At 39.0% G+C, this 144,179-nt stretch overlaps 7 protein-coding genes and 1 long non-coding RNA gene across 10 annotated transcripts; 5 read left to right on the forward strand and 3 right to left on the reverse strand.

Annotated features, from left to right (window-relative positions):
* Nucleotides 1-17,061: 17,061 nt before the first annotated feature.
* On the forward strand, nucleotides 17,062-20,849 carry LOC112179851 (fructose-1,6-bisphosphatase, cytosolic). Of its 2 annotated transcripts, none has more exons than XM_024318340.2 (12): nucleotides 17,062-17,300; nucleotides 18,139-18,186; nucleotides 18,356-18,430; nucleotides 18,557-18,618; nucleotides 18,720-18,786; nucleotides 18,896-19,009; nucleotides 19,205-19,291; nucleotides 19,579-19,649; nucleotides 19,741-19,794; nucleotides 19,888-19,974; nucleotides 20,246-20,321; nucleotides 20,431-20,849. In XM_024318340.2, the coding sequence occupies exons 1-12, from the start codon at nucleotides 17,142-17,144 to the stop codon at nucleotides 20,590-20,592; spliced, it is 1,062 nt and encodes a 353-aa protein (XP_024174108.1). In that variant the 5' UTR covers nucleotides 17,062-17,141; the 3' UTR covers nucleotides 20,593-20,849. The 2 variants fall into 2 exon arrangements, with proteins under 2 accessions (XP_024174108.1, XP_040367568.1); XM_040511634.1 differs by having other exon boundaries at nucleotides 18,578-18,618.
* Nucleotides 20,850-22,930: 2,081 nt separating this feature from the next.
* On the reverse strand, nucleotides 22,931-24,966 carry LOC112175571. Its single transcript, XR_005802848.1, has 3 exons — nucleotides 24,566-24,966; nucleotides 23,698-23,790; nucleotides 22,931-23,161 (listed from the first exon to the last, which is right to left on the reverse strand). It is a non-coding gene; the product is annotated as an uncharacterized LOC112175571 (long non-coding RNA).
* Nucleotides 24,967-47,497: 22,531 nt separating this feature from the next.
* On the reverse strand, nucleotides 47,498-48,730 carry LOC112178048. The gene is made up of 2 exons (XM_024316264.1): nucleotides 48,246-48,730; nucleotides 47,498-48,125 (listed from the first exon to the last, which is right to left on the reverse strand). The coding sequence occupies exons 1-2, from the start codon at nucleotides 48,728-48,730 to the stop codon at nucleotides 47,498-47,500; spliced, it is 1,113 nt and encodes a 370-aa protein (XP_024172032.1).
* Nucleotides 48,731-73,609: 24,879 nt separating this feature from the next.
* LOC112180505 (cytochrome b-c1 complex subunit 6-1, mitochondrial-like) lies at nucleotides 73,610-77,395 on the forward strand. The gene is made up of 6 exons (XM_024319065.2): nucleotides 73,610-73,658; nucleotides 73,690-73,707; nucleotides 74,168-74,234; nucleotides 75,536-75,620; nucleotides 76,999-77,088; nucleotides 77,167-77,395. Coding segments are annotated over exons 3-6 (210 nt in total). The 5' UTR covers nucleotides 73,610-73,658; nucleotides 73,690-73,707; nucleotides 74,168-74,232; the 3' UTR covers nucleotides 77,200-77,395.
* Nucleotides 77,396-78,302: 907 nt separating this feature from the next.
* Nucleotides 78,303-80,951, forward strand: LOC112180504 (SEC1 family transport protein SLY1). The gene is made up of 2 exons (XM_024319064.2): nucleotides 78,303-78,459; nucleotides 78,809-80,951. Exons 1-2 carry the CDS (start codon nucleotides 78,429-78,431, stop codon nucleotides 80,635-80,637), a joined length of 1,860 nt encoding a protein of 619 aa, XP_024174832.1. The 5' UTR covers nucleotides 78,303-78,428; the 3' UTR covers nucleotides 80,638-80,951.
* A 396-nt stretch (nucleotides 80,952-81,347) lies between these two features.
* On the reverse strand, nucleotides 81,348-93,136 carry LOC112180503 (phosphatidylserine decarboxylase proenzyme 2). Of its 2 annotated transcripts, XM_024319063.2 has the most exons (21): nucleotides 92,642-93,136; nucleotides 92,476-92,555; nucleotides 92,072-92,096; nucleotides 91,412-91,471; nucleotides 90,694-90,762; nucleotides 89,987-90,091; nucleotides 89,854-89,904; nucleotides 89,605-89,688; nucleotides 88,862-88,953; nucleotides 88,111-88,266; nucleotides 87,920-88,004; nucleotides 86,886-86,997; nucleotides 86,671-86,771; nucleotides 85,046-85,093; nucleotides 83,589-83,735; nucleotides 82,555-82,650; nucleotides 82,381-82,455; nucleotides 82,202-82,294; nucleotides 81,948-82,034; nucleotides 81,809-81,859; nucleotides 81,348-81,649 (listed from the first exon to the last, which is right to left on the reverse strand). In XM_024319063.2, the coding sequence occupies exons 1-21, from the start codon at nucleotides 92,858-92,860 to the stop codon at nucleotides 81,503-81,505; spliced, it is 1,983 nt and encodes a 660-aa protein (XP_024174831.1). In that variant the 5' UTR covers nucleotides 92,861-93,136; the 3' UTR covers nucleotides 81,348-81,502. The 2 variants fall into 2 exon arrangements, with proteins under 2 accessions (XP_024174831.1, XP_040367999.1); XM_040512065.1 differs by lacking the exons at nucleotides 92,072-92,096; nucleotides 92,476-92,555; nucleotides 92,642-93,136 and adding an exon at nucleotides 91,584-92,000.
* Nucleotides 93,137-101,763: 8,627 nt separating this feature from the next.
* LOC112178049 (proteasome subunit alpha type-7-A-like) lies at nucleotides 101,764-105,615 on the forward strand. The gene is made up of 4 exons (XM_024316265.1): nucleotides 101,764-101,936; nucleotides 102,111-102,150; nucleotides 104,683-104,784; nucleotides 105,526-105,615. Exons 1-4 carry the CDS (start codon nucleotides 101,764-101,766, stop codon nucleotides 105,613-105,615), a joined length of 405 nt encoding a protein of 134 aa, XP_024172033.1.
* A 10,628-nt stretch (nucleotides 105,616-116,243) lies between these two features.
* On the forward strand, nucleotides 116,244-118,298 carry LOC112179405 (non-functional NADPH-dependent codeinone reductase 2). The gene is made up of 4 exons (XM_024317804.2): nucleotides 116,244-116,824; nucleotides 116,927-117,170; nucleotides 117,517-117,696; nucleotides 117,841-118,298. Exons 1-4 carry the CDS (start codon nucleotides 116,460-116,462, stop codon nucleotides 118,063-118,065), a joined length of 1,014 nt encoding a protein of 337 aa, XP_024173572.1. The 5' UTR covers nucleotides 116,244-116,459; the 3' UTR covers nucleotides 118,066-118,298.
* The last annotated feature ends 25,881 nt before the right edge of the window (nucleotides 118,299-144,179 follow it).

Here is a 144,179-nt window from a genome sequence, read left to right on the forward strand (position 1 = left end):
GTTGATTTTTTATACGTTGAGATTCTCAGAAAACTTCCTTCACAAAAGTTGTAGAGCGCGTCGCTACGAGTTCGTGGACATATGGAACACGTCAATCGGAGCTTGTATGAGAAAGTTATGGATATCGGAAGAAGTTTTCGTTTTAGTATAAATAGAGAAAATAAGAAAATGAAATTCATTTTCCCACTTTCCATTTTCGGAAGCCCATTTCTCTCTCTCTTCTCTCTCTCGGCTGCACCTTCACTATCGAGAATTTCTAACCGACCCGACCCGGATTTTCCGGCGATTTCCGACGTCCTCCGGCTGTGAAAACTTCCAGATCAGCTCTCCTCGATCATCTGGTCCTCCCTCTGGTGTCCTCTAGTAGCGATTCTCCTTCATGACGGCGCTGTAAGTCGGCAAAGTTTGAGGTTTTCTGACCCGATTAGAAAACATAGTTCCGGTGACAACACGGCTTCAAGCTTCCTTCTTTGGGTTCGTGGAAGCCTCCTGGATCGATCTATGGTAGTTGTTTGGGTCGATTCATGTGAAACTTGGTTCAACTCAGATTGAACAGTAATCCACGGCTTGTGAGGTAGTTTTCGATCTTTTATGCTTGTTTTATGACTTTGAGCTGGTTATGAAAATGTCAAGCATGCTTAGGTGAACAACTTTGATGTTGGGAGTTTTGGGAAATAATGAGTTTTGGCCGGCGGCGGTGCACCACCGCCTGTGGCGGCGTTCCGGCTACTTTCTGGCTATCTAGGGAACTGTTTCTGGTATTATGTATGTTCTACTCGTTGATACGAGCGTTTCAATATATAATATTCAAATTTTGAGGTTCGTATAGATTTGTTATGATTTTTGCCTTTTCATACTGGTGGATTTATTCAATCCGTGAGGATTTGAGCATCCGATCGACTCGTGGTTTGGACACATCGATCGTGGAAGTATTCTGGAGACTTTGGGAGGTCTCGGATGTGGTTTCGCCTCGATTGGCGTTACTTTGATATTTTAGTTCGATTTGGGGATTCGAACTTTATTTAATTGTGATTCGTTGACTGAATCAGAGCTGTACTTCCTTAGGTACTTAACGAAGTATTTTTGGACGGCTATTTTGTGGTTTGGCTGCTTTGTTCTGTATTGAAGACGCAGCGGGAGTTTCGAGGTGAGTAATCTCACAAGGTTCTTTATGAACGGAATTACCTTTATTGTTTTGAGAGTTATTAATTTAACTGTAAACTATAGTTGGTATTAGTAGGCATTCCTGAGCGGATGACTACGTGTGTGTATATATATATATATATATATATATATATATATATATATATATATTTACGTGAAATATATATGTTTTGGTGGATTTGTGGATCTATGGAAACAATATGCATGAATGATGCTTTTTATTGTTTGGGTTGTGGCTTTTCAGAAAACAAATGTTGTGAAATGACGATTTCTATTGTTTTGAAAAGTGTTGTGTATTGTGGAACATTTTAGTTCGTAGGTGGTTTATTTAAGTGTGGGTCTTGTACCGGGAGTAATTGATAGGGATCAATTACGGGGAATCTTTTATTCTAGATTCGTGTAACATTTTGGGTCTAGTACGACTCCTTTAATGTTTTGGTATTTATACCATGGATCCAAAGACTTACGAGTCAAGGATCGAAATGTGATCGTGGGTGGGAAAATGGGGAATTCACGCCTTTGGCCGGGTTAGTGGATACGATCAATTAGAGCTCTAGTCTGTCCGCCGTGCTTTGTTTCTTGATTGAAACGTGATTCGTGTGAGTTGTTTCCTTGATTGAAACGTATGGATTTATCCCGTGGTTTGCGTGGGTTGTTTCTTTGATTGAAACGTGCGGGTTTTATCCCTTGAATTTGTGTGAGTTGTTTTGAGTTACTCATACGGGCTTGCAAAAGCTTACGGGTTTGTTGTGTGGCAACCCGGTGCACTATTCAATGGTGTAGGGGTTAATCCTATAGGTCAGGGTAACTGTGGCTGAAGCTGAGGTAGCTTGTTGGCAGCAAAACGGGTAGGAAGCAAATTTTGTTGGCTTTACCATTGTTTTAACTTCCATTGTGTAGTAAGCTCTGAGGAGCATTTACTTTTTTTTTTTTTTTGTTGACAATTTAATTCGTAAGCTTATGTAATATATGACTCTGTGTGACAGAACCCACCCCGAATTCCACCCTGGAATCCGAAGGGGCCCTGCGGGACCCACCTTTAAAGGAGATTTACCAAAAATTTCGGCATAACCTCCCTTAAAAATGGATAACCCAAAATCCTGCGGAAAACCAAAATTCACTTCTAATAAATCCAACCATAACACCTGGAGCCACCCTGCTCCCAAATTCAACCAATCCCATCTCAAAGCTAACAACATCATACATAATCTCTGAAAGGTATAAGTTACTACAATCACCAAAGTTAGGTCATAGACCTCAAATATAATTCATACAAGTTTGGGTCACATATCCCTTAGTAATCAGAGCATTCTAGGAATATAAGTTTAACATAGAGTGCAGTAGGCTAAATAAATAACCTACAAAATATGATGACGGAAGCGGATGCGGTCACTATGGCTCACTTCAGAACGCCGAGCAGCAACACTGAAAACTGGGCATTTAAAACCGAAGGGCCCAGGGAAAAGTATATAAAAACGTTAGCGTGAGTGGACAAAAATAAAAGATTTTTAAACCAAATGGATTTTATACTTTCCCATATTTATTTCTTTAAAATTCCCGATGCATGCAATGATTAACAAAAAATAAAATAAGAGGAGTTCCGCTCTTGAAAACCGACTAGCCCCGCTAGTCACAAACGAATAAAAGAAAAGGTTGAAACTCCGATACTCAAAGAAATAGCACCAGCCCCGCTGGCTAAAATAAATCGGACTAGCCCTGCTAGTCGAAAATAGTATAAAGAGTAGGGGAAGACGATAGCCATACGAGTGAGCCACCCAGGCTCGGGTGATAACCTCCCAGGCCAAAATACTCCCATTACTCCCGTAATATACCCTTCCGCCACTAAGTGTAGCGATAGGATACTGGGCTTCAGAATTACTGTCACAAAGACAGTAATCAGCGCCACAAAGGCGGAGGGCTTCGGTGATCCCATCACCTCGCCACAAAGGCGGAAGATCAATGCTAGCAATGATAAGTCACCCAAAGTATGGCAAAAGAAAATCTGAAAACCTCATAAATCCATAAAACTTCCCCAACTCTCGTAAATGAATTTCCAACGACATGTCCCACACGCCAAGATAATCTAAAGTTCAAAATAAATAGGAGATAAATAAGTATAAAGATTTACTCCATCGAAATCTCATTAAAAATCACAAATCACCGAATATAAATAAAATATAAATAGTATAAATCCGGAAATCCCATCGGAGATAAATAAATAGAGGAAAATAAGCATAATCCAATGACGTGACCCCGCACGCCATAAAATCTTCAAATATTCAAATAACCAAACCCTTCCTGAAATTAACCATATACTTAGGAAATTAATACTATAAACAAATTATAAGCTCGGAACCAATTAAATAAATGCATGCATCATTCTTTGAAAAATAAAAGTCCACTCACAATATATGCTCAATCCTGACGTCGCTCGGTATTTTCCTCGTATGGAGACTCCTCTCGTCCTGTACGAATAACATTCATAAATATATATAATTCACAGGACGGAATTTTAACTTTACGATACTTATAATTGGAAATTCAAAACATCCCCCTTCCTAAAATCCGACTCCTCAACACTCTACAACATCCATCCTTAATACTCCAACATTAATCTTTCATCGATGTAATATTTAAAGTGAACTCGAAAGGAATTCGGCGATCGAATTCGCGAAAATCAATAATTACTCAATTAAACTCAATTCGTAAATCCTCCGATTTCCACCAAACTTCATGCATTACATTCTACAATCATTATAGGGTATATGGGATTAAAACTACAATTAAATCGTAGCTCTACGCGCCACCACGCGCCACCTACAGTGGCGGCGCGTGGGGTCCACGCGCCGGCGACCACTACCTCCGATGACCACCAAATTCCGGCACTAGCATCTACACAACAGGCCCAACAATTTTCCCAACTACAACATAATCCAATTTTACCTCGGAGTGGCCGAATCAAACCGGTGAAGAAATGCCCCGAAACCTCAAGAACCCTAGAAATGAGAAATCGTTAATTCGACCTCTACAATGCAAATTGGAAAGAACTACCTTAGGGGAAATGATCTCCATCAAAAACCGAACCTTCGATGCTAACCTGGTGGTCGGAGGTGGCCGGAATGGCCGGAAATCTGCGAAATCCCAAAACTGCAACCGGAGCAATCCTTGCTTCGATCCGGACATTCACGGCCAAAACTCCAAAATCCTAGGTCACTAGTGTCAAGAGCGGGTTGAGGCGCTCTTGTGGTGACCGGTTGCACGCCGGTTGGTGGCCGGAAAGTGAAGAATCGAAGGGAAGAGGAGAACCCGAAGGAAAAGGGAGAAGAGTCGGGGGAGAGGAGAGAGAAAGAGGGGTGGGTTTCCGGTTTTGGAAACCTACCCGGGTAACTTTCTATATTTATCCAAATTTTACCATGAATAGTAACTTCCGTATTTCACTCATAACTTTTGCATACGAACTCCGATTTTTACGTACCACATATGCACGCGCTCGGTTTTACGTCCTCTACAACTTTCATGAAGGAAATTTTCTCAAATTATTAACTCATAAAAAGTCAATTTTTAACCACCCCCTAAACGTTAAAATTATAACCGCGAACGGTAACCATAAAGAATTTCATGTAACTCAGTAAAAAGGGTATATCAGATGTGGGGTGTAACACTGTGGGCGGGTCAATATTGACGTAGTGGGTTCAGGACATCAATATGTATGTTGTATAAAGGGAAAAAGTTTTTCAGGTATTTGGTATTGATGGCTGAACGATCACGTATATATAATAATGGGATTGTATATCGATTTTTAATTGTGTGAAAAATCAGGAGCGTGACAGCCATGATCAGTTGTACGCCGATCATGGATTCACCAGCGATCGATTGAGTGGGTCATGGCTGATGATTGCTAGTGGAAGTAGTTGTGCGGCCATGGAATTTTAGTAATGAACGGCTGTGGCAAGACTATGATGACCTGGATTTTCGTTATTTAATTATTTCAATTAATAATGGACCAGTTGTACGAATTATGAGTGTTATGTTTTATTCATATGTTGTTTATGAAGTGGAATTATTTTCGGACAAATAATTATTTGAAATGCATAGTTTTAGGGGGTGCAAAAGGTTGACTTTTTATACGTCGAGTTTCTCTGAAAACTTCCTTCATAAAAATCATAAAGCACGTCGATACGAGATCGTGGACATGTGGTACGCATAAATCGGAGTTCTTATGAGAGAGTTATGGTTTGCGGAAGTTTCTGACATTTTTGGAAATTACTATAAATAGGAGTTTCCGGTTTTAGAAATTTAGAATTGACAATTTTGGAAATTTCCAAACCCGGAAAGCTAGCCTCACTCTGTTCTCTCTCCTCTTTGCGTTAGACTCGACCCAAACCCTGCAACCCGACCAGGTAGTCGTTTCATTTTCCAGTGACCTCTAATGGCGAGACCAACCCAGATCGCTTTGTCTCCTTGTTCCGATCTTCCCTATGGTGGTCTCTAGCGGTGATTCTCATCCCCGGCAACGCAGCAAGGCGGCGGAGATTGGAGCAGTCAGACCGGATCAGTTCTCTCAACTCTGGCCAAGGCGAGGCTTAAAACCAAACTTGTTGAGCTCATAGACGACTCCTCACTCCTCCATTGATCCTTGGTGGTGGCTTTGATCAATATTCACCGGAGAAGGATCAAGTCAAGGTGAACAGTAAATTCTAGCTTTGGGGGGCGATCGGCGGTGATCTAGGCCGAGTTGGCTTGAACCTCTAGTATTAAAGTTGCTCCACTTGATGTAAAGTCCATTTCGGACGGTTGGATTGTTGTGGTATTGAGTTTGGCCGGCGGCGGTGTGTCACTTCCTGTGGTAGTGCTTGACGGCGTTTACGGCCATGTCTTGGGTAGTTTCTGGTTTTATATATCATCTACTCGTCGATACGAGTATTTTGATATATAATACGTAATTTTTGAAGATTGTATGAATTTGTTAGTTTTTTTACCGTTTTTGATTATCTTGGGTATCAATCCGTGAGGATTCGACCATCCGATCGACTTGTGGTTTTGTCATATCGATCGTAGGAGTATTCTGGAGACTTTGGGTGGTCTCGAATGAGGTTTCGCCTCGATTGGAGTTACTTTCGAATTGTAGTTCGATTTGGGGGATTCGAACTTTAATCATTGTGATTCGTGTACTGAATCGAGGCTGTACTTTCCTTAGGTGCTTGACAGAGTGTGTTCTGTAAGTAATCTAGTGGTGTGAAGACGCAACGGGAATTTCGAGGTGAGTAATCTCACAATGTTCATTTACGAACGGGTTTTCTTTATTGTTTTGGGAGTTATTTATTTAACTGCAAACTATAGTTGGTATTAGTGGCATTCCTGAGTGAAAACCTATGTGTATGTGTGTGTGTGTGTATATATATATATTTACGTGAAATATATATTTGTTGGTGGATTTGTGGTGATGAAACAATATTTTGTGGGTGTGATCGTTATATTGTTTTGGGGTGTGGCTTTTCGGGGGACAATTTATCGTGGAAAATGTTGATTTCTATTGTTTCGAAAAGTGTTGAAATTTAGGTAACATTTTAGGTCTTGGGAGACTTATTTAAATGTTAGGTCTTTGTACCGGGAGTAATTGATGGGGATCAATTACGAGAAATCTTCTACTTTAGATTCAGATAACATTTTGGGTCCATTGCTACTTTATACCAGGGATCCAAAGACTCGAGGGTTGAGGATCAGGGATCACAAATGTGATCAGGCATGTTATCGGGAACCACGTCTTGGCCCGGTTAGTGGTTACAATTAGTTAGAGCTCTAGTCTGTCTGCCGGGGTTTTATTGTATCTTATGGGGGCAATAGTTAAGTTTACTTGGGACTCATAAGTATGGGTTTTGAAAGAGAGTTTTGAGAATATTCTTTCTGTTATCGTCCATGGGTGGCTTTGGGTTTCATATTGATTTTGTTGAGTGATCAAATAATATGATTTTTGTCACGGAGTGACATATGCATCTCCTTCGATGAAAGGAATAAATGCATGGATTGTTTTCATTGATTGAAAGGGTAGTTTTCTTAGGTGGTGTTTGATTGTTGTATTTGAGTTACTCATACAAACTTTTATAAGCTTACCGGGTTTGTTGTGTAGCAACCCGGTGCACTATTCAATGGTGTAGGGGTTAATCCTGGAGGACAGGATAATTGTGGCTGAAGCTGAGATCGTGTGTTTGCAGCTTTACAGTAGGAAACAAATTTTGTGAATTTACCGTTGATAAGACTTCCGTTATGTAGTAAGCTCCGAGAAGCATTTACGTTTATTTTGTTGTGACAATTTAATTCGTAACTTAGGTAACATATGACTCTATGGAGTAGGTCTGTATTGACATAGTGGGTTCAGGGCATCAGTATGTACTTGGTTTAAAAGGAAAAAGTTTTTTAGGTATTTTGTATTGATGGCTGAACCATCACGCATGTATAATTCTGGGATTATGTTGAATTTTAATTATGTTTTAAAACTCGGGGCGTGACAAAGACCATAGAAGATCTGGAACGAGGACTGCTCGACGAGTAATTGCAGATGACCGGCGGACACAGACTATTGGGCAGTGTATGATCGATGGGCATCAACTAGATAAAGGATGGAAGGATGTTTGTGAGAGTAGACTTCGGTGTTGGTTAGACAAGCTTTTGTTCATAGTGAGAGTGGCTTTTTGATATTTGTGAGAGTATCTATTAGTGTTAGCGATAGTAGCTTATGTTCTTGGTGAGGGTAATTTTTTTATGTTGGTGAGAGTAGTTTTTGTGACCTCGCAAGAGACCTTGTTGAGGTCGCTGGAGAGAAGAAAAGAGAGAGAATAATTGTGACTTTTTACTCTGGTAGTAGTTTTGTAAATATGTTGATTTTTTTGGTATCCAAAAGTTAAGACAATTTTTAATCTGGTGACTTTATGAGGGAAGTTCACAAATGGCCTTATATGTAAATGACAATTTTTTTCAGGCCCAGAATCCCAGAATTCAAGACGAACTGAGAGTTTAAAAGAGATGAACTGTCAAATTATCAAATATATGAATCCCAAAATTTGGGATCAAATGACCCGTACTTATATTAGGGTAACGAATTATCTGTTGTTAGGTTACACTAGACTAGTTCAAATAACGTATAAATGAATGGCATGGCACCTATAAAGTTTATTGAATTCGGTCATGTTCAAGATTTTCTGCTGTTTTTTTTTTTTTTTGCACTTCCAGTGACGGGAACCGAACTTGTTCATAAAACAATAGGTTAGGGTTTAAATTAAAAAAAAACTCTAATTTTTTTTTTAAAATGACCAAACCGAATTTCATCTTAGAGGAAACTATACCAAAAAATTTAACATAGCTTCCCCTAAAGCAGACTACCTAAAATTCAAACTTGTAAGCAATATTTTTAACCCAAAGATTTGAGCAACATAATCCAAATTTCAAATGCTTAACTTTACAACATAATTCAATAGTCTGGTGATCAAAGCAGTCTAAGGATTAAATCGATATATTACATGAGTTGGTTAAACAGTAACCTACAACAAAGATAGAAGCGGTGGAAACTATGTCTCAACACTTATGCACGCTCAACCTCGACTAATCTGCAGCACTAAAAAAATTGAAAAGACCAACGAAATGCATTTAGAAAACTGTTAGACTGAGTGGATGAAAAATAAATAATTGTAATTATGGTAAAATTTTCCCCAATTTTATTTTCAGATAAAACAAAATCATGTAGTAGGTTTTCGTGAAAATACTTTTAATCAACCTTTGGTACTGATATCTCAAAATCTACAATATATCAAATTATTTAAAATACGAGCATCTCAAAATCATTTTAGAAATCTCAAAATCTCAGCATCTCAGTATCTCATTTAAAATACTCACATCGTAACATAAGCGATGACTAGAGGGTATTGTCGACTAGTCATTTCATGCTACCTGGAGGGTACTATCGACCTGAATACAAAAGGTGATGGCTAGAGAGTACTACCAACTAACCATCTCATGCCATTTGGAAGGTCTTGCAGAACAGATGACGCATCAGAAGGTATATTGTCGACCGAAATATATATTTTGGAGGGTATTGCCAACTAGAATATTGTCTGGAGGGTACTGTCGACCAGAACTTTACCTCCTCTAATTCGTAAATCCAATCTCATCAACTCTCACAATACTTAAATCTCCACTTTTTGAATAGAAATTCTCAGTAGTTCGAAATTCATTTAACTCGATGTAATAATATCAACTTTTGGAAAGGAAAACATTTTTAATAATTCAAGTATCGGCGAAATTCTATGAATGCTCATAGCTCAAAATAACTCAAGGCCGATAATAATATCCGGAAAGGAACTCAATATTAACTTCGCAGATCATCAAAACAAAATTTATGAAATCTCTATAATTCAACCATACTCGAATATCGTACTCACAAGATTCAAGTCATCACCATTTCCGAACAAAAATCTCAATAACTCAATATTCAAGTAACTTGATAAATAAATAAAAACTTTCGGAAAGGAAAATCAATATCAACTTGGTTTTTTTTTTTTGAGGAAGGGCTAGAAACGGCTACCCGTAGGCCATGATCATTAATGAAACCATAGAATACAGGGGAGGGGGACATAGTGCCTAAACCCCAAATAACGATAAGCATCAAGAGAATCACCCGAGATAATACCAGGCGTCTCAAGTAAGAATATGTATTCTAAACTGCCCCAATTAGCGAAGAGTGCACTTCTGACTACTCTATTCACTTTACAAGAATGGTGACATACCGGAAAGTAAAAGCTTACTTGAAGCCATATTTTACTAATAAAATCAGCTTTCTCACTATGTTGCCACCGGAAAATAAATCCGGGGACACATAGTTTCATTCTGCCACTAGGAGGTTGCGACCACTTAACAAAGCGAAGAACTCGCTGCCTACCTAGGGCAGACAAGGCACGCAAGATGCGCAGATCTGGACAAAGCCCACCTCTTCCTACCATGTGGTAGTGACTTATTAACGACCTAAAAGAGTAAATAAATAAAACAAAATAAAATAAAACTCTAAACCATCCCACAAAAGGGGGCTAGGCCCAACACCAAGGAAACATGACCAGGAGCCCATACCAGCCTAAAGCCCAAGCCCAATCCCAATCCATACCCTGCAAGAGCGCCTCCGTCGTGACATCAACCCAGCAGCGCCTCCATCATCCCTCCATTGCTGCTGTCGCATCAACCCCGGCGTGCAAGAGCCAAAGCAACGACACCTTGTTGCCCCTAATAACCACCAGCACACCGCCCAAACAAGCTGGAAAAGCTCTGGGTTAAACCCAAGTCCAGCACCTGCAACCCAAAACCAGACCACCCACCACCATCAATCCCACCTCGAGCGCATGATCTGGTCCTTGCGACCCTCTTCCACCTTCTATCCCCAGTGGAAAATGACGACGATGATGACGATACCAGATTGTTCCGACGACTGAGCCTCTCGACGTCCAACCAATCCTCTTTAACCCACTCGATCCCCATAGCCATCTCTCCCAGATTTGGGCACACAAAACAACTAGAACACCAAGCCGAAGAGCGGCAGAGAAGAGCAGCTCGTCCGACGACGGCGTCACAGGGACGCGCCGCCAGACGGAACAGGGTTTTTTTGAAGGTGACCTAGGGCGTGCGGCTCACTATTTTTCAATCAACTTGGTAAATCACCAATAAATTGTCAAAAATGTAATTCATGAAATCCCAATAAATTATCCATACTCATTTATTATCACAAAGATCGATATGATAAATTAATACTTGAAAAATAATATAATTTAAAAGCAAATGTCCACTCACTTACGGCTGTGAAAAATAACATTATCCTATACTAATGTGGCCAACAAATGTACCCAATCCCACATTGACACGTAGAGTGATGTGGGCCAAAGGTAATGACCTTATCTACTAGTTACTATTAGTGATCTACTTGGAGACTGATATTGATCTTAAAAAAGAGGTAAACACAGAGTTAGGTCTACTTGTGAGCTTAATGGTAAATTGGAAAATAAGTAAATGTACTTCAATGAGGCAGAGGTGGAGTTATCCTATTGTAATAAGGAAATCAATATACATAATACGACATGATGTAAGGGATCATGTAATAGCTAACAATTCCTGTAATTGATTTATAATTCAACACGCTAGTTATAAGGATGGTCATTACATAAAACGTATCATATCTAATAACGGATCATCAAGCACAAGCCACCCCTTACTTGTAGATAGTTTGCCTCTAGGGTCACTAATGAAAATTCATTATGTTGATCAATTATATGGTCCATTATAGGATAAGATTTAGGGTTTAGGATCAAGGGACAAGTTGATTTCCTACTCGTAAACGGTTTGCCTCTAGGTGTCACTAATGAAGATTCATTATGTTGATCAATTATATGCTCCATTATAGTTCAGGATCATCAAGCACAAGTGACCTGCTACTTGTAATGGGTTTGCCTTTAGGTGTCATGAATAAAGATTCATTATGCTGATCAATTTCTTGGTATATATATATATATACCTCCTAAGCACAAATACCGGAAGCACAAGGCTCATCTAGCCACAAAGAGCAACAAAGATACTCCCTAATGGGGGTCGCAATACCGTCTAGGGCGGTATCGGGAACCCAAAGGTCCCATATTGGAGACAAGAGAGCCACATCTCCTCCAATCCTCTACAAATAGGCTATCTCCAACACCCTATAAGAGGTCACTGTTTACTATCGCTCTCCACTTTTTATATCTTATAACGATACAGACTTAGGCATCAGAGTGTTGAAGGTCAGCACACCCGGTCTTCCCTCTGACCTTTACTTGTCTTACAAGTAGACAAGAGCTCGGAGACCATAGTAAAACAACATCTCGTGATTTTGCTAGACTGGACTATACCCGTCTATTCAACAAAAATATTTGGTGCTAGAAGGAGTCCCCTCCTATCCTTATTGGCACGACGCCACACGCTCTAATCAATGACTACCGACATCCCCGATACAGGTGACGACGACCAATCACATGATGACACGGCTCGTGAGGTACAACGTACTCTTGACTTCCTCAACCCCAGCGGGGAGACTTCCTCTGTCACGACGACAACCACCGACCCCGTCACGGTACTCAACATCACCAAACGCGATATCTTGCAGTCACGAGCACAGGCAGGGGTGTCATTGTTAGTATATGGTAAATAGGGATCGTTCTAACCGGGGATTGAAGGTACACCTGTAATTGTAAAACAAACAAAGAATTAATACAAGTATAAGGTATAATATTTACAAAATATGTACAAAATAAATAAAGAATCAAAAAAGGGATTTGAAGTTTAGAAAATCGGAAATTAAAAAGAATTAAAACAAAGATATACATATACAAGATAAGGTGACGTTAGGTACAAAGGATAAAACCAAACTCATATGATTGAATTCAATTACAACTCCTATAGTTGGTCATCTAAATCATGAGAGAGAAATTGACCTTGTGAAACGTTAAAAGCAAATGATTTCCCATATTTTACTTTCCTTGATTAATTAATCTAAGTGAAAGCACTTAAATTAATCCTATCAAACATGCAATCATAGTCTAAAAAGTTAGCTAATCAAAACATGTTCAACGCATGAAGAACAAAGAAAGGATGTCAACTTGAGTGCACAACCTAGTATGAAAAAGTTCATCTATTTGCAATCCTCCTCAATTGATTTCGACTGTTGTCCAAAGCCTTTAGTACTTATGATTTAGGCTTACAAACTACTAGTGAATTGTTTACCTAAATCTAGCTCCAATTACATGCAAATCCTATAAGTGTCGACCCATATAAGATAAACATATAAAAGATTTCTATCATACAAAACCAATTGAGCAAACTCACAAATGCAACTTAGAAATCACAACTATAGAAATCAAAATTTATTCAAATCATAAAGATGGGCTTTAAACTTTTCCCTTAACATATATGTTAATTAGAATTCAAGTTCATACGAAATCAAATAAAGAAAACCAAAATAGGTTACAAGGAATAAGATGGAATTACACCGTGAAGGGAATGAATGATGGAGAGCTTGAGACGTTGATCTTGAATCTTGAAAGCAAGGCTTCACTACCACGACACAAGGTGGATGATGGCGGCTAGGAGGCTTCACGGCTTCTTCTTCTCTTCTTCTCTTTGCTTGAAGACGCAGAGACTTGGAAACTAGAGAGTGGAGACAATTTTGTTGTAGAGAAATTATGGGGGAGAGAGATGTGTGTAAAACGTCCAAGGAGTGAGGCTATATATAGGGAACGGCAAAGTAATCCCCAAGGCTTCATGAATCTTCTATTAATTTCCTAGGAATTTTCTGCTCATGCCACACAGGTTCAACCAATCAATTAATGCCACGTCAGCTCAGCTATGTCATCCAACCAATCAAAAACCTCCAAAATTAAGTGAATAAAGTCCATAATTCTCTAAAAAGATATATTTGCTGAATTATCTAAGGATTTATCTGATTTTTCTCTCCAATTTTCGGCCGAGTTATCTTGAGTGAAAGTAGGAATGAATTTGGACTTGTTTTGGGCATTTTCTTGTTGCACACACTTTGCACTTCCTTAAAACTCTCCAAGAAAAGTCAAAAACGTCACTTCTTGAAGCTTCCTTCATATTTTCCACTGCAAAATATATTTATCTTCCAAAAATATCTCTTTTCACGTCCTAAGAACCCTGAATCAATTAGGTATCTTCCTTTTGCCGAAATTCACAATTGTTCGAGAAGGATCTTGAGCTTTCTTGAGTCTCCTTCAAGCCACATGGTCTCCTAGTGCCTTCAAGTATCCAATCCCTATCAGGACTCCAATCCCCATCAGGACTCCTCATGTCTTCAGGACTCTTAGTCAAGCAAGGATTCTTCCTATGAAACGTTCTTGATCTTTCCGGAATCTTCTCTTGCTCTCTTAGTTCAACTGGGACTCCTTGTGTCATTAGGATTCCTTTTCCTGGAAGGAGTAGGTTTCCTAGTCCAACTAGGACTCTGCATTTTTGCCATTTTTCTTCATTTCTTCGAATATGTCTCCTAGTTGACTCAGGATTCCTACTTTGGCTGGGTTTCCTAGTTGGACCAGGATTTCCTGGTTGGATCAGAATTTCCTAGCTGGACCAGGAAAACTTCATTTTTGCACTTTAGCTGATTTTTGCAGCCCTCATGCCTTGCTTTAGTCATTTCCAATGTCTTCTTGCTTTTCTTTCTCCTTTAAGCTCATTTCTGCTCCATTTGCTCCCTGGTACCTAAAAATAGAAACTTTTATTAAAATTACTAAAAATAGAAACTTTCTAAAAAAAAGGATTTATTTAAAGAAATAACTAAGTAAATATGAAGAAATAACATTTAAAATGTCATATTAAAATGCTCCTATCAAGGGGCCGAGCGCCTAGCCGCTGAGGAAGCTCACAGGGCAGTCGAAAACATGGCTAACTAGAATCGCATCCTCCGAGAGCACTCCCATGGAGGATAGCACACAATGAGACTCTAGACAGAGTCCACCAGCAAACTCCAATGCCAACTACCAGCGGTGTCAACACACCAGGAACTTTCCTCATAATGGACCCAAGCACAGGCCCTGTGGGTACTTTCAACATTGCACCCAACCCGATAGAGACAACAACTGGGACTCTCGTAGGCCCTACAATTGAGAAGGCGACCACTGGCCCACATGTCGTCTACAACAGTTCGTCCCTATTCGCCAACTCACTCAGTGCAGCACGACAGCACCCACCACCTCTTTCATGAATTCCCATATGCTAAAGTATTCATGAGCCACTACTGCAAGGGATATAATGCAACAACAGCCACCTTTAGATTTGGAGGATTAGGCTTTGTGATCAGTGACTACATTGTTTTTATTGTGCTTTTTTTTATTTTTATTTTATGATTCCTGCCTTTCTAAAAGAGAATATATACCTTTATTAAAATATATATATATATATATATATATAGAGCTTCTATTCATACCTCCAAAGTTGGCATTTGGACCTCCCAACTTAATAGACCTCTAACTTACTTTTATAGATAACTAATTTGCTATCTAAACCTCCCTAATTTTCCCACAACGCCCATCGTCCAATAAAATCAATAAAAACTTCTTCTTTTACGTTCTATTCATACCTCCAAAATCAGTAGTCGAACCTTATTCAATTTTTGAAGATTTCACAATCCTATTTTACTCTTCATACAATTAAGCTGCACAAAAAAAAAAAAAAATCTCCAGTTGATAGTCAATTATTTTTCATTAAATCAATTGAATAAAGAAGCACGTTGGTATACTGCTATCTGAGATGTTTAGATATTAATTAAATTGAGTTTTTGGATACAAAGTTTTCATCACTTAATTATAATTTACGTACAGTCGGTACAGATGCCCATACTAAAAGTGGTCATGGTGTTCCAAAGCCGGTCCAACATAATGCTCCTTAGCTTGGAGAGAGACACATATTTACTAATTACTTCGAGTTGGAAAAAAAGCGCAAGCAGCAATATAATAGGCAATGCACAACTTAGAATTTTGCGAATTGCCTCATCGAAACATACTATTTGTCAAGGTAAGAAGAGACTTTTTTTTTTTTTTTTTGTCTGTGAGTTGTGACTTATTGGTTATCTAGGATAACCAATATCGTGGATGTCATAGTTTCAGACCTCACTGACATCATGGGAGGGGAGGGGTGGGGTGGGGTTAAAAAAACATTATAAAAAAAAGTTTTATTTTTTTTTTCCCTCTTTTGTGTCCTTATTGGTAATTTGGTATGAGTTGACAAAGTCAACTATAATTTGGAAAAAGAGAGAGGTACAAATACCAATTTTGGAGGTATGAATAGAATCTCCCATATATATATACCTTTGATAAAAAAAAAAAAGAAAAAAAAAAAGGAGAATATATACCAAGTCTAATTAGGAAAAACAGAAACTAATAAAATTAGAACCGTGCAGATATTTCAGAAAAGCTCTCCAATTGCCCAGGATTTCAGGAAGGCCATTCTAGAATTGGAGAATGGAGAATTAAGCAACTTAATATTTTTGGTTGACACCAAGTCCTGAGTGTCCATACAATAAAACTTCCAATGTTCTAGAAAGCTTAAGCATCAAGAGTTTTAAGGGCCTGTTTTATGTAATATCAGGTGCTAATTCCACCATTTGCCTTCTATTATCATTCACTATCTTGCTAAAGAAGTTTCAACAACATCATGGGAAGCATACCAAGGCAATGCAGGGGATGAAAATGTTTGGAACAGAACAGTTAGAATTGTAAAACTCTTACATAATAGAAAGCTTAATGTTCCAAGCAGAGATCCAAGTTTTGCTGATGTGCCAGAATTCACTTCTTCAGTTCTTCCCAATGGGATCACTTCCACCACTCAAGGAGCACCATTTTCAGGCACCACATGAATAAATGGCACTCTTCTGCATGATTAGAATTATCAATATCTGTAGATGTGTGTGTGTGTGGTGAATGAACACTACAGAAGGCAATTTATTTATGTGTCAGGCTCTTCCTAAACTTATTGATGAGATTGAATAAAAGGGAATTCTGTGTAGTTAGTATACTGTAAGAAATTTTCTCAGCTTAATATGCTTGTGACAATGGTCTAAGCCAATTAAAGAAGTATGATGACCTAATGATGAAGGATTGCCTTCTTCCCTTATTTCCAATTCTGGCCTTCTCATCATAGTTTTGTTTACTCCCCCCCCCCAAAAAAAAAAAAAAAAACCAATTCTGGCACCAACATTTTAATTGGCCCAAGTAGCCATCCTAGATATGTGGAATATATGAATCTATACCACAGCATGCGTTGTGAATTGGATACCCCATCCATAGAATTAGTTCCTATATACGATTTGCTTTTACTCGATCCTTTTGATTTCCAAAGCTTCATAGCTTCGCTTAGACACCTTATTCATTTGCTGATATCATTCTGTAATCAATCGAGTGTGATCGAAGATGGATCACGCTGCTGAAGCTCATAGAACTGACCTGATGACCATCACTAGTTTTGTTCTGAATGAGCAGTCCAAGTATCCTGAGGCATGCGGTGATTTCACCATCTTACTCAACCACATTGTTCTTGGCTGCAAATTTGTCTGCTCCACTGTTAGCAAGGTCATTCTTCTTCATTCTTTCAATATGGCCTGTCTGTATGCATGCCTTGATTACATACAATTCCACGGTTTAACTTTTGAGATTTCATCCAACACCTTGTGCTCTTCCCCTGAAACCAAAGTCAAAATTCATAGGGGGCGTGTGGTGATGCCCCAACTCTCTAAGTGACAGGTATGATCGGAGCTATGCCATTGTGGCTCTATGCTGTTAAGGGCAAGTGGTGATGCCCCAGCTCTTAAGGCCAAGGACGATGGGAGCTTCCCATCTTTTGATAATCGTATTATCTTTCCAAGCCAATCATTCAGCTAAGATTTTTTGTTTTGTCTTTTTTGTCTTCTTTTTTTTGTCTTGTGGTCAACATTTCGTCAACTGAGAGTTGACTGTCAATTTAGAAATGGGAACAACCAAGGTGGTGATTGCTACAACATCATATGCCCTAGGAACATAATAACTAGAAAAAACAACTTGCCTGCTTTGCGTAGTATCTCGCCTAATGAATAAGGTCCCCATTTTGAGCCAAACACTCTTAACTTTGAAGCTTGGCATCAGATTCCAAAATAACAGAACTAAGATATGCCTCAATCACAAATTATACAAAGAAAAACCTGATTCTCTATGTTTTAGTTCTAAAAAAATAATATTGTTTTATATATTGTGAGAGGTGAAGATGCATTATTTTCTGTTTGAGCAATATCAGTCTACTGCACAATGTAAGTGAATTAGTTTCCTTTATATTTGTATGTATATAGTCTACTCTTGACCAGCATTGAAAATGAAATTATATTTTGTTATACAGAACCAGCTGTATGTTTCTCCCATAATTATTTTGTCATTTCAGGCCGGCCTTGCAAAAGTATTTGGACTTGCTGGAGAGATGAATGTTCAGGTAAATTATTTGGGTGTCTCATGAGTTTCAGAAAGTCAATTTAAATCTTATCAATAGTTAAGTTAACTTCATTGTATTGTATGTCTTCTTATGTTTTTTGTACCCCTATCTGTATATAATGAAATCAAACTTATAAACTGCATATGAACTTTGGCTATATCATTGTTAGGGTGAAAAACAAAAGAAATTGGATGTGCTTTCAAATGAAGTTTTCATCAAGGCATTAATTAGCAGTGGTCGCACTGTAAGTCTGCTGAAGCACTTCAGTTGTCTCATTTACTCAAGTTCAATCACAATTAGTGTTCGAACCAAAAACAGAACCATGAGTATTTGTTTCTTTTCTTCTTCCTAAATTTTACCCTTTTATCAGTGTATTCTTGTTTCTGAAAAGGATGAAGAGGCTACATTTGTGGAGCCATCAAAGCGCGGAAGGTTTTGCTTATATTTTTTAAGATATTTGTGTTCCCATAAATATGCTTTGTAGGTAGTGTTAAAAATATACATATCCAATAAACACATGTTGATGTTTGCAGGTACATTGTTGTTTTTGATCCATTGGATGGATCCTCTAACATCGACAGTGGTGTTTCCGTTGGAACTGTATAACCCTTTATCCTTATAATTACATAAGCTTCCAGATGCTTAAAGTTGCTTTCAATTTGACCTCAGAGTGATACATAAATTAACTTGCATATTCTCTTGCTTCTAGATATTTGGGATTTACATGGTGAAAGATAAGGAAAATCCGACTCTTGATGATGTACTGCGCCCTGGGAGTAATATGGTAGCTGCTGGTTATTGCATGTATGGAAGCTCTTGCACGGTAAAAATGATCAATTTTATCTGCAATATACAGACCTCTGTTTCCTTTCTGTTTTTAAATGTTATTTGAATTTCATGGTGACATTCTTTTTATCGTACCTACAAATGTGTACTAGTGTACAGAAAATATCTAATAACTGTTGTAAATTTCAATATTAGTAGTAATAATTGTAATTATAGAGCTTTTCAATTGCAGCTGGTGCTTAGTACTGGAAATGGAGTCAATGGCTTCACACTTGATCCATCCCTTGGGGAATTTATATTAACCCACCCTAATATTAGGGTATGTATACCTCATCCGACATGATCTTTCAGTTCCCATGTGGTTAATTTGCATGTATAGACATCGAAACAAAATTCAAAGGTAAAAGTAATACTTTATTATATATGCACATTAAATATCTAGATATATATTACTTGCCTTGAGCTCTTACCGTCACCTCTTGTTGATAAGTTTGTGGTTATAGTAGTCACCTATGCACACTTTTGTCAGGAGTTGAAAATTGCATAGATACCAAAGATCACAATGTATAAAGCTATATTTTTATGCTAGTTATTCAAAATTTACAGATTCCAAACAGGGGAAAGATCTACTCAGTAAATGAAGGAAATGCAGAAAACTGGGATATCCAAACTAACATGTATGTTCAAGTTATGCTCTTATAAAGAATTTTAAGTTGGAAGTAATTTATCAAAGAAAAAGAATTTGTTATTTCCTAATTTTTTTTCCAGGTATGTGGGATTATGCAAGTTTAACATGGGGAAGTCTTTCAGATACATTGGAAGGTATCAGTTCAATATCGATCCATAAATGTACTCTTCATTCACGTTTTCAATCAGATATATATAACTAATGCTACTGTTTATTACTTAATGCAGCTTGGTTGCTGATGTCCACAGAACATTATTATATGGTGGCATCTTTTTGTACCCTGCCGAGAAGAAAAGCCCAAATGGGAAACTACGGTACTATACCAAAATCAACAAATTTCCTTTTGAATATGACTATTCGCTGCTGATCTACTCCTGCATTGTCAGACCAAAAAAAAAAAAAAATATTTCTGCATTTTAATTGTGGTCTTGGTGACAAATTTCTGCCATATGTATATGAAGCATTTGGAAATTATAAATTGCATTTTGATCAAAAAAGATGCATACGACTAATTCGGAGACTGATTTTTCCTTTTGTAACCACATATTATTTAGCAATTGACTAGAATACAATTCATTGAAACAGAGTCCTTTATGAAGTTTTCCCAATGTCCTACCTAGTTGAGCAAGCAGGAGGGCAATCTTTTACTGGCAAGAAGCGGGTATCAGTTTATCGCTAATTGTTTTGTTTTTGCTTACATTATAATACGATTTACGAAACTATGTCTTTCTGAAGCATTTAGGTAACAACTTAAATGATTAATATTGCAGGCACTTGATGTGGTTCCAGAGAAGATACATGAGAGGTCCCCAGTATTCCTTGGAAGCTATGACGATGTCGAGGAAATTAAACGACTTTTTAAGGCTACTTATGACAGGGCCACCTCGGATTCTTCCTCTTCAATTCCGAGGTGGTTTGGTGGCTCGGTTTGAGCCGTAGAAGATGCAGCAAAGAAGAGAAGAAGTCAAAGCCGTCGTTTTGGGTTTCCGGTAGGAACTCGAGTTTCCGGCTACCTTCGGTGGCAATCCTTGTTATGCTTAGCACCACCGCTACCATTTATCATTCGTAGGTTACTTGTTAACCTACCTAGTGTAATTTTTCTATTTTCCTTGGACTGCTCCGATAACCATGGAATGTTATCTATGTATGTTGTATAATATGGGTTTGGATCAATTTAGAATTTCCTAGAGATTATGTTGTAGACTTGAATTGTTGGAAGTAGTTTTTTAAAATTATTAGTTGGACATGTTTGGATATATGATAATCTTGTGGTGTAGTTGATGATTGTGGGGAGCAGGTTGGCTCGAGGAGATGAGGGTGAAAATGTTTAGAAGTGTGATTTCGATTTTCCTTCACAAGTTTGGGTTGCCCACTTTTAGTGAAAATTCTGCGAATTTTCGGTAGAATTTTCTCAAAAAAGGGGCCCCACATGCTACTTTAGATTTCATGGTGAAATTCGGGATGGGTCCTGTCAACTTAAGAAACTTTAACATAGAGTTTCTGTCTGTTTTAATTGAAATGTATTGTTTTGTTTGGATGAGACAATCTGGAGATAAGAAGGTCTAGATTTGGATTAACTGTGCAATTGCGGATGATGTATGTTCTTAGTTTAATGCGAGTATGCAAAAATTTCAAATTTCCATATAGAAATAGGAAATGATCAAGAATTTATTTTAACATCTTTTTAACATCCAAGGCTATCCTTGAAGTAGTTGACGAGCATGAACTTTTTGGCTGGTACAAAACAACAATTTTTGCTTACATAAAAGAGAGGTTGACGAAGAAGCTCACTCCCTGGAAATCAAAGATTCTGAGTTATGCAAGTAAAGAGATTTCGATAAAAGCAGTAGCATAAACCATGCCTTTATATGCACTGAACTTCTATTCAATTCCCATGAGCCTTTGTGATGACTTGCATCTATTGTGTGCTCAATTTTTTTGGGGTGACACAGAAGAGAAAAAGAGTTTACACTGGAAATCATGAGAGAATAAGATGTGTTTAACCAAGAACAAGGGACTTGTGGGTTTTAAAATTTATATGCTTACAACTTAGTTATGCTAGGTAAACTCGGTGAAGATTGTTGTCGAATCTCCACTCTTTCATTGCTCGACTTTACAAAGTAAAGTATTACCCAAGCTGTTCTTTTTGGAAAGTAGAAACTGGTGAATCTCCCTCTATCTCTTGGAGGAGTATCATCAGATGAACGCCAATTCTTGTAGCTGGCGTGTAATGGAAGATTGGTATGGTCTACGGGTCAACATATTACATATAGGAGGACAACTAGATACCAGACTGATCCTATTACACAATACTACCACCTGAGAATTGTAAATTAGGTAAAGTGGTAGATTTGATTAATAGCCCCGCTCCTACTTGGATTCCTCATGTATTACACAACATCTTTCAACCGGAGGTAGTAGAGCAAAATCTTGTGCATTTCTCTGAGTCGTCGTGCTATGGGCGATCAAAACTTTTGGAAATTTGAAAAACAAAAGGCTTCTATTCGGTTAAGAGTGCCTATTGGGTGGCAAGAAACATAGTTCTAGATATAGCATATTGTTCCTTCTCCTTCCTCTGCTGATCCGAACAATATCCTTCGGAAAGCTTTTTAGAATGCCAGGGTTCCAAGACACTACTAGCAAAACAACAATTACCCAAGGATTTTAATCTGTGGGTAATAAGACTTTTACACACGGATATCAGTGTGTGATAGCCTTTACACACAGTGCACGCACAGATTGGTGTTACCGTGTGGTTTGGAGGGGGGGTAATGCTCATCTCACACGGATTATGTTGTCCGTGTGAAATACTAACGTGGGCCCCATTATCTTTCCATAAATATAAATTACCGGAATGAAATGCAATCCGTGTGAACAACTCTATTTCACACGGATTTCTGTGTTTAATATGTACCTATCTCACACGGATTTCTGTGTCAAATATGTACTTATCTCACACGGATTATTGTGTCTGTGTGAAATACTAACGTGGGCCCCACTATAATTCCATAAATATAAATTACCGGAATGGAACGTAATCCGTGTGAACAACTCTATTTCACACGGATTTCTGTGTTAAATGTGTAAACTATATTTCACACGGATTTCTGTGCGGGATATAACTCACACTGATTTCTGTGTCAAAACTTATAACTATTGACACGGATTTCCGTGTGAAATTCCTATACTCTTAACTCACACTGATTTCAGTGTGTAATAGTGACAGCATGTTAAAAAAAAATTTCTGCTGATTAATTTGCAACCTGAACATAATAATACTTTTATTTCTGTACAATAAACATACTTCAAATATTTACAATGAAGTGCTTTACATTAAAGAAGCATTCACAACTTTTGGCATAAAAAAATCAAGGCCTTCCAAACATAATCACTACTGCATACAGTTCTTCCATTGCTCAAAATGCAGAGGATCAGAAGTGCTTTCCATAGAATCAAGGCTCTTCTATCAGCAGCTCTATCCCTATATTGATAGCTTTCAAGCTGGAAATTTGAAAGAAGACAAGTTATGAGGGAAGTGTGAAGATTGTGATAGAATTGCATCCTCAACATCTTACAATGATTAAAACTAAAAATGACTGCAATCAAACTGTAACCAATGCACTGTGTACCATACATGTGAATCTGGAAGTCTTAAAAAGTAAAAATTAACAAGGATGTGGTTAATTAGCTGTACTGTAAAATTAATAGTGCAATTCGGACCAAATTAATAGTTTGGTGTATCCAGGTACTGTTCTAGATTTAATATATAAGTATATAACCGAACTCTGAGAGAATGAGGTATATTGGTAAGAGGGAATCTTTTTGACTAGTTACTTGTTGACATTATGGGTCTGCTTATGTAGCATTGCTTACTTGGACTGTGCAAGTGTGTAAAATTTGTGGTATTTGACAATTGATATACCTTTATAACTAGGATCACACCAATCATCAACAATTATCTTCTCAATCACAATTGAATTTAAAAGCAGAAATCTAATGAGTGCTAGTTCAGGTGTCATGCCGGAAATGTCACTTACTTTGACAACTCGCAGTTGGTTGAATGCACAATTGTTGCTATCATCTAACCAACAGCTTGCTTCTCTTCAAATGGGTCCATCTTGTCATTGATTCTACACAAAGGTGAAAGTTTCTACAGCATTAGCATCTGAAATTTCTGAAGAAATAAAAGGTTAACAAATATAAAGTAGGTTGTAAATTTCATTTTAAATTGCATTTCAACTGCAACAGAACAAAACGAAAAATGAGGGAAAAATGACTGTTCAATTTGCAAGAACCTTAAGAAGAAGGTCAGAAACATGATTAATAAAAAAGCTGTAAACCAAAAATATGAACAAAAACAAAGGTACTTTTTTTATGCATAAGCTGATTCATATATTAAAAAGACAAACAAAAAAAGGCACATAATGGTTCAACAATAAACCCGGATTAAATAAAAGAATGAGTTAATAGCCACCAATAGCAAAATAGAGATATACCCCAAGGAAAAGTTAAAAACAACAATACAGAGAGCAAAAATCACTTCAAGCTTACACATAAATCTAATGATCTAAATGTTGCTGTTATTCACACGAAATCAATAGACAAAAGCAACTACAAACTAATGCAAAATGCAATTCCAATTTTATACTAAATTAACCACATCCTTGCTAATTTTACAGTACAGCTAATTGTACTAATCCAATAAGGAAAAGTGTTATGACTCCTACTTTCCGGTTTCCATTGATAGAGGTTGGCTAATGGTAGGATTCATAAAAGGAGTAGGTTATATGTTGAAATCAAATATAAATTAACACATTGCCAAAAACTCCTCAGCTCTATTATCTCCTTCAGCCTACTGTGCATAATTAAACAACAAATCTCACAAAAAGACATAAAAGATGAAACCTGGAGATTAACAATTAAAACAGAAACACTCTTGCTTGTTTCTTGTCGTACACATCCATGTTCTTGTTGTATTCAACCTTCCTCTTCTCTGCCTTCGCCTAGTAGGGTTCTTTCTCCGATATAATTTTTACCTAAAAGCAACAATCAGAAAACTATTGGAGAATATTCCAGCAATAAACAAATTATTTACAAAAAGAAAGCCTGAAAACTCACAACATCAGACAACGATCGTCATTTCTCACCACCAGTTTTGCCAACCTGGTCAATAACGTCAAAGAAATTATAATAGACTAATTAAAATCATTCAAAATTTCATATTTAGGAGAATTTAGCATGTAGATCTGGGAAATGAGATTGACTTACAGCAGCATCCAATTTTTTGTTGGAATGTTCCTACCTGTACCTCTCTAAACACCTGCCTATTCAAAACCAAAACAAAAAGTCAGCGAAACAGATTCACACCTTAAAAAAAAAGGGGGGGAAATTTTCACAGATCTAAAAAATTCATGAACATGCTCAAAGAGTCACTCCTTTCTCTAAATAAAATGAACCCCACAACCCTAGAGAGATCATCACTCGATATATATTATATACTAACCATAGCCACAGTTTTGAACTTATAAAAACATGTCAATTCATCCAATTAAGTAACCAAATCTATTACACTCAATTCACATCAAAAATCGATAATAAAGCAAGAAGAATGGCATTATACACAGAAATTTCACTTTCATACCACATATCCATAAGTAGGCAATGATGGTAACTTAACAGTCTAGCTGATTACGATATGCATAGAAATTGAACACCTTTAAATAACATTAAAAAATATATCAAAATTTCAGCAGCAAAACAGACTAACCTTGCCACAGAACTTGCCGACCTTATTCACCTCACAGTATGCAATTCCTCTAGATCCTAAAGTGAACGCAGGAAAAAAAAAAAGACACCTTGATGAGTTTTTGTTAAATTAGTTTATCTTCTATTTGCAGAAACAATAATGCAGACATTCAAGATTATGACATGAAAGTCGGATGGTAATATACTGTGTTAATTAGGGTCATGTTATCAGTCACAGAGAATTGAACTTTGCTTCCTCTCTTTTTCTCTTTGTCCGCAGAACCCAAATGGTTTTGCCCTCTGAACCAAAAGCCACTATTACGCAAACTATAATAGGAAATCAATGATACACAATCGCTCACCCGATCAAATATGCCTAAACTTCTCATGCTATACCCAATTGAATAAAATTAGCAGAAATCTGGGTCGACTATGCCGATGGAGTGGACGGAGGCGATGCTTGACAGTGGAAGTGAGCAGAGTCGGTGCGTGGGTTGTTGCAGGGACTCAAGGAGGCTGCGTTAAACTCGTCGGAGGTCGGTGATGGTGGAGGTGAGTCACGTTGGTGACCGGAAGTGGGTGTCGAAGGAGAGAGAAAACAGATCTAGTTCCTCTGTCCTCCATTAAACCAAAAAAATTTGGAGATGAGAGAGAGGGAGGCAGAGAAGAGGAGCTGGGATATGAGAGAGAGAGAGGGAGAGCGCTCTCCATTGCTAGCAGTGGGTGGAGGAGCAGAGAGAGGGTGGGGAGGGGGCAGTGGGTGGAGGAGATGAGAGAGAGAGGGAGACATGAGAGAATTCGGAGGAGGGTTTAGATTTTGGTCAAGTATTTTCTGGTTTTAAGCAGCATTATACACGGAAATCTGTTTGTTTATAGTATTTCACACGGAAATCCGTGTGAAATACATTTGCATTTACTACAGATATCCGTGTGAAATATATTTGCTACGGATATCCGTGTGTATGTACCTCAGAAATCCACGGAAATCCGTATGTAATACTACTAGGGGAGGGAAATTGATTTTGTTCCAAAAAAGTGAGCGGGAAAAAATTTACCACGAAAATCCGTGTGCGATACATATATATTTACCACTGATTTTCGTGTGTATTTATCTCGGTAATATATAACTGTTATATTAATTATTGTTTACACGGAATTCTGTCTCTATTCTATTTTTTTCACACGGAATTTAGTAGCTAATTTTTCTTTTCACACAGATATCCGTGTCTACATTTCACACAGATATTCGTGCGTTGCTCATTTCACAGATAATTCTGTATTAAACACTTATTGTAACGGAATTATGTAGCTAATAGAGTTTTTCACACGAAATTCTGTAGCTAATGGTTCTTTTCACACGGATTTCCATGTTAACATTTCACACAGATATCCGTGTGTGTTACTCATTTCACACAGATGTCTGTACCAAAAACCGGTCAACCCTTTAAACGCTTCTACTTCCCTAAGGGGAGCCGACCCTTGAGGAGATAAAATTTCAGAAATTTTTACATTAGTTGATATAGCTTCTACCCATGAGAGCATGAGAGTTTACAGATCAAAAAAATAAGTTACGAGTGAGCGGTTATGAGCATATTAGTTTTATGTAGTATTTAAAGTTTAGGGTTGACCTACTAGATAGAAACCTAAACGATGACGAAAATAGCTGAAATTTTGAACACAACCATTTATTCTTATCATGATAACATCCTACGGTCGATTTTGATAAAGTCTATTTCCTACGCATTGTTGCTTATGGAAGGTATACTTTTCATTATAACTAATAAACTAGTTATACCACATTAGTAGACATATAAGAATTTTGTGCCATACATGTGATAAAAATTGAAAATTGATAAATTTGAGATTACCCATCTATTTATAGCGTATTAATAGGTATGGTGTAAAAAAATTAACTCAATCCGCCGTTCTTTCAATATCAAATAAAGTGGTTAACCTTATATACACCTATACTTCTCTAAGGGGAGTAAAACCACGAGGAGATAAACTTTTCAAAATTTTTACATTATTTGGTATACCTCATATTCATGAGAGTATGAGAGCTGACAGATCGAAAAAATAAGTTGCGAATGAGCGGTTATGAACATAGTAGTTTTATGTGGTATTTAGGGTTCAGAGTTGATATAGTAGATCGATACCTAAACGATAACAAAAATAGCTGAAATTTTGACCATAACTATTTATTCTAATCATGACAACATCCAACGGTCGATTTTGATAAAGTCTATTTCCTCCACATTGTTGCTCATGGGAGGTATACTTTTATTTACAACTAATAAACTAGTTATAACACATTAATAGACATATAAGAATTTTGTGCAATCCAAAAAATAAAAATAAAAAATTGATAAATTTGACATTACTCATCCATTTATAGCGTATTAATAGGTACGGTGTAAAAAAATTAACTCAATCCGCCGTTCTTTCAATATCAAATAAGTAATTAACCTTATATACACATATACTTTTTCACACAGAATTTTGTAGCTAATTGTTCTTTTCACACGGATATCCGTGTGAAAAGGTTTTAGTTTTTACACAGACATCCGTTACTGTTGTTTATTCACACGGATTTCTGTGTGTAGTCTCCTTTTCACACGGAATTCTGTAGGTCATTTTTCTTTTCACACGGATATCTGTGTCAACATTTTCACACTGAAATCCGTGTGTATTACTCTTTTCACACAGATATCTGTATCAAATATTTATTGTAATGGAAATCCGTCCCTCCATAATTCACATAACATAAAAAATTAATTATTTCGAAATAAACTAATTTATAATACGTACAGAAATCAGTGTGAATTGATTTTCACACAGATATCCGTGTGAAAATGTTTTAGTTTTTACACAGATATCTGTGACTGTTGTTTATGCACACGGATTTCCGTTGATATTGTTATTGTATAAATTATTGCGGGCCCGATTATGCTCATTTCACACGGATTTCTGTTAGTATTTCTATTACACACGGATTTCTGTGGCTTTTAACTACAGTAAATCCGTGTGTATTGTTATTTTGCTAGTAGTGAAGTAAGGTTCAAATATGCTTATGGTACTATCATAACCTGCTTCCTACGCATGTTGGACCAAAATTTGAAGGGTTATAAAAGAGATGTTGGTTGTCTCCTAGCTAGGGTGTAGAATATTCTGCAAATATTTACTTTCCTTGTACATATAAATTTCGTCTCTCTCTGTATAATTGTAGGAGATCGTTTCCTATTAGGATTACTCTTGTATCACTTTATAAACCCGATTCTTAGGGGTGAATTATTATTGAAGCATTCTAAACTATTGAATTCTTATTTTCAACTTGGTATCAGAGCAGGTTCAATCCCTTGACCTGCACTGTATTCCGCTAAAACCCAGAACCTGAATCCCATACCTTGAATTCGAAACTCCAAACAATTTCTTTTGTAGCATCATTAATCTGACCATCATCACATCAACATTACCCCACAGTGACATCATCGCATCAAAAGTAGCCCACATCATCACCATATCATAACTGCCGTACCTTTCTTGGTTGAATTAGTCAAGCCTTGAATTATCATCAATCAAACCTGTCCATCAGCCACATCAAAATTACCATACCCTTTGATTATTTTAGTATAGCCAACAAACCTTGCAAACTAGCCGACGAAGCTCTGTTTTACTGCACACCTCTTTCTGGTCACGTACCCGTTTTTATTTTTTATTTCTTGGTCAATGGAAGACGACGCTGCCACCTTTGCACTCGACAACATGCCTCCACCACGCCACCTTTCGGGTAAAAAAAATCCATATGCAAATATAAAGTGTCTAGTCTGTGGAAATTTGGGTCACAGCAAGCAACGGTGCTATGAAGTAATTGGCTACCCTGATTGGTGGGATTTCACCAAGAAACCGCGAAAAAACCTTGAAAAAGCTGTCGTGGCTACTACAGAGGAAGAGCAATCATCTAATGCCTCCGCTAAAGTAGCACAGATTCGTATGAAGGGTAAGGTCTCTATGAATAGTTCTTGGATAATTGATACAGGTGCATCTGACCATATGACTAATGATCCTAGTCTCTTAGAAAAGCTGAAACCCTCCTCTCAAGACATTGTCTCTACGGCTGACGGTGCTCCAACTCCGGTTACTGGAGAAGGTCCTGTTGTTCTATCTAATACATTAACCCTTGAGTCTGTGTTAGTTGTTCCTTCATTGGCATATAATCTCTTATCTGTTAGCCAAATTATTTTAGCACTAGCATGTATTGTGACCTTTTATCCCTCACTCTGTGTATTTCAGGACATTCTAACTCGGCGGATTCTTGGTTATGTTGTTAGAAGGGGGAAGCTCTATTACTTGGACCTGACAAAGAGTGGAGAGCAACAATTGTTAGGACAAGTAAATCAGGTCAATGGAGTAGAGAATGCTAAGGAAACAGTGTGGCTGTGGCATCGTCGTTTAGGTCATCTATCTTTTGGTTATCTTAAGAAACTACAACCTCAGTTGTTTTTGGGTGTCAGTGATTCAGATTTAGGTTGTGATGTATGTGAATTGACTAAGAGTCATCGAATTTCGTATTCACCTAGCCTTAATAAAAGTCTCATTCCATTTATGAAGATTCATTCTGATTTTGCAGATTGATCCCACAATGCCGGTAGAATATATTTAGAGTGAGGCCTCGCCGTGAAATTAAAGTGTGAGGTTGGAGTTTAGGGTCACTTTTCGGTCTCATATCCACATCTCGACCATTCAGTTTTTAGGTCCTGCCAAGATCCCGTCTTTCTCTGGAGCTCGATATTATGTGACTTTTATTGATGATTGTACTCGTATGACTTGGGTGTCTTTATTGAAGAACAAAAGTGATGTGTGTTCCATGTTCAAAGAGTTTCACAAGATGGTGTCTACATAATACCAACAGAATATTCTAGTTTAATTTCCAATCCGACAATGGCGGAGAATATATTAATGGGTCCTATGCAGAAGTTTATGCAATCTCATGGAATTCAACATTAGACTTCTAATTCATATACTCCTCAATAGAATGGATTGGCCAAAAGGAAGAATCGACAGTTACTTGAAGTTGTCCGTGCCTCTTTATTTGGCATGCATGTACCTCGTGAATATTGGGGAGAAGCTGTGAAGTCTGCCGCTTACCTCATTAATCGTACTCCTTCTCGGGTAATTGAATTTCAAAATCCTCAGCAGAAACTTCAGTAACTTATGTCACTTCCTTCGCTACCAAATCTTGAACCTCGCGTGTTTGGATGCGTAGCCTATGTTCATATTCCCAAGCCTCAATGCAGCAAGCTTGATCCCCGTGCCCGTAAGTGTATATTTGTTGGTTATGCGGAATTCAAAAAAGGTTATCGATGCTATGATCCTCTTACTGGTACTATGTATGTTTCTCTTGATGTTGCGTTTCGCGAATCTGAGCCTTATTATTCAGGGGGAATTTCGGAGTCTTCCCTTCAGGGGGAGAGAGGTTGTGAAGGAAATCCTCAAGATGTATTTACATTTGAAGAATTTGAATAATTAGAAGCTTTAGAATCAAGATTTGGAGTTGGGAATTCTTCTCCAACTGAAAGCGAAACAGGAAACGAAGGCGAACAAAATTCTGCAGCCGTGGGGCCCTCCACCTGCGGAAAACAAAGTGAAGAAGAGCAAGAAAGGGCTACCGTGAGAAAAGAAAGTGGAAAGGAAAAAGGTACTGCTACCGTGGGGTCCGCAAGAGACGATGGTGGCCTGATGGGAGGTAGACAAACTGATGGAAAGGATGGGCTTGATGACTTGAACTCGGATGGGCATGAAGTCTTGAACTCAGATTGGCATGAAAACTTGAGTGTGGGGCCCTCGGATGGGCATGGTGACTTGAACGTGGAAGAGAGACAAGGTGGTAGAACTGTGGGGTCCACGGGTGAGCAGTTTTTTGACTCCACAAGCACAAGCCAACGGCTTGATTCCAGTGGTCCCTTTGGCTCCAGCCGACCACTTGACAAGCTACACAAGACTGACACGCAACTTGAGAGTGACAACAATGCACTAATGCATCTGGGAACATCACAAGCTAACAGTGAACAGAATATTCAGGGCCCTCATCTATTAGAGTACTATCCCTTCTCTACATCACCAACTGAAGAATCCGCTGTTAGTGTTCCTCCTCAGGTACCTTTAATTTCAAATAAATCATCTGGGATAGGTAATATTGAGTCTAGGAAATCACAGAGGGCTACCAAGGGTATTCCTAAGAAACAATATGAACCAGACATCAAAACCAAAGCTAAGTATCCTATAGCTAATTACATGTCTAACCATAGGTTGTTTGGGTCACATGGACTTGTTGTTGATCAATTATCCACTGTATATGTTCCTAGTAGTGTACAGGATGCTTTGGCAGATCCTAAGTGGACTCAAGCGATGAATGAAGAACTAGAGGCTTTGCAGAAAAATTTGACTTGGGATATTGTGACTATGCCGGTTGGAAAGAAGACTATTGGATGCCGATGGGTGTTTACAGTAAAAATTAAAGCTGATGGAAGCATTGACAGGTACAAAGCCAGATTAGTTGCCAAAGGTTACACTCAGCGCTATGGAATTGATTATGAAGAGACGTTTGCCCCTGTAGCAAAGATCAATACTGTTCGAATCTTGATTTCACTTGCAGCAAATAAAAATTGGCCTCTACATCAGTTTGATGTGAAGAATGCGTTCCTCAATGGTAACTTGGAGGAAGAAGTGTATATGGACATGCCACTAGGGGTGAAAAATTTGCCTTATGATACTGGTAAGGTTTGTAAGTTGAAGAAGTCTCTTTACGGTTTGAAGCAGTCTCCGAGAGCTTGGTTTGGAAGATTTTCTAAGTCCATGAGGGCGTTTGGTTATAAACAAAGCAACTCCGATCACACTTTGTTCATCAAGCATCATCGGGGGAAGATTACCGCTCTGATTGTATATGTTGATGATATGGTTGTCACGGGGAATGACTTAAAGGAGATGGAGGCTCTACAAAAGTATCTTTCTAAGGAATTTGAGATGAAAGACCTTGGGCAATTGAAGTACTTCCTTGGAATTGAAGTTACAAGGTCGAAGAAGGGGATTTCTTTGTCCCAATGTAAGTATGTACTTGACTTGTTAGCTGAGACCGGAATGCTTAACTGCAACCCTATTGAGACACCGATCGAGATGAATCATAACCTCGCCATCTATCCGGATCAGGTTCCAACAGATAAAGGAAGGTATCAACGTCTAGTAGGGAGACTTATTTACCTTTCTCATACTAGGCCTGATATTGCTTACGCTGTGAGTGTGGTGAGTCAATTTATGCATTGTCCAAGTGAAGAGCATATGGACGCAGTGTATCGTATTTTGAGATATCAAATGGCACCTGGAAGAGGTTTGTTGTTTGGAAGAAAGGATGAGTTGGAGGTTGTGGGGTACACAGATGCAGACTGGGCTGGTGATAAGACAGACAGGCGGTCCACATCTGGGTATTTTACATTTGTTGGAGGAAACCTTGTGACTTAGCGCAGCAAGAAACAGAAGGTTGTTGCTAGGTCAAGTGTTGAAGCTGAATTTCGAGGTATGGCACATGGAGTTTGTGAGATGTTGTGGATTCGTAATGTGCTGAAAGATTTGGGTTTTAAGCTCAAGAAGCCTATGTTTTTGCATTGTGATAGTAAGTCTGCTATTAAAATCGCTCATAATCCTGTTCAGCATGACCGGACTAAGCATGTGGAAGTAGATCGGCATTTCATTAAGGAAAACCTGGACAGGAAGATCATCCGTTTCCTTTTGTGTATACAGAAGATCAATTAGCAGATGTTCTCATGAAAGGAGTGTCAAGGAAAGTGTTTGACAACTCAATTGACAAGTTGGGCATGATTGACATCTATGCACCAACTTGAGGGGGAGTGTAGAATATTCTGCAAATATTTAGTTACCTTGTACATATAGATTTCGTCTCTCTTTGTATAATTGTAGGAGATCGTTTCCTATTAGGATTACTCTTGTATCACTTTATAAACCCGATTCTTAGGGGTGAATTATTATTGAAGCATTCCAAACTATTGAATTCTTATTTTCAACTAAGAGTTTCATAAAGCTAGGAAATTTTCCCCAAAGCAGAAGCAACAGCGTGCTCAGCAATATTGAAAACCACCATTGTCTAGCCAATTGAAACTAAACATTAGGGGTGTACAAAACACGGTACAAACCGGTCAAAACCGACCCGTAAATATGGTTTGGTTAAGGTTTTTTAACTTTAAAAATTGAAAGCTGGTTCAATACCGAACCAAACCATTTATGAATTGGGTTGGTTTGATTTCTCTTTTGCTTAAACCGCGGAACCCGAACCGACCGGTATGTTTGAAATATAATAACGAAAAGTGTTAAATATATATATATATATATATATATTCATTTGTCCGGTCGTTCTAAGTAAGTTCTAAATATTCAATTATAACTTTATTCTCAAATGATATACGACCATATCGAATCCAATGCCCAAAGACCTAGAAGTCTAATATATAATCGCTACGATTTATTTGATCCTCTCATATCACATATCTCAATCTCTCATTCTCTAACCTTTAATACTACCATATTAAGCTAGTATTTATAGCTAAGCCGTCAAATAATTCAATCATTTTGAATCTATTCTAGATTTTGGTTTTTGAATATTAGTTTTGGATTTGATTATTGTATTTTAAATTTAGATTATGCTTATTTAATATAATTTTTATTCTTTAGATTGAATTTTACTAGAAATTTTTTTTTTCATAAATAGTATGTTAATATAATATAGGTTAAAACCGCCTAACCGACCGAACCAAACCATCTTTAATTGGATTGGATTGGATCGGGTTAAACTTATTTTTTTTAATGACCGGTTGTCCAAAATGCTTAAACCGCTCACTTTAGTATAGAGACGGTTTAGAGTCAAAACCGATCCAACCCAATCCGTGTGCAGCCCTACTAAACATTGATGAAGTAGCTTTCCTAATTCTATGACTAATGGTGGAGTTGGTACTTGGTGGTGTTCTTCGAGACCATGAAGGTATATTCATTGCTGTCCTGGCGCACAGATTTTCTTATTTTACTTCGGCTAAACAAGTTGAGTTGTTAGCTATCAGATTAGGTATGGATCTTCTCCAAGCACTACATACTGAGGATGTGGTCATTAAATTAAAAGTGATTACTTGTGTGCTGTGCAAGTATATAAAATCATGTTGGTATAGTGTTGGCATTCCTTCTTCACAAAACTCTACTCATTAAGTAGCCCAAGGTTGCAGCCCAAGCCCATACTTGTTTAAATATATTTGTTGTGGTTGACTTGGTTGTTTTGCTATCAAAGACCCTCGTGAAGTCTGGAAGATCAGTTTGCTAGCAGCTTTCCCATCTCAGCATAATTGTTTAATTGCAATTGTCTCTCTTGTGTGGCTATCTTGCTGTCGAAAGCCAACACTAAGTTTTGAAGATTAGTTCAATTGCAACTTGCAACCTCATCTCAGTTTGCTGCCCCTTTGTCGTGGTTCCCAAACCCATCTCATCTTGCTATCTTGTCCAAGATCAAGCTTCAAACTTGAAGATCAAAAGAAGACCCGTCTTCATCATGGCTCAAGTAAGCTCATACATGGCATTTCTTTCAAAAAGTCAATGGTTTTTCATGGGTTCCCTTCCTATGTCAGTTTTGATTATGGAGCTTGAGTGTTTTGGGTTCTTGAATTGGTTTCCCAATTGAAATTAGGAGCATGGGTTTACATGGGCAATCTGAAATTATATATATGAGTTTACCTACTCCAATTGAGATTAAGGGTTCTTTGAGTGAACTGTCCCTTATCTCTTTCCTCTATATATATGGGCTCTCTGTTCCATTTCGATTATTGAAAATACTTTTGTGTTTCAGTCCCTTTGTTTATCAAGAGTTTATCTCTTTGGTTTTCTGTTTTTCAAAATGTCTTGTTCCATGTTGAAAACAATTTGAAAAACACAAAACCATTCATGCATATTCATCTCTTGCATCCCATGAGTTCAGTTGGGAATTGTAAGCTTCAAAGGTGAAATCTCCAAGTCGAACTTGCTGCGTTCATAGTTTGTGTCATAGTTGAGATTTCTGAGTTGTTCACTTGTGTAAACAATTAGCAAGGAGTGATTACAACAGTCTAGTGAGTTAGTCTAGAAGGATTGCCGCGTCAGTGCAATCCAAGTGTTGTAAACTTGTAATCTGTTTCATTAGTGATTTGGATTTGGTCTTTCAAGAGTAAAGGCCAAGCAGATGTTTTCCCTTGATAGGGTTTTACTGCGTCAACAAAACATGTGTTCTTTATTGCTTTAGTTGGTTTGTTGAATTTACAATACAATCTGTTCATTATCAGTTCTCAGGATTGATCATGCTGTTGCAATCCCTGAGAAAGGTTTTTGAACGAAAAAATTGGTTGTGAGCCTATTCACCCCCCCTCTAGGCTCCTTCTAGGATCTTCAAATCATTTGCATTTGATTTCTCCAATTTAGGGAATGTGATTGATGATATTCAAGTGGGAATGGTAAGAGTTCCACAGGCTTCAGATATTCATGCTCCTCGATCCTCAAATGTTGTAGCTCATAGGCTCACTAGTGTTTCCTTTGAAACTAATGTAAATGTTGAGTGGTATACTCAAGCTCTATGGATGGAAGGGGACCCAAAGGGCCCAAAAAGCAATAAAACACACTCAGCTTATGGTTGCAAGTTTCCTATATCTAAAGACTTCACACAAGTCATCTAACGCAAGATTAGTAACATGTGGAGGAGGTTACTCAAAGTAGATAGCACCAATCTTAGCAGATAGATTGCATCTTGAAGGGTTATCCAAAACCATATTAACTTCTCGAAACACGTGGCTTATCATACATTCAGAGAAGCTACTTTGGAGATATAGAGAAAAGTTGATAAACGTCTTCAAAGGATGCATATCATCAACTCCATTATTCATCAAACTGACAAACACTTCATAATCACATTCCACAACCACTCTGTTCATCCTAAGATTAGCCGCTATTTGTAATTCCAGTAACATACCCCATGTCTCGGCTTCCAAAACCTGACCTTGCCCAATATGAGCAGCAAATCCATGTATCCAGTTACGATATTGATCTATAAGAACCCTCCACCTCCTATTTTCCCATTTAGATTAGCTCTAGCACCATCAACATTCAATTTGACCTATCCATTACCAGGTTTAAGCCACTTCAAAGCCATAGTAGTCTGGTCTGTCCTTGTATTCTTCAATTCCTTAGAAAGATACCATTCAGCAACAATTTCAATAATAACCTTAACTGGGTTAATAGGGAATTGAAATCATTCTTCAAAAACATTTTTATTCCTCCATTTTCAAATATACCAACAAGTGAAGGTAAATAGGACATGCCAATTCATTCTACGATAACACTTCATTGTGCAACAACCATTAGCAGCTAGCCATCATGCCCAATCAATTTGGATAGCTCTTCTAATACTGTCAAAACAGTTGATCTCCTGCCAAATTTTGTTTACTCTAGGGCAATCTCTTAGCAAGTGCAATAAGGATTCCAAATGATATGACATATAGGACAAGAATTATCACTTGTAAGCCTTCTGTTCATCCTTTCAGCATTATTGAGAAGTTTACCTTGAATAATCAACCACAAAAATATTTTTAATTTTGGAGGCAAACACATTCTTCATAGGAACTTCCAAGCAAATTCATAGTTCTCATTAGCAAATAAGGATAAGTATGCAGATTTCACGGAGAAACGGCCATTAGAAGTTCCACTCCAAATAATTTTATCCTCTCCACCACCTAGAAATCCCACAGGCATACTTAAAATTATAGATTAAATTCAGTTTACCCCCCTGAGGTTTCAGGGTAACTTCATGTTAGTCCTTCTAGTCTCAATTTAATCAAAAACACCCCTGAGCTTTTGAATTTCAGTCAGTCATGCCCAATTTCTCTAATTCCATCCAAATCAGACGTTAAGTCTAGAAATAAGGCCCACTTTAAGGGCTAAAAGGGTCATTTCAAGACAAAAGCACCTCATGACCAAAAAAAGAAGAAGACACAAACCTTCATCTTCTTCCTCTGATCGTCCTCTCCCCAATCTGATACAGAAGCCCATTTTTGATTTTCCCAGCACCCACATAATTAAATCAAAGAAACCCCATTTCAAGCTACAACACTGAGCTAAACCAACATAGAAGTCCATTGCAAAACAAAAAAAAAGAAGATCAGGGGCTCGATGGTAATGGTGGCCGAGGAAGAGGCTGCAGCGAGCATGTAGATATCAGGGCCTCCTCGGTAAAGTTGGTGACTTTGTCAGCGAAGAAGATCGCCAATGAATAGAGGTGCTTTGTGATGCAGACTCTAACCACCACGCGAAGCTTCGATGGTCAGGGTCGAACAACATGGTGCTCTAATGGTTTTGATCAGCAATGTCCGATGTGGGTCGTCGCTGGTGTTGTCAATGTATTGGTTGAACAGCGTAGGTCCGGTAAGTCTTGGAGGGAGAAAAAGCAAGAATTTTTTCATACATGTAATACCCCGAAAAATCTAAATTATTTTCTGTTGACTTTTAGAAATGATTTTGTAGTCATGGGCACGAGTACAAAGCTTGGAGAGTTGGGGAAATTAGTTCCAACAATTTTATTTCAACAACGAACATTATTTAGGGGGTCTCGAAAAATTGACTTTTTATAAGTACAGAATTTGGGAAAACTTTCTTCATGAAAGTTGTAGAGCTCATAGATACGATCCCGTGCATATGTAGAACAAAATATTCGGAGTTCATATGAATTAGTTATGAATTTTTGAAGATATTTCCATTTTGGTTTTTAATTTCTGGAAATTGCATTTGAGGACAGAATTTTCTGAAACCTAATTTCTCTAACCCCTCTCTCTCCCGAGACGCTCCATGCCCCCTCCCCTTCGCCGGCGTCGCGCTTCTTCCTCCGGCCACTATAGGACTCGATCGAAGGTAGGTTTTGCTCGTCTTGCTTCCCTCTACACGTCTGTGGAATCAATCTAGCGTGGGACTAGCTGTAGCTTGAGTTACAATGCTGAGAAGAGGCCGAGATGAGCCGGAACCTCCCCCAGTCTCTGGTCTTCATTCTCCCAACTCCGGCCACCTTTAGCCATGGTTACAAAGGGGATTTTGTACTTCAATGGATGTACATCATTCTCCCCAGGTGGTTTTCATCAATTTCATCTGTGGAGATCGAATTTGATCGATTTCGAAACTAGGGTTTTTCGGATCTGGTGGCTTCCAAGGTAAAATTTGACTTTTTGGCCTATAATCTGATTATAGTGTGGTTATGAAAAATGAAATTGGAGTTGAGATGAAGAACTTTCGTGTTGGAAGTTTTGTCAAATTTTGACTTTTGCCTGGCGGCGGCGCCGCCAATGTGATGGTGGTTTCCGACGACCTGGGGCCACCCCAAGGGCAGTTTCTGCCCATTTTTGTGTTTTACACATCGATATGAAAGTGTCGATGTATTATACGCGATTTTTGGATATCATATGATTAAGTTATGAATTTTACGATTTCAATCGTTCGATTTGTGATCTATGAAGATCGGACCGTCCGATAGAATTGTAGTTTTGATATATAGATCGTATGACTGTCCCGATGACTTTTTGTGTCCACGGGCAAAGATACAGCCGTTGGATCTTTGTATAATTGTGAAATGGTGATTTGAAAGGCGATCCGTAAGGATCCGGCCGTCGGATTCTCGTATAATTTTGTGAGGGTGATTCTAGGGGTGATCCATGAGAATCCGATCATGGATCATCGTTGTTCGGCTCCAGTTTCACTTCTTGTTGTAGTTGGTCAGCAGTCTCTTTTCTTGCGTGGGCGTGCCAGCACTGTTCGGGTGCAGTCGTCGGGGGTGTCCCTTGACCAGACTTCTTTTCAAGCTTTTGTAGACTAGGAAAGCACCAACCTCGTCCCAGGGATTCTTTCTACCTCGTGGTGAGGACTTTGCTAAAGTTTCTGCTTCTTAACACAATCGATACTCAATATTGTAGATCGAGCAGAGCGACATCACCGGGAAGTATTGAGATCTTGCTAAAGCGTGACTTTAGCTTGGCTGGGTTGCGAGGGCGTTACCCTTACTTGGCTGGTTCTGTAACTGTTGTGGTTGCGGCACTACCGTCAGCTCCCGTGGAGACTAGGATAGATGCACGTTGATAGAGGGTTCGGTGGCACTAACAGTCGGCTCCCGTGGAGACTGGGACTGGAGTGTGATCACCTGTAAGAGGAAGAGGGTTGTTTGCTCCGGAGAGGCTTGGATAATCGTAGAGATTAATTGATGAATTGGCTGTCTTTTCTTTCTTCTTGTTAGCCTCAGATATAGGCTATTCTGTGAATTCCTGGTCCTCAAAAAAGTATAGAGTATTCTATTCTAGACCACATGTGTCTGACCTGTAGACGCATTAACTTTGGAATCTTGATAGATCCCACTGTTAATTGTTAATTGATCTGGATATACTTAAATAGAAGCAAAGCTGACTCCTCATTGGATGCGGGCCGTTGGGATATAGTATTTAAACCTATCCCGGCGAACGCGTCCCATTAGTGGCGCATTAGCATAGTCATGATGCTATATTCCTGTTCTTCTGCAATAGTGTATAGGTACCATCGCATGCTTACTCCCTTTATTCCCCCGCGAGCAAAGCTGTGTTGTACTCTCTGACCTCCACGTGGGTAAAGAATATAATGATTACTCCACGTGGATTCCCGATAGTGGGCTCTTACTGGACGTCCGCGGGGCTTCGTGGGGATTCGCTATAGTGGGCTCAATGGGCCTCTGCGGAGCTTGGCGGGGATTCCTCCTGGATTCCCTCACTGGGCCTGCTTCTTGTTCCCTATATGGACCACTACATCGGCCTACAATGTCTGCTACTCCAAGGATCCGCCCAAGATTACTTTTGGGCTCAAACATTGCACCCCAGGCCTCGAGATCAGGCCTTTGGCAACTTGTAACTGATCAAAGGGATATGGAAGTGTCGCGTCTCTTTGGTGGAAACGAGGTCATTAATGACGAGATGTGTAATGATGAAACGAGGCAACCTTTTGGCTACGAAACGTCCTTTAGACGCATCGTTTTCCTCACAAAATCTCTTATTTAAATCTTTACACCGCCGCAGCCGCCCAAACAAACAACCATTCGTCAAACTTTTTCCGAACCCTAGAAATTTCTTTCTAACTTTGAACCCAAGAATCGGAATCTTTTCTTCTCCCATCAACTCCTCTTTCCTCAGGGATACTCGGAAAATGGCCCCGCCCAAGAAACTTGTTATTGATGAAGAAGAAGATATCACTGAAGAGGCCGCACTCTCCTGGGGACTCAAAATGAGTAACGTATGCCTGTCTGGAAACTCCGTGGAGCAACCCATCCTCTCTAGTCTTACAGACGAATGAGCCTGTTTGGGACCCACTCCTCAGGTCCCCTTTTCAGATGTCGTTTTAGCCTTTTATGGCCTCCCGATCCGTCGTCCCATCTCGGCTCTTCTCCGGTCTCCTGCCGATCTTGGAGGTTGGGGGCAGAAACATCATAGAGTCAAGATCGGTTTCTGGCCATCCATCCAAGCTCTTGATATGGCTCGGTACAATGAGGTTCGCACCCGGGATTTGGCCCGCTGGCACGCAGTGGGCATCGCGGAGGCTATAGACTTGTGTCTTCAGATTCCTGGCGGCCTTAATCTCGCTCCTCTTGCCGAGGCCTTTTGCTTCTGGAACACCTCTAGCAACACTTTTGATTTCCGCTTCGGGCATATGAGTATTTCCTTATTGGACATTCTCACTATCACAGGCCTGCCCATCGACGCGGCACCGTATATGTTCAAGGCCAATTTGATGACACCAAATTCCCGTTGCAGATGACTCAAACTGGTCGCAGCAATCACAGCAGATCTTACCCGGCTTGGCGAAATTACTACCGTGGACAACATGACGAAACTGGGGGAATTGCCTTCCTCGAATGGTGGCTCTGTAAGTTTATTTTCTACACTTATGCTGGTAAATCAACTGGTACTTGGTCGTCCTTGGCCACTGCTCTTTATAATGGCATAGTCGTTGGCCTTGGTCAACCAGTTTTGGGTTCGCTTTATCGAGCCCTTTATCAAGTTGCTATGCACCCATTTGAAGTCCAATCTTCAGGCCCTTTTTGGATTCTGGACTTTTGGCTTTAGACCTATTTCCCCCATTTTCACCGACCAAACGTGCCATTAGTGCCCCCAAATGACGCTCTCTTGGGCCGGTGGCTCTGCCACGAGGGAAGGTATGAATCTCCGGCTTTTTCCGAGTGTTTCTCGTTTTTGTATCTTCTGGATGTGAAGTTGGTGGTGAATAGAAGATTCCTCGCGATATTGGTAAATGGGTTTCTTCCTCGCCCGGGTCATTGCGAAGAGGCTATTATGATGTTTCGCCGTACTATTTCTTGCTCCGACATTCAATTGGCCACGAATGAACTAAGTTACGAACTTTATGTGCCCAATCACTTTGGTCGTCAATTTGGGCTTGTTCAAATGGTGCCTTTTCCTTTGTACAACGCTATCAACTACTATACTTTGTGGAGGAAGATTGGGACGCGGTCCGTCGCGGCTAATCCGTTGATTGACCTTCCTCCCTTGGGGGAAGATGTATATTTCTATGACGGTGTTCATGACGACTATCTTAAGTGGTGGAAGGAAGTCTCTGTCAACTGTTAGATCATGAATAATAGCGACCTTTTCGCCATCCTTTTTTGCGACTTGGAACATCCCTTTGCCGCGGACCGCGAAATCCTTGAACAATATTACGCTGGCGAGGCTCCGCCTCCGCTACCTGTTCCTGTTCCACCGCAACCTCAACCTGTTCCGCCCGTGCGGCCTCCTAGACCCTCGCGGCAAGCACAATCGAGGATACAGATTCGTGAACATGGGGCATCAGTAAGTTTCCAACTTTCCTCACCATTTCTTTTCCTTGATTCGGCTCTCTGTCCTTATTGCTAAGTGGACTTTCCAGCGTACCAACCGGAGCAGGGCAGCCTCTACTTAGGCCGGAAACATAAGGCAGTTACCGAGGAGCCTTCTGAGGGGGAGTCTTCTGACGATGATGATGTAAGCCTCGCTGAGGTAACCTGGACCAGACCATTTCTAACTTGTCTGCACGTTTGGCTTTCCAGACCCCTCCTATTTTCTGAGTTGTGATCCTTTTCTTCTGTGCAGGTAATTGCTGCTCATTCTCGCAAACACGATCGCGCCCAAATCGCTGAAGAGGACTTTGAGGATGACGAGCCTCTGTCGATGCGACTGGTAAGCTTTAGCCTTATTTTATTTTCGTTGACTCTATAGGACTTGAGCAATGTTTTTATTATGCGCTGCTTCTTTGACAGGTTCTCCAGAGGATCCATGGTTCCTCTCGTGTGAATGAAGCTGGGTCTTCGGCCGCTGCATCAGGCTCAGCGCTGGCGAGCGTTCCGGCGCCAATTAGCCCCGCAGAGCCTCTTCCTGTTCCCCCATCCGGAGAACAACCGCGAGGTCCTTCCCCTCCAATAACCATCTTCGATGATGATTCTCCCGACCATGACAGCATGGAAAGCCACTCTGAGACTTCTGCTACCTTGAAGGAGTTGGTGGAAATAGAGATTCCTGCTGCCCTGGCGCCCCGAGAAGGGGATGAGACGGGAACTCTTCCCCCGAATAGCTCTATGCCAGATCTCGAACCAGAAACTCGAGAGGTAAGCCACCGTTGGCCTATATTTTTGCTTTCCTTTAAATAGAAAACTACCCCTAAACCTTGTGAATTTCTGAAACTTCCCAGGACTCCGTTCATACTTAGGAGGTGGTCATTGATGCTGAAGATCTCGCCGGCGGGATGAACATCCCAGACTTAGACGAAGCGATTAGTGACGTTGGACCCTTGATCCTAGAAATGGCTGCGAAGAACATTGACGCCAGCGGTTCTGTTCCTGAAGCTACTTGCCCCCAAACATCCAACGGTGAAACTCGCGTTGGACCTCCGGAACCTTCGACGGTGGGTATGTCAAACCAAGTTCAGGAGGCTGCTGCCGGAGCTGTGGGCGAAGATGAAGAAATTGAGGAACCTATCGGCCCTCTTGTAATAGGGATTGATGATCGTGCTGCAAATCCCCCGCCACCTCCTCCTACTATGCTTGAGAGACTTGCTCGGGCTCTTGAGGAAAATCCTCCTACCGCTGCTGAACTAGCAAGGGCAGAGCTTCGAAGTCTTCTGGGACAGCGGCGATTGGGGCCTGCAGAACTCTCAGGGTCCGGGAGGCCATTGTGTTCCTTCTTCGAGAGCGTGCAGTCCAACCAAATCAGCTCGAAGTTATAGAGAAGCTATTGAGGGAACTCGACGTGGCCCGCGCTAGTCAATCCGCCTCGGAGGCAAGCGCTCGCGCCGTCAGCACGGTCCATAATGACCTTGCCAATCAGGCGTTGAATGTTTGTGGCCAGTTGAATGATCGGGCCGCTCGCATAAGGGAAATAAGGCTCCAGATGTCGAACGTAGAAGCCCAGATCTGATATCTCCAAGCTAGCCTAGCCCATATGAACAACGAGCTCAGAGTGGATGAAGCCTAACTGGAAGCTCCCTTGGCTGCTTCCGAGGAACTGACCAATTGCTTGGCCCAATCCACAGAACGGGTTTCGTTGGCTGAAAATGGAGTTCACGCCGCAAGCCTCCAGGTTGAGATGCTTTATGTAAGGCTTGACTTTGCGGGCCAGCCCCTTTAGGCCTTTTTAGAGTAGGTTTTTTCCTTTTTCAGGCCCCTAGAGTATAGTAATTCTTTCAGGCCCATAGTAGTAGCGAAATGTATAGGCTGATTCCCTTTTGTGATGACACATTTTTAAGATCAAAGCCGTTATCTATTTTTTGGATCCACTTGCTGGCCCAACCCAAGACTATTGGTCTTATCCTCTTAATGAATCTTAACTCCGCATTAACCAACCTCTGAAAACGGTTGTTCAAAAGATAAGCTTGAAAAGATGAACAGTTACCTCCTCGAAAACCGCTCAGTTTCCTCACGCGCCATTAATCCTTTCTCTTCCGAGTTTGGGGTATTTAATTTAGTTTGACCCCTCAAACGTCCCTTCTCGGGTGGAGACCTGCAGGCCCTGTTCCTATAAATATATGCATTCTGGGAAGGGAACGCTCACACCAAACCTTCTTCTAAAATAATTCAGATATGGCCTTCCAATCTTCGCTCCCTTTTCTCCTGCTTCACTATTTTTCTCCCCATGATACGAAACTTAGCCTCTAAATCTTAGGCTTCATGGCATAATCTCAAACCTGGTTTAGGCTTCATGGCTTAATCTCAGGCAATCCTTCGTTTATCCCCTCTGAAAGTCTGGATGGAATGTACCAAGCTTCAGATTGGTTAGAAACGAGGGGGGCTCCAAATGTGGGTTCTCCGGTCACGCCAACTCATCTTTGTTAGAATCCCACACGCGAAGCCAAATGGGGGGGGTAGGAAAGCCACTTTGCTGTTCGTCTGTCTTTCCTCCTCTGTTTCCTTCCTTCTAGACCCGGCGTGAGATGTGTCCTCCAGATGGAAGGGGCTTTGGTGGCCACCTCCTCTGAAACTTTCTCTTCCTCACGCGCGGAAAATGGTGGCTGCCAAAGTTGAAGAGGGTGCAGAGTCTCAAGCCTATATTCAGTTCCTCTGCACTCTGCCCCTCTTGGAGATAATGACGCGGTTCAAGCTGATGTTGGACTCCTTAGATGGCCTCCAATTGAAGAAGATTCGGAAAATCTTAGAAGCTTTCAGTTTTGTATTGTAGCCACTTTTGGCTTTGTGAAACTTCCGAAAATTTTCAGTGTATTGCTTTTGGCTGCAAAGCCACTTTATGAATACATCCAGGGTTTTCTTCTACTGTTTATTCTTGTATTAAATATTCAAAACCCTCGCGGAGCCTCCGGCATAGGACCCACAATCATTTATGCTACAAACAACTTCCACTATTCCCAGCGACTGATTAGTTTTCCCTGCGAGGTAAGTGCAACGCAGCGCGCCAAGGTTGACTTATTGTTTTGCCGCGAGAAATTCTTCACACCAGAATCCCAACGAGATGTTAATTGTAAATTCCTCAAGCTCCAGATATTTTTGCCGCTACCGCTTATGACCTTATTGCCCCCCTAGTTTAACTAGACGAGCCAAAGATAAATGGGCCTCGACAATAGGCCTTGTAATGAGTGTACTGCTTTTGGCCGCAAAGTCACTTTATGAAAACAATACTATTTTCTCATCCTGATATTGATGATTATGTCTCGTAAGGCCCCAAATGTAGGCCCCATGCCCCCAAAAAGCTCAAATTACCTTGTTAGAAATAGACCTATTTTTTGCGGTCATTGGGAAGGGTCGCTGAAACAACAATTTTTGGGGCGCTGCTGACGTCAAAAAACTTGGCATTTTTGGCGCATTTTTTGACGTGGTGCTCATTCTTGGGGTAGTGTTGCCCCCCTAGTACTGCTAGTCGTAGCGAAGAAACGATTCGCCTCACGAACAGGCCTTCATGAATGGGCTTCGTGAGATTAGGAAGACTAAAAATGCTCCTTGCTGTCCAAAATGGGCTTTAACAGTATAGCTAATTTTTCTGGACCGACTTTGTATCTGGATCCAATTGCTGGCCCAAATCGCAAACTTCTTTGTCCCGTAATCATGATGATCTTTAATTTTGCATTAAGTAACCGTTGAAACATGGTTGCGAAAAGATAATCTTGAAAAATGAACAGTTACCTCCTCGAAAACCTTTCAGTTCCCCACTCTTCATTTTCGAGATTTCAGTAATTAACCCGAATTAATGTTGATGATTTGACTCCCCAACAGCTCATCCAGGGGTCAGGATGCGCAGATCTTCCAAAACCTGCTTTGAACCCAGAAACCATGGCCTTTCAATCCTTACTTCTCTTCCTTCTTCTTCACAAGTCATCGCCTCATGAAAACAAACCTAGCCTCTAAACCTTAGGCTTCATGGCGCAATCTCAAGCCTGGATTAAGCTTCATGGCTCAATCTCAGGCAACCTTGTGCCTACTAACTTCTCCCAGCCTATATCTTCACCCAGGCTGTCAAGAGTGGAAAAGCACGAGGGGCTCCATTAGTGGGGGAATCTGGACATGCCAGATCTTCTTTTTCTGGATCCCTTATACGCGGAGCAGGCCGAGGGGGAGGAAGGCCACTTTGATGCCTTTGCTCCTTCTTTAACCCCTTTCCATTTGGACGTGGTTCCGAACCGAGTCCTCCGAATGAAAGGGGCTTTGGTGGCCACCTCCTTCTCAAGCTCTCTCTTCAGGACACTAACAGAATCTTGGAGGGGGAGGATGGACTCACGGAAGGAATGGGTGTGGGCTGCCAGAGTGGAAAGGGGTGCGCAGTGTCATGCCGTTCTTTCAGTTTCCTCAGCACTCTGCCCCCTTTTGGAGATAATGACGCGGCTCAATCAAGTTCTGGCCTCCATGCTGCTTTCATGTGAAGTAGAAAATAGAAGATTTTTCATTTTTGTAATTGTAGCCACTTTTGGCTTTGTAATCTGGGAAGAGTTATAATTGTATTGTTTTGGCCGCACAACCACTTTAAGAATACATGAAACTTTTGTTTTGAATGTGTTCGTAAAAACTGCTATTCGATACTCGCGAGGCCTTAACATAGGCCCCCAATCGCTAATTTAATTATCTTTCTTTGGGTGCTGAAATTCCTGCCACTCGAAGTGGCCGCTAGGAAAAGATGCTTTGGAAATTACAAGTTTGCCCAGCCTTCCACCGCGAAACAAATAACCGCGATGAAACTTTACAAATCGCATAACCAGCCTACTCCTCGCTGCCGCTTACTCGGCCTCTGCCGAATTTTTCCCCCCAAGTCCAACCAAGCGGGGCAAAACCCCAAAAGGAGGCCCTTAGTGAAACAGATAACTATGGGCCTCGCAAACAGGCCTTTCTCAATGGGCTTTGTGAGAATAACGAGATGACTATTGCCCGCGATGATGTTTTAAGCGACGAAACTGCCTATGATTCCTCCGAATCCCAGACACTAGGAAAGTACTTCTTCAAATATCTGCCATTGATGGGGTTGTGATGGATATCACCATCCAAATCCTTTAGATGAAATGCCCCCTTCTGTAAGATCTTGTAAATGACGTATGGGCCTTCCCATCTGGGAGTCCACTTCCCGCACCATGTAATTTCTCGCCTAGCGGGAGAACTGCTTTCCACACTAACTCTCCCTCGCTATAACTCCGTCCCCGCGCCCGCTTGTCGTAAGCATGAGCGACTTGCTGCTTTTCCATAACCAGGCTATCTAAAGCCTCCAAGAGTTTTGTGCTAAGGTCTTCGTGTTCCTGCCACATAGTCTGAACATAATCTTCTCCAATCAGATGATGTTGCTCCTGGACTCGTAATGACTGGACATCAACCTCTGAAGGTAGGATCGCATCATGACCAAACATTAATGCATAAGGTGTTGTCGCGGTGGGATTCCGTTTAGAAGTACGGTAGGCCCACAGGGTCTCATAGAGCGTTTCATGCCACTGTCTCGGATTGGCTTCTAACATTTTCTTCAGGAGAGCGATGATAATTTTGTTGCTAGCCTCTGCCTGGTCGTTTGATTGGGCATAATAAGGACTAGAATGAATGAATTGTATGCCCCATTCCTCTGCCAGTTTAGCAACTCCTCCACCCATGAAGGATGCCCCCCTGTTTGAAACAAATACTTCTGGAATACCAAACCTGCAAATGATGTTCCGGAACAGGAATTGTCGTAGTGTACTGCCGGATGCCTCCTTCAGAGGCTCTGCTTTAACCCACTTAGTAAAGAAATCGGTCGCGATGATGATGAACTTGTGTTACAGAGATGAATAAGGATGAATCATTTCGATTAAGTCTAGTGCCCATCCTCTCGCAGGCCAAGGCATTATAATGGGCTGCATTGGGACATTGGGAACATGCTGGACCGGCCCATGGGCCTGGCAATCCGAACAACCCTTCGCGAAGGCGATACAATCCTTTAGAATGCTGGGCCAGAAGTATCCAAGTCTTCTGAGCAGCCATCGCATTTTTGGACCTGCCTGATGTGCGCCGCAAACATCGGAATGAGTTTCCCACATGAGTCGCTTCTCTTCAATGCCATACACACATCTGAAATCCATGCCATCTTCACCTCTCCTACGAAGCTCATCACTTCTGAGGAAATAGTTGAGGGCAAGGAAACAGATCCTTCTATCTGTGTTCTGATCAGGGTCCTTGAGGTAATTGATCAAAGGGATGCGCCAATCTGTATCTATGGATTCTAAAGTCGCTACTGATGTGTCGTCTGGAGGATTTCTTCTTGCCATCCATGAAGGAAGCGTTCGGTGCTCTACTTTCAGGATTCTCTCGCACGCCGAATCTCAGGGTTACCTATGTTGCTAGTTGGGCCAATTCATTCACGACGCAATTGTACTCGTGGGGAATGTGTTCAAACCCCACGTTATCAAACTGGACTACTAGCTCCAATGCCCTGCTCAAATAATGAACCAACGTGAAGCTACTGCATTTGTATTGTTTGCCAATCTGATTAATAACCAAGAGAGAGTCTCCCAGTTTTTGCACATCTCTGACTCCTATTTCCAATAATATCTCCAGGCCTATGATCAAAGCTTCATACTCTGCCTGGTTATTGGTACATTGAAACTCCAACTGGAACTAGTAAGAAAAGTGATCCCCAACCGGATTCTCCAGGGCAATTTCGGCTCCAGCCCTGGTTTCAGTTCTGGAACCATCGAAGTATAGTACCCAAGGCTGTAACATTATAGTCGCCTGGTGAACCGACAAGGGCTCGGGGCATGGTCTTCCAGATGTGACATCTGCGACTTCTAGTTCTCGAATCTCGGTGGCCTCCAACATGGGATGATGCGCTAGAAAATCCGCGATGGCTTGGCCTTTCACTGCCTTCTGTGGCACATACTGTAACGAGAACTCTGAAAGAGCCAAAATCCAGTTGCCAATCCAGCCCCTAAGAATGGGCCTCGACAACATATATTTGACCAAATTGGTCTGAGCAATTATGCATGTAGTTAAAGACAGCAAGTAGTTGCAAAGCTTGCATGCAGAGATGTATAATGTTAAACACAACTTTTCCATTGGTGTGTACCTTGTCTCGCAGTCCGTTAACGTTCTACTAAGGTAGAAAATGGCATGCTCTACTCCTTCCTCGTCGTTCTGTGCCAGCAAACTGCCTATTGAGGCTTCCGCCGCTGAGACGTAGAGTTTGAGTGGCTGCTATGGTTTTGGCAGAACCAGAACTGGTGGATTTGTTAGATAGGCCTTTATGCGATTAAAGGCCTCTTGATATTTCTCTTCCCACACAAATTATGTTTGCCCTTGCAGCTTTAGCAGAGCAGAAAAAGGCTGAGTCTTGCCTGCTGAGTTGGAGATGAATCGTCGTAAGAAATTGATTTTTCCTAACAACCTTTACAGCTCTTTCTTTGTACGCAGCAGCGATGCATTGATTACTGCCTTCGCCTTGTCTTCAGACACTTCGGTACCTCTCTGGTGGACTATGAATCCTAGGAATTCGCCTGCCTGAACCCCAAAAACACATTTCGCGGGGTTCATCTTCAGCTTGTGAAGTAGTATGCGTTCAAAGACTTTACGTAAATTCGTGATGTGATTGCCCCACTGTCTGGATTTGACGACCACATCATCAATGTAAACCTCTAGAATCTTTCCCAAGATATCGTGGAAGATTAGGTTCATTGCTCGCTGGTATGTGGCTCCCGCGTTCTTCAACCCGAAAGGCATTACTACATACTCAAAGACTCCAGCAAAACCAGGATACTGAAAAGCGGTTTTATGTCTATCTTCTTTAGCAACTAGAATTTGGTGATATGCGGCGGTTCTATCCATAAAGGACAAAAGCTCATAAGCAGCTACTGCATCTACCAAAATATCCGCGACTGGCATGGGGTAGACATCTTTGGGGGTAGCGTTATTGAGATCACGATAATCCACGCATACCCTTATTTTGCCATTCTTCTTTCGAACTGGGACCACATTGGATAACCACTTATTGTACTTGGCCACCTTAATGATTCCCGACTTGTGCATTTTCTCCACCTCTTCCTTAACCAAAACCTGGGTTTCCAAATTCATCCGCCTGGACTCTTGCCTCACCGGATTGTTGGTAGTTTGTGGCAGACTAACTCAGGAGCTAGACCAGGCATATCTTCGTATTTCTCCGCAAAGCAATCCTTGAATTCCCTCAATAATTCGATAAGCCTCTGTTTTTGGTCAGGCTCTAAGTTCTCACTGATTGCCACTTCCATTGGCTCAGCTTCAGTTCCCAAGTTTACCTTCTTCATAGGATCTCTAACCTTCGGTGGAGTATCATCCAACGCTGCCGGAGCTAGTCGGATAGGTTCTTCTTCCTCCTCGCTATCAGAGAATTCTTCATCTACGTATTCCAATGTCGCCACTTGCGCATAGGCCTCTTTTTTGATCAAATATGAAGATAATCTATCATATAAAGAACGAAAGGTCTGTACCTCTTCTTGTTGGAGGTTGTGATCCATTAATTGATATCTGACGATGGCACTGCATGGCCGGGCCTTTCGAGGTCGCCTCTTACGACCGCAAGCCCCCATTGTGCCAGTTCTGAGGCCGTCACCCTTGTGGGGTGGCCCTTTTCATCAATGTCGACAACCTGTAAACGAGAGATTAGTTCTAGGTAGTACCTCGCATCAACATAGTTGGCGGATGTCAGGAATGGTCGAGAATCAGCCTTGATCACTTCTGACCTGTCTGCAGCTCCATCCCACATGATTAATTCTTGGTGGAGTGTGGACGGGACACAGCAACTTCTATGAACATGATCGCGGCCCAGGATTCCGCTGTATGCCGTGTAACAATCCGTAATGAAGAAAGCACACCCCTTCTGCCGGACCCACTTTAACTCGAGGGAAAAGCAAACAAAGTGTTTTGGTCACTGTTCTCGCAAAGTTCTTGAGTGTCATGGATGTAGACTGGATCTTTTCTTTCTTGCTCCCTAGCAATTGCATGGTTCTAGTGGTCAAGACGTTGACTGCGGCGCCAGTGTCCACCATGATCTTGCTCACCTTAGTGCCATTTACCTCTGCATTGATGTGCAATGGCCTCATATGCTGCACCATTGCTGGCGTTGGTTTGCTGAAGGCCATGTCCCGAACCTTCACATTGGTGTCTGCAACCTCTACTGCTTCCACCTCCTTCGACGTAGTTTTCTTCGCAAGAGATAACGCTGCTAAGGTGATATCGAAAGTTTGTTTGTCCAATGATTTATCATCTCCTGCTTGGCATTCCTAAGCTGCCACTGGCAAGGCATATTTTGATGATAGGACATAGACCATATTACATGTAACGTCCAACATGTTCGCTTCTTCCGATTCTGCCGCTGGGAAGCTCAGGTCAACTTCTACTGCGAACTTGCTTGCTCTGTTAGCGGCCAACGATCCTTCTTAAATCATGGCCTGCTCTTGCTGATCTGCTGCTAAGGGATATTCCCTCTTTGGTGACCGCTGTTTCGATGAGGAAGCTTCTTCGGACTTCGTAACCACTATGCTTTGAACTTTCTTAGGCTTCCACTGCACAATCGCGGACCGATCGTCTTTGCCCCCCAGCCTATCAAATATTGAAGGCTCGCTATTTCTTCCTTCGAGAGATATTCTCCATTTTTGAATGAAATCTCATGAGTAGCTGGAGCATTAGATAGGAGCCATTACACTAACAAATCTGCATTAAAAATTGCATGAATACCCCTGAGATTCCAATCTTCATCATACATCAATCTTATTTGGAAACAAATTCCAGCACCAACAACAAATTCTGGAAAATAAAGGTTTTGGAGCTTGATGGTGAAATTGGATAGGGGGTTGTTTGAGTTTGGAGAATTTTTCGATAGTGATAAATGGAAGACCAAGAGGAAGTTCAGTTCTTCTGGGGGATTAAGACAAGGTGATCCCTATCACTTTTCCTTATTGTTCTTGTAGTGGATGTTTTTTAAGTAGAATTATCCCCTATCCGCAGATGATTCAAATCTCTTATCTTCTTATCAAACATGTTGGAACCAAACTCACCCTTTCCCGCATCAGAAACCATTTCCTATTTATTCAGATATTAGATCAATTGTAAACCCAGGTCGAAAGAATATAGGTACAAGGATGTCAACCGGTCTTGAAGTGGAAAATATGGAGAATGAATACATCTGGGAAGCATTAACATGCTTATAAATACTTTGAAATGAAAAAATAAGTAAGAGGCAAGTACAGTTGTAACAGTATGGTGTTGTTTGCTACATGAAACTTTTGCTGTGAAAGAATTTTTAAGCTGTGCGCTTTGATTTCCTTTTCTTATCATTTCCTGGAGTTACACTGGGAGACTGAGCTTTTATTATACTTCATGCAGGTATCATTTCTTTCCTTGAATTTGCATTCCCTTGCAGAACAACTGGACGAAGTAGACTTATCACAAAGGCTTTACATTGAGCCAGACCTATTGCCTCTAGAACTGGTATGCTTTCCTTTGCTTGTTTTTTGGATGATTACTGAAATAGTATTTTGGTCTTGCCTATGAAATTCTATATTATTTAATATGTCATCTGCACTCAGCAGCTGAAGATAATAATTGAATAAGGAAGTAGGTAATTGTAGTATACTGTAGACCGGCCTAAGCGTGGGCGACTCCGGCGGCGTTCTCTTTTTCTGGTGAGTTTGTTCTGGATCAGGAGGATCTTGGCCTCAGTTTCGGGATTGCTGGCATTGCTCACATCTATGGGGATGGGCGGCATTAGTCTCCTATCGCTGGGGCTAGCGAAGGTGTTTCAGGGAGGTGGTGGATCTCTGAGTTGGCGGTCGGGAAGATCGAAGACAGCGCCGTGCGGGAGGCTACCGCGATGGGTGTCTAGATCTTTCTGGGCTACCTAGCTTTCGGACTATCTTCAGGCCCATCTCACCGATTTGGTAGGCCAGCTCTATCCATGGGTGTGGATTTGGGACCCAGGGGACCTTGTACTGGGTCTTTTGCTAAACTGTGCCATTTTCATTCCTCTAGGTGTGCTGTTATTACTCGCATGTAGACTGTTCATTCCTAAATTCTACAAGAAGTCTCAGTATAATTACATTATGAGTACCACAATTGAGTGCCTTGGCGAGCAGTGTTCTTTATGCTGGGATGAGTCTAGTATTGATTGGTCTGCCGATCCTTTACATGCTCAGATTGCGGATTCTGATGGTTGGATCTACAAATCTCAAGGTCGTGACAATAGTTTTGTTGTTGGTAATTATCCTGAGGAGGCTGGAGATTTACCTTCAGTTTATGCTAGGTTCTCAAGGAAAGTTTTAGAGCATTGTTTTATTGTACAAGGATAATTGGTTGGTGTAGTACACTTTCTGGTTTGTCCTACCTTAGCTCTGGGGTCAAGCAATTTCTGGCCTTTGTATGCTCCCTATTAGGATGCCCTCATGAGCGATTTCAATCACTAATTCAATGAATTTTCCTTCCTTCAAAAAAAAAAAAAATCTATAGAACATATCTCAGATGCTCATTTCCTTCTCTTTTTCTTTCTTTCCGGAGGGGATCACTGTTCAGATGCTCATCAATAAATGTCCATTCGTAGGATTTTGATGTGTGCTACAGATAAGTGACACATGACCTTGTTTATGCAACAGAATGCGGAAGGTTTAGAGTCAACTAGTAGTTAGTCTGCTGATCAAGAGGAAGCAACATTAGTTAACAAAGGAGCCAGAGTAATATCTGAAGAATCAACCTGTGGTGAGTTTCCCGACAAGAGCGACGTAGCAGATCATGATATTGAGATTATGATATCGAATTCTCCTGACAGTGATTGTCTAGACCTAAATTTGTCTAATTAACATGGGATCAATTTCACTCAACCAAGTTGATGTTGATCTGAGTAAACTTGAAAATCCACCAATCAAAGGAAACCACCAGAGTCGAGTGTGAAACCTTTGGCAGGTGTTCCAAACAAGAATGTTGCCACATTTAAGGCAGCAACTGCAGACAAAGAACTGGATATGCTTCTTGACTCATTTAGTGAGACCAAGATAAATGATTCATCTGGTTTCAGGTTTGTACAGGAAGAAGCTTCTGTGCCTCCACTTCAACTTCCTAGAAAAGGTACATATTCATCAAAGCTGATGGTTGCCAACCTTGATGATGCGCTTGATGACTTGATAAATGAAATATCCATTCCAATCAACCAAAGTGGTTCGTCTCACCCCCAAGAAAAAATGGCCGTGCATGATTTTGAATCTTCCTCTCGTACTATATCAAAGTCCAAAGAACGGGATGATTTTGATTCATGGTTGGATACAGTTTGATCAGTTGTAACCTAGAGATCCATAATAGCTTGTTGTTTTCCAATAGCTTTTATATCATTATAGCTCCAAAGAGTAGAAAAACAATCATTTGATTTCTAAATTAGTTTGAAATCCAAGAATTGCCTAAATGGAGGATCCAAATTCATAGTTTTCCTTCTGGGAATGAGGATGGCCATAGTATCCTGTGATGGCAACAGTCATTTTGCTTGCAGCTTTTGCTCTTGGTGATTTTGACATAAATACATACATGATTCTTTTTCTTTTTAGGAACAATGAAAAAAATGACAATTTACCCCCTCGTCCCCTACTATTTTTTTTTTGAAGTAAAGGACTAAAATTTTATTCATAATTAAGAAGTAGGATTACATTCTTGTAATACAAGATCAACTATACGGGGAGGAGCAGTTCCCTGCCAAGTTACTTGTTGCTTCGTTTCAAAAGCAATCAAAGCAAGTCTGTGGGCAATTCTATTGCAGGTCCGAGGTGCAAACAAGAGCTGGACCTTGGGCATAGTACTAAGCTCCCTCTGAATGTCTAGAATCAAGCTGCTCATCTCAGAAAGATTAATTGCAGCACCTGTAATTTCCTGAACGGCCACCAGACAATTAGTCTCAAGAATGACGTTCTGTAGGTGCAGATTTTTGATAAACTGTAAGCCCTCCTTGATAGCTAACAATTCCACTTGTTATGCCGAATTAACATGGTAGACTGGCCTTGTGAAGGCAGCTTGGTAACACTCCTCCAGTTCCTCCATGTGATTCTTGAGATAGAAAAGCTCCATCAACATTGAGCTTAGGAGCAGCAGCAGCATGCCATTTTGTTGCAACTTTTTGGACCGGTAGCTTGTCACTTTTCAGAGCCTGTTGAAACTCTTCAAGCCAAGTAAAGCAGCCAAGTATAATGTCATTTGAGGACTGGACTCTGCCCTCCCAAAGCATTGTGTTTCTGTTCTTCCATATACCCCATATGATCATAAGAAGCTTCTCAAAGGTTTCAGCTTTAAGATTAAAGGCTTACTCTAACATCCATTCCTTAAAATTCAGGTTTGGTAAAATAGTACTGTGACGTCCCGAACCCGAATTTACCAGTTTACAAGTCTTTCGATGGGTAAACGACATTTACATTTACTTTTTGGCTCTGTTTCGACATTTTAGGGGGGCCCTAAAAGTTGACTTTTTGTTCGGGTCAAAATTTGAGAAAATTTCCTTCATGAAAGTTGTAGTGGATGTTAAACCGAGCGCGTGCATATGTGGTACGTAAAAATCGGAGCTCATATGCGAAAGTTATACGCGAAAATGTGAAAGTTACTGTTCATAGTAAGTAGTATATATTTGAAATTTTTACTGTTGGGCCAGGTAACTTTCTTTTCTCCTTCTCTCTCCTCCCGCACGCTCTCTCTTTCTCCTCTGCGCATTTTCTCTCTCTCCTCTGCAACTCCGGTTGCTTTCTCTTTCCGACCACCAAAAAGCGTCAAATCGGTGGCTACGGACTCGTCTTGACCTCCTCTTGGCCCTACGGTGGTGGCTCACGGCGGCTTGGCCGGAAAACGACGTATCGGGTCCTTGAAGTTTACTGTAGCAGGTGACCGTTGACCCGAATTCCGGCCACCTCCGGCGACAAAGACAGGCTTTTTAGAAGCGTCTTGAGGCGTACTTGAAGCTCCCCAAATATCTTGAAGCGATTTGCAGCGTGGAGGAAGAAAGCATAATTAGAAAATTTTACTCTACTTCGGTTTGCTTAATTGTTCGGCCACTTAGAGGTATTTTCTGACTTGGCCACAGTTATGAAAGATTCTTAGAATATTGAGTTGTTGATGCTGGTAAAATTTGGTAGCCAGATATGGTGGTTGACCGGCGGCGCGTGGGCCAGGCACAGCTGCCTGTGGTGGCGCGTGAGGGCGCGTCCGGCCGATCCTGGTGAGTTGTTTTGGTCTATTGACTAGTACATATTGTTATGAATTTATGGATATGTGTTTGGTGGAAATTGGAGGAGGTTTGGATATTAATCAGAATTTCCGAAGTTCAATAGTTTGGTTATTGGTTTATGAGAAATTCCACTATCGGATATCTCTCAGTTTTGCCCTAGAAACCTTCAATTAATGAATTGGTACTAATGGTGAAGTTTGGGTTAAATTGGAGAAGAAATGAAAATGTTGATTTATGAGGATTTGATGTGGGAATTGTATTTAATTTCCGGATTGTTATTCGCGAATTATAATTGTGTACAGGGCGACGTGCCGAGCTACTGCTCGACGTAGGAAACCGGTAGCGTGGTCGCCTAAATAGTACTGTGAGTGGACATTTGTTTTTAAATTAATTCCGCATGCAGTATTATTATTAGTTTCTTCCAAATGAGATTTAATTATGTTTTGAATATTTGAGATTTAGTTTATCGAGATTTATTTATGGATTACGAGATTAGTATTGAAATTCCTTCTCGAGGGCTTTTAGTAGATTTTTGAGATAGTTATTCATGAGTCATTGAGTTGGGAAATGATTTTCGGGAAGTGACTGATTCGGAAAAATATTATGAGAATTATTGTTTTCGAATATCAGTTTTTATGAAGATATACGAGTGCGAGGGATTTAGCAAATATTTGAGCATGATTGATTTATCGAGATTTATTGGGTTTTGAATTCCGCACTTATCAGACTTGGGTTAGATGGAGCTTTCTTTCCGAAAGCAATTATTGAATTATAGAGTATGTGATTATGCTTTCGAGGATTTATTGAGATATTGAGGTTTGAGTTAGCGAGTTATTACTGAGTTATGCTTTCGGTGAATTATTATTGATTTATTGAGGTAATATCGAGTTTCTTTCCGAAAGCAAGTGATTGAAAGAGGTTATTTTCAGTTTCTTGAGGAGGCTATTCAGTTTATTAAGGAGGCCAGTTTTGGCGCATGCGTATCTTATTTATACATTTGAAAGTACTTATTTTTCGTCCACTCACTCTAACGGATTTTAAATGTTTTCCCCTGGGCCCTTCGGTTTTAAATGCCCAGTTTGCAGGCCAGTTTAGCTTGAGGTCGAGCGTACTTGGGGTTGAGGCATAGCTGTCATAGCTTCCGCATTATAAAAGCATCGGTCATTTATCTTGCTTTCTATTCTCTTGTTCGCTTGTACATTAGATTGCTCTGATAATCTATGAGATTAATATTCTTAAATTCAGAATGGTTTATGAAATGAGAGATGTGAGATGTTGTGATATAGGGAGCAGGGTGGCTCCAGGAGAATAAGGATGGATGATTTAGAAGTGTAATTGTTTTTCTACAGGTTTTGGGTTGTCCATTTTTAGGGGAAGTTCTGTCAAATTTTTGGTAGAATTTCTTCTAAGGTGGGCCCCGCAGGGCCTCTTCGGATTTCAGGGTGAAATCCGGGGCGGGTCCTGTCAGTTGGTATCAGAGCACTAGGTTGTAAGATTCTGTAGACTTGTTTCAATCTAGTTACCTTATATGCCTGATGTTACTCAGTACCTCCCGAGTGATGGCCCGACTGCAGCGGTTCCCCATCGTTTACTCTTCGGTGCTGAAGTATTCATCAAGTATGTAAGGTACGTGGTTAGTTGATTTTCCTTCAGGTGCTATGCCTCTTATACGCCGACCTCATAGGGATCTGTCTGCATATCAGATTGTTTATGTGTCTTGCAACTTTTCATGGTGATGGTGATGTTAGATTACCTTACAGGGTTGAGTTATGCTACGAAATGCGATCCGAGGGAATGTGGTGGTTATCTCTCCCTCGATGCCAACAAGTTTGTTGGGGTAAGGTTTAAGGTGCAAGACTGGAGTTCGATTTCGTGTTTGATTGTTAGAGTTGAGTGGGCATAGATTTGGGTTGTCTCAGTTTGCTATAAATTGCTTTAGAATCAGAATTGTTGATGGAAATGGAACTAGTAATATTAGTGGTTCTGACGTTGAACCAAGTTTCAGGAGATGTGTTACGTGATGTGATATGGCATGTATGTGACATTTGTGATATCATTGATAGTTGTTGGAGATTACTTGGAAATCATGACTGGTTATCTTGGCTCTTTGACCTAGCCATGATATTTGGATTTTGTTTTGTTCGGATTGGAAGAAATTGATTTTTGATACATTGACTTATAATTGATCCTTTTGAAGTTGTGGATCGTATTGAGTAAGGAGATAGACAGAATTTAAGTTTGATATAGTTTTATGTTTGAAACTTGAGTATTTAGTTGGACGCATAGAGCTTTACAGTCGAGTTATGATCTTTGCCAGTATTTAATTGAGAAGATTAGAAACAACTTTTGTATATGAGATTGTGCCTATGCGTGTACTCAATTGGTTATCCGTTTTGGTTGAAATGGTTGTACCTAAAAATTGGAGAATAGTGGTAGTGATCTCGTTGGGTATTCATAATGGTGCAAGTGGAATTACTTGTGATATAGAGTATGATTCGAGTTATAAATTGTGGAGCCTTGAAGATTAATTGTGATAGACTCTTGGTGAAGCTTTTGTTAGACAGTTGGATTGTGATTTTGTAAGAGTGGTTAGTGGAATAACTTTGAGGAAATAAGTTTCTCAGTTGGCTCCGGAAATATTTCAGATTAAGGTTTGACCAGAATTCTTGTTATATGTGGGTCAAACGTAATGCGGTATGTCTGTACAGTGGCGTATGTCGATGGCGATTAAATGAAGGAATTGGATCGCCAGGTGGTTGGATTAATTTCATATCCAGGTACCGCTTTGTGTGAAATGAGATGTTGGACGGGTGTCTGTTTTGCATCAAGGTTGTTGTTCGAGGAAAGACTCTGTAAACGGTGTTTTATCATCTAGGAAAATTGGTTGTTGCTTGAGTTGAACACGTACATTAACAGATTGCCTTGGAGGAATTAAATGAGTTTTACTACCTTGGTACCGTTATTGGTGGTAATGGGTTAAACAGTTTGAAATTTAGTTTTCACTTTGATCGATCTTTCTACTGTATGGTGGCCCTTGATTGGAGAAGTATAGAAAGTTGTTGGTACGATTGATATTCGGTCACCATCACGGGTTTATAGGTACGATGACTTGGCAAAATGTTGGAGTTGAGTTTGGAAATTGTTTGTTTGGACTTGGGTTTTATCAAGGGTTTCAACTGACACTTGAAGTACTAAATTGTTGAGTGACTATGCTTGAGTTATGTTGTTGGATTTATGCTTAGCGAGATGAGGTTTGAGAAATTTTGGTGCAATCTTAGTTAGTGCAGATTAGTTTTTGAAATTGTTGTTGTAGCTGGAATATTATTGAATAAGTGTTGTTAGAGGGTGGATCTTCAGCTACTTTATCCTCAGTTTAGCGATGACAGTGTCACTTGGGGATACCGGCTTTGAGCCATGCCAGGAGAGTTCGCTATACTCAAGTACTTGCAAGTTTGACGTTGATTATTGGAATATTATGGTGTGGTAACGTAGAGAAGAAAGAATGGACTATCTTGCTAGCAGTCTGGTACAGAAATTTTGAACATAAACAGGTGTGTGAAATGTGTCGCCTTATGGCCAGCAGGGTATATATCAAAGAAGTTTCTCTAGTTAACTTAGATGTCATCTCAAGGCTTTGATCAATGTTTTAGTCAGGTATCAAAGTAGCGCAATGAAAGTGTAGTGGCCCCATAACATGCATGATTAAGAACTTATAAGTTGGTTCGAGGTTACTCTTTGATATGCTTGACGACTATGGGATCTCTACGTGCACGACATTCGATCAGAAATTTAAGCACAAACAGACAAAAAGCAAGTGCGGTTTTGTGGTTGCTAAGGAAATTGGTTGTTTCAGACATGTGGGTTATCAATGAGCATCTTGTGGTGTTTTATTAACTGTTGGACTTTCCATAAACCCATGTACGAATTGAAATTGTATTAAGTGTGGGTAAATGTATTATCATCATGTTGTTGGTGAACAAAGTGGATCTTCACTGTACGAGTTGTATGAAAAAGAGTATGAATGCTACTATTCAAACTGAATAGTTTGTGATATTGATACCATGAGTCATCTGAACTATTATTTGACCTAAACTTCTTGACGTCGAAGTTGTGTACTTGTGAGTATGTACTATTACATAGTTAGGTAAGACAAGGGTATCCAACTTGGAACATTGATACATTTGGGGTTCTAAGTATATGTTTTTGGTTGCTTGTGTAATCGAGATTGTCGAGATTATCAACTACTCCAGTCGTTGACTTAAGATTGCAAAGGGAAAACTTAATCCAAAGAAGATTTGATTTTCGTTATGCAGTTTCAAGGTGTGGTTCGTTCAAGTAATCGACCTTGATTTAGCCTTGAGTCTTTATTCTGAGAATTTTAGTAGGTGTTTCTACTCGCATAGTTGAACCATTTACAGGTTGCTTCAAACATAATGCTTTGACGATGTTCTCCCTTAGTTGTTAAGGACTCTCAGTAATGAGTGGAAGTAAATCTACCTACTAAGACACTGAATTTAGTAAGAACGCTGTGGGAATTATTCAGATCGCAATAATTGACTAGATTTCAGCTAGAGAATTGTTTCTTATAAGGGTTGATCTCCATGTTCTAATTGGTCAAGTTTTGGATCAGTTTTAAAGGTAATGTCTACATGATTTGAGCAGACTTGCACATCTTTTCTGTGCCTTATCATCGCCACGGCCGTACGATTGATGTGTTATTCATCTTCGTGACTGTTTACTATGGATTGGCGTGTGCACCCATCTCTACTTCAACAGTATGGAATTTCGAGGACGAAATTTTTATAAGGTGGGGAGAACTGTGACGTCCCGAACCCGAATTTACCAGTTTACAAGTCTTTCGATGGGTAAACGACATTTACATTTACTTTTTGGCTCTGTTTCGACATTTTAGGGGGGCCCTAAAAGTTGACTTTTTGTTCGGGTCAAAATTTGAGAAAATTTCCTTCATGAAAGTTGTAGTGGATGTTAAACCGAGCGCGTGCATATGTGGTACGTAAAAATCGGAGCTCATATGCGAAAGTTATACGCGAAAATGTGAAAGTTACTGTTCATAGTAAGTAGTATATATTTGAAATTTTTACTGTTGGGCCAGGTAACTTTCTTTTCTCCTTCTCTCTCCTCCCGCACGCTCTCTCTTTCTCCTCTGCGCATTTTCTCTCTCTCCTCTGCAACTCCGGTTGCTTTCTCTTTCCGACCACCAAAAAGCGTCAAATCGGTGGCTACGGACTCGTCTTGACCTCCTCTTGGCCCCTACGGTGGTGGCTCACGGCGGCTTGGCCGGAAAACGACGTATCGGGTCCTTGAAGTTTACTGTAGCAGGTGACCGTTGACCCGAATTCCGGCCACCTCCGGCGACAAAGACAGGCTTTTTAGAAGCGTCTTGAGGCGTACTTGAAGCTCCCCAAATATCTTGAAGCGATTTGCAGCGTGGAGGAAGAAAGCATAATTAGAAAATTTTACTCTACTTCGGTTTGCTTAATTGTTCGGCCACTTAGAGGTATTTTCTGACTTGGCCACAGTTATGAAAGATTCTTAGAATATTGAGTTGTTGATGCTGGTAAAATTTGGTAGCCAGATATGGTGGTTGACCGGCGGCGCGTGGGCCAGGCACAGCTGCCTGTGGTGGCGCGTGAGGGCGCGTCCGGCCGATCCTGGTGAGTTGTTTTGGTCTATTGACTAGTACATATTGTTATGAATTTATGGATATGTGTTTGGTGGAAATTGGAGGAGGTTTGGATATTAATCAGAATTTCCGAAGTTCAATAGTTTGGTTATTGGTTTATGAGAAATTCCACTATCGGATATCTCTCAGTTTTGCCCTAGAAACCTTCAATTAATGAATTGGTACTAATGGTGAAGTTTGGGTTAAATTGGAGAAGAAATGAAAATGTTGATTTATGAGGATTTGATGTGGGAATTGTATTTAATTTCCGGATTGTTATTCGCGAATTATAATTGTGTACAGGGCGACGTGCCGAGCTACTGCTCGACGTAGGAAACCGGTAGCGTGGTCGCCTAAATAGTACTGTGAGTGGACATTTGTTTTTAAATTAATTCCGCATGCAGTATTATTATTAGTTTCTTCCAAATGAGATTTAATTATGTTTTGAATATTTGAGATTTAGTTTATCGAGATTTATTTATGGATTACGAGATTAGTATTGAAATTCCTTCTCGAGGGCTTTTAGTAGATTTTTGAGATAGTTATTCATGAGTCATTGAGTTGGGAAATGATTTTCGGGAAGTGACTGATTCGGAAAAATATTATGAGAATTATTGTTTTCGAATATCAGTTTTTATGAAGATATACGAGTGCGAGGGATTTAGCAAATATTTGAGCATGATTGATTTATCGAGATTTATTGGGTTTTGAATTCCGCACTTATCAGACTTGGGTTAGATGGAGCTTTCTTTCCGAAAGCAATTATTGAATTATAGAGTATGTGATTATGCTTTCGAGGATTTATTGAGATATTGAGGTTTGAGTTAGCGAGTTATTACTGAGTTATGCTTTCGGTGAATTATTATTGATTTATTGAGGTAATATCGAGTTTCTTTCCGAAAGCAAGTGATTGAAAGAGGTTATTTTCAGTTTCTTGAGGAGGCTATTCAGTTTATTAAGGAGGCCAGTTTTGGCGCATGCGTATCTTACCTAGTTGGCAGTCCCTTCTAGGTAATAGTCTGGTTGGCAGTCCCTTCCAGACTATAGCTCGGTTGGCAGTCCCATCCGATGCGTCACCTGGTTGGCAGTCCCTTCCAGATGACATGAGGTAGTTAGTCGGCAGTCCCGTCTACTACCTGTGGTTAGTCGGCAGTCCCGTCTACTACTTGTGGCTAGTTGGCAGTCCCTTCTATCCACCGCCTCCTATTTCGGTTGGCAGTCCCTTCCGATGCGTCATCTGGGTGGCAGTCCCTCCTAGATGGCATGAGATGACTAGACAGCAGTCCTTTCTAGTCATCAAACGAGCCTCATGAAAAGGATGTTTTTATAAAGATTGAGGATGAGATTTTAAGAGGTTTCAAGATGTTCTTGTTACGTGTTTGAGATTTCAGTAAAGAGGATGATTAAGAGTGTTTTCAAGATTGTTACTGCATGCGAGATTTTAGAGAATAACTTGGGAAAGCATTAAGTTTTATTTATACATTTGAAAGTACTTATTTTTCGTCCACTCACTCTAACGGATTTTAAATGTTTTCCCCTGGGCCCTTCGGTTTTAAATGCCCAGTTTGCAGGCCAGTTTAGCTTGAGGTCGAGCGTACTTGGGGTTGAGGCATAGCTGTCATAGCTTCCGCATTATAAAAGCATCGGTCATTTATCTTGCTTTCTATTCTCTTGTTCGCTTGTACATTAGATTGCTCTGATAATCTATGAGATTAATATTCTTAAATTCAGAATGGTTTATGAAATGAGAGATGTGAGATGTTGTGATATAGGGAGCAGGGTGGCTCCAGGAGAATAAGGATGGATGATTTAGAAGTGTAATTGTTTTTCTACAGGTTTTGGGTTGTCCATTTTTAGGGGAAGTTCTGTCAAATTTTTGGTAGAATTTCTTCTAAGGTGGGCCCCGCAGGGCCTCTTCGGATTTCAGGGTGAAATCAGGGGCGGGTCCTGTCAAGTACGCTGTAGAGAAAATGATGGATCTGAAAGTATGTGCAAAGCAGTTGGACACTTACAAAACAAGTAAGCGTTGTCCTCCATCTTGTAGTTGCACAGGAGACAGTTAACTTCACCTTCATAATCCTTTCGGATCAGTTGCTCCCTTGTGGGGAGTAAATTGTTACATGCTCGCCGAACACATATGAGAACCTTTCCAGGAACTTTAGCCTTCCAGAGTCGCTTCCAAAGTTCTTTAAAAGGGTCACCAGATTAGGATGAGGCTAAGACGTTACCCAACACTTGTTGTCGAGCTATCTAGTAAGCACTCTTCACAGTAAAATTTCCACATTTTTTAGGCCCCCAACATAACCTATCAGACACAGGATGTTGACTCAATGGGAGACACAAGTTTTGTGTAGCCACATTAGGTAGAAACGTTGCTTGTACTGAAGTATGATTCCAAGTTCTTGTGTGAGGGTCAATCAACTCAGTGACCCTTTCAAAAGCAACATGATCTGGTTTCTGAATCATATATCTTGGGCAATTAGGTACCCATTGATCAATCCAGATATTGACTTTAGTTCCATCACCGATTCTCCAAGTAGATCCTGCTCTTGAAAGTGGCCTACTCTCAAGATTACTTCTCCAAGAGTATGATGGTGCATCACTTAAGCCTGCTTCCTAAAATGAACAATTTGGAAAATAACAAGCTTTGTACACTTGAGCTATCAAAGAGTCTGGCTTGGTGAGAATCCTACAACCCTACTTGGCTAATATAGCCATATTGTAGGCATAAATATTTTTGAATCCCATGACTCCTTCATGTTTCATTAAACACAATCTCTCCCAACTTCTCTAATTGATTTTCTTTGGGCTAAATACTGTTTAGTACCCTGTGGTATAGGTCCAACATCGATTCAGTCCCTCGACTTTCAATTTCATCAAAAACACCCCCGCAGTATCATTTTCTCATCCAATAGGTCCCTCCGACTCAATTCCGTCAATTTCAGACGTTAAGTGCTGACATGACATTTCCAACTCAGCAAAAGTGGGGCCCACAAGGAAGTGAAATTCCCAAAATAACCCTGGCCCTATTCTAATTCAAAATTGAACCCCCAATTCCTCACAATTTGTTATTAATTAAAATGATTAAATTAAAGTCCTTGCTGTATGTCCCAACCTCTTGTCTCTTCCTCCTTTCTTCTTCTTCTGCTTCACTCTCACTCCTCCACACTTTGAGCTCTGGTCCAACCCGAAGTCATCAACTCTTGGGAGCTCATGGCCGACCTCAACACCGACAGATTCTGGTTCTCGCCGCTCCCGCCGTCGAAGCCCTTCTCGATTCGAACTTCAAAAACCACATACAGCATGTCCAGATTCATCTTCCAGAGCACAAACCCACCCGACTCTGCACATCTAGATGCGTTTATGCAAATCTAAACTAGAATATAGTATATCTTGAAAAGAGAAAAGTAAAAAGAATCTAACCCATTTCTGTAACATAAATCCAAACCCCCATTCTTGTAATGTTGCCACAGTTCAGATTTGGTCCACAGTAGCAGTAAAAACAAACCCAATACAGAAACAAAATGCATGAAACCAAATTTTTCAACTCAATTCAAACCCAACCCCTATTTTAACTCAGATCATAGCCCCAAAATTTTCTAGAGATTGGCATGACTTCAAGAACACCGAAACCAACCCTCCAAGAACACCCACACCAGCCGTCCCCTCAACTCCACATCCATCTCTAGAAGTAGAGAACAGAAGTGGGGTCTGATTACCAATCTGAGTCGGAGTCGTTTGGGAAATTCGAAAGGTGAGGTCGGCGTCGGCGTTTAGGGATTTGAGGATCGGAGGCAGAGTAGACGAGGATGAATTGGGTGGCTTTACAGACGAGGTCGCATTGCGAACTGTCGGTGGGGAGCTGCGGAGGTGGGCTGAGCAGCCATCTCTGAGCCTGAGCAGAAACTAAGAAGAAGAAGAGAAGAAAAGAAGGGAAAGAAGATCGTGAGGGAGTGAGAATAAGATATTAAAGAGCCAGGGTTATTTTGGAAATTTCACTTCCATGTGGGCCCCACTTTTGTTGAGTTGGAAATGTCATGTCAGCAGTTAACGTCTGAAATTGAAGGATTTGAGTCGGAGGGACCTATTGGACGAGAAGATGATACTGCGGGGGTGTTTTTGATGAAATTGAAAGTCAAGGGACTGAATCGATGTTGGACCTATACCACAGGGTACTAAACAGTATTTAGCCCATTTTCTTTTTACCTTCCACATCCCCCCAGAAAAAAGAAGCACAAAGCTGATGAATATAGTCACATAAACTTTTAGGAAGAAGATAACAGTTCATAGCATACGTGGGCATAACTTGTGCAACAACCTTGATAAGAATCTCTTTAACAGCACAACTGAGAATTTTCGCTTTCCAACTTACAAGCTTCTTCGAGACTTTCTCCTTCAAGTACTGGAACCTTTCTGTTTTAGACTTGCCAACCCTCAATGGCAGTCTAAGGTAGCAATCAAGTTCATCAACACACTTGACATTCAACACCGAAGCAAGAACTGTTTTCAAGTGAGGTTGTGCATTATTACTAAACACAACACTACTTTTAGTAAAGTTTACCTTCTGTCCAGCGACCCTTTCATATATGTTGAGAATATGTTTGATAGACATACTCTTCCATAGTAGCGGCTCCAAAGAGGAGGCGATCATCAGCAAAGAATAGATGATGCAGCATCGGTGCCTGGGGACATATCTTTAGCCCTTTAATGCTGCCATACTGTACTACTTGAGAGATTAATGCAGACAAACCTTTCGCACACAAGATAAATAGATAGGGTGAGAGTGGATCACCTTGTCTAATACCCGTGTAGGAGTCACCTTGACAGTTGCATCACCATTAACCAACATTGCATAGCTTACAGAGGTTACACATTTCATCACCATATTGATCCAACTAGATGCAAAACCCAATTTTTAGAGAATATGACAGGTGCCGCCCCGAATTTCACCCTGAAATCCGAGGTGGCTCTGTGGGGCCCCCTTAGGAATAACTCTACCAAAAATTTAGCAGAGGCACCCCTAAAAATGGATTACTCAAAACTTGTAGAAACACATTCACACTTCTAATAAACCATCCTTATTCTTCTGGAGCGACCCTGCTTCCCAAATCACAACAACTCTACAATAAGCAACTGAAATCCAAAATACAACATGTTCCAAAAACACAAATGTACCTCCCAAACTTTATAACATTTGTCCCACAGATTATCGGAGCAATCTAAAAGACGAAAAAGAAATCAAGATACAAGTAGGTTCAATAAATAACCTACAATAAGGAATACAATAGCAACAGATGCTATGCCCCAAATCGTACAATGCTGAACCAGCTACTCTGCAGGTTGGGCATTTGAAACCGAAGGGCCCAGGGGAAAGTAGATAAAAATGTTAGCGTGAGTTGACAAAAATAAGTAATTGAAAAGAAAAGGGATTTTATACTTTCCCACATTTATTCCTTCAAAAAAATCCAATGCATGCAACATTTATAAAACACATTTCTTCAAGCTCGAAAACTCGTGAAAATATACCAGCCCCGCTGGTTAAGAGACATCGGACTAGTCCCGCTAGCCAAGTAATAGTAGAGTATGGGGAATGAGTTATCACCATATAAGTAAGGGAGCCTCCCAGGCTCGGGTCGGGTTGGAGCTCCCATGTTCTGTTTAACTCAACCGCAAACACATAGTAAGCAGAGAGGAGTACTAATAGGCTAGCTAGCAATAAAATAAAACGACCCAGGTATGGTGGGTTAAAATCCACGAAAATAAAAAATCAGTAAGGCTTCCCCAAAATCTCACGAGAAAAAAATATATACCAATGACATGACCCCGCACACCAAAATATTCTCAAATTCATAAACCAATATGCGAGAAATAATAAATAAATATAATTCCGGAATCGCCTCGGAAAGACTTGTCAAAATTCAACATAAGTCATAAATCCAAACCCGAGCATAATAATTTCAAATCCGAAAGTCATTTAGAAAATCAATGCCAAATTTATAATCCAAAGCCAAATAATTTGCTCGATAAATAAATGATAATGAAATAAATCTGTAATTTAGAAAATACTCACATGCATCATTTAAAATCAAATGTCCACTCACAGTATATGGCTAATGTGGCACCCAAGCGTAAGGATCCTCGTCGAGGATTAGGTCGGTACCTCATCCTGTACAAAATTATATTCCGTAAACAACAATTCAACACTTAAATACGATTCTAAACCGAAACCCCAAAACCCCTCGTAAATCAACATCTCCATTTCTTCTCGGATTCAACCCAAACTTCACCACTAATATCGATCCATCGATTAAAGTATTCCATAGCAAAAACAAGGGAAATCCGAAGGTCTGATTCCCATGAATAGACATCCGAAACTCCAAACTTCGGAAATTCACAATCGATAACAAACTTCTCCAATTTCCACCAAAAACACATTTATAAGTTCTACAACAAATATGTGATTTAATTGGCTAAAAATAGAAAGTACAGCTCTGCCCAACACGCTTCCACGCGCCACCACTGTTGCCCCAGGCGCCGCCGGTCAACTTCACCTCCGGTCACCAAATTTCAGCAACACCATCTTCTCAACAAGCCCAACACTTTTCTCAACTACCACCAAGTCAGAAAATTCCTAGAATGGCAGAAAATCAAGCTCAACCGTAAATCCCAGATTTGCTACAGTGAAGAAAATTCAAACCTTCAATTCTTCCTCCACGCTATGATTTGCTCCAAAAGGCTTGGAGGCTTCAAGTGCATGCCAAGGTGCTTCTATTAGTACAAGTTTCGTCCCCGGAGGTGGTCGGATTTGGGAGAAATCGGCGTTGACCTCCAAACTGCAACAGTGATGTTCTTGGCCTTGATTCGTAGTTTTCTGGCCAAACTGCCGTGAACCATGACAGCAGGCTTCAAGAGAAAGAGGAGGCGGTTCCAAAATGGTTGGTGGCATGCCATCAGGTGGCCGGACAGCAAAATTATGCCGGAAAAATCAAAGAACCGAAGAGAGAGAGAACGCAGGGGGAGGGGAGAGAGAGAGAGAGAGAGAGAAATTATCAATGGGTAAGTTTCCATTTTCCACCACAGTAAATCCACCTTTTATAGAAAACTTACCATAAACAGTAACTTTAGTATTTCGATCATAATTTTCGCATACAAACTCCGATTTAAGTGTACCATATATGCACAGACTCGGTTTAATGTCCTCTACGACTTTCATGAAGAAAATTTTCTTAAAAATTGACCCAAACAAAAAGTAAATTTTTAGGACCACTAAAAGTATCAAAACAAAGTAAAAGGTGAAAGTAATTGTCGTTTACCGTCCAAAGGACTAGTAAACCAGTAAATTGAGATACATAACGTGACAAAATAGCTAGCAAATAAGACCATTCAAGTCGATCATAGGCCTTACTGATATCAAGCTTGAGAGAAAAAAAACTCTCTTCTTGAGTCCTGAGATTGTGCATGAAGTGTGCTACTTCAGTAGCAACTAATGTATTATCTAAAATCAATCTGCCTGGAACATAGGCACTTTGCAAAGGAGATATGATTTCCGGCAACCATCTTCTGAGTATGTTTGCAATAACTTTGAAACAAATCCTGTAAATAACATTGCATAGAGCAATAGGTCGAAAATGGGTTGCTTCTGTTGGGTTCAGAATTTTTAGGATCGAGCAAATATGAGTAAAATTTGACTCCTCCATATTTCTCCTTTTTTCAAGAAATTTCTGATAGCTAGACAAACATCAAGGACAACAATATGCCAATATTTTTGGTAAAAGAAAGGGGACATACTGATCTCGGACTTTTTTATGGATGCATATGAAATAAAGCTACTTTGATCTCTTCATCAAAGTAGAGCAAGTTAAGATCATCATTCTTGGTTGATGTAACTTTCATTGGTGTAGCTCTGAAAATGGTTGAGATAGCTTCATCATCCGCAACAGTGAAAACTGCCGTATAGTATTCAAAGATCAATTATCTCAGTGCAACCAGATCAGTTTGCCATTCACCTATATTTAAGCCATAGGGCTCTAGAACACTACCTCCAATATTTTTCTTAGAGAGAAAGCAAGTGACTTTGCTTCACATGAAGTCTATGTTGTTCTTCATACTGGTCAGATGAGTACGGCTGCTTCATAATATCAAACAGCTTCTCCTGCACTTCTTTTAATTATGCCTTTTGTTTTTGCACATCAACCTTGTGCCATTATAACAGTTGTTTGTTGGCACTATATGTTTTGGTGTCAAGTTGTTGCAATAGGTTCCTAGTAAGGGGTCTTGCCCAGATTTTTTGAATGATTTGAGTACATTGCATTCCTGCCCAAACCATCCCTCTTCAAATCGGAATTTCTAGGACGTTCTCCTAGGTGAATGCCACTCAGTTTTGGCTTTCACAAGCAGAGGATTATGATCAGACTCTGATGGGCGCAGCATGATTACTCGACTGAAGGGGTAGCTGTTTCGCTATTGTAACGACTGGAACCCTCTGTCCAACCTTTCTTTTGTAAATTTGTTGGACCAAGTATAGCGATAGCCTACAAAACCTATTTCCAACAGACCAACATTCAACATAATTCTATGAAAGAGATTCATGGAAGCAGCGGCCCGTGGTACCCCACCGGATTTGTCTTCCCTGCACCAGACCTCATTGAAATCCCCAGCCATGAGCCATGGCACTAAGCAGTTCTCACAAGCTAGGGTTTCAATTAGAGACCAAGTTTGGTTTCGAATTTCTCTAGCCACAAACTCATATAATTCTTGCAAACCTCCAAGATATAGGTTCACCCTTTTCAGAGATATTTACATGAATATGATGAAAAGATGATGAATGCTCATCCACTTGGAGATCAGCTGTCCATAATAAAGCTAGACCTTGACATTCAGATTGCTTGGCCACACATATATTTCCTGCAAAGCCAACACATGACATGAGCGAATTAATAAGGTTATGTTGTGCTAGGGTTTCTGATAGGAAGATGAGGTGAGGACGTTTTGCTTGAACCATGTCAATCAAAGCCCTCTGAGTTTCTTTGTTGGTGATTCCTCGACAATTCCAAACAAGAATATTGCCCTGCCACATGGTGGTAAGATTGGTGGTGCACACGGAACCGCTCGGCAACGGCGCTCAGAGAGTCAGCAGCACTTAGAATTAACTCTTCGTCCCCTACTATGGTATCAAAAACTGTTACCTTAATAATTAACGGAGTTATAACTCTGTTAAGAGAATGAATATGAGTCAAAATTGTGTTGGTGGGACAGAATTGGTATAGGTTCATTGCCTCATTCGGGATAAGTGAGATGACGAAAGCTGTTACCTTGATAATGTAGCTTAGCTTTGCTCTTTCTATTTGCAGATTTGGGGCAATATATGAGCGAGAGACATAAGGGTAAGGTTAAAAATAAGGGGAGTGAAATTGACACTCTTCATTTCACAATGCACACTCTATTGGGATGTTTTTTTTTTTTTTTTTTTTATAAATAAAGGGCTGGTGCGGCTGTCCTCAAGCCTTGATTAATGAAACTGTCGAATACAAGGGGGGGGGACATTGAGCCTAAACCCCTGATTACAATAAGCAATGGGAGAAAGTCCTGAAATACTATCACGAGTCTCGACCAAATAATTGTATTCAACTAGGCAGCAACTAGCAAAGAGCGCTTTACTGGAGACTCTATTTGCTTTGACATAGCAGTGACATAACGGAAAGGTAACTCGATATGTAATCCGATTACAACGTAGCATAATTACCATACGCATAGCTTTCCTACTATGTTGCCACCGGAGGATAAATCCAACGACACTTAGCTTCACCTTACCACTAGGTGGTAGTGACCATTTGACAAAGCAAGGAACTCGCTGCCTACCTAGAGTAGACAAGACACTTTGAGTGCACACACAGGCACATAGCCCGACTAGCCCTACAAGATACCTGCAGGGGACTTATTACTCGCCAAAGGCGAGACAAGACTAACCAACTAAAAATAATAATACGAAAACCAGAAATAAAACAACCAGCCCAGACTTGGACCCAGAAAAGGGCTCAAACCCAAGGGCCAATCCAGGAAGCAGGAGATACACCAGACGCCATCCAAGCCTGGCTCGATCCCACTGCCGGCGGATCCTCCATCGCTCTGCTCCGCCACCTTCGTCGGACATCCTCCAACATCGATCTGCCATCCCTGTCACACCATGGAGATGCGACATCCCAGATATCCCAGATCGATCGAAGCAGAATCTCCATGGAGAAATACCAGACCAGATCAGATCCTTGAGATCCAAACCAGACTGACTCAATCTGAATAGACCCCAGCCGCTCCGCCCCGTTCGTGTTACAACCTGGTCGCCTTCGAACCCGAAATCCAATCTGCCGATCGAGCCAGTGAGGGACGAACCAAAACCTGCCTACCGCCGTGATCTCCTCCTCCTAGGCCTCACTGACAACCACCGCGTTTCACCAAATCCACAAGGGGTCAACAATGGCCCATCCGACGACGGCGAAAAAGCTCGCCGCTGGACAGGGAGGAAACTCTCTTCTTTCTCTCAGGCGTGAATAGTTTTCTTATGTTACTCAGGAGTGGCTAAAGAGATATTATTGGGATGTTTCTTTTTTTAGTATATTAAGTTTTGACTTTTTGTAGTGTGTTGTAAAAATGTGATGTTAATATACTATAAAAAAAATAAAAATAAAAAAACATAGATTGTAGATTGTAAAATAGAGTGTAAATTTCAATCCTTAAAATAAATTACCCAACTATCAGTTTTCTGTACCAAAGAAAAATGACAAATATTAGATGATAAGGTACATTAAAATATCTGATGGGTTCAAATATAAGCATTTCCAACAGTAGAAGTTACTTTTTAGTTAAATTTAGCTAAAGTTCTTAAATATAGCAATTGATTTAACAATGTTGCTCCAACAGTAGTAGCTATTTGTAAGTGATATACCATATTCTATCAAATTGTAAATTAACATGTGGACAAAAGATAAGAGAGAAATATAACTTTTGCTTTAGCTATTCTTGATTGTCTAGCTAAATATAGCTAGCCATTTTGTCTAAAGTTAAATTTAACTTAACTATAACTAGTCCGTTAAAGTTGAGTTTTCCGAATAGTTATATATAGCTAAAAATTAAATTTAGTATTATGTTGTTGGAGATGCCCAACACTCCAATTGTGAACGTGCGCCTCATTGTACGCACAAAAAAAAAAAAAAGAAAAAAAAAAAAAGAAGGAAGACCTGTTTTATAGAACGGAAATTGGAAAAGCAGCGACCTGATAAAAGCAACGGACTGAGAAGCTGTTGCATAGTTTATCAACGGACTGAGAAGCTGTTGCATAGTTCTTCCCTTGGGTCAAGGTTAGCTTTCCATCTCTTGTGCTACTAGTGTGGTTCATGATGTTTAGTGCTGATTACTTAAACTAACTTAGGGTTTACAATCTAATTCTTTCACTGTCCAATTGTTTCATGAATCTACGATTTTTTGTTTTTGTGTTTTTGGTTTTTTCAAGTCTCTGATTCATTAGCTTTTAAAACTGGGTTGGAGATGGCCTTATAGATTTATGTTGGGATGTTGAAACTTTTGGTTTTCAGTTTCAGATTGTATTGGTTTTTCTCTTCATTTTCTTATGAAAAATGCTCGATTCTTAACTCGAACATTGGTGGTGTTTTTCACTATTGTCCTTCTGCATTCAGTATTTCCTACATGGGTTTGAATTTCTGTTATGTTATTGAAGTGATGTATATTACATTGTGCATTTTCTTTTCTTTACCAACTGAGGATATTTAGAAAAACTTTTCTTGTTGTTCACATAATCAGGTGGTTTGGAGGCTCCTTCGTGCTGAGTTTTGTGACTTCTCTACTTCTCCTTTGGTTGTTTGCTAATGTAAGTGTCATGTTTTTTGTTTTATTGCTAATATATTTGTCATATATGGCTTGTGTTTACAAAAATGCAAATTTTGTTTTCATTGCGTTTTGTGAATTTGTACCTCTGTTTTGATATTTTCATTCTTGCAAGATTGCATATGCGAATCCATTCATTATCGCTATGTCAACCTACAGGTGTTGATGCTTGCACCTTGCTAGTTACAATACACCTTACCTCTGGAAACATTTTCATGAATCTTTCTCTTATTCTTCCATGTCTAAAAATGTACCAAATTATTGTTTTCACTGACCCCCTTCTACACTACGGATTGGGATAGAGTCTTAGTTTTATTGGAACATTACATTACTCTTTTTGACTGGTTTTACAATAGGTCATACTAAGAGGTAGCACCTCCGCAAGTCATAATTGTTTCTGTCTAAACTCTAAAGCTAGGTGATGATTTTGATCTTGTGTACGTTTGAAAAAATCAGAAAGAGAATTCTTTAAGAAGTTGGAAATGTGAGATAGGCAAAAGACACCAAACCGGACTGTCATTCTTTTAGTTGAAGAAACCAAGTTTTTTCATATAGAGAAATGTATTTTTATAGCAATCTAAGTTCGTCATAATGGTCATATGGATGGAGATTATGCAAATCCATCTAGTAACTTTGAAATGGATGTTCAGCTCTTCGTCTTTAAATTAGTTTACCTTGAAGCCTACCCTAGTTATCAGGTGAAATTTGTTTTTGTTATCAGGTGATAATAAGTGACATGAAAGTTACTACTTGGCATTGTTGATTGGTAAACTGACAATTCAAATTACAAACCATTGGTGACTACTATGTTCTACTCCCTGGTTCTGCTTACAAACATTAACCCCTCATTAAAGCGAATAGCTGGTTTCAAATATTACTGCTTGGCATTGTTGATTGGTAAACTGACAATTCAAATTACAAACCATTGGTGACTACTACGTTCTACTCCCTGGTTCTGCTTACAAACATTAACCCCTCATTAACGCGAATAGCTGGTTTCATATATTAAGTACCTTTTCAGTTACGCTCTTAGTGAACCATTGGTATTTGGGTTGCTATGCTAATTTTATCTGGTGTTTCTGGAAAATAGCAAATTTATGCTTTTGGGTGTTCTATAATATTAGAATTTTCATGTTTTATTTTTTGTGAAGTCAATGGAAATGACTGTTGCAATGTTATTCCACATATAATGTCAGATCACATCCTGCAGCCTGTATCCTTGTCCGTGCATTGTATGTGTGATTCTTTTGTATATTCCACTCATTATTTTTCTTAAAATATTAGGGCGGATGATGAACCTGTTGATCAGAAGAAGTACCTTGAAGAGTCTTGCAAACCAAAATGTGTGAAACCATTTCTCCAGTATCAGGTATTTTGCAGCATTATGGAAATTTGAATTTGATATTGCTGACTTAGAAGTTGAACTATTCTTAATGTACATTGGCATCAGTGCATCACTGTGGATGGCATAATTTATATCATCTATATGGAAATAGCTAAAGTTTGTAATCCTGTTGGTGTATGTTTGAAACGGATTGTTGCTTACATATACTGTATAAACCACTTTTAATTATAGAGTAATGTTTTTGGGTCCTGTTTGTGTTATGTTTCCTTTCACCTGTCCCTCCAAGGCTCCAACTGTGTCCTGGTCTCAAAGGTCTATTAGTTCTTTAGCATGCAACCAGAGATCATATGTCATCCAGAACCCCGGAAAAGGCTGTGTGTGTGTGTGTCCTTTCACCTGTCCCTCCAAGGCTCCAACTGTGTCCTGGTCTCAAAGGTCTATTAGTTCTTTAGCATGCAACCAGAGATCATATGTCATCCAAAACCCCGGAAAAGGTTGTGTGTGTGTGTGTGTGTGTCGCTGGCAACAAAGGTTAGCCATCGTTTAATGCTGGATGTCCTCATCTTCATTTACCCTCAACAGAAATATTACCTAAAAAAAAAAATCCTTAGAATAAAAATGATAAATCTCTCTCTTTTGAGCAACTTCCTCAATTTCAATCCCATTTTCCATGTCAAAAACATACTATTATGGCAGATGCAGTACAGAAGTTCTTTTCCTACGGCTTCGCTTGGGTTATAGGCTTACAACATAGCATACATCTCCTAAGTCATGATAACAAGGCAAAGCAGTAGAGATTAGAGAAAGTAACAAAGAGAGAGTCATCAATGAAAAGAGTATACAATAGTGTATCAAAATACAGAACATTCTTATGAATGATCTTATGCATGAAATATGCATCACTTTGTCTTGTTGAAGAGTGATATTTTTTGTTTTTTTTTTTCTTTTCATTTTAAATTTTGAATACTAGTCTAGTGGTATGCAACTTTCAAGAGTTGTAAACTCACTTAGGGAGAAAAAAGAGGAAAGTTCCTATTAATAATTTAAGTTACGAACAAAAGAGATAGTCATTGAAGCTGTTGTTGTTGATATGATTATTAATGTACTTTTCCTTGGTGGGCAGTCAGGAGGCCTTATATTGTAAAACAAAATTATTGGAATTTAGTGGATCTTTTATTTTATTATTATCATTGTTATTATTATTATTTTAGCTGTTAGGCCATGTTGTGGTTTAGGGACACTGACGGGTGGTTAACTTTAAGAAATGGCAACCTTGGAGGCTGTGAAATTTCATTTCATCCAAAATATAAGAAATGGATTGTGAAGTACATCTCATGAGTTACACACCAACTGTAATAAGTTCACATCCTTTGTACGGTGTTTCACCCATAATTTATTACAGGCGTGTATTCAGAGGATCCAAGGTGATGAAAGCGGCCACAAGCATTGTACTGGACAATATTTTGATCACTGGTCTTGTGTGGACAAATGTGTAAGTACTGCTTCGAAATTATATTGAGACTGATTCAGTAAGTGTATCTTGAGCTAAAACCGTCTTTTCGCAATGCAGGTTGCACCGAAGCTCTTTGAAAAACTGAAGTGACGCAAAGATCATTAGTTGTAAACTGAAAATTCATTCTTTTCCCTTTCAATTTTGAATCGGCTATATGTTTCAGAATGTTTTCTTTTATTACCGTTAGTAGTCTGATGTATGCTGCATTTTTGCAAAACATGGAGACGTAAGTTGCAATCAATTATAAAAAATAAAAATAAAAACACTGCTGGAGTTGACTGATAGAAATTGCTGTGGTAGCTTGAATTGGAATTCTCAGTGGAGGTGTTATGACCTCAAGTTATAAATAACAGAAGAAGGTTGTAGGCAACCTAGGTCTAGTGACACACCCAACTTCACCCCAACAGAAACCAAGGTCTCTAGTGATCGGGCACTATTTGCTAAGAGATCCTCATCTATCTCAATCGCATCCTGCATGATAACACACACAATAAGCCAGGGGAACCTAGTTTACAGCCGTGAAAAGCTGAAAATGGTATGTTGCTGATCTTGAAACTTTTCAAGATATAACAAGCCAAAAAAAATCCCAACATGGTGATATCTTATGTGCATTCAAAAACTATTCATTCCAATACCAACCTTGTCGAAAACACAAACTACATGCAACGTGAAACATTATTTAACTAATGAGGTTTTCTAACAGAAGCTGCAAGTGTGCAATTTCATTACCAAAGACGCTCAGTTTTGTGAACAAAAAAAGAAAAAGAATAGATGTAGGAATACACAATAGAGATAAAAATTACCCTTGAAATTGTGACTCCATCTTTGCAACATCATCAACACTTTCTCCTCCTTCTGGCTTCATGAGTGGATCTCTCTCTCTCTCTCTCTCATCAATAGCCCATAGGCATACTTGGTGATACTGCCAGCAAAAGTAAAAGAGAATTAAGATAGCCTTCTTCTGAATAAGTTAGCAGCTCCAGTTCATAATCAGGTGGTTGTAAACGACGTCGTCTCTGCCACTCCAACGCTCTCTTTTAGTACGACTCGGAGATAGCTAGAGGTCGACAACCAATGAAAAATTAAAACTTTATTTAATACGACGTGGCGCGTTTTAATTGGTAGTGTGTCTACCGTTTAGTAAGGAATCTGCCGCAGTGGAGTAAAATTCTCTACTTATATATATATCCCAGACTCAACCCTCAAAATTTGCAGAGCTCTTTTTGGAAAGAAAAAAAAAATAGAAATTTGCAGAGCTCTTTGAAAATCGTAGACCTGAGTCTGAGTCTGTGAGGAAGGAGGAGGTAGACTTGACGGCGATGGCTCTCAATCTCCGGCAAAGGCAAACAGGTACTTGCTCTCGTTCTTCCTCATTCTAGTTTCTTTTAGATCTAATTTTTCCACCGAACCGGGAAAGTAAAATTAAATTACTGGAATAACTCCAAAATCTCAAATTAGCTGTCTGAGAAAACCCTAGGAAAGTTTGTAGTGGAATTGCCGTTCGAGCTTGTTAAATTCTATCCGCTTTGTTTTGGATCGTGTTGTTGAATTTGATCTTGTAATTTCACTTTCTGAACTAAGCTTCTGTACTTCAATGGAGGATTTTTGATTTGTTCTTTGCACTATTTAAATTGTTTGCTTAATTTTGTGATTTTTGTGTGAGATATTGAGTTTGATCTGTAATTTTTCGGTTATTCAGAATGTATTGCGCGTATGCTGAATCTGAACCAACCTGTTAATGCGACGGGTATGGCAAACGAAGAGGTTTATAAGATGTTGATCTATGATAAGTATTGCCAGAACATTCTCTCCCCACTCATCCATGTTAAGGATCTTCGAAAGCACGGTGTGACACTTTTCTTCCTCATTGATAAGGACCGGAAGCCCGTCCCTGATGTGCCTGCCGTCTACTTTGTCCAGCCCACCCCTGCCAACATTCAGCGCATCATTGCCGACACCTCCAGCCTGCTCTATGATAGCTTCCATCTTAATTTCTCGTCCTGTATCCCCCGCCCGCTTCTTGAGGATCTCGCATCTGGGGCTGTGAATTCGGATTCGATTCATCGGATTTCAAAGGTGCATGATCAGTATTTGGAGTTTGTGACACTGGAGGATAATTTGTTTTCCTTGGCACAGAAGTCTAGTTATGTTCAGTTGAATGATCCCTCGGCAGGGGACCGTGACATTGAGGAGATTATTGAGAAGATAGTTGGTGGGTTGTTTTGTGTTTTGGCCACCCTTGCTGTTGTGCCAATTATCAGGTGCCCACGTGGCGGACCGGCTGAGATGGTAGCATCGGCATTGGATCAGAGACTGCGTGACCACTTGTTGTCGAAGAACAATTTGTTTACAGAAGGTGGGAATTTTGTGAGCTCTTTTCAGCGTCCTATATTGTGTCTATTTGACCGTAACTTCGAGTTGGCTGTGGGCATACAGCATGATTTTAGGTACCAACCGTTGGTGCATGATGTTCTTGGGTTGAGGCTTAATAGGTTGAATGTGCCAGGTGAAAAGGGCGGGATGAAGTCATATGAGTTAGATAGCTCAGACCCGTTTTGGGCAGCAAATTGGTCTTTAGCATTTCCTGAAGTAGCAGGGGAGATTGAGAGCCAATTGAGTAAGTATAAGAAGGATGTTGATGAGGTAAATAGAAGGACTGGCGGGAATGATGGAACTGAGTTTGATGGGACAGATAAGATTGGAAACACAAAACATTTGATGAATGCAGTGAACTCCTTACCTGAGTTGACTGCAAGGAAGCAGGTGATTGATAAGCACACAAATATTGCAACTGTGTTATTGGGTGAGATCAAGGAGAGGTCGCTTGATGCTTTTGCCAACAAGGAGTATGACATGATGGCTAGAGGGGGCATTGATCAAAAAGAACTTCTGGGTGCACTTAGAGGAAAAGGAACTAAGATGGATAAACTGCGATTTGCTATCATGTATCTCATTTCATCAGAAAGCATTAACCAGGGAGAAGTCGAATTAGTGGAAGCAGCCCTCAGGGAGTTAGAGGTTGATACCCGTGCATTTCAGTATGTGAAGAAGATCAAGTCGCTGAATGTCTCATTGGCATCAGCAAATTCTGCCAGCAGAAGCAATATAGTTGATTGGGCAGAGAAGCTCTATGGGCAGTCCATTAGTGCCGTGACAGCAGGTGTCAAAAATCTGTTATCTAGTGATAGGCAGCTGGCACTAACTAGGACAGTGGAGGCTTTGATGGAGGGAAAGCCGAATCCAGAAGTTGATTCTTACCTTATGTTTGATCCTCGTGCTCCAAAGTCAAGCTCGGGAAGCAGCCATTTAAAAGGACCTTTTAAGGAGGCTATAGTGTTCATGGTTGGAGGTGGAAATTATGTGGAGTACGGGAGCCTGCAAGAGCTTGTTCAACGTCAACAGCCTACGAGGCATGTTATCTATGGAACAACAGAAATACTCACAGGAGAGGAGTTTGTGGAGCAGCTTGCTCTTTTGGGCCAGAAAATGGGATTGGGTGGTGCTCCTGTTGCTGCTCCAACTCAGTGACATTGGTCCTGCAATTTAGTGCTTATTTACACATGAAAGAAAATGATTATGAGAAGCTAAGAAGCCGTGCGGGTGAAAATGTATAATTTTCTGCATAGTCTGAAAAAGTTAGCAGAGACTGTGATGCTCTGTGGTGCTTTTTATTAATTTTTTTTTATTATTATTCTAATTTGCCTACATCGAGGCTTCATATGAGACTTTGATCCACATTATCTTGGATCACCACAAAGAGTCAATTGGAGTTCATATTTTGTTATAGCTAGCATGTAAAAGTTTTTGTCAATCAGATAACTTTTGTGGTTAGAGAGATATTACCATTTTTTTACTGTGTTGATTTACTCAACAACTGAACATTCAAGCAGTTACTTTTGTGTTATAGCTAGCATGAATATAATATTTTGTTCTTGATGTTGTTGTTGAGGATGTGGCACATGTTTGACGAATTGCCATAGAGGCTATAGCAAGCTTCTATATCTCGCCCCTATTAACTTTACAAGAAACAGTTTTGGATTCTCCACTGCTCAATTTAAATTGATGGCTTTTACTCTTCAGCAACTTGCTGCGGCAATACGTTAACATCGAGCAGAATACAATCTGTTCCTTTAAATGATTACCACTATTTTTCCATCCGTAATAACCCAGGATACAATCTGTTGGATAGGTTTGCGAAGAAAGTACAATATTTTGCTCAACTCCTAGCTTAAATTTCCAAGCACCAAATCAAATTCCAACATTTTAGCCAGCTGATGGTATTTCATTTACTCATATCTGAACTTTATTTATTTGTCATATCATTAGTTGACAAAAGTATGAGAAAACTCTAGGGTGTCGATAAATTTCAACAGTACAAAGAATGAAACCTCTCTCAATCTTGCAACACACAGTTATGTAAGTCTGGCAACCCAATGTTGGCTTGTTTTTTTGACACACCCAACTTCATCCCAACAGAAACCAAGGTCTCTAGTGATCGGGAACTATTTGCTAAGAGATCCTCATCTATCTCAATCGCATCCTGCATGACAACACACACAATAAGCCAGAGGACCTAGTTATATTTACAGCAGTTAAAATCTGAAAATGGTATGCTGCTTCTTTTCAAGATATAACAAGAAGCCAAAAGAACCCCAACATGGTGATATCTTATCTTATGAACATTTATTCCAATACTAACCTTTTCGAAAACACAAATCACAGTGCTTCCACCAAACGAGAAATATCCAAACTGATGAACATAATGCCAGTTAAAAACAGATGAGAGTATATTCTACATAATATAGAAACCCAAAATACATCAAATAGAGAATCTTAACCTCATCTCCTTTCTCAACATGGTCTCCCTCCTTCTTTAAAAAGGTAATGCTGCCAACCATTGTTGCACCGATTGCAACAAAAGCCACCTGTAGAGAGAAAGTTGATGAAACGGATCGCGCTAGTGCCACTCCAATTATGAGTTCAGATTTCAGAACATGAATAATTTATTCATTTTGGAATGCAAGCTAAGCGGGACATGATAATAGAAAAGAGTTTTAACATTTTGAAAAGACAGATGATTGCAGTCATTAACCTTTCCAAACTCTGTCGTTGATATAATTGATACTACTCGCTTATTCTCAGTGAAGACATTACAATACTTGCTATTAACAGCAATAGGGTTAACCTGAACAAGGGAAATGGAAGAACATTAAGGGAATACCAAAAAGATTTCAAGAGAAGCCAGAAAATATCACATCTACAATCACATACCGTATATAGGCATCCAGGTATATTTACAAACTGCTCAACAGTTCCAGAAACAGGACTATGAAAACGATGATAATCCTAAATCAATGTTAGATTTTAGTATCAAAATACAGAATCAGAGAATAGAAAGTTCAACTTCATGCTACAAGGTAATAAAGTGCATTCAATGACAGATACCTGTGGTGCCAAACGAAAGATAACCAATGTTCCTTCAATAAAAGCACTGGAACAAATATCTTTCCCCAGAAGTCCTTGAACTGAAAACTTCCGACCCTAAAGTAACAACAAATGATCAAAAGACATTCAAAAATCTAGACGAAGATCAAATAATAAATAATATGGCTTAATGGAGACATAAGAAATATAAAAGAATGTGCCAACCAGACCTAACTTATAATAGTTTGCCTTTATCTCTTTAACTTTATTCTATGAAATATAAATACACACACACACACACACAGATATTTTATATATATATATATATATATATAATATCTGTCTCTAGTTTTTCTGGGACTGCACATACTGCCAGCTCTGGAGTGCTACATTTGTACGACAGATTAGTTTGCTAAACAGTTCAGCAGTCACAACAACACTTTAGATCACATCTAATATCAATTCAGCAAAGTCCATGCAGACAGGTTTATAATCAATATAGTATGGAATAGACAAGCACCTCATATTTTTCCTATGAGTACCTAGTCAAGAAGGTTTGGATTAATTAAGTGTTAATTGAATTTAAATTTGTAATTAATGGCATAAAATGATTTATTCTCTGCAATCCCACATTCATCAATTAATTTTGATGTATTTTTAGCAACATAAGCTGCAATTCTTTTCCCTGAACTATGAGGGCGAGCACAGAAAAATGCTTTAATATAATTTGTGCGTCTGCCATAGAATTGTTGCATTAGTAAATTTATAGACAAGCAACTCGTATATTTTTCCTATGTACTACTAGTGAAGAAGGTTTGGGTTGATTAAGTTTTAATTGAATTTAAATTAGTAATTAATGGCATAGCATGATTTATTCTTATAAAGTTTCAAGTTTCAACCCATGTTCATCATTTAACTTCATCTATTTTCAGCATCAAACAAAAGCAGCAATTCTTTTCCCTGAACTATGAGGGCAAGCACCAAAAAAAAAAATGCTTTAAAATAATTTGTATGTGTGCCACAGAATTATTCCAAGTGCGTTAGTCAGAAATTACCTTAATCCAAAATCTTAGACTGTCATCAACAGAACTGAATGCTGTAAGACGGCTATCTGCACCACAGACGGCAACATCATCACGTTCTGGGCAGGCAACTGGTCTTGCACCAGGCTTTAACTCTCTCACAAAAAATTGATTGAATGTCTACAAACACAATTAAAAAAAAAAAAAAGATGTTATGTTCTTGAGAATGTGAGGGCACTGTTACATGTCAAATGTTCCAGAAAAGCGAGTATGTCATCAACCAACCAAGAGCGTATCTAAACTAGATCCAACAGCCAAAGACAGCTCTTTTCAATCATAGCTAAAAATACATCAAAACAAAAGAAAACTCTGCTATTGAGTTGAAATCATGCCTTATAAAATTAATGGAGGATACCAAAGAGATCGAGGACTTAACTGCATCACCAAAACCAGTGGTGGGGGTCAAGAATATTCCATGGGAAGTAGGAACAATAAAGTAGTTTTGGAAAAGGGTACTTAAACATCTAGACATTCTATAGAGCTAAAATTTCAGAGGATACTTAAACATGCCGTATTAACACAATAGCTGATTTGAAAAAAGCTTTTCAGTTAATGAGTATATCAATGGGAGAGCTTCTAATGAGGACCCTATAATAAGGACCAAGTGATGACTTTCGAATGAATGGTTGGAAGAGTTTTTTGAACTTTAGTTGGTATTTTAAAATTTCAAAATGCATGTCACAAATCATTCATAAATTTTGTCCAGTTCTAGCAAAATTACTTTGAACTCCTTTTAATTTTTTTAATTTTTATTTTTTTAAAAGAAACAGCATTTATTGAAAACTCGAGAAAAGCATAATACAACAAGATGGACAAGGAGTCCACAGAGGAATTCCCAACCCAAATATTCAAACAAAGGATATGGTAAGGCAGAAGTATTCTCACAAGTTTTGTAAGATATTCTGAAATAAGCTTGTCAAACTTGAAAGATAAATGATTTTAGTTCAGAACATGAGCTGGAATGTAAAAGGTATAGAATAGCATGTGCAGAACTTCCTTCTTTTCCTTTTTTGATGAGAAATAGACCTTTTATGAATGAGTTTTGACCTATAACTACAAGTCTTTCTTAAGCCAAAAAGCCAAAAAGAAAAAAGATACATGGCAAATGAATGAGAAGGACATCTAAATCCTTTCAAATGATACCCTCAATCCTAAACTCAAATTGTATTCAAATCAAAGCTCATTCAATCAAGAAAAATCATACTGACAGGAATTGTACCTAAACTACTTTGGCCTACATATGCAGAATTTAACACTTTATTTTTAATTTTACAATTATAATTTAAAAATATGAATATAATGAACCTCATTAACACATTTGGGTCATGTTAACATAAACAATCAGTGGCAGAAGTACTGATAAGCCACAGAAGATGAAACTTTATCTAAATTTAAATAAACAACATGAATTTCATAAAGTATGAGTTTACCTTAAAATGTTCCAAAGGGTACTTCATTTCAGCCAAATTGAGTTGATCCTACAATACCATAGTTATATATAATCAAAGTCACCTATGGAGAACAGTCAAATCACATGCTTAGACACAGCAACCAGTATTTACATATACACAGATAAGTAATTATATTTCAAAATTTACATATACATAGATATGTAATTATATTTCAAAGGGTACTTGGCTTTGGCCAAATTGAGTTGATCCTACAATACCATAGTTATATATAATCAAAGTCACCTTTGAAAAACAGTCAAATCACATGCTTAGATACAACAACCAACATTTACATATACATAGATATGTAATTATGTTTCAAAGAAGATGCTTAGTTTTAAAATGAAAACGATACGCATGCTTTATTCAGAAAATAACGAAATGAACGTGTTTTAGACACACTTCAAAAGCATACAATTCAGAACTCACATACAACTAAAGAACCTGTCTTTGTAACTGACACCACTAATCATTAAACTAACTAATAGAACTGTGTCACAGACAAAATAAGACAACGCAACATTTCTAGTTAACACTGTCATTTCCCCAGGCAAGGCATAAATCATAAAGAGATTTTTTTTTTTTATAAATGTAAATATATGATTTGAAAAATGAAATAAAAAAAGAGAAAAGAAGTCAGCTGCAGAGTTTTTAACTTTTTATGCACTAAAAGTCCATGAAAAGAAAGAAATTGAAAGCACAAGTGCAAAAAACAGCATCTACTTGTACTATCACTATTCACAGAGGGCTGCCAGTCAAACTTTTATTAAGATAGTAATGGACTGAACTTTCCTTTATACTGAATTAGCGAAACAAAAAGAATTAAGGACTGGAAAAACAAAAAAGCACTGAAAAGTTGAAACAATCTGCAAGATCTTTAGATCTAATCAAGAAATAAATGCATTGAGTTTGGTGAACAGAAAGTCCACTCATTTAATTACCTGAAGGAAATGCAATTAGTATGATAGAAAAAATCGCGCAAAGAACTATCATACAAAAAAATTATTAGTCATTTCTGTTATTTTCTTCTGTTTGTGCTCTCAGTTAAACTAATTTTTAACTGATATGAGTGTCTTCAAGGAATGGTAAGAGGATGAAGGTGAGACCAAGGAATTTTACAATACCGTGGTACTACTGAAAGCACTTCTAAACCAAATTGCACAAAAGAAGGCATGGAATAGCCAAATTCTAGGGCATCATACTCCATGGGGTGAAAGCATTAGGTGGGCATGTGTGTGTGCGCGCAATGGACATGCTGATGCATTAATAGAACAAGACCAAGGTAGTTAGATTATGAAGGCCAGTAGGACACAACCATTCTCATAAAGTAGAAGGCTGTAACCGCTGCATCACACACACGTGCGCACATACAGAAACATCCCTGCCTTTTCAATGTTTATTGTAGGTTAAATGCCCAAGTGTGTCCATATTTTGCAAAATATGCATCCACATGCCTTTTCCATGTTTTTTAAGTACGATAAATGTACCAGCATATTCCCAGACACATTCCAGACTTTTCCATGTACTTTTTGGTAGGAAATCATTTTTAAAAAGTCATAAAGAATTAGTCACAATATGATGCTAAGTAGAAGAGATAAGCATACCTTAAAAAATTCGACAAATTTTGGTATATCTTTAGCAGATTCCAGAGAGTTCATTTTCCTCCCTTGCTTTTCAGAGATGTTCTGCAAGAGCTCCTTAGCCCCTATATTAATAACAGCAAACAAAACAAGATTAAGCGATTTATAACAACTTCTCTGCACTTTTCTTTCTGTATAACATGTGTTGTCATAAACACGATTCAATAATCAATATATACCTGTATCCAGAAGGCCATGCCCTAGCTTTGACTGGTAAATGGCTCTCATTGACAAGACAATCTTTCCATCTATCAATTCTTCCACAAGTCTCTTTGTCCTCCGATCAAATACCTAAGCAATAAATAGTTAAGAAAAAATTACATGAGTATTTTAGTTCAGAGCAAAAGATGATTGCACCACATCTTCAATGCACAAAATGAGATGCCAGTGGAGAAAAAGGAGCCAATTAAAAACTGAAGAAAGTTGGGCACCCAAGAGAAAACAATTTGGCAGTAGGTGGACTTTATAAGCTCTAATTCAAAGATATACTTATTAATTATGAGATTTGAGCCGATGCCCCTCATGTGTTGACATTCGAGCCAAAACACACATACAACTCGAACCAATTGGTTATGTGGACTGATACAAGATCTTATGCAATGTGGGATTCACTCCACACCCAAGTACTATGATGCACACCAGTTAAACCATTCAATTATATGATCAATTTCATAATCTAGTTGGAAAAGCAATATGGAAGAAACAGGATATATCTTCAAGGTGATATCAAAGGCATCATCAACGAGTACTTATAAGTCATAACAATCAAATAGTACATCAGTATGGATATAATTTCCTCTATGATGACCTAAACTACTGAAAGACTCAGGCTTCCAATCTAACAAAATATAGAAAATTTTACACCTGTAAATTCACCATGCCAACTTCTCAGAGTGACAAATACAACTAACTTATGCTCTTGTTTCAAATGACTGAAAACACAGCCAACAAACTGCAGAAGAAAATTGTGTCCTTGTAACACCTAAAACTGAAGAGTCAATCTTGCAACCAGAGATATTATGTCATTAAAACATTTCTTAATACTGGAAAAAATGCGAGGAAAATAGCTTGACCAGTGTTGCAACTATAGAATTCATATGTAAAATACAATCATGAAAACCAGACTCTAACTGACAAAAACATCACCCAAAAGTTTTATTCTTAAGAACAGATCAACAGAAATTAAAGAAAATGAAAATCTAACAAAGTATACCAGAATATGGGAACTACTTGATCCAGAGTTTAAACCAATGTCATAGGATGAAAAATGGGCCCATTCACTAAGCTTAAACATCCACCTACAGATATAAGTTTATCTTAGTATCACAGAATCATATGCATAACCACAAAACTGAAAGTAAACTCTCACTATCTCTCACAAACATGATATAGCAAAATTCTTACCCATAATTAGCCTGTTTATCTGTCAAAAATCCTCCAGTCATAACCTGTTTTCCAGTTCCTTCATCAAAACATAGGGTCAAATGAATCATGTGGTTCAGCGTATCAGAATCTTCAAGAGTCTCGCCACAAACAGGACAGCAATTGATTATTGGTTCCCTGTAAATCGCACAGGTTGTTCACATGAGACATAGGGGAAATACATTCTACATTCAAACATGCTGCAATTATACAGAATTCAAAAACATGGTGCACCAAAAAATACAGGTTTGCCATATAAAAAAAGTGGTTGTGAAATTGTTTAGAGTCTGCAACTATAAACAGCTACAGAAGTACATATGGGTTGAGCTAACTTGGGGTCAATTTTTTGTCAATGGTTTAACAAGAATGTGAAGAATGCAAACATCACTGATAGATAATAAGAAAATATTTTTGAAATGAAGCCACTATCAAACAACAATCTAAACCCGAACGAAGGATAAACCAAAGAATACCTTTCTATCAAACCATTTACAAGACAACTTTTCCATATTGCAAAACTTACAGAAAGCATGAAACAGACGAAACTTTCCTAATTTGGGCTGAGAAAGAAATTACTGTATCTATATGTACAATGGCATATTAAAGGAACAAAGTGAATATTAAATTCTCAAAAATATCTATATGAAATACATATGGAGATAAACAATAGATATCTTTAGTGATATAATTAATGATTTAAACTCTTTGCTGTAATATCTATATGTATCATTACTTTTCTTGTTGAATGGCAAGAAGGTCAGCCAACTCATCCATGCTAACAACACCATCCCCGTTCTTGTCAGCTGCTTTAAACATCTCCTCTTTCTAGCAAGCAAGGAAGATACTTTTCAGATATGGAACCAAAAAGAAAAAGATATCACAGACCAACAAACAAACAAACAAATATCACACAGTAACACTCATCTGATATTTGAGCAACCTACTTAATAGTATTCAATCCCAAAACCTATACAAAATGCAAGCACTTTAAACTAAGGATCTGGACATGTGGACAATAATACATACTCAAGGTACCATAATTTTTTTAATGTTCCTCACGGAGATTTTTTTCTCTCTCTTTTTGTCTAGGAATCACCTTTTGTTTTATTTGTTTACCCTGAGTGGGTGGGGAGGGAGAATTTCATGCCCTTCCTCATGAAGATGAGGAAATGCAAAAGGGTCTGAATTACAAAGGCTCATCCTGTTAAAAGCTTCAAGATTTGATAAAACTTCTAACAAATGAGATGCTACACTGCACATTCGTAGATGTAAGGTGAATACCGACTTACAGGCTGACACAGAGGGGACTGGGAACATAACAGTGAGTGGCAAAGTTTTTAAAATGCTGAAAAATTCTGGGTTTATTTCAGTAAGCACCAATCAAAAACAGGAAATCTAACTGGATAGCAGACAACAAAAATCAGAACCCAAAGGACCGGGTACCAATTTTCCTATATATTAACACATAGTTCAAACCTTGTTCGCTGCCACTTGATTCCCAAAAGCAGTAATTAAGTCAGAAAATTCAGACAATGAAAGGTGTCCATCTTCATTGTAGTCCTGCGTATTGTACAAACATCCACAATTTTCATTAGTAAGCATCAATGTAAACAAAAAGAGGCACAGATGCATTGCAATTCCTTAGGAAACTAGACATAGAACAGCAACATGTATTTGTCCCTGTGAAAATCAAACAATGTCTTGTATATAAAAATCTGAACATACCACTATGGATAAAATGCGTCTTGCAAAACTCTTTTCTGTTTCAATAGGGTCCTGTCAAAATTTCAAAAGACATGTTACAAGTACTAGTTTATTTAACTTAATTATGCAAAACTAGAAGTTATACATAGCACACCTCAACAGATATTGAAACAGATATTTCTCCCACGACTTTGTCTGGTGATGATGGATCTAACAGGTTCAATGTCTCACACTCGGAACTGGAATCGGATTCTAATTCCTACAACAGCTTACCATCCATGGTAAGAGTTAGAGAGACAAATATCTTGAACAGTAATGAATAAAATAAACATAAACATATTAAGCATAACAACTAATCAGTTTAATCCCCTCTTTCCATCCCCAAAGACCTTTAAGCTTCTGACAAAGTATTGCAGAACTTAGTGGAAAAACAGCTAAACTCAAATTAGCTTCACTCAACGATCTCAACTGTAACTCTAACGCATGTTTGTTTATGTCAATTTATCAACCATGATTGCAAGCATCCACTTTGCCCAAAAATAAAAAAGGCCCATTCCAATAAGCCATACAAAGTCTCAAATTTCTAGGTATTCTGTGAATATCAAAGCCAAATTATATAGATGTAATCCGCCTAGAATTTTTGTTATAGTTCAGGTAAACAGCATATTGTTTCCATATAGCTAATGGTACACAAATACAGAAATTTCCCAAATCAATGGATAGATTTTAAAATTCCTAACAGTATATACGGATATTGTACATAACTGTGTCATTATTGCAGCAAAGTAGATACAAAGTCCTACTTGAAACAATTGTAACATGTTAAAAAATGACAAGTAATATATGAAGAAGGTGACTTACCCTGGTTAGAAATTCAAGTAGATCAATCTCACAAAATCCTATCAGAGTGTTCTTATACATTTTATTCGTCTGCATCATGTAATATATTTAATCAGGTGGAAAAACATACAAAAGTTACAGCAATGATTAAACATTTCTACATTTTCCAATTAAAGTAGAAATATAGCAGGCAAAAACTGACATACAGACTCTTTCTCATAGAATTATAAAAGACCATCATATATATGAAGGTGAAAAAAATCTACACCCCCCCCCCCCCCCCCCCCCCCCCCAAAAAAAAAACAGTTTACCACTCTTTTCTCTCTATAGAACTTTCAAAATCTTCTTTCTTTGGTGACTTTGGAATGCGGATAATAGAATAAGGAGGTGGTGGATTTCAGCCCCACATATCAAAACTGTTTAAACAACTAAGAAAAATAATTGAAGCTGAAAGTTGAGATGGATGCAGAACACTACAATTTAAGAAACTCTGTGTAGTTGTACCACAAGAAATTCTAACTTTTCATTTTCAAGGTGTTATCATGTGTTGTTCCTGATAACAATGCATCCCAAATTCTTTAGAATCTATGCCAAATGCCGCAGTCATGCCTAAATAAGGAGACCACAAGCCATGTCCTTTCCACGTGGCAAGACTTTGACTAGTTTATTATCACAGAAGAAAACCTCTTTCACAAAACTACCATACAGGGAGACTTAATAAATTAAATTCATTACACACCTCATACACTGAGATCCTTGCAAAACGAGGCCCATTTTTGTCCAGACAAAGCTTCTTTGCCTGCAAAATAAAGGGAAAAATACAGAGAGAGATGAGTTTTCCCACAATCTCAAATACTGTATTGAGAGTTCCAGGACTCTACGACATTTAAAAGTGATCCGAAAATGCATACATAAGGCCTTCTCTTTTGGATCTGATCATATGTATTAACCCTCCCACAAGCCAATAACCAAGCTAGCATCTTAACTTACAACGGCTCCCACTAAAACTTTAAAACTTCATGTACCCTAAAAGAGCCATATTTATTTTAACACTATTGCCCACCCCGAAAAGCTACTTTATCTCAAATTTCATAACACCCAGATCATCAAGCGATCCTTTTCGCCTTCCCCCCAGCACCCACACACGAGAATCTCTCATTAACTTTTCTGATTGCTCCCTTACTCGGAATTCTCCGATGCACTACTGTCGCAAAGTAACAATGACACCAGAAGTAAGCCCACACTGGTATAAAAGTATCACCTAGGTTATGAGTTTGCCATAATGCATAGATGACACTAGGTTAAAACATGAAGCAAAGAAGAAGTGAAACATTGATGTAATTGCCATAATGCATATACACACACACAGAATCAAATATATGTGGTTTAGGGTACTTACAGAATTCCAAACAGGTTTGTCGGTTCTGCAATAAAGAAAAAGAGAAAAACAAAAAAAAATTCAACACCCAGCACAAGCATAATGTTTTAAACAAGTTTGGTGCAGTATACGTAAGGTTAATAGACTCTTTTTTAAAAAAGAAATCCTACTTTTCACCTAAACTCTTCGACTATAGTTATTTGCTCTATGACAAATATCTTTGAAAACTTTAGTAGCTGAAGCATTTCTTTTCTACTGTTTTTACTGTTTTGTAGTTTCTTCTTGGCATTTCATAATTCATCTCTGTGCTTGTGAGTTGTAATACAAAGATAGAACAAAAATAAAATAAAATAAAGTAATAAAGGACTTGAAAAAAAAAAAAAAAAAAAAAGAGAGAAGAAGACAAAAGAAGAAGAAATGGTTACTGATCAGAGATCTGTGTACGAAAGGTTTGCTCTCCAAAGGAAAGACAGGCCAGCCACTTGTCCTTGAACTTCATTTCAGCCTAAACAACACAACACATGCACCAATTACAATTCAAATCTCAATTCACAAACAAGCAAGCAAGCAAGAGAAGAAGAAGGAACATACTCGAACGAGAGTGAGGAGAGCGATTCCGACGAAATCCTCGGCGGCGAGGCATTTGTGATGTGACGACGAATTGGAGCGACTCCGGTGACGCCGACGGTGCAGTCGCTGCTTCAGGCGAGACCGACTGGATCCTCCTCCTCCTCCTCCTCCTCCTGCTTTGGAGGACGACTCTGAAGCTGAAGAAACACCAGTGTCTTCTTTGGAGCTTCCCTGCCCCATTTTGCTCGCGCAGAGAGAGAGAGAGAGAGAGAGAGAGAGAGAGTCAAACAGTTTTGTTTTCCAAGTGGGAGGAATTTTTCGTGTGTGTGTATATTTATATACCCAGAGAGACTATGATTCCAGTGTTAGAAAAATGACATTTAATGGTGATGGATTCCCAGAATTTTTCTTAGAAAGAAGAAGTACGACTTTTTCTGCCCATAACTTTTTTGCTATTTTCAAGAGTGATTTGATGGTGTTGAGGGCGCACTATTAGTGTGGACTGTGGACTGTGGACTGTGGACCGTGGACCGTGGAACCATTTCATACAGAGCCGCTTTGTCCCCAAAAGCTTTTTATGAGCCATATTGGGAAAGTGGTGGTCCTTCGGAGAAGAGTGCTCTGATTTCTACCGTCAAAATTGGCCTAGAGGGGTACATTTGGTTCTATCTATCTATTCGGTTTTTTATGCATTGTGCGGTTTTTTATGCTGGCTGGTGGGTCGATTCTTGGTTGTCTTTGGTATGTTATGAAGATTTTAAAGACACGTTATAAAAGTAAAATTAGAGATAATGGTTCTATATATTTGATGTTTTTAAGTATTAATCGAAACTGCAATGTAAATTTGGTTAATAGATACTAGTCTTTCTCCACACATGCTCTGTATGTGAAAGTGTTTTTTTTTTTTTTTTCAGAAAGAAAAAAATATAATGGATTAAAACAGTTATTGTAGAGAGAAGTTATGGGAGACAAAAGTGGGTTGTGGGATTTTTTTGTTTATTTTTTTAATAAAAATATAATTTGTAATTGTCATAATTGCCCTTATGATTTAATTAATTCTCAAAATTTTGTAATATTTCAGGGTCATTTCTATCAAATTTTTTAGTTTTGGCTAACAAAATCTCTTCTCTTAATAATAGTATAGATATCGATACAATTTGTTTTTAGTTAATTTTAAGCGTGTTTTGACATTATTGATTTGGTTCTTATTTTTAATTAAAAATTTTATATTTTTAACTTTCATTACTTATGAAAATGTCACTATGTCAGAAGAGCTACCGTCATTAATTGAAAAGTTACCACCAACGAACAAAAAAAGCTGCTTCCACGAACAAAAAAAAAACGACTTCCAACAAACAGTAGTTTCTGTCGAATAGCCAAAAAACTATTATTGACGAATGAAAAAGTTACTGTCAATTTTCACAAAAGTTATTATCATTCGTCAAAAAAGTCACTACCATCCTGTGAAAAACTTTTGTTAATTAACTGACAACAATTTTTTTGAAGAATGATGGTAGATTTTCAATATACTAACGGTAGCTTTTTCTTTCGTCGTTAGTAGCTTTTTTATTAATAACAAAAAGCTATTCCAGTGTCAACTATAACTTCGGAAACTTTCTTTAGCACCAGTAGGAGGGTAAATATTGATCTATATCGTAGCTCTCTAAGTCTTAGAATGGTGGAAGTCTTGATATGTACACAAAATTTGCTTAGGAGTGAAGAGATGTTCGTTTACATCATGTGCCCACCATTGGGGAGATGGAATTGTGTGAAGAAGATGAAAGAGATAATTGTTTCGTTTTTCTTATTTAATATTTGACTAGCAACAGTGCCTGCGCAGGGTGAATCGTAACGATAATGTCTTCTCGTACTCCTTAAAGAATGATTTTATCATAGTAGTGTTCAAAAAATAGACTAAGTTTGAAGTTTACTTATCCTTTGGCCCTTGCTTCAACGTTTTGCTATGTACATAATAGCATTCATCTTCAGCACCTGCAAACTTCTTTTTCCATCATAAAAGAAAGTTGTTTATCAATGAAAGTAACTTGTCAACTGTTGTGATTCATAGATATTTTAGGATTACTATTAGGAATAGAATTATATTAATTGTATAGAATCAGGATTGTAATTGTGATTTGATTACTTGTTAGTCCAAAATTAGGGTTGTATAAGGTTGTATAAATTTGCCTCTGTACATGTAATGAAACGTGAGAGTATTCATCATCAAAAGCTTCTTATTCTCTAAAACTTCTTGTTCTTTAGAGATTCTTAGTTTCAACTTGGTATCAGAGCCAAGAATTCAATCTCGGATTTTTGGTCTTGGTTTCTTGTTCGTTGCTTCCGTAGTGTAAAGGGAGAAGATTGTTGTAGTTCTTGTATCATGGGTGGAGAAGAAACTTCCAAGCAGATTGTGACCTCTGATGTGCATAAGGTGGAGATATCTGTGAATCAAGAATCCTCAGGAGGGGGATTTGGGGGTGCCAAGCTGAATGGCACGAATTATCGTACATGGAGGAAGATGATGACTGTTCATCTTTGTGGTTTGGACAAGATGGGATATGTCAATGGGTTGATTGAGACACCGGATGAAAGATGTGGGATATGCAAAGTGGGAAACTCATAATGGTGCCGTGATGTCTGTGCTCTACAAGGTCATGACGGATAAGGTAGTACAATTAATCATTGGGTGTGAAACTGCAGCAGAAATTTGGAACACTCTGAAGCAATTGTATCTGAATGACTTAGATTTTGCTTAAATACATGAGCTCCATATCAAGGCGTTCATGATGACTTAGGATGGGCGGTCTATGGTAGTATACTATGCTGCCATCAAAGGCTTATGGCTGGAAATTTATCAAAGGCGTCCCAACAAGATGAAGAATGCTGATGACATCAATTTACACAATGAAGAGAAGGATCTTATGAGGCTGCTTCACAGTCTTGACGACAAGCATGCTAATGCAAAGGGTGAGTTGCTCAGACATGGAACTCCACCTACCCTTGAGGATGCCTTTGCATATATACGCAAAGATGAGGCTCAACTTGATAGCACCAAAGCAATCCATTCGGAGTTATCAAGTCTCACTGTCCAAACCAAGCCTTCACCGTCAAAGTATGTACCACCACCCCAACAACTTTGACCACAACCAAGTTCTCAAGGAGGAACATGGCCGTATTGTACTTTTTGCAAGAATTATGGTCATTGGAGGACTAAGTGTCATCGATTGAATGGGTATCCGAATCAACAAAATACCTGGAATAAATCGGGACCTAACCAACAGGGGCGTACTGCTCCAAATTTAGTTCATAACCCAGACTACCAGGGTATGGAGGAAAAGGATCAGAAGCCAAGTAATGCTTCAGTCTCTCTTGTTGGAAGAGGTAAGTTTGGTAAGGCTTTATTTGTCTCTGACTTTGTTGGGGAAGATACTTGGATTATTGATTCTGGTGCATCTGATCGTATGACTTACAATAAATCATTCTTTACCTCTCTCTCAATCCCACCAGTGTCCAAAGTTACTAATGCTAATGGTGAAGCCTTTCCAGTATTAGGAATAGGAACTATTAGAGTCACACCAAACTTAGAGCTTAGGAATGTGTTATATGTTCCTGATTTGTCACATCACTTAATCTCTGTTCCTCAATTAAATATTGAATCTCAGTGGTCTGTGACCTTTTATTTTCCATGTATGTCATTTTTCAGGATCTTCAGACAAGGGAGATAATTGGCCGAGGAGATTTGAGGAGGAGGTTGTTTCATCTGGATCAGATGTATGCGGGGATAACACCAGGGAAGAAGGCCCCAGTAGCTTTGATTTCGAGTTCTGAGCAGCGATTGAATGAAGTCTGGTTGTGGCATCGTCGTCTTGGTCATCCTTCCTTTAGTAATATGAGAAAGTCTATGCCCCTCTTTGTTTTTGGGTATTTCAGAGTCATCTTTTAAGCTCGAAACTTGTGTTCTGGACAAAAGCCATCGAGTTAGCTACCCTTTGAGTATTTCAAATAAAAGTCTTGTACCTTTTGAATTGATTCATTCTTATTTATGGGGACCGGATCCTACTTCTTCTAGTATACGTTATTTTGTGTCTTTTATTGACGACTGTACTCGTGTTTCTTGGATTGTTTTACTGAAGTCCAAGGATACTGTGTTCCCAGCTTTTAAAAATTTTCAAAATATGATTCATATACAGTACACTGGTTAGATCAAACTCTTTCGGTCTAACAATGGGGGGGGGGGGGGGGGGGGTGGGGATATATAAGCAATGAGTTCCAGGAGTATCTTTGTACACATGGTATCATACATCAAACCACATGTCCTCAAACCCTTTAACAGAATGCAGTTTCTGAGTGTAAGAATCATCACCTTCTTGAAGTTGCTCGTTCGATTATCTTTAGTGCAAATATGCCCAAGTATTTATGGGAAAAAGCAGTTCTCACTACCTCTCATCTTATCAATAGGATGTCGTCTAGTGTTCTCTACAATCAGATTCCACTTAAGGTTCTCTCGTCCCATGTATCTCTTCCTTCTTTCCATAATCTTCCTACTCGAGTCTTTGGGTGCATTTCCTTTGTTCATATTCCTAAGAACCAACGCTCGAAGTTAGAACCTCGTGCCTTAAAGTGTGTTTTTGTTGGGTTTGAGACCCATCAGAAGGGGTATAAGTGTTTTCATCCTCCTACCAGAAAATTCTATGTAACGATGGATGTCACTTTTTCGAGGACGCTTGATATTTTTCTCTCACTCACCCTTCTCTTCAGGGGGAGCAATATGGTTATTTTGAAGAGATGGTCAGTGGTAGTGTTGGCAATACAAAGGACAAAGATGGCAAAGAGATAGAAGAGAAAGAAAGAGAAGTAAAAGAAAAAGAAGGAAAAAAAGAAAAAGAAAGGAACGCATCTGAAGAAATAGAAGAGAAAGAAAGAGAAGAAAAAGAAAAAGAATGGAATGCAACTGAAGAAAAAGAAAGAGAAACTGGTGGAGGCGCCGAAGTAGATGGAGATCAACCAGCCAAGCTTGTTGACGACGGCGGTACCGATCTGGGCAATGTTGACCGATTCGGTCGGCCCATTGAAGGAGAAACAAGGAACCCGACTGTCTCGAGTCAGAGTAGGAGACCGGGAATGGAGGAAAGATCGTTGGTTTTGGGTTGAAGGCACGACCAATGTGAACTGGATAGCTGTAGGGATCTAGAGACGGGGAAGAAGAACAACAATGGCTGCGGTGATCTGGAGATGGGGAAAGGGAACGACAATGATGTTGTTCCTTCTCATGGTGTCGAATTACTTATCCCTCAGTTTATTAGTGAACTATCTCTCCAGGGATTGTGAAAGCAGAATGACACCGTTTTGGATAATGGACAGAACGACATTGTTTTTTACAACAATGAATATGATTTAGAAAACAGAACCTCTCCCTCTTCTTCATCTCTCCCCCCCAGCCAAACTCTCCAAGGTTCTGAAGGTCAACATAAGGTAATGCCCGAACCAAATTTGTCTGTTTTACCTTTTTGTTCTACTCATGGTAAACCACCAAATAAATATGAACCTAGTCTTAAAGCTAAGTCTAGGTATCCGGTTGCCAATTATGTATCTACACATAGGTTGTCCAAGTCATATGATTCGTTTGTGCATCAGATTTCCTCTATATCTATTCCTAACAAAGTGTAAGATGCTCTAAGAGACCCAAAGTAGTCAAAAGCGATGGAAGAAGAGATGGAAGCTCTACAAAAGAATAACACTTGGGAATTGATGGTGTTACCTAAGGGGAAAAGACCAATTGGATGTAAATGTGTCTACGCAATTAAACATGATTCAGATGGCTCAGTTAGTATATATAAAGCGAGATTGGTACGTAGAAAAAGACATATGGTGTAGACTATGATGAGACGTTTGCATCCGTAGCCAAGATCAATACTATCAGAGTGCTTCTCTCTTTGGCAGCTAATATGGATTGGCCTCTCAAACAACTTGATGTGAAAAATGCTTTTCTACATGGAGATTTGGCTGAAGAAGTGTATATGAGTCTACCTCCCGGATATGAGATTGCTGATAAAACGAATGTTGTGTGTAGGTTGAAGAAATCACTGTATGGTTTGAAACAATCCCCCCATGCATGGTTTGGGCGCTTTACTCAGGCAATGAAGTGATTTGGTTACAAACAAAGCAACTCAGATCATATCCTCTTCCTTAAGCATCAGAAGGGTAAAGTAACTGCACGAATTATCTATGTTGATGATATGGTGATCACAGGTGATGATCGAGAGGAAATTAGGAGGTTACAGCAGCAGTTAGCTTCGAAATTTGAAATGAAAGACCTTGGTGACTTGAGATACTTCCTTGGGATAGAGGTAGCCAGAGGGAGTAGCAGCATCTTCTTGCGCCAAAGGAAATATGTTCTAGACTTACTGTCAGAAATGGGCATGTTAGATTGCAGGCCTGCTGATACACCGATTGAACAGAATCACCGATTAGCGGAGTACCCTGATCAAGCCCCGACTGATAGGCCAAGGGATCAGAGGTTAGTTGGCAGATTAATCTATTTGGGTCACACTATACCTAATTTGGCATATGCAATGAGTGTGGTGAGCCAGTTCATGCATAACCCGAGTGAAGACCATATGGATGCAATCGTGCAAATCCTGCGGTATCTAAAGAGAGCTCCTGGGAAGGGCCTTATGTTCTCAAAACATCATTGCCTGGAGGTTAGTGGTTATACTGATGATGATTGGGCTGGTTGTATTACTGATAGGAGATCCACCTCAGGTTACTTTACATTTGTTGGAGGGAATCTTCTCACTTGGAAGAGTAAAAAGAAAAAGGTGGTGGCGAGGTCAAGTGCAGAAGCTAAGTATAGAGGTATGGCACATGGAGTATGTGAGTTGTTATGGTTACGTAATTTATTGCGTGATTTGGGGTTCAAGCCAAAAAAAAGCTATAGAGTTGTTCTGTGATAACAAAGCAGCTATTGAAATTTCACATAATCCAGTGTAGCATATATGATTGTACGAAGCATGTGGAAGTTGATCGGTACTTTATCAAGGAGAAGTTGGATGCAAACCTAATTGCCTTCCCATTCATACCAACTAAGGAGCAGTTAGCAGATGTTCTGACTAAGGGTGTATCAGTCAAAGCATTTCATGACTCACTCGACAAGTTGGGCATTCAAGATGTGTATACTCCAACTTGAGGGGGAGTGTTGTGAGTCATAGATATTTTAGGATTACTATTAGGAATAGAATTATACTAATTATATAGAATCAAGATTGTAATTGTTATTTGATTAGTTTCCTTGTTAATCCAGAATTAGGGTTTGTATAAGGTTGTATAAATTTGCCTCTATACATGTAATGAAACGTGAGAGTATTCATCATCAAAAGCTTCTTATTCTCTAAAGCTTCTTGTTCTAGAGATTCTTAGTTCCAACTTCAACAACTTGATGATTTGATGAGCATTAGCATGGAGCAAATGGCAACAAATCTTTGTCTCTATTAATAAAGCGAAAAGGACTTTACTATTCATCTTGGGAAAACTTTCGAACTTTCAATTTTGTCCATGGTTTGGCTGAGGCGGAAGACAGCAAGGAGGGTTAGAAAAGTAAATGCAGAAAGCATGGTGAGGTGGCAGATCATGGAGAGAGAAAGAGAGGAGACGGACATGGGGCTTCTGCCGACACTGAGTAAAAAAGAGAGAAAAGAGTATAGGGGGAGAAGGGAAAGAGGAAGAAATAGAAGCCAAAGTTTCATTAACCGATAATTAACAGATTCTGATAACTTAAGGAGAGTAGTGAATTCCACTATCTCTGAGGATTTCTCCGACGCAGAGAAAACGAGGAGGTGAAAAAAAAAAAAAACTAAGAGATTTGAGCCATTTTCAGATTTTCTGGAATTTCGACCCAGTCACTTACTTTTGCAAAAAAACTGTACTAATCTACTGGCAAATTGAGGTCGGTTCCTTCTAAAGATTTTAGTAGACATCTTAAAGAGTCATGTAGAACTAGAATCACCCAAAATGGAATTTTCTGGAATTAGTTATGAATTTTCAAATGGTATAGGATGCTGTGAAAAAATGGATATGACACTACTACAAAAAGTTAATCACACAACAGAACAGAAATTATCTGTTGTATGTTTAAGTAAGCTCGATTGTACAACGGTATTAGGGATATTCTGTTGTGTGAATGTCAACAAAGTGATAACTTTTTTATCAAAACTACATTGCACAACGGAATTAAGTAGTTTCCGTCGTCTGAGTGTTAAAAAATTTAGCGGCAGATTTCCCTCCACTTTGGAGTCTTGGTTGGCTCTTGAAACACTAAAATTTGGGCTACTAGGTACAATGGGTTACATTATTTCTGTTGTGTGATTGAAAAACTAAGCACCAAAGTTTGAGTAAGCTTGCTTGAATGTCTTTCCCTAGATAGGCCTAGTGTAAGCTGTGGTCATCAGACAATAGATTTAAATTTTTCTGTTGTGTGAACTTGGAACTGGGCGGCAACATTTTGAGCCAAAATATTGTAGGCGCTAGGTCTCCCTCCATGTTTTGGCATTTTGATTTTATGCAGTGCACTCATACGACAGTTGGGTAGGTTTCTATTGTGTGAGTGACTTTAGAATTTATTGAAGTATAATTGTGCCCTCACCCAGTCCTTGCCATATCGTATCCGAAAGAAAAGAAAAAAAAAAACAAAACAAAACGAAACCTAATCCCTCTCGAGCTCTCTTAGTCGCGAACCCCTCCGGGCCCTCCTTTCTCTATCTCTCTCTCACCCCGCGAAACCCCTCTCTCTCCTGAAACCTCTCTCAGTCTCTCGATCTCCTTGCTTCTATTCTTTGTCCCTCGAAATCCAAATCCTCTTCAGTGATGGAGGAGATAGAGTGTCCCAAATGTACTTTCTCTCTCCTCTATCTCTCTCTCCTCCTCGTCCGAGATGCATAAGAGGTTTTAGTCACGGACGGTTGTTCAGTCAAGGTTTAATTCAAGCGCGGCGACTCCATCGATCACCCTCACCTTGGCCCTTCCAGGTTCATTCCAATTTCATTGAATTTCCTTTCCAAGACAGATAAAGTAGCTTATCTTGTGAGACAATACTTCTTGAATGATCTACATGAGGAAGAAGAAGAAAGCAATAGAGTAGAAGAAGAAAGATGGCGAGGTACGATAGGGCCATTACAGTTTTTTCTCCCGACAACCAGCTCTTCCAGGTCGAGTATGCCCTCGAAGCCGTGAGAAAGGGTAACGCCGCCGTCGGCCTCCGTGGTACCGACACCATCGTTCTCGGTGTCAAGAAGAAGTCCACTGCCAAGCTTCAGGACTCCAGGTCCCTTTTTGCCTCTCTCTCTCTATCTCTATTTCTCTAACTCAGATGATTGGTTTCTCTTTGCTTTGATCTAATGGATGATAAATTTAGCTTTAGGGTTAGGGTTTATGTATGACATCGATTTCCAATATTGGTTTCCAGTTTCTGCAATTAGCTTAAACTAATTGAATGTAGGATTTTGATTGGGTTTGCACATATTGGGATTCAGGTTCAGGTTGCTTTTTTAAGACTTCAAGATGTTAATTTTATTTGGAAATTTCAATCTAATGAGTGAACAGAGATAGATGGGTAATCTGTGAACTCATAGAATTGCTCTTAGAATTGTGGAAAATTAAGGAATGTAGCACTTGTCCTATATTGAGGGTGTTTGAGTGTCTGCAATTTCATATTAAGCAAAGATGTTGAGTCTTTGATACTATCTTAACTGAAGTTTGTTTTTTCATTACATGGGTTTTCAGTTCTTTTTAGTATAGATTGAGGGAATAGTTGTATTTTCCATCTGGGTAATCTCTATTCCAAGCTATAGTTGTGAAAGGGTTTATCTTTACAATCTAACGCTGAAAGGGTTTATCTTTTTCCTAATTCCTAATCATCTCAATTGGCTTTTGATGCCTTACTGAATAAAACTACTTCAAGTAATCTGTGCCTTCTGAGTTCAGGTTTAGTTTTTGCAGAGTTAGCATTTTTATAGTCGCTTAAGTGTAGGGGTTCTTAAGGGCTGGTTACTGTTGGTTGTTAACTATGGTAGTCTCGTTGGTACTCCTTCTGTTATTGTTTCGCAAGAAATTGTTGTTATCTTTTTGTCACTGTTACTTTAAATCATACTTATAATCTGAGAGAAGATAATGACATTCTTATAACCTATACATACTTGTTATATATGTAGGGAATTATAACCTATACATACTCATATATATCTTCCGCTTTTGCTGTGACATGCGCTCAGAACTGGAGCTTGGAGCCTCAAGTCTGAAGCCTGAAGAGAGCAAAGCTAAAGCAGTCGTAAAATGGAGAGTAGTGAAGGAGAAGTGGTTTCCTATCATTAAAGGCATCACTCCCCAGTCCAAAGTTGACTCTTTTTACCAATACCACACCGAAAAGGTTTCTTCTTGTGCTTCCCTCTTAGTTTACTTAATGATAAATTGTTGGACATCAGTAAAACACTATGCCTTTACTCTTCCTCCAACTTTTCTCTAGTTATCAAAGCTTGCACATTTGGGTATCACATGGTGTATTCCATTGTTTCGATCAATTATTTTGGACCCAGTTTCGAGCACTTTGAGCTGTTTGAGAGCTCGCAATTTTAAATTAACCAAAATGTTGAGTCTGATACTTTCTCAACTGAATTTGTTTCTTTATTTCATGGGTTTTCAGTTTCTTTGAGTATGGATTGTAAGGAACAGTTGTATTTGCCATCTGGGTAATGTCTATCTTTCTCATTGTTTTTTATTCATTGTACCAAAAATCACTACTTTCTTCGTTTTCTGTTATTTAAAATCTCGGCATTGTGAGTTTATGTCCATTTTTTTCCTGACTTGTATGCAAAAATGTGTAAAATAGTTTGAAAGTATTATTTACATGAGCTCATTTTCCGTCCTTTTCTCTTCCTTTGAAAGTATAGCTTTAATCTCTCTATTCCTTATGGGATGCAATATGTTAAATTGTAAGTTGTTTGCTCTGGGTTCTGTTGACGGAAAATTCTACAATATATTAACGTATGACATACATATAATTGCCTTAAAAGTGATAAAATGAGTCCTCAAAATAGTAATATTAGTCCTCAAAGTGGTAACATGAGTCCTTAAAGTGGCAAATTTTCTTAGTTTACCATATGAGTCCTCAAAATAGTAATATTAGTCATCAAAGTGGTAACATGAGTCCTTAAAGGAGTAAAAATAGTTGATGCATGAGAAATGTTAACATACCATAGCTTTACCCTCTGTTGACATTTAATTACCTTTTGTTGATGGATTTTGGATCATTCATTGTCAGACTGAGGATATAAATTTCATCTGATCAAGTTTGCTCCATCCCCTGATCCATCACTAAGTATCGAGTTTTATGATCAAACTCTAGAGCAACAATCAGTCCTAGGGTATGTTGTTGACTCATCACAAACAGGACATGCTCATGATGTAGCATCAACGAATCCAATTGGTCCTGACCAGTAGCACAGAGTACCACATGGTTCCATTGGTGTAGCAGCTGGTTATCGAGCCATTGCTCAGACTAATGCTGACTTGCTGAGGAAATTTCTGAAGCTTTGTTTCAATACTCTGCACCATAGCAGGTACATCAACTATTAGATAATTTTTTTCATTTAGTATTCGACAATTCTATATCTATGTGCCCATTTGTAAATTTTTCAATTATACTTTTTCCCTTGTATGTTGACTGGTGATGAGTTCCCATCAACATGTGGAACTTGTACTACAAAATGTGAGACTCGAATGTTTGTCACCCATATCCTTTGTGTCTTTTTACCCTTTAGATTGTGAAATAAGTTGCAAAATTCTGATGCTTGTGGTTAATGCAATTCTGAGGTTTGTATTGATCTACTTGTTCTCTCTCTCTCTCTCTCTCTCTCTCTCTCTCTCTCTCTCATGCTTCAATGGTAATTGTTGCTCTCTTGTGCAGTTGTTTAAAATCCAGTGATTTCTTATTCAAAGTATCTGGTATTGCCTTCTTCTTTTATTTCCTTAACTATAATGTTGAATACTGAGTGTGTCATCCGGAATGGTTTTAGGGGTCTCTTCTAAGGTGTCCACTTACTGATCAAACTCTCAATGAGAATTTAAGGTATGTTTGTTCTCATAGGATGGGGCTTATATCAGATGAACTCTATGAGGTACTTTCGCCTTCCAATTTCTACTTCATTATTAAGAATGTAATTTCTTAATATGATATCAAAGGTTCATTGACTTTGCAAAGTGATACTCTGCAGTTTAATGGATGGATTATCTAGTATAAGTACCAATGATGGTGTTGCCTGCTTTTTCCAGGCAGCTAATAATGAGTATATTTGTATGCAAGGAAATAGTTTTTTATGTAAGTTGTGTTAATGCTGCTTGGGCTTTATGCAAATAACTAAGCTTATTTTTAATGATGTTAAGGAAACATTGGCAATGTGTCTCTTATTCTGATTGCAGCTTTATGTAGAGACTTATCCAACCCTCTTTTGCTGACTGAACAACATGTAGCACAGATAGGACTGCCTATAGTTCGTTTGGCCAGTGGGTAGGCATTTTGCATTTCACTCTTGATCACCAGAGTTTGTAACTGATATAGCCAGTCTTGATGCAACTTATCATATACATCTAGTGTTTTCTTGTTCCTATTCATTTTTTCCCTTCTCTTTTCTTGATCCTAAACATAAGAACTTAATGATTCGCACTGTTATATTTGATATTTTCTCTGCATGTGTGCAGTATATATGAGTAAGATTTTAATGTGCTTTGACTCCATACTTATAAAAGCATGCCACACTTTTACATACTGGTCTTGTCGAATGTGATGTTGTGCATTATTTTCATTTGGACCTAACTTTCTTTGTTTGTGTTTCTGCCATGTTCTTTTTTTTTTAATGCAGAAATATGATGTTGACATAGCAGCAAAGGCAAATGTCCTTGGCATCCAAGTTGGGTGTGGATTCAGGCCTAAGATTCTATGTAGGAGATGAATCTAGAGCTAATGCTGCACAAGATAATGAACTTTTCCATCAGAATCCTCAAGAATATGCTGCACAAGATGGAAATTGGATTGCTCGTATTGCAGCATTGCTTGTGGGTGAGGATCGAACACAATCTTGTATAGCTTATGAAATTGGAAGGCTTAGTTCAATGAAATGTTTAAATGCTTATAAAATTGTACATAGTGAATCAATTGGAGTTTGTTTTGATGTATCAAAGTTACTTTTAGCATTAATATAAAATTATTGTTCATTGGTAATAATCTCTAGCATTGATTTTGTATGATTTCACCTAGCATTGATCTCATACAACACAATACAAAACAATGTATTGGCTATTAGCCAATCTGATTACAATATTTACACCACAACTAACCAAATATAGTGGTTGTGTGAACTAACAACCAACAACAAAGAAAAACAAAGTTTTGCTGTGTGAAATTCATAACACACAACAGAAATGAAATCATCTCTGTTGTCTGAGTAATCAATAGACAAGGGAGATAATTTCACTTCAGTTGTGTGTTATTAATCTCAGACAACAAAGAATAGGTAATATCTGTTGTGTGTTACATATCTCAGACATCAAAAAATGAGTAATATCTGTTATGTGTTATGAACCTCAGACAACAAAGAATGAGTTATATCTGTTGTGTGTTATGAATCTCAGACAACGGAAAATTCTTTCTTCTGTTGTCTGAATGTGTCAACACATCCCCGCGCATGCCATGCCAGGCACATGCCTGCGCAGAATTCACACAACGGAAACATGTATTCTGTTGAGCAAAGTATTGTCACACAACGGTGAAATCACCGTTGTGTGATTTTTTAATCACACAACACTCGTTTAGACCACAGTGAGGCTAGTCATCACACAACTCCAAATATCTGTCGTCTGATTAACTTATTGTAGTAGTGTGGGGTTTACTTGAATTTGAGCTGAAAAGCATAAAACATTGAGCTTGGCATCCAATGCTACACACAGACGGTCATTAGAATTTGCTGACATGGTTCTTTAAGTTATTGAATTTGAGCAGATAAGCATTACTAATTAAAGAGGATGGTGATCATGAGAGTGTAGTTACTGTTTTGGAACATAATATGTAAAATTGGATGGGGTTTAGTTAAGGCAGTGTTTTTCATTTTGAATGCTTGATATTGTCAATTGTGTGCTTTGCAAGAAGTTCATTATAGGAAGTTGCGATACAAAGCTCCTAGAACTACTGGATTGTAGAAATTGCTAAACATCAATGCTCTTTCAAACAAAGTTCACGTATACCTTTATTGATTTAAAAAAAAAATTGTATTAGTACAAGCATATTGTGCTTCATCACACATACATATATATGGAATAACTGAAAGTTCATTCAGCCATTTTTTTAAAATCAGAATAAAGAGGTGCGAGCACCGTACTTCCATACGCACATGTAGGAAGGCTAGTTGAAATAAAGGAAATAAACAAATACATGTCAATAAACAATTGCATATATGCGTTAGCCGTTGAAACCTAACACATTGATGAAAATAACCAACAGTTGCATAGACTGTTGCTTCTGAGCTCTCCTGTAAAGTGGAATCCCTACTGTTAATCAAGTTTCCTGGACATTTGGCATCATTACTGCACAAACTTCTTTGGTTGTTTGATGGATTAAATCTGGTTTCGATCGAAAGTCTCTTGATCTAGCTTAATTTCATTGAGAATTTCTTTTGTTGAAGCTGATGTAGCACCATCTTTTGCTTGACTAATATCATGGTTTTGCACTAATCTAAGCTTATATTCAATACATAAATCATTTCGACCAATAGACTTTCTTCTACTCCAGTGGATTGGTCAACAACCTGTTATTGACAATTTTGATATCAGTAATTTGAAAACACAGGACAATTATTACGAATAGATTCAAAACAGAAGAAAGAAAGAGTGAGCTATAAGGAAAAGTAAGACTACCACACTGTTTGCAAGAGGTGTTATATTTTGCTCAAAATTTGGTCAACCAAAAAGGGGCAAACTTTCGTGGGAGGTCTAGAAATGAAAGAACCTTCTCAACATCAACCTCTTCACTATCACTTTCTTTACTAAATCCATCCAAACCCTCTCTTCCCCTTTGTTTTCAACCTATGAAATCCTGAGTCAACATATTTACACGCAATTCAGATCCTGAAGTATTCTGACAATCAATCCACTCACACACAACAATCAAACTCAAAACAGACCAATTGAATCAAAACCCAAGAAACTGTTTCCACAAACAAATGAAAATCTGAGAGAGAAAGAATCAAACTTTGGGGAGTTTTTGCTCACCTGGGTTTTGGTCAAACCCCAGAAATCTATAGCCTCATGGGGATTTCCACTTTCCCTACTCCTTCCCACTTGAGGAGGAAAAGAATACTACAAACAAAACAAAGAAAAATTGAAGCTTTAAGCAATTAATCGAAGGTGAGAGAGCTAGCTGTAAACAGGTTAAACTCTCGTGTAACAGCCTTGATGAAGTCATCAATACGAGTAGAAAAGAATACTTCAATTCAGGGTTAATTCAATGATAATATTCATCCCACAATGGGGGTATATATACAAGTACAAAGGAGTAGTCTAACTTTAATAGGAAACAATCTTTCCATAATTACAGGATTTTCTATAATTACAAGATATCCTAATTAAATAAGAATCCTAATTACATATGGATTTACAGCGATTCTACACTCCCCCTCAAGTTGGTGCATAGATGTCTATCATGCCCAACTTGTCAATCGAGCTGTCGAATATCTTCCTGGACACTCCTTTAGAGAGAACATCAGCTAATTGCTCCTCTGAGTTTACAAATGGAAAGCGAATAACCTTTCTGTCAAGATTTTCTTTAATAAAAGAGATAAATACTAGTTAGTACCCTGTGGTTTAGGTCCCAAATCAATTCAGTCCCTGGACTTCTAATTTCATCAAAAACACCCCTGCACTTTCAATTTTGATCTAATAGGTCCAATTCGGTAATATTCTGTTATGGGTTCAAGTTATAGTTTGATTATTTGTTGAAAAACTATTTATTTTTATTAGTAGGACTCACTCCTAAATTGACTATGCAGACCACCTCGACACCACATCATAAAACATAGGTCATATATGAGTCACATTAACAAGTTAAATAACTCAATTGTCGGAAAACTAACAAATTGGACCTATTAGATCAAAATTGAAAGTGCAGGGGTGTTTTTGATGAAATTAGAAGTTTAAGGACTGAATTGATTTTGGACCTAAACCACAGGGTAGTAATTTGTATTTAGCCCTTAATAAAATGACTGTCAAGCTCTACATGCTTTGTTCTATCATGCTAAACTGGATTATGTGCAATCTCAATGGCAGCTGTATTATCACAACGCAAATCTATATGCCTTTTAAGCTTGTAACCCAGGTCTTTCAGGACATTACAGATCCATAATATTTCACAGACTCCATGTGCCATACCTCGAAATTCAGCTTCTGCAATTGATCTAGCAACGACTTTCTGCTTTTTGCTACGCCAAGTGACAAGGTTCCCTCTAACAAAAGTAAAGTACCTAGATGTAGAACATCTGTCAGTTTTATCACCAGCCCAATCTGCATTTGTATATCCAACAACTTCTAATTCATCTTTTTTTCTCAAATAGTAACCCTTTACCTGGCGCCATCTTTAAGTACCTCAAAATAAGAAAGACTGTATCCATATGCTCTTCACTAGGACAATACATAAATTGGCTAACAACACTCACACATAAGCAATATCTGGTCTAGTATGTGAAAGATAAATCAACATTCCTACAAGACGTTGATACATCCCTTTATCAGTTGGAACTTGATCAGGATAAATAGCAAGTCAGTGATTCATCTCAATGGGTGTCTCCATTGGTCTACAGTCCAGCATCCCCGTTTCAGCAAGTAAATCAAAGACATACTTCCTTTGTGAAAGCAAAATCCCCTTCTTAGACCTTGCATCTTCAATACCCAGAAAATACTTCAGTTGTCCCAGATCTTTCATTTCAATCTCTTTTGACAGATACTTTTGCAATTCATTCATCTCTTTCGGATCATCCCCCGAAACAATCATGTCATCAACATACACAATAAGAGCTGTAATCTTACCATTCTTGCGTTTGATAAACAAGGTATGGTCAGAATTGCTCTATCTGTACGCAAAGGCTTTCATGGACTTTGAAAATCTTCCAAACCAAGCTCTTGGAGATTGCTACAGGCTATACAAAGATTTCTTCAATTTACACACCTTGCTAACGTCTCTTGGGTGATTCTTAACACCTGGGGGCACATCCATGTATACTTCTTCCTCCAAATTCCCATTAAGAAATGCATTCTTCACATCAAACTAGTGCAAGGGCCAATCTTTGTTTGCTGCAAGTGAGAATAGAATTCGGACAGTATTGATCTTTGCTACAGGTGTAAAAGTGTCCTCATAATCAATCCTATAGTGTTGTGTTTATCCCTTGGTAACCAACCTTGCCTTGTAGCTATCAATAGTTCCATTGACATTAAGCTTCACAGTAAACACCCAACGACATCCTACAGTCTTCTTCCCAGCCGGCAGAGGTACTAACTCCCATGTTGCATTCATTTGAAGAGCTTCTAATTCTTCATTCATCGCCTTTGTCCATTTTGAATCCGTTTGCACGTTATTAGGAATAGATACAGTAGATAATTGATCAATAACAAGTGCATATGACCCAGACAACCTATGGTTAAACATGTAATTAGCTACATGATATTTAGCTTTGGCTTTGATGTCTGGCTCATATTATTTCTTAGGAATACCCTTGGTAACCCTTTGTGATTTCCTAGAATCAATATTATCTACCCCAGACTACCCCAAATAATTCATTTGAAATTAAAGGTACCTGAGGAGGAACATTTACAGCGGATTCTTCAGTTGATGATGTAGAGAGGGGGGAAAAACTCTTAATGATGAGAACTCTGAATTATATTCTCTTCATTGGGTGTACCACAGTTGGGCTGGTCAATGGGTAATTGGTCAGCTTGTGACGTTTCATATATCCCAGGACACATTGAAGCATCGTTGTCACTTTGGGGATGCATGCTGACAGCGTTGTCACCTTGGGGATGCAAGTTGACGTTGTTGTCACTTTGGGGATGCAAGCTAACGTCTTAGCGTGTGATGCATCTATCTTGTTCGACAGATTATGACGTCGGCTCGGTTCAAGGGATGGTCCTACACCGCATTTGTCCTGGTAAGTTGGGGATCCCACTGGTCCACCAGCAATAGATTTAATGGCCCCATATTCTTTTTCTTTTCCGTTTCCTACTGTCCCAATTTTAGTTTCATTGTCAACTGGTGCTGGAGAATTTCCAACTCAAATCTCGATTCCAATGCTTCTAATTCTTCAAATTCAAATAAATCTAGAGGATTTCCTTTACAACCTCTCTCCCCCTGAAGGGAAGACTCCGAAACTCCCCCTGAATAATAAGGCTTGAATTCACGAAAAACAACATCAAGAGAGACATGTACAGTGCTAGTAAGAGGATCATAACATCGATAACCCTTCTGGAATTCAGCATAACCAATAAATATACACTTACGGGCATGGGGATCAAGTTTGCTTCATTGAGGCTTGGAAATATGAATATAAGCTGTGCACCCAAACACCCGGGGCTCCAAATTAGGCATAGAAGGGATGGTCAAAAGTGTATGAAGCTTCTGATGAGGATTCTGAAACTCAATCACCCGTGAAGGAGTAAGGTTGATAAGATATACTGCTGATTTCACTGCTTCTCCCTAATAGGACCGAAGTACATTCATGCCAAACAAGGAAGCACGAACAACTTCCATCAACTGCCTGTTCTTCTGTTCTGCTAAACCATTCTGTTGAGGAGTATAAGAATTGGAGGTTTGATGACGAATTCCATGTGACCGGTAAAACTCAATCATAAGGCCATTCACAAACTCTCCACCATTATCAGACTGAAACACTCTGATGGATTGTTGATACTGAGTTGCCACCATTTGTGAAATTCGTTAAACATCCCAAATACATCACTCTTATTCTTCAGTAATGACACATATGTCATGTGAGTGCAATCATCAATAAACGTTACAAAATACCGAGCTCCAGAAAGAGAAGGAATTTTCGCAGGACCTCAAACATCAGAGTGAATCTTCATAAAAGGAACATAACTTTTATTAAGACTTGGTGAATATGAACTACGGTGACTCTTGGCCAATTCACAAATATCAGAATGGAAATCCAAATACTGACAACTTAAAACAAATGAGGTTGCAGCTTCTTAAGATAACTAAAAGATAGATGACCTAAACGGTGATGCCATAACCATATAGCTTCCTTCGTTGATCTGATTAGCTTGTCCCAAAAGATGCTTATGTTTCTCTCCAGTCTCTGTTAGATCTAGGTAGTATAATTTCCCCCTTCTAACACCATAACTAAGAATCCGCCGAGTCAGAATGTCCTGAAACACACAGCAAGACAAATAGAAGGTCACAATACATGCAAGAGCTAAAATACTTTGACCAACAGACAGAAGATTATAAGTTAATGATGGAACAACTAAGACAGATTCAAGGGTTAAGGTATCAGATAAAGCAATAAAACCTTCTCCGATGACCAGAGTTGGAGGACCATCAGTAGTAGAGACAATATTTTGAGGGGAACATCTAAGGTTTTTCACAAGACTAGGGTCATTGGTCATATGGTCAGATGCACCTGTATCAATTATCCATGTACTATTAAAAACAACCTTGTCATTCATACCTGACTGCGCTACATTAGCGGAGGCATTGTCTAGGTAAAGTTCCTCTATAGTAGCAACAACGGCCTTGCCCAGATTTTTCGTTGTTTCTTAGTGAAGTCCAACCAATCAGGGTAACCAATCACTTCATAGCACCGCTTGGCACACCCCTGATTTTTAACACAAATAAAAATCGATATATAATCTCATAATTATACATGCGTGAACGTTCAGCCATCAATACAAAAATACCTAGAAACTTTTTTCCTTTTTACCCAAGTACATATTGATGCTATGAACCCACTATGTCAATATTAACCTACTCTACAGAGTCATAGATTACATAAGCTTACGAATTAAATTGTCAACAACAAAATAAAACGTAAATGCTCCTCAGAGTTTACTACAACGAAAGTCTTTATCCACGGTAAAGTTACAAAAATTGCTTCCTACTGTAAAGCTGCAAAAGCGCTACCTCAGCTTCAGCCCCGATTATCCTAACCTGCAGGATTAACCCTTACACCGTTTGAATAGTGTACCGGGTTGTCACACAACAAACCCGGTAAGCTTTTGCAAGCCCGTATGAGTAACTCAAAACAGTTAACACAACTCACACCAGAAATAAGGAAAACAACTCACGCTTTGATTCCTTAAAACACGAAATAAAGGAGAATAACTCACTTTAATTTCCTTTCAAATCGAAATAAAAGAAAGCAACTCACCCATTGTTTCCTTTTAAAACGAAACATAGAAAACAACTCACTCCTTGATTTCTATCAAATGTACCAAAATCGTACCATAGAAAACAACTCACACCTTGATTTCTATCAAATATAACATAGAAAACAACTCACACCTTGAATTCTATCAATTGTACCATAATCGTACCATAGAAAGCAACTCACACCTTGAATTCTATCAATTGTACCATAATCGTACCATAGAAAGCAGCTCACACCTTGATTTCTATCAAATTGTTAATAAGGAAAACAACTTGCACCTTCTCCCCTTAAAAACCGTTAATAAGGAAGCAACTCACACCTTGTTCCCTAAAAACACGTAATGTCATGAGTTATCAATAACCAGTTCTCGTTACCCCATGAATTACCTATATGGTAGACAGATTAGAGCTCTAATTGAAATGTAACCACTCGTCCGGCCAAAGACGTGATTACTTGATATTCTGCCCAAGATCATAGACCTTCGTTCCTCGGGCCGCACAGTCCCTTGGAGCAAAACATTAAAGGAGTCACACTGGACCTAAAATGTTACACAAATCGCAACGCCTTTCAAAACAAATAGAAATCAACATTTCCATAATAATTTGTTCCCCTAAACCCAAGGTCATAGACCTTCGTTCCTCGGACCGCACAGTCCATTGGAGCAAAACATTAAAGGAGTCACACTGGACCCAAAATGTTACACAAATCGCAACGCTTTTCAAAACAATTGAAATCAACATTTCCTTAATCATTGTTTTCCGAAAAGCCACAATACAAAACAATAAAAGAGCATCAATCCATGCATATTGTTTTCGTACACAAATCTCAATGCTTTTCAAAACAAATCGAAATCAATCATTTCCACAATCATTTGTTTTCCAAAAGCCACAACCCAAAACAATAAAAAGCATCATTTCATGCATATTGTTTTCATAAATCCACAAAACCCACAAATACATATATATTTCACGTAAATATATACACACACACACATAGTCATCCACTCAGGAATGCCTATTAATACCAACTATAGTTTGCAGTTAAATCAATAACTCTCAAAACGATAAAGGTAATTCTGTTCATTAATGAACCTTGTGAGATTACACACCTCGAAACTCCCGCTGCATCTTCAATACAGAACAAAACAGCCTAACTACCAACTAACCATCCAAGAATACTTCGTCAAGTACCTAAGGAAAGTACAGCCTCGATTCAGTCAATGAAACACAAGGAATAACGTTCGAAACCCTAAATCGAACCAAAATTCCCAAAGTGACGCTAATTGAGCCGAAACCACATTCGAGACCACCCAATATCTCTGGAATACTTCTACGATCAATATGTCCAAACCACAAGTCGATCGAACGCTCGGATCCTCACCGATCGAATAAATTCACCGATATAAAACGGTAAAAATCATAACAAATCCATACGAACTCCAAAATTTGCATATTATATATCGAAATGCTCGTATCAACGAGTAGAAGATATATAATACCAGAAACAATTCCTAATATGGCTGGAACACCGCCAGAACGTAGCCACAGGAGGTGGCGCACCACCGCTGGCCAAAACTCATTATTTCCCAAAACTCTCAACACCAAAAAGTTCATCTAAGCATGCTTGTGAATTTTCATGAAGTCAGAAAACAAGCATAAAGGGTCGAAAACTACCTCACAAGCTTTGAATTTTTGCTCAATCCGAGTTGAACCGATTTCTACATAAATCGATCCAAACAAACACCATAGATCGATCCAGAAGGCTCCCACGAACCTAAAGAAGGAAGCTTGAAGCCGTGCCGCCACCAGAGCTAGGATTTCCGGTCGGGTCCGAAATCACCTAACTTTGTCGACTTGCAGCACCGCTGTGGAGGAGGTTCGCTGCTAGAGGACACCAGAGGGAGGAGTCGACGGCCGAGACGAGCTGATCTGGAAGTTTTCACGGCCGGAGATCGCCGGAAAATCCGGGTTCGGGTCGGGTCAGACGCGGGTGAGGAGAGAGAATGGAGAGTTTCAGATTTCAAGAAATGGAAAGTAGGAAAAATGAAAATAGTAACTTTCCCGAAAGGGAAACCCTTATATATAGTAACTTTCTAAATTTTCAAACGCTTATAACTTTCTCATACGAACTCCGATTTCCACATTCCACATATCCACGAACTCGTATCGATGCGCTCTACAACTTTCGTGAAGGAAGTTTTAGGAGAATCTCAACGTATCAAAAGTCAACCTTTGCGCCCCCCTAAAGTCATATTTTCCGAATAAAAATTCGTCCAAAACACTTCCGCTCCATCCACGAGCCACGAAACCGTCCAATAACCACAATTTAAATTTTGGAAAATCTTCGAAAAATAAATACTAATTTCCGGGGCATCACACCGCTCCTTGCTATGACCTAATTCCCCACAGATAATGCGTTTTTTGTTTGCATATGGATTTGGTTACCTAGAGGACGCTGTGGAGAATGTCTTGAGAAGCCTGAAGGAGGACCTTGTTTGCGTTGAGCCATAACAGAAAATTCAGTAGTTACCGAATGCCCCATAGCCTGTTTCTCTGATTGCATCATTGAGGAATTCAGGATTTTCTAGGGTTTCAAGATGGATATGAATGTTTTGAAAAAAAAAAGTTTTTTTTTCCTCTTCTTTTTCCGAAAAAAAAGGTAGGTGATGGTGGTTTGAAATTCAAGGATGGTTTGATTTTAACGGTGGTGGTACGCAGTAGTTTGTGGTGTTCTTCGGGATTCAGGATTCAAAGGATGCAGTGCAAGTTCAAAGGATTGAACCTGCTCTGATACGTACTAAGTAGAAAAGAATACTTCAATTCAAGGTTAATTCAATGATAATATTCATCCCACAATGGGGGATATACAAGTACAAAGGAGTAGTCTAACTCTAATTGAAAACAATCTTTCCATAATTACTAGATTTTCTATAATTATAAGATATCCTAATTAAATAAGAATCCTAATTACATACGAATTTACAACGATTCTACAATACGTAGACTTGAGCTCCAGCTGGCAACCGAATTGTCAATCACTTGTGTGGTGTGAATGGCAGGTAAGACACGGTGGGGGCGAGCATCACTGCACCACAGCTTGCACTATCAATAGGACCAGTCTTGATAAGCTTAGGTACAGTCTCCTCCTCGTTAGCATCATTAACCATCATTGGCTTAATCATCAATCAACATGAACAACAGAAACAGCAGCAGCAAATCCTGACTTCGGCTCCAGCAAATCTCAATTAATGCAGCCGTACTTGGCGCGCTACAGGCAATTTGTATCTATACATATCCTCCAGTTTGGAGAAGAATCAAAAGGCAAATTATACCATACATCTCTATAATTGACAAATAGTGGTAGTGTTGAGAAAAATGGGAAGCTTTCTAGTAGCCGAAAATGTCTCATCACGTTCCATCAACATTCCAGTGTTGCCACTGGCCTCATCATCAACTGGGAAAACAAGCAACATTCCTGTTCTAGGTTTCGGAACTGCTACATACCCTTTTGTTGGCTCAGAAATCGTAAAAGAAGCCATTCTAGATGCGATCAGACTTGGCTACAGACATTTTGACACAGCCGCTCTTTACCAGACGGAGCGGAATCTCGGTGAAGCCATTTCGGAAGCTCTTTCTCTTGGCCTCATCGAATCCCGGCAAGACCTCTTCATCACTTCTAAGCTGTGGTGCAGTGATGCTCACCCCCACCGTGTCTTACCTGCCATTCGCACTACGCTCAAGTAAAATAACTAGTACCATGGTTGAGTTAATCAGCATTAATTTGTGGAATTGATTGATATATTAACATGCACATATCCATATGCATATATACGTTCATGCAGGAACCTAGGACTGGAGTACCTTGATCTATATCTCATTCACTGGCCGGCGAGTGTGAAGCCCGGAAACTATGACTTTCCGTTTGACAAAGAATACCTTCTTCCAATGGACTTCAAGGGTGTGTGGGAAGTCATGGAGGAATGCCAGAAGCTAGGCCTTACTAAATCTATAGGAATTAGCAACTTCTCATGCAAAAAGATCCAGAACTTGCTAGCCACTGCTAAAATCCCTCCTGCAGTTAACCAAGTAACTATTGATCCGTTACATCTCCACATAATATGTGAAAATAGTTTAGATTCACATTCTAGAACTGTTAATAGCAACAATTCACACTATTGATCCCTCCTGCAGTCACTCTATATATCTATACATATATCCATATATGCTGGATCTGGTGGAGGTGTGCAAATTTAATTTTTCTAAAATACGTAGCTATTTATTTTTGAAAATAATTATTGTATGTAGAGGGTCTTAGAAACAAGTTCATTTCATTTCCTTCAGTCCAAAAATAAAAAAAATCATTCTAGTTCCTATATATTTCTATGTAGCGGTGAATGCTCTAATTGGTTATACAATCAATTTGCAACTTTAGGTGGAGATGAACCCGCTTTGGCAGCAGAGAAAGCTAAGAGAGTTTTGCCACAAAAATGGTATACTAATCACGGCCTACTCTCCTTTGGGAGCAAAAGGAACGCCTTGGGGATCAAATGGAGTCATGGAATGTGAGACGCTCAAGCAGATTGCAGATGCGAAAGGGAAAACCCTTGCCCAGGTACGTTAGCTAATCTAGAGTAATGAAATTGTTTTTGTTGAACATTCGATGTGAACTTTGAGCGCATATAATTTCTGATATGAAAGTTTGATGACTATATTTAATTAGTTGAATTGATCGATTTGCAATTTTGCATATATGTAGGTTTGTCTGAGGTGGGCATACGAGCAAGAGGTGAGTTTCGTGGTGAAAAGCTTCAGTAAGGAGAGGATTAGTGAAAATGCTGATATATTTGAGTGGGAGCTTTTTCCAGAGGAGGTGGAGAAGATCAATCAAATTCCACAGAAAAGAGGATTTCCTGGATTCGAGTTCGTTGCGGATCATGGCCCTTACAACACTCTTGAGGAGCTGTGGGATGGAGAGATTTAACAATCACAATACACACTACATGAATGGATGAGTATAATTATATACGATACGACTCTTAATGCAATTTCATAGGCAAGCAATAATCCCATGGCTCTAGCTGGGAATTTAGTTTAGTTATCAGCATCCTTGAGATCTCGTTCTGAAATAAACTAGAAAATGTGTCCGCGCGATGCTGCGCGTTTGTTTTTTTTTTTTTTCAAGTTTCATATATAATAGATGAATACTCGTAATTTAAAAAATATCGGTGCTACTTAGAATATAATTTTTTTTTTTTGTTAATAATAGATTAGCAACAAATAGATACAGCAAACAACAACTTTTTCCATAATTTGTAGAAATTTAAAAATACAAAACAGAATTGTTCTTCATTTTTTTTTAAAGGCATAATTGTAATTTCAGTCAAAAGCTGGGGGCAAAACCGTCATTTCACTGTTATATGAACAGTGATGAACAGGGTTACCATGTATTTTTTTTTTTTTTAAGCTAATGTACACAAAGTATCATATCGATCGATCACTATATATATGACATGTCATCAACCCCCAACACGATAGTCATGAGAATACATATAATGTATTAATCCTAGCTAGAAGCAAGGGCGGAGGTACGTTATCAGCACGAAGCCCTAACCCTGAAACAAATAGCCAAACCTTGAATCTGAATACAAAAACCTTGAAGCATTTTCTTTCTCCACATCACACCTTGAAGTACTCAATCCCAGGAGCCTAGAACCGCCGCCGGCGTTACTGGAACCTGCCAGAACAGTGCCGAACCGGCCTCCAGAAGATAAAAACAACCTCTGCCCGGTTCACATTCTTCTAGACCACCTTCCACTGTTATATTTGGTCAGAACCGGCTCCCTGACTCCAGAATCCTCCACCAGAAACGCAACTTCCAGAACCGGCCGGAAAGTGGCCGGACCGGCATGCAGAAGTGTCGGACCTCCTTGAACCGCCACTGTCCTTTGTTCCAGCCTGCGCAGCTTCAGTCCAGCCCAAACTTCGTCCAGACGAGCCCAACGCCAGAAAAGAGGCGGCCCAGAGAAGAAAAGAAAAAGGTGGCGAGCCCAGAAGGTAGAGAAGAAAAGAAAGAAAGAAGGAGGCGGGCCCAGGAGGAGAAAGAAGAAAGAGAAAGAAAAGAAAGGAAGTGGGCCTGCAGCCCAGTCGGAGGAGAAAGAAAGAAAGAAAAAAAAGAAGAGGGCCTGCAGCCTAGCCGGAGAAGAAGAAAAAAAAAAGGGGGAAAGAAAAAAAGAAAAAGGAAGAAGCACACATTCAAGGTATTTTCTTTTATTTAATTCCTTTTGCTTCCGTAATTTCAATTTCTTTTCTTTTTCTCGGGGACTTGCAACCTCCCTTTCTTCATTATAGGGGAGACCAAATTAAGCCGAACTGTGGGGGTTCGTGCTCACTCTAAGCTGAGAGCTTGTTGAGATCTCCAAACTTAGAGTTTGTAGAGAATTTATGATCGACCACTTATATCATTGTTTCGATCTAATCCAATATCTTTTGGAATCGAATTTCTTGGAAGTGACTACGCTCGGAAATTCCTAATTTCTTGCAAGCAATTACGCTCAGAAATTTCATATGTTTTCGTGGTAGCCTATTTTGCTCCGAAACTAACCCTAATTTCTTGTTCTCTTTCAGGATGAGTAACCTGAACAAATTGGACTTTGCTCCATTGGGAATAACTGGCTCTGGATATCACAGGTGGGTTCGTGATATCCGCCAACATCTCAAGGCTGTAGGAATCTTAGATATGATTCTCGAGCCTAACTAGGACGTGCTAACTGTTGAGCAAGCTCAGGCTATGGAAGCAAATAGAGCAGCCTTAGAGGCAAATAAGGCGAAAGCCATCATCCTAATGACTCGTTATATGGATGATTCACTCCAGTACAAGTATATGGATGAAGAAGACCCCAGAAGGCTGTGGATCTCACTCGAAGAAAAATTTGGCAACGTCCGTGACTCTGTGCTTCCTGACCTAGAAGTGAGATGGCATAGCCTCCGCTTTTGTGATTTCAAGTCAGTTCTTGACTATAACTCGGAAGCACTTCGCATTAAATCCTTAATGGAATTCTGTGGTGAAGAGATCACAGATGCGATGTTGATTGAGAAGACTCTCTCTACCTTCCCCGTCTCTACATTGATGGTTGCTAAGAACTATCGAATCGATGTTAATGCAAGATGGATCACAAGGTTTCATGAGCTCATTGGAGCTATGAATGTCGCTGAAAAGCATGACAATATCCTTGTGAATAACTATAATTCGAGATCCGTGGAAACAGAGCATATTCCGGTCCAATTATAGTCACACCTCTAAGAGAGGGCGCCAAGAGTGAAACCCTAATCTTAGGTATACTTCTGGACATTCTGATCCATATAATCACTCTACTTGGGAAGGTAACCGCCAAAATAGGCGAACACGGAACCAAAGAGGTAAACGTGGAAAGAGAGAGGGAGGCAACGCCACTGGCCATGTTGGTGGCGCCACCAACACTAAGAGCCATCTAAATGACGCTTTCAAAGCGCCTCAATCAATGGAGTTCGAGCAAAGAGATGTATGTTCTCGATGTGGAGTGTCTGATCATTGGGCACACATTTGTAGAGCTCGTGAAGAACTTGTCACCACCTACAAAGCATATTGTGAAGCAAGAGAAGCTCACTATGTGGAACAAGAAGATCAAGAAGATGATCTAAAGACTACAAATCTGGCTGGGATCAATAGATCGCCAATTCTGTTTAAGTCTTTTTATTTTCCAAGAGATGTAGGATTAGATTTTCTTTGATCAAAGAAACAATGATGTACTCCATTGCCTTATGAATAAAATTTCGAGTTCTTTTCATTATGACTCAATTTTGATTCTGAGCATATTACTTTGTGACTACGATGGCTGGGCCATCAATATTAATTCAAGGACATGGAGTAACCCAAGTTCTACTTGCCAAATGGCACCTTTATTACAGCTGTCACAGAAACTCTCTACGCCCTTAGGGCAAATCGTACCCTATGAATAGCCAACGCATTCCATGCGAAAATGCATGTAGAGAACGGAAATGAGTTCCTTTGCATTACCTTTAATGATTGCGAATAAAGACGCATCTTAGAGAAGTTTATGTCTCTCTCTAGTGGACTCTATGTCACTATTCGAGCTATTAATCCAATAAAAGTTATGAGAGAAGATCTCTTGGATTTAGACATATATTGGCTTTGTCACGACAGGATAGATCATCCTAGTCATGATATGATGATCCGTCTACAAAGACTTCACATGGACATCCTTTCTCTCGAGCGAAATGAAGCATGAATCAAAAGTTGATTCCTAGACTAAGTGTGACCGACGCTGTTGCCTAGGGCACCGCCTCCGTCCACCATTAGCCTAGGGCTGGCATAGTCCCTATCCATGACGCCATGGATGGCGTCGAGCTTGGTGATGGCGCCCCAGGTGATGCTGCAATCACCAACTTGCTTCAAATAGCGTTTAAGACGCTCAGGCCCAACCAAAATCCTTATTGGTTGCTTCTAAAGCCTCTCGCTCGTTTTACAAAGCCCATTCCTTAGGGAAATTAGGACTGAGACCGTCCTATGCAAAGGATATGACAATACTCATTATGTTCTTACATAGAATCTATGGGGATTCTGTGGATTGATTCAACCAACTTGCGGACGCTTAAATATTTCATGACACGCAAACACGCTAGTCACGTGTTGTGCCATTGTCCACCTATAAATGCTACTTACGCTACACTCCTAGCACATATCATATGACAACGGGCTCACTCCCCAGATCATCCTATTCAGTCAATTGGATTTGACTATGCTAGAGAGTTTACATCGAAAGATTTTCGATGGATATTGCAATGGGACTGATGTTGGACATCACATTCCCATGTACACCTAAATGGTCTTGCGGAAACGACTACGATGGTAGTCCAGACATTGGTAATGCACACCAATCTCCTTATATCCTCTTGGGGTGATACAATATCGCATGCAGCTATGTTAATTCGTCTACGACCCACCGCTACTCCATGTACCTCTGCGGTACAGCTAGTGACTAGGTACAAGTATCGTACTTACGCATATTTGAGTGAGCCATTTATGTGCCAATTGCGCTACCACAGTGCTCTATGATGGGTCCTTACAGACAAATGGGCAACTACGTTGGATTTGAGACTCCAGCAATCGTCCGCCACTTAATGCCCTTGCAAGACGATCTCCTTACCGCTAGGTTTGTGGGTTGTCACTTTGATGAGACAATCTTCCCGTCGTTAGGGGAGATAAGAACACGGATGTTCAGCAGGAACGACATGGATTGTCGTGGCCTATCCCCACTATGTCTCATCTCGATCCCTATTAAAGTGACGAGATCACACAAATATGCTGCAAACATGCCTGCAAGGAAGGACGTCCCTACGAGAGGACGTAGCGCCACTCTACACGGAGGTAGGCATGACGCCAACGCCAAAGAGAGTGGCACTAGCGTTACAGGCCATGGCCCCAACTAGGATGCGTGGGAGGCCCGTGGGTTCGAAGGATACATTGGCACAAACCAATCCTTGATCGTCGACACTCAAAAATCCGTCTCATGAGTATCTTCCGGGTTATGGTTATCATTGGGGGACGCCTCAACGTCAGAATCTATTCTTGAGAATATAGAGCTCTATGAAACTTACACTAGTGTACATGAGACGTGGGATAGAAACTCCATCATAATTGATGATGTAGCCACGCACTTCGTTGCACATGAGTTTGTTGAGTCAGATGATATCGAACCACGCTCCATTGATGAATGAATACCAACGTAGAGAGATTTGGCCTAAATGGAAAGATGTGATCCAGGTTAAGATGGATTCTCTAACGAAGAGGAAGGTTTTTCGAGCTAGAGATGCCAACACCTCCTAACATAAAACTTGTTGACTAATGGGGTCTTCGTTAGAAAGCGTAGTGAGAAAAAAGATGGTAATCTCGCCTTATAGCGCAAGGCTTCTCACAAAACGCCATGGAATCGACTACGATGAGACATATTCTCTCGGATTGGATGTCATTACACTCCACTACCTTATCAGTTTGGTAGTTTCCGAATAACTGAACATGCAGCTTACAAATGTGGTAACTACGTATCTCTATAGGGATCTAGATACGGAATATACATGAAGGTTCATGGTGAACTTCATTTACCCAAGTCAAGTGGCTCTAGACCACGGAGTGCGTTTACAATAAGGTTGAAATGCTCACTAAAGTGACTACTTGATTGGGAAGGGATATGTCCACGCGTTTCTATAACAAGTTTCGGATTCTATCGCGGTTCATGTTGGACATGATCTTCATTAGAAGCCCTTAAAGAGTTAAGGGAAACCGCTGAACACTTGAAATCCGTAGTTTGAGATGAAGGATTTTGGGAGAACAATTATGTCTCGGTTTAGAACTTGAGCATCTTGTCGATAGATGCTTAGGCATTTTGACAAGGTCAAGCCTTCAAGCACCCCCATGATCGTCCATAGTCTTGATCCTGAAAAGGATCCTCTTCGTCGAAAGGATGATGACGAAGATGTGCTAGAGGCAGAAGTGCCTTACTTAGTACAATAGGTGCATTATTGTACTTATCCCAATGCACAAGACCGGACATCTCATATGTTGTGAACTTGTTAGCTAGATATAGCTCTGCGCCACGCGACGCCATTGGATTGATGTAAAAGATATCTTTCGATATTTGAGATGTACGATTGATATGGGCTTGTTTTATCCCTACAAAGAGATGATGGATTCGGACCCATCACACACCAGGTACGCCGCCAACACTGGCCTGCGTCCACTATCCCCATCCCAAAACGACATGTGTTTTGGAAGGTTTTGCTGATGTTGGGTATCTCTCTGACCCACACAAAGGTCACTCCCAAACTGGTTAAGTGTTCACCATGGGGAAAGACCATGATATCTTGGAGGTCTACAGAATAGACCGTCGCTATATATTTGAACAATGCAGAGATCATTGCTCTTCATGAAGTGGTTCGTGAATGAATATGGATTGGATTCAAAATTACGCATGTTCGAACAATTGTGGTTTGAAGTCTACCACAGATGAGCCTACGAGCATTTTGGATAATGCTGCTTGTTTTGAACAAATGAGACAAGGCTACATCAAAAGCGATAACACCAAGCATAATCAGCAACAACAGACTCTCCTCGAGATCAAAGTGAATTAGGTTTGATCTGAGGACAGTGAGGCAGACTTGTTTACTAAGTCATTGCCCAAATCCACGTTCGAGAAACATGTGGCAAGAATTGACTTGCGGAAATTATCTGAACTCCCATGATCGTAGTCATCAGGGGGAGGCGCAGACATCAGGGGGAGATGTCTACATGTTCACCTCAAAACGTGAAGGGTGTGTTGTACTCTTTTTCCCCTCGACCGAGGTTATTTTTGTCCCACTGGGTTTTTGTTACTCGGCAAGGTTTTTAACGAGGCAACGAGAGAAGCACCGCGTTTGGACAACACAAGGGGGAGTGTTTAAGGATATCTCTATTTGTGTTTGGTCCAAACTCGAGGTTACTTGACCTAGTGGTAATAGGGTTTAATTAGAAGAATCTAGAGATTATCTTTCCTTGTATGATTCTAACTCTATGCATTGTAATCCTCTATATAAAGAGGCCCCTATTATCAATGAGAATACACAGCGATTATCTCTCAATTTCTGATTCCCTAAAACATATTATTATTATTATTATGGGTGTTAAAGAGAATTAAGTTTTTGTACCAAACAAATCTCTAAACAGGGTATTCTACTAAAGCGCGGGAAAAAGAATATTACCACAAAGCAGATTAGTAAATTAAAATAGCCAAAGATTGAAGCTTTTCTTACCTGTGTATCATATCCCCGCATTTCTAGCCCAAATCAACAATTACAAATTCTGGGTAACCTGGAAATCGCCATGAACTTGAAATCAAACCTTAAAAATCAATACTTTCCATCGATTCTATAAATTTCAAACAAGACTCCCAAATTTTCTAATCCAATCCGTCGACCTGGTATTGCATTTATGCCCAAATTTCAACATTTTCCCTTCCAATCCCAAATCCACAGCCCCAATGTTCAAATCCGATCCTCAAGACCGCAAAAAAATCCAAACTCCAATTTCACAAAGCTGATTTTCCAGAATCAAATTACTGACCACAAACTCGTCTCGCCCCGAATCGGGAAGCCTCGTAATAACAGACGCGGATCCCTAACCCTAATTTTTCATCACTGTCGATTTTGATGGCAACATTCGAAACAGTAGAATAGTTGAAGTCGGTGAAAATGGAGGCTTCCCGAAAACCCTCGATCGTTTTGGTTATATAATATATAATATATAAAATGAGGGTAAGACCATCTTTTTAACCCTCACGCACTGTTCCCTACTGTAGCCCTTATGAACAGTGGCACATTGGAACTCAACTTTAGTATATAGTTAATTTGATTAATGAAGTTTCAATTTAACATATGATATATTATATGTTTTTCTTTTCTGATATTTTTCTTTTTATTTATTTTCTTATGCCTATGTAGAATTGCTTAAGATGCCATGTTCAGCTGCAGTGGGGAGTAGTCGAAGTGCTATGTTGCCTCCAAAGTCGAAGACCTTATCTTTCCGAGCTTGAGATGAAACTCATGAAAGTGTTGTGTTCATTTATTTTTCTAATCTTATGGTGATGTTTATGAACTTAAACATTTTTAGTTTGTGAGGTTTTTTTTTTTTTTTTTTTGAAGTAATGCAACTTTGTTGAAAACATAAATGTGCTAGAATGGCCTAAAATTGAGACTTTTAATGTAAATATATATATAGACTCTCCACAGTTAAGTTGAATTCATAAGACTTTGAAGAATGCAAAATAATTTCAAGGTTCATGAAATAATTAAGCTTAGATTAGTCTTCCTGATCAAAAACTCCCAAGCACGCGAACCTAAACTTTAGCAGGTCTGCTTCATATTCCTATCCATTTCCCAAGGACTAGCACATCACCGGCCAGTTTCTGGAAGAGAAAAGAATCCATAGAGCAAACCACTGAAAAGGATGATGAGACAAGCAATGGGGACATATGTACTTCCTGTTGCGTACAATTTAACTGTAGAGACTTGATGTTTGACAAGAGAGACAATGTAGGAGTCTCTTTTAGTTCTCTTTTTCTCTGACCGTTTAACCTTTCTCTTAAGGCTTCTCGCCTTTTTCCTGTCAATCACACTCTCTTTGGGTTCAAAATCCCGTGAGTTTGAGTCAACCTTGCCGGGGCTGTTTATTATCTCATTTGTCTTCCCCTTTATCTTAGCCGCACTCTCTCCTCCGAGTTCAAAATCTAGCTTCAAGCACTCGACCTTGCAACAGCTGCATTTTACCGTGCTCGTCTCGTTTTGGATGTCAACCTTCTCATTTGTCAAACTCTCTTCTTTTGGTTCAAAAAGTAGAATGTCAGAGTCAACCTCATGAGAGCTGTCCTTTATCCTGTGTCTCTCTTTTTGGATGTCCTTTGTCGTAGTTAACATGGCTTCTTTGGGTTCATAATCTGGACAGTAGCCATATGTAATCCAGAATTGACCATAACCTTTAGTGCTCACAAACTGGAGAGTAGAATGTATGGTCTCAATACGGCTATTTGTCCCTTCTTTATGGATGATTTTGAACGTGGTGATAAAAAGAGGTTGATAACTATTAGTCCAGTAGCTCATAGTCTGGACTAAACAAAACTCCAAGTCACCCAAAGGAGCCCAACACTCTGTTATGCTAGAACAATACCTATATTTTGCACTTTGAATAATCTTCAAGCCTTTCAACTCGTAAGGTGTTGTTAGAGAGTAAATAAGAGTACCATCCTCCTCTGAACCAGACTTCTTAATACAGAATGATATAAACTTTCCCTTTTTATCACCGAAGGCATATATAGTGTCCCCTACAACAGCAGCCTTCCCAAAGAAAGGAAAACGTTGTATCCGTTGTTCTTGATCAAAATTGACTTGATGCCATGTTTCCGATTCTGCATTGAAAACTACTGGTACGAAATGTGCTGGTTTGAACTTCATGGAAGGGTACCATAATGAAAGCAAAATACAGCTGCCCCAAACAGCATAACCAGTCAACTCCCTGCGAGCTAGTGAAGATTGTGGGATGAATGCAAAATGAGGTACAGGAGTTAAAGGATCCCAAGAGTTGGTGGTGGGATCATATAGCTCAAAGGGCAAGGGCATCCATGGTTTTTTGGCTAAAAAAGTTGCCAGATGATAAAGCCTGCCATGCGCTGCCATAATATTTGGAAATATATAAGGCGGATCGAATTTAACTAAGTCTCCAGATGCCTTTGGATCAAATATATATGCTACTTTTGCCCCAGCTTCTGCTGCTCTGAGTCGTTCACCTGCATATATGTATAACTTGGAGGCAATTCTGTCACAGTGAATGAAAGGAACCCATGGGATTTCTGTTTCATCAAACAACTTCCTTGCAGGGGGTTCAGGCTTATCTTCTGTGGATTTAGTGATAACTTTTCCATCTTTGCTGATTTGTATTTCATGTAATAACCCGCCTACGCCGTTAGTGTAATGATAATGCAGCGTCAAATATACAGATCTAATCTGGTCATCCATGGATATTGTAAAAAAGTACCTTGATTTGGAGTGGAGACCCTGTAGCTGCCGATGAAAATTTGCTCTGAGAGATACGGAGACGCGGAGATGAGATTAGGTTTTTTGTTTAGTTTGTGAGGTTGAAAACTAGAAGTATTTGATATATATGTTAATGGACTTTATGAACTTTGGACTCTATATTTTTTTATTTTTAAGCTTTGAATTATGGAGTATCAAACTTATAAAATAGGGGCCTCTTTATATAGAGAATTACAATGCATAGAGTCTGAATCATACAAGGAAAGATAATCATACATTGAATAGGAATCTCTAGATTCTTCTAATTAAACCATATTACCACTAGGTCAAGTAACCTAGAGTTTGAGCCAGACACAAAATAGAGATTTACTTGAACATGTAGTAAATTATTATTGTAGGCTTGAAAAACTAAAAACTCCTCGGAGTTAGAAAACCGAAGACCCGAAGTAGTAAGACAATTTTTACTTAGCTAAAAATATATTTATCAAAAAAAAAAAAAAAGAACTTGAACCAAACCGGATAGGTCGATTCAGTTTCAGTTTAAGTTTAAATCTCTTAGAAACGCAAAACCAAACCAAAGTTCGGTTTAGTTTTCAATTTTTCCCAAAACTGAACTGAATTATATCGAATCCAACCCTAACTGTTAATGCAACAAATTTCCAGTCTGCTGGGGACATGCTTATGCAGTGCTTCTAGTTTCATTTATACCAAAAAAAAAAGAAAAAGATAGAGATACTTAAAAACTTAAAAAGCAAAACCACAAGTGAAAATTTATATTGAATACAGTACGCAATACTAGGGGTGGGCGAGGTGCGGTGCGGTTCGGTTCGGTTTGAGGCTCAAACCGCAACCAAACCGCTTTTTTCAGTTGGCCTTTATATCAAATCGCAACCGCATTACAAAATGGCTGAACTGATTATTTCGGTTACACCATTTTTCGGTGCGGGTCGGTTTCGGTTTGGAGCGATTTATTAATTTCAACTAGAAAGAGATGGCCAAAATAAAGCTTATTTTTACCTAACAATTTCAATAAGGCATAAATAAATTTTGAATGCATTTAGAGTCCACACAAATCGGCAAATGTCACCTGAATATCAAGCAACTTGCAGAAAGACCATAACAACTTATTACACACACACACACACATATATATATATATCAATGATCAAGCAAACATAGCAACTTATTACAAACTGAAAACCTAATCAAAAATGGATTTCTTATATATTGAAAACCAACATTTCCATCAATATAGAAATAATAAAAAAATAAAATGTAATTAAAATAAATTCGGTGTGGGTTGGTTTAAATCGGGAGGTTTATGACCCGAAACCGCAACCGAACCGCTTTAATATGATTCAGTGCGATTACCGAATCATTTTTTCGGTGCAGTTACCGAATCATTTTTTCAGTGCTGTTCGGGTCGGTAACCGCATTTTCGGTACAAAATGCCCACCCCTACGCAATACAGTGCGATGTAACTTAAAATATAGTGTCATTAAAGGTCGGACTAGGGGTCCTCATTTGGCCCACGGGCCCAAAAGCTTATGGGCGTCCGCCAGGCCCACAGCAAAGCCCATCTTGGCCCTACCCATTGGGCACGAGGCAGGGCTAGGGCAGAGGGTTCAAAGCCCATGCTCGGCCCACGGCCTAGCTGCATAAGTCCAGCCTGAAAGCCTATTCAATTCTAGTATTAATATTTCTTTTATGTAGTCATTAGTTCAATAAATGAACTAATTATTGCATTATGTCATATTTTCTTTTAGGGTTAAATATTGTTTACTCCCTGAACTTTCAGGGAAAAAACATTTTAGTCCCTCCCTTTTTAATTTCACACGTTTACTCCCTCATCTCTCAATTTCGGACCAATAGGTCTATTCCGTCCAATTTCTCGATTAAGTCACTGTTGTGGTTATCCCTTTCGCTGTAAAATGTCTATCCAACCCTCACTTTTTTTTTTAATTTTAATTTTTTTCCTTGTCCTTTTTTTTTCTATTTATCTCTTCTTCTTCTTTTTTCCTTTCTACTTTTCTCTCTCTTCTTTCTCTTCCACCACCAATGGAATTGGGTGGATCCTAAGCCAAAATGAAATCCTCACCAGATGTATCCTCTCTCTCTCTCTGTCAGAACTCAGAATATGTCAAAAACCACCGCATAACAAGAAATCCATGTCTACTTGTTTCGAATTCAACCAAACAACACCATTTCAAGCTTAGTAACTCAAAATTTCAATCACATCAGCAAAAGTTAAACAATTAATAATTGAGGCTCCATAGATCATCTTAAGAAATTTTCAAAATCAACAGCCATATGAATTCAGAAACCCAATTTCAAAATCGGGTATAGGTCGAGCGCGACAACTTTGATCCACTCACAAAAACCAACCCACCTTCAGCAGCACTTTCCTCATTGGAATGCAAGTATTCTGTGACTCAAAGGGGAGGAGACTAAGAGTGAAGAGGACGGCACCATCATCGAAGTCTGGTTGAAGAGCTCGACGGGGCTGGCAGTCCAGGAGAATTAACCGCAGACCCAGTAGACGAGGATGATTAAGAAAACGATCATGAAGATCGGGTGCCATAAGAGGCTGAAGAAGATGATGAAGAGCACAACTCCGCCACCATCGAACTCATCGAGGTGGGATCAGACAAAAAAAAAAAAGGGAATTTGTTTATGGAGAGAGAGAGGAGAGGAAAAGAGAAGAGGATCACCGGCCGACGTCTTCTTCGCTCAGCCGCCACCGAAAAACATCCCCAAGCCCACCGGCCGACGTCATCTTCTCCCTAGATCGGATCAGCTACTCCCTGGATTGGTTCAACTTCTCTCTCGACCTCGATTTCGGGTTCGAATCAGAGCTCCAAATAGCTGCTCCACCGTAGAATTGAGGCTGCTGGCAAGACGAGGCCCGTTGGGGTTCACAGCTTGGTGAGAATTTGTGAGAGACTAATGGAAGAAGAAGAAGAAGAAGAGATAAATAGAAGAAAGGACAAGGAAAAAATTAAAAATTAAAAAAATATATATATATTTTTTTTAAAAGTGAGGGTAGGATAGACATTTTATAGCGAAAGGGATAACCACAACAGTGACTTAACTGAGAAATTGGACGGAATGGACCTATTGGTCCGAAATTGAGAGATGAGGGAGTAAACGTGTGAAATTAAAAAGGGAGGGACTGAACTGTTTTTTCCCTGAAAGTTCATGGAGTAAACAGTAGTTAACCCTTTCTTTTAATTTTGTATTTTATCTTGTTCAATCATTAACATATTCATAACTTTTCATAGTTTTTTGTATTTTTTTTTTAATAAAAGAACATTATAGATAAATATAATGGGTTCGGCCCTGCCCACCCAAAAAGTCCGGCTGGCTTAGCTCGAAAAAACCCATAAGGCCCTGGGCCTTGATTTTTAAGAAAAGTCTGGCCCTGCCTGGCCTGAAACATATAAAAAATATGTTGAGCCCCTGCTTGGCCCAATTCCAGCCCATTGATTTTGCGCCCTGCCCTGCCCATTGATGACCCCTAGGTCGGACCATAGAAAACATCACGTTAGGAATAAGTTTTTCTATACTAATTCTCAGAAGAAATGCTTAATTCCTAACATAAGGATGAAACCTTTGTAGTAAGACTTGTGGGCATAAGTGAATTCATTCTGCCATACACAACTCTGCATGGCCATGTACCAAAACACAGATGCAGTTAATATTCTCTTAAAATAAAAGCTTATATTCACTCAAACATTCTTCTTCTTTTTCAAACCTTTTGCAGTGAGATGTTGTCGCTTCTTATAGGATGGGAGCTTACCTGGGAAAGGCCACCTTAAACATTTCTCCCATGAGTAACAGGTCAAGTACATGAGAAGAGCCCATGTCAGTAGCTTATCCTTCAATCCCAATGGCAAGGGAACCAGCCAGACCCGGCCTTGCTCAAGGGCAGCCTTGGAGACTGCCCAGGGCCCAAGGGAATGTGGGGCATATATATATATATGTGTGTGTGTGTGTGTGTGTGTAAAAATATAAGACACTGAAATACAGCCAACATTATTATATTGGAAAGACTTAGAAGTACCAAAACAATGGTTGTTTAATAACTTTGTAGGAGAAAGTTCTAGTAGTAGTAAACCAGCTACTATAGCATTTCAATCATCTAGAAAAAAATCTCTACTTTAGAGATAAGAGAGCTCAACGTAGAAAGTGGGAACCATAGTTTCCACAAAGTTAAGTTTAAAAGAAACTAAACCCTCTATAGTCATAAACAATGGCTTAGAAAAAGAAAAGAGAAAAGAAGAAGAGGAAGAAGAAGAAGCAATTGCGCTAAAACAAGCACAAATCCCAATATAATGCCGGGAACGAACTATGAAAAAAAAAAAGAAAGAAATGAAAATAAATAAAGAGATTATAAATTATTTTGAAATGTATTACATTCCAACCGAAAATGAAGATATTCTTTTTGCCCCTAGCCAAGGGAAAAATAGATATACCTATGTATTAGGAGAACATAAGTTTGCCGGCTATAAACCATATATATAGCTTGTGTTCTTTAATAGATACAAGAGCAACAGTCTGTGCATGCAAACCTAATGCTCTACCACTAGAAAAATCGACATTAATGAAACACCCCATTAAAGAAAAAGATATAAAAATCGAACATAAAGCTAAAAAAGTAGCAATATGGTTAAATGGTGTTAAATACATAATACCAAAAATTATAGCTTTTCCCGAAATGAATGCAGATGTGATATTAGGCAATAACTTTACTTTTACCTATTATCCCATTCTCATAGACCTTAATGTCAACAATGGAACTAATGATGGAATTCACAAAATTTCATTCTTACCACAACATAAATATAAGTGCCATAAAGGTTTCCTGCCAAGCCAGCGTGGTGACCAGGAAATAACTAAACTCGAACTCACTAAAATAGGCCTTAAAGAATCTGGTAAGACAAATCTTCAAGTACTCAGTGAAACACACTGGGTATATAAAATCTTAGAAGAAAATTTTAGTGAAGACCCATTAAATCTTTGGTCAAAAAGTCCAAGGTATTATGCTCTTAAACTTAGAAATCCTGAAATGATAATAAGGGTCAAACAAATGATCTATACTAGGTAAGATATCAATGAATTTGATATTCAAATAAAAGAATTAAAAGAAAAGCGTCTCATCGAAGAAACTATGAAGCCACATTCTAGTCCTGTATATATGGTAAGAAACCATGCAGAAATTAAAAGAGAAAAAGCCCGTATGGTAATCAACTATAAGCGTTTAAATGAACAATTAGAGTTTGATGGATACCTCATCCCTCGAAAAGATGTTTTAATCAATCAAACTAAAGGTGCTAAAATCTTTAGTAAATTTGATTGTAAATCAGGATTTTGGCAACTAAGAGAACTTCTATACCAATCATGACACAAATAATGCTGAATGGAATAAGGATATAAAATTTCTGTTTTATAACAGTTGTAAACATGTTATTTCACATCAAAGAAAGCATTTCAAAGAGCATGTGTCTCCATACAATAAAGCATTATGATCTAGAGACTAAACCTCTACCCATAACTTTAAGGACACTGCTTTTATACATTACTCATTCTTTAGAATAAAGACATAGCCAATACTTAATACCAATGAGCATCAAAATGCATTGACAAAAGATAATTCGAAAAGAGATCTTACCGTCATGTCGCCAATGGACTTGTAGGCAAGAGCTAGAACACGAGTCAGGTAAATTTCTTGTAATTAAGTTTCGACATAATATGATGGCACCTCAGTGAGTCTACCCTGAATGGTTTCAGGGGCATCCTCAAACATAAGAAAATATTAATTTGACTGAAGAATACCACTAAGATAATAGCTGGAGTGCACCTACAATTGTTGCTTGTTGAATAAATATCTTTTACCATTGCCAGAATACTACTCTAAGGGGGGTGTATTGTATATGGAATTAGTGGAACTTTTAAAGAAATATATGGAATTTAAAAGTTTGGGTGTATTCAATATAAACTTTAAGCAATCGATGAAATTCTTGAAGTATTCAATTCAGATTTTTAAATACTTTATGAATTCCACAAAAATCTAGGGGTATTCAATTAGGACTTTTAAAAATGAATAAAAGAACAGAGATATTCAAAATATCATTCATACTTATGGAATTAGAAAATCATGGACTTTGTAGTGTTAACTATACATACCAAACTCCAATAATTTTCTAGCCTCCAGACCAAATATTTGAAAAAGTCTATCAAAATTTCCTCTTAAAAAAAAAAAAAAATCTATATGTTAAAGGAAAAGCACATTATGTGCCTTCGTCAAAGTGACTGACAAAAAGAGAATTAAGGAATTAGTGATTACCATCAATCAACATCGATTACAGATCAATCAGCATTTAATGTCATCATTGTAATTGATATTTCCGTTGTAATTCCCTACATAAAGGGACGATGAAATGAAATGAGTATACCAATTCTAATTCCATTTTACTTTTACACGTTATCAGCACGCTCAGAGCTAATAGCCAAAGAAAAACAACCTTTGTTTCGAAAGAAAAAAAACAAACCCTAGAAGAAATTTTTTTTTCTTCTTTCCGCCGCCACTCTTAAAAAAAAATAAAAAAAAAATTCTTCTTCCCTGTGCGCAGCCCCACTCTCGGATCGGATTCCTCTTCGGACTCCAACGTCACGCTCGACGCCGACAATGCACCGGATGCAGACGACATCGTTGCTGCACTCGTCTGCACCGACAACCCGGCTCTGGAGACCGACGCGGCTGGACGACCCGTTTGCTGCACTCGACCCATTTTGTTTAGGTCCATTTCCAGTTGGGATGTTCACCTAATCTGACTCAAAAAAAAAAAAAAAAAAAGAGAAAAAGAGTTGACCCGGCCCAAAAAAAAGAGCCGGCCCAATTCAAAAAAAGAAGCAGGCCTGCGCCCTAGAGAAAAAAAAAACAAAGAAAAAAAAGGGGCCCTGCGGCCTAGAAAAGGAAAAAGAAAAAAGCAGGCCAAGAAAAAGAAAAAGAAAAGAAAAAAAAAACAAAGCCCCGTGGCCTACTGCTGAAAAGAGAGAGGAAGCGGCCCAGTTTTTCTCAAGCCTAAAAACATCGCTACGAACACCTACATCAACACGCACGTGCACTAGGATTGTTTTATTTTCTCGAAACCAAGTATGTTCTCTTTTATTTATTTAATTTCATACTCCGGGTATATTTAATTGTTTAGAATTAGAACTTTTGAGCATGTTTAGTTAGATAATTTTGATCCTTTTAAAGCATGTCTTGTTATTTATGTTTTATATGATTATCTTTAAGCATGATTATATATTTTATTGTTTATATTTTTTACACATGATATATTATTGCTATTATTATGTGTAGCATATATTTTGTTGTATATTTGTGAAATTTGAGCATACCATGTAATTTATTTTTATATATGCTATGTTTAAATGTGCTATGGTTATTCCTTATTTAGCATGCTACATATAAATTGCATCTTGCCATGATAATGAAAATTCATGCGCATTATAAACACATAATTACCGTGATAAAGTATTTTCACATAGCATAAAAAAAAAAAAATGTGACCATTGCGAATCTTGGTCTTGAAATCTAATTCATATTTTTAGAAAATAATTTACGTGGATGTCTTTATGACTACGTAAGTTATATTTTCTCTCTTGTTTATGTACATGGCTAATCCAACTCGACATGAATTTGACATTTTGGACTCAGAAGGACTTGAGTACGATCGTTGGGTTTCTGATGTGGAACCGACTTTGTGGCAAAAGACTACACTGCCACCATCCAAACTCCCACCGACCCCAAAGACGATGGACTGTCTAATAAGGTAAAAGCAAATGCCTTAATGTTTCTGAGGCGACATATTGATCCTAGCCGACGCTGGGAATACCTTCAGTTGAAGACACCCAAAGAACTGTGGGATGCCCTTAAGTGATGTTTTGAGAACATTCATGACACTTTGCTCCCACAACTGACCGTTCAGTGGAATGAAATCCACTTGCTTGACTACAAAAGGGTCAATGACTTTAACAAGGACATTTTGCGTTTAAAGGCACATCTCAATTTCTGTGGAAAGGAACTCACAGAAGATGATATGATCCAGAAGACTCTTTCCACTATTCCTACTTCAGCACTTATACTAGCAAACCAGTATAGGCTGGAGTATGACAACAAAAGAATCACAACCTTCAACAAGCTGATCAACCTACTGCAAGTGGCCGAGAGGCATAATGAGGTTCTTTTGAACAACAATGTCAGGCATGTTGGAACAAAGAAAATTCCCGAGGCTAATTATAACAAAATGAAAAATGGAAAGAACCCTAATGAAAAAGAGGTTGGATGTGCTGATCCCTACCCACGTGGCAACAATGCACCAAGTGGAAAGGGACGTGGGGGTCGTGGAAACAAGGTGCAAAAGGTACCTAAAAATCCTTCAATCAAACGGGAAAAAGTTGGCAATGAACCATGCTATAGGTGTGGAATCATTGGGCATTGGTATAAGAACTGCCAAGCAAACAACAGAGTAGCAGCCACTTATAAGAGGTATAAGGAGTCTAAAGAACAAGAGGCTCACTGTATGGAAGAAGGAGGCCATGACCCAGATGTCCACCTCACAATTGCAGACTTCAATGGCAACAAGGAACTTACTCAGTCAATTGATGTACTAGATTTTGACTGATCTGCTTTATCTATTTATTTTCCAAAGACAGTTGTGAAGGCATAATGCCTCATTTTTAATTAGACTATTGTTTGGTCTTAAAGAATGGTTTGATGAATTAGATTTCTGAACAAGACCTTGATTTGATTATCATTGGCTTATTAATAAATTTCGAATTTTATTCTAAAACACTAAATTTATTCAACTTTTATTTACTACGCATATGTTCATGGTTCGAAATAGCACTATAAAGATGTAAAGCAATACATCTAGAGAAAAATTATTAGAATGAAAAGATTATCATTCCACCTAAAATAGAAATGCTCTAAAGAATATGAGATATATTTTCAAGTTAATTAATAATACCTCCTATTTACTTGTAGGAATGAATCGAGGAGAACTTGAGTGCCTAGTCGATAGTGGGACTACCCACACCATATTAAGGAATATGCAATTATTCATTGAATTAATAGCCTATAATTCCTCTGTGACTACGATGATTGGATCATCACAAGTAATAAAAGGGCGAGGAACTACCAATTTTTTGCTGCCTAACGGCACAGCATTTAAAGTCACAGACGCTCTGTATGCACCAAGAGCTAATCGAAACTTGTTAAGTTTCAAAGATATTCGTGCCAACGGTTGTCATGTAGAAACACACTGTGAGAATGGAACTGAATACCTTTATATTACCTCTAATGAATGTGGAAGGAAACGCATTTTAGAGAAACTTATGAGTCAGTCTAGTGGACTGTACCTCACTACGATTTGGATCATTGAATCCTATGTTGTCACCAACAATGAAATGTGGGACACTAACTCATATAGGTTTTGGCATGACCGCCTAGGGCACCCTGGTCGTGACATGATGATCCGTATTTTAAAGAACTCACACGGACATCCCTTCTTTCTAGTGAAAAATAAAATGGGAGAAAAATCCGCCACACTACAAGATGTTAGTCCTAGTACTGCTCAAATGTAGCCATTGCTCTCTAAAGTACCAGAAGCACTACCTCCCTCCCATTATGCCTCATTGACTATTTCAAAGGTACATCAATCGTTTTGCAAAGCCAGCTCTTTAGTAAAAATAGGATCAAGACCTTCCTCTGCTAAAGACACAAACCAAAACATTCCATTCTTACAAATGATACAAGGAGATATCTATGGACCTATCCATCCAGAATGCGGACCATTCAAGTACTTTATGGTTCTGGTAGATGTTTCGACATGTTGGTCACATGTTGCTTTATTGTCCACAAGATATGCTGCATTTGCAAAACTCCTAGAACAGATTATACGTTTAAGGGCTCACCACCCTGATCATCCTATCAAGTCTATAAGGCTTGATAATGCTGGAGAGTTTACATCAAAAGCATTTGATGATTATTGCATGTCTATTGGGATCGATGTAGAGCATCTTGTACCCCATGTACATACACAAAATGGTCTCGCAGAAGCTACCATCAAAAGGCTACAGATGGTGGCTAGGGCACTGGTTATGCGCACCAACCTACCTATATTTGCTTGGGGTTATGCAATATTGCATGTAGCTTTACTTATTTGTCTCAGACCCACTGCCAGCCAACCATTTTCTACGTACCAGTTGGTAACTGGATATGAGCCTGACATTTCACACTTACACATATTTGGTTGCGCAGTATATGTACCTATTGCGCCCCCACAGTGCACCAAAATGGGTCCTTAGAGACAATTAAGTATTTATGTTGGATACGAATCTCCAACAATTATCCGCTACTTGGAACCCTTGATAGGCGATCTCTTTACCGCTAGATTCACAGATTGTCACTTTGATGAGACAGTCTTCCTATCATTAAGGGGAGATAGGAAAAAAGATTTTCTAAGGGAACGACATAAATTGTAGTGGTTTGTCCCCACTCTATCTCATTTTAATCCCCGTACTTCACAATGTGAAAGTGAAGTGAAAAGAATAATCGATCTTCAGAATGTAGCAGATTCGATGCCTGATGCATTTACTGACATCGCAAAAGAGACGAGATCACATATACCAGCTGCAAATGTGTCTGCAAGGTTAGAAGTCCCTAACAAGGGGCACGGTGCCACAGATAGAGGCACTCCGCACTTAGTGGAGGTGGCGTTGAGGCCGTGGCTCCCAAAGCAAGAGGGGGAGGCCACTTGGTTCGATTGACACTCACCCAAGGAAGAAGAGGGTGAGTAAGGCACAAACCGATCCATTAATCATCAATGTAGAGAATCCCTCTCATGAGATTGTCTCTGATTATAGTTATGTCCATGAATCAATACTGGAGGATGCTCCGATGTTTGAAATGATTCCAGAGAACAAAGAAATCTCAATGGATTATGAGAATGCGTATGAGTTGATAGAAAGATCTTCCATACACATTGATGATGTATTTACATACACTATTGCTCAAGAAATCATAGAACACAATGAGATCGAACCACACTCTGTTGCAGAATGTCAACAAAGAGCAGATTGGCCTTAATGGAAAGAAGCAACCCAGGCAGAACTAGATTCTCTAGCAAAGAGACAGGTATTTGATCCGGTAGTGCTAACCCCACCAAGTGCAAAGCCTGCAGGACATAAATGGGTCTTTATCAGAAAGCGTAATGAGAAGAATGAAGTCCTGAGGTACAAGGCTCACCTAGTGGCGCAATGTTTCTCACAATACCCTAGAATTGACTACGAGGAGACATACTCTCCCGTAATAGACGTTATAATGTTCCGCTACTTAGTTAGCTTGGTAGTTTCCGAAGGACTGGAAATGCAACTCATGGAATGGTTACTGCATATCTCCATGGGGATCTTGATTCAGAGATATATATGAAAGTGCCTAATGGCCTTACATTACCCAAGTCAAGTGACTCTAAACCACAGAGTGCGTTTGCAATTAGGTTGAAACGCTCACTTTACGGATTGAAACAATCCGGGCGGATGTGGTATACCCATCTAAGTGACTACTTGATTGGGAAGGGATATAAGAACGATGAATTCTGCCGCTGCGTATTCATAAAGAAAACAAGTTCCAGATTTGCAATTGTAGCTGTATATGTCGATGATATAATAGGTACTCTTGATGAAATAAGAGAAACCGCAAGCTACCTGAAATCCGAATTTGAGATGAAGGATCTTAGGAAAACTCGATTCTATCTAGGCCATGAACTAGAACACTGAGTTTGTGGAATACTAATCCACCAATCTGTGTATGTCCAAAAGATGATCAGGCTATTTAACATGGACAAAGTGCATCCTGCTAGCACTCCCATGATAGGTCAAAGTTTGGATGCAAAGAAAGATCCATTTCGTCCAAAGGAAGATGACGAAGAGGTGTTGGGAGCTGAAATTCCCTATCTAAGTGCAATAGGCGCGTTTTTGTACTTAGCCCAATGTACTCGACTAGACATTGCATTTTTAGTGAACTTGTTAGCTAGATTTAGCTCAGTACCAACGCAGCGTCACTGGAATGGTATCAAGAATATTTTTCGACACCTAAAGGGAACCATTGACTTGGGACTGTTCTTTCCCTACAGAGAGACAAAAGGGACGGCAGATGGAACTGCAATCCCTAAAGGAAATGTTGATGGCAAAAGCGCCACCCACTACACCAAAACTCCAAATTACGTTTTGATTGGTTTTGCTGATGCTGGGTACCTCTCTAACCCACATAAAGGTCGTTCCCAAACTTGTTATGTATTACCATTGGGAACAGGCGATATCTTGGAGATCAACCAAGCAAACTCTTGTTGCTACCTCCTCGAACCATTCAGAGATCATTACTCTACATGAGGCGGTTCGTGAGTATATATGGTTAAGAGCTATCATTACACATATTCGAGGGACTAGTGGTTTGAGTTCTACCACTGAAGGGCCTACTTGCATTTATGAAGATAATGCAGCTTGCATCGAATAGATGAAGCTAGGATATATCAAGGGTGATAATACAAAACACATATCACCAAAGTTTTTCTACAATCAACAACAACAAGCTCTCCTTAAGATTCAAGTGAATCAAGTAAGGTCTGAGGAGAATGTGGTAGATTTGTTCATCAAATCTTTGCCCAAGGTCATATTTGAGAAACATGTGAAAAACATATGAATGCGAAGACTTTCCAACCTCCCTTGATTAATGCAAGTATCAGGGGGAAGTGTAAACATCAGGGGGAGTCTAACACACACATGGCATCCTCAAATATAATGGTTGTGTTGTGCTCTTTTCCTTCAACCAAGGTGTATTTTGTGTCCCACAGGGTTTTATTGTTACTTGGCAAGACTCATGCACCATTTCATCTTTGACTTGGCACAAGGGAGAGTGTTAAAGGAAAAGCACATTATGTGCCTTCGTCAGTGTCAAAGTGACTGACGAAGAGAGAATCAAGGAATTAGTAATTACCATCAATCAACATCGATTACAGATCAATCAGCATTTAATGTCGTCATTGTAATTGATATTTCCGTTGTAATTCTTTCTCTATATAAAGGGACGATGAAATGAAATGAGTAGACCAATTCCAATTCCATTTTACTTTTACACTATCAAAGTTCTTCTCTTTGCGTGTGAAAAGGTTGGTCCTTCATCATCTCTCTTTCTTGATTTTTTGTCTTTTCTCTAATCATTTATGATATCAACATTTTTTGATACCCAACATGTTTATTTTAGTTGTTGAATGTGATTTTTTTTTGTTTTTCAATTGTGATACTTCAAACTCTAATAGCAATAAAAATGATTTATGAAACCCTAAAATCCAAATATTGTGGTCTACCCCTAAAACCTTGAACAGTGTTGCTATGACATATTGAATTTTATCTTATTAATTATTCTCATCGATTTTGAATTTATATTATGGTTCAAAGAAAGGTTGAACAATTGAATTTCAATTGATTGATTATAGATCAAGATTGACCAATATTGTTATGATAGATGTTAATCGGCGAAGACAAAATTGATGAGAATAATTAACCATAAACATCAAGTGATGTATATTGTATCTTTATGTTGTTGGGAGATTAGGAATGAGAACAAACTAGCTAGACAGAGTGACGATCATTCTTTTGAGTCAATTTTTATTAGAAGATACTTGAACATTGAGGGGCAACGAGTTATTATCTTGTTTTGTGTTTGGGCTGCACTAGTTTTTTTTTTTTTTTTAAAAAAATTTTGTATATGCTAGGAAATCTATAGAAGTCATTATAATAAAGCATATAGATTTTTATGAATCAATAAAAGTCTGTTGCTAAAATCAATGGTTTTAAGAAATCAATAATAGTCTATCAACTTTTTAAAGAGTCTGTGGACTTTTCAAAAAGTTTGTTATTTAAAAAAAGTCTGTACAAATCCAAATACAATACACCCCCTAAAGTCTTTTCAAGTAAAATGTAGTTGTGCAAAGTAAAAGATACATATTAGCTCGTATTTGTATAATCAAACCTTCACAAAAGTGAAAACTTCAATGCAAACAACAACTTCAAATGGGAAGCATTGGTCTGAACAATCTGCACAGCTTGACCACTGCCCTCGCAATTTTGCATTCAATTAGACCTTAAATAAGGCTTGAAGGCACTAATAACTCATATATGAATTTCAGCATTTGCCATCTCATGAAGTGAGAACGAATGAGGTGAATTATTAAAGGGCTAAATATTATTTAGTACCCTGTGGTATCGGTCCAACATCGATTTAGTCCCTCGACTTTCAATTTCATAAAAAAAACACCCCTGCAATATCATTTTCTCGTCCAATACGTCCCTCCGTCGGGATTCTGTCAATTTCAGACGTTAACTGCTGACGTGGCAGTCCAACTCAGCAAAGTAGGACCCACATGGAAGTCAAATACCGAAAATGACCCTGGCCAACCAGATATGAAAAAATCCAAAATAAATTTTGCAGTTGGGGAGACTCAAACCCACTCCGACACGCATGCAAAGGAAAACCCCAACCACCATGCCACTTGCACAGCATTGATATGTCATATGTGTCAAACAAAATAATATATATATATACCCAACCGGATATGGAAAAATCCAAAATAAACCACGAATTTTGCAATTGGGGAGACTCGAACCCAGACCACCACACATGCAAATGAAATTCCCAACCACCAAACCACTTGCAAGGCATTGATATGTTTCAAACAAAATAATATATATCTGTATATGCAACCGGATATGGAAAAATCTTAAATAAATCTAAGATTTTGATGTTGGGGAGATTTGAACTCACCCCACCACATGTGCAAATGAAAATCCCAACCACCAGGCCACTTGCATCTTTATGGTATGTTTCAAACAAAAATATATATTATTTTTGGATTTTTCCATATCCGGTTGGGGTTGTGATCTATTATACTGATATATATCATTTTGTTTGGAATCTATCAATGCCGTGCAAATGGTCTGGTGGTTTGGTATTAAATTTGCACACGTGGTGGGGTGGGTTCGAATCTCCCCTACCCCAAATGTGGTGTTTATTTTAGATTTTTCCATATCTGGTTGCGTATACAGATATATATTATTTTGTTTGAAACATATCAATGTCGTGCAAGTGGTCTGGTGGTTGGGGCTTTCATTTGCATGCGTGGTGGTCTGGGTTCAAATCTCCTCATCCACAAAATTCGGTGTTTATTTTAGATTTTTCCATATCTAATTGGGTGTACATATATATATATATATATATATATATATATTATTTTGTTTGACACATATCAATGCCGTGCAAGTGGTATGGTAGTTAGGGCTTTCCTTAGCATGCGTGGTGGGGTGGGTTTGAGTCTCCCCAACTGCAAAATTTGAAATTTATTTTGGATTTTTCTATATCTGATTGGCCAGGGTCATTTTCGGTATTTGACTTTCATGTGGATCCCACTTTTGCTAAGTTGGACTGCCATGTCAGCAGTTAACGTCTGAAATTGACGGAATCCGACGGAGGGACCTATTGGACGAGAAAATGATATTGCAGGGGTGTTTTTGATGAAATTGAAAGTCGAGGGACTGAGTCGATGTTGGACTGATACCACAGGGTACTAAACAGTATTTAGCCCATTATTAAACATCAAAAATAGTAATTAATCCATCATACTTGTAATGAAGATATTCATTTATCTTCTCATTTTCTATTTCCTAATACCAAAATTTTCAAGTCTGATTTTCCACTAGACTAGATATATATCTTGTTTCTCAAGATCTCTCATTTGTACAATCGTATCACTCCATCCATTAAAACAGTTTTAAAAATTTATCAATATCTGTATTCTACACTCTTAATTTTTTTTTTTTTTTGCTGAAGAAACAAAGACTTGTAATCAACATAAAAAAGTACAAACTGTGGACAAGAGTTGCATCCTCATAATACAGCATACAAACGGACAACAATTAACAAATATCTAATTAGGAAATATGGCCCTACAGCTGCAAGTCAAAGAGCAAATGATATTTAAAGAAGCAGGTAAAAATCAGAAATAGTACTTGAACTGTACCTCTATCTGAACTTTATTTTTTGTCACAACTAGTACCTGAACTGTTCGAGTTCTTTTGAAGGGCCACATTCGGTCACAATTTAGTCAAAAATGACAAGTGAGAAGCATGTTTTTTTATTTTTTATTTTTATTTTTTATACAGATAATAGTAAAGAAAGTTCAAGACTATCTAAAGTAAAGGAAAGAGAGAAAGAAAAAAAACCAAAATGATCACATGGTCCAAAATATGGAGATCTGGAATCAGAATAAGCGCCCTGCTTCTAACCTCTTCCAGGTTTGATGTAAATTTACATACTCCTGGACAATATGACTCGAAAACCCTTCAAATAACCGCCTCATGGAT

This window comes from Rosa chinensis, chromosome 7 (genome assembly GCF_002994745.2).
Source record: "Rosa chinensis cultivar Old Blush chromosome 7, RchiOBHm-V2, whole genome shotgun sequence".
Taxonomy (NCBI): domain Eukaryota; kingdom Viridiplantae; phylum Streptophyta; class Magnoliopsida; order Rosales; family Rosaceae; genus Rosa; species Rosa chinensis.

Bases quoted from the DNA above. Each gene is read 5' to 3' on its own strand.
- LOC112178049 (XM_024316265.1), top strand. From the start codon at position 101,764: ATGGCGAGGTACGATAGGGCCATTACAGTTTTTTCTCCCGACAACCAG. The intron at 102,151-104,682 runs GTTGCTTTTTTA...GAATGGTTTTAG, and splicing joins ATATTGGGATTCAGGTTCAG to GGGTCTCTTCTAAGGTGTCC. The intron at 104,785-105,525 runs GTACTTTCGCCT...TTTTTAATGCAG, and splicing joins TATCAGATGAACTCTATGAG to AAATATGATGTTGACATAGC.
- LOC112180504 (XM_024319064.2), top strand. From the start codon at position 78,429: ATGGCTCTCAATCTCCGGCAAAGGCAAACAG. The intron at 78,460-78,808 runs GTACTTGCTCTC...TCGGTTATTCAG, and splicing joins TCTCCGGCAAAGGCAAACAG to AATGTATTGCGCGTATGCTG.
- LOC112178048 (XM_024316264.1), bottom strand. From the start codon at position 48,730: ATGGCAAGAAGAAATCCTCCAGACGACACATCAGTAGCGACTTTAGAA. The intron at 48,126-48,245 runs GTAACACAAGTT...CATCATTTGCAG, and splicing joins ATTCATCCTTATTCATCTCT to GTTTGGTATTCCAGAAGTAT.
- LOC112180503 (XM_024319063.2), bottom strand. From the start codon at position 92,860: ATGGGGCAGGGAAGCTCCAAAGAAGACACTGGTGTTTCTTCAGCTTCA. The intron at 92,097-92,475 runs GTAACCATTTCT...TCTTTATTGCAG, and splicing joins CGTACACAGATCTCTGATCA to AACCGACAAACCTGTTTGGA. The intron at 88,267-88,861 runs GTAATGATACAT...TGCGATTTACAG, and splicing joins CTTGCCATTCAACAAGAAAA to GGAACCAATAATCAATTGCT.
- LOC112179851 (XM_024318340.2), top strand. From the start codon at position 17,142: ATGGATCACGCTGCTGAAGCTCATAGAACTGACCTGATGACCATCACT. The intron at 18,787-18,895 runs GTATAACCCTTT...TCTTGCTTCTAG, and splicing joins GTGGTGTTTCCGTTGGAACT to ATATTTGGGATTTACATGGT. The intron at 19,795-19,887 runs GTATCAGTTCAA...TACTTAATGCAG, and splicing joins TCTTTCAGATACATTGGAAG to CTTGGTTGCTGATGTCCACA.
- LOC112180505 (XM_024319065.2), top strand. The intron at 75,621-76,998 runs GTATTTTGCAGC...AATTTATTACAG, and splicing joins AACCATTTCTCCAGTATCAG to GCGTGTATTCAGAGGATCCA. The intron at 77,089-77,166 runs GTAAGTACTGCT...TTCGCAATGCAG, and splicing joins GGTCTTGTGTGGACAAATGT to GTTGCACCGAAGCTCTTTGA.
- LOC112179405 (XM_024317804.2), top strand. From the start codon at position 116,460: ATGGGAAGCTTTCTAGTAGCCGAAAATGTCTCATCACGTTCCATCAAC. The intron at 116,825-116,926 runs GTAAAATAACTA...ACGTTCATGCAG, and splicing joins GCCATTCGCACTACGCTCAA to GAACCTAGGACTGGAGTACC. The intron at 117,171-117,516 runs GTAACTATTGAT...TTGCAACTTTAG, and splicing joins TCCCTCCTGCAGTTAACCAA to GTGGAGATGAACCCGCTTTG.